We start from the raw sequence: 144,179 nt of genomic DNA, 5'->3' as shown, positions 1-144,179 counted from the left end.
AAGGTTGAGTCAAGCGTGTATCAATATTAAAATCGTTATGGTGAATTGTCAACGGACCACCTATGCCATACACGTGCCATTGGTCGTGTCGTGTGTGTCTGATGCAGCAGTCTCAACCATGGTGTAACCGATAGCACCAGTTCAGAATGTCACATCTGCACCTAAGTCTTTTGCAGCAGCTCTAACGGGAGCCACATCTTCTGATGACACGCCCTTCCCCTCACCTTGTATTAAGGGGGATGCCTTGAGCATAAAAATTTGTCAGGAGGAATACCGTAAGGGTTTAGATGATTGCAAACATGCGCTAAGGGCTCGTTTGACCCTTAGTAAAGGTGATAAACCGTACTCGGCACGAGATTTAAGCACTAAACTTGGAAAAATATGGAAGACAATGGCTGGTTGGAAAATGATACCTCTTGGTAAGGGGTATTATGATTTTCTCTTTGAATCGGCGGATGATTATAGGAAAATATGGGCAGTAGGTACAATTAACCACAAGCCGGGTTTGCTACGATTCTCACAGTGGACTAAAGATTTCAAGTATCAAACGTAGAAACAGACACATGTATCGATTTGGATACGTTTGGTGGAGCTACCACAAGAGTATTGGCGGGAGAGAACGTTGAAGGAAATTGCTAGCGCGGTTGGGACTCCAATTGATATTGATGGACCAACTCGAAACCGTACTTTTGGGGACTCCATTGTGTCCAAGCGCATTTATGATGAAATTCTTGTCGAAAGAGAGGGTTTTGCCTTCAAAGTGGATGTGCAATATGAGAGGCTTCCTTTATTTTGTCACCGCTGTTATTCAATTGGACACAATGTCTCATCATGTCGTTGGTTACACCCGCAACCACCGAAGGACAAGAACGATCGTGGGAAACAACCTGTTGTTGACGAGGCAGCCCCTAAAAATCCTCCTCGGCACACCAAAAAGCACTTTGATGCAGGTGCTTCAGCTTCAGCCACTGGCACAAATGGGACTTCTCAGAGTGTACCGGTCTCAGCTTCAGCCTCTGCTTCTCAGAGTGTACCGGTTTCTACATCTACACTCACATCTTCAGTCTCAGCGGCATTACCGGTTACGGCCCCTTTTCTTTCGGAGCCGGTCGTTGGAACAACTGTGGCTTTTGATAGGTCTAATAACTTCAGCATTCCACTTCATAATGTGTTTGATTTAATTACTCCTAGAGAGATGCCAATTATTGTGCCCGTGCTTGAGCTTGTTTCTCCGGAAGCGCACGTAGACGTGCAACTTGTAGAAGTGACGAAGTTGACTCAGATATCGAGGGAGGAGTTGGAGAACCCTTTGGTAACTGTGGAGACGGAATCACATCTGGATGGTGTGGAACACAATCATATGAGTCCGAGGGAGCTGTTGGAGAGTCCTGAGGAGTCTAATGTGCGTGTTACACACTCATCCCCTCCTAGGCGTGAGGACATACGGCCTAATGGGGTGGAACGGACAACTCCGACGTTGTTGGCGAATGCCACAACTGACGAGGTTTCTGAACCACTTCAGGATGGTGTGGAGCAAAATCATGTGAGCCCGCGGGAGCTGGAGGAGAGTCCCAAGGGTGCTCGTGAGATTGTTCCAAGGCCATCTAATGTTGAGCATGTTGACATGCAAGAGGACCCTGTCATATCAACACAGAACACTGTTGTGGAGCTAAATACAGAGATAGCGAGCTCTACGGCCATGACATCTAAGGATCTTGAGGTTGTCGGTATGCAAAGGCAAGAGGTTCACCCTAGTAAAAATATACAGCATGGTCTAGAGCTTTGGGAAAGAGTTCGGGAGTATGATGCACGTTCAGCAGCGGAAGCAGCTAACTCCTCTGATATTTCCCTACCTGTTCTTACACGCAATCAAAAACATAAAATTAAGGTGCAACAGGTACTTTCAAAGCAGCCTCCCAAATCCCGTGTGCGGGGTGACAACAACTCCTTTGATCAATGAATATTCTCTTCTGGAATGTTCGAGGTATTGGTAACTCTGACACTCGAACTGCTTTAAAAAATTTATGTTTATCCCACAAACCATCTCTAATTTTTGTGGTGGAACCAATGGTTAATTTTGCTCAAATTCCTGCTTGGTATTGGCATTCCATAGGCGTATCTAAATATTGCATTAATAATAGAGGTCCTCTTCTTCCGAATTTATGGGCTCTTTGGGGAAATGATTTAATTGCAACTGTGATTTTTGTGTCTGATCAATGCATTGCTTTGGAGATTTCTTGTTATCAGTCTTCTGTTTATATTGCTGCCATTTATGCTAGTACATACTATGTGAAGCGTCGTCAGCTTTGGGCTGATCTCACTCATTTGCAAGGCTGTTTTCAAGGGCCGTGGCTTTATATGGGTGACTTCAACGCTATTTTAGGCGCTCATGAGAAAAGGGGCAGGCGCCCTCCTCCTCCTTTATCTTGTGAAGACTTTTTAAACTGGACAAATGCTAATATTCTTAATCACTTGCCGACTCTAGGTACTTTTTACATATGGACTAATGGTAGGTTTGGTGATGAAAATGTTGCTCTTCGTCTTGACAGGGCGGTTTGTAATGAAGAATGGATCAATTTTTGGCGTAGTTCTAATTGTGCAGCTTTCTCTTATTTATTCCACGGTGAAGCATGCATCTCCTTTTAAATTTTTCAAAGCATGGATTTCTCATGACGGTTGTAGGCAGCTGGTGTCTGACACTTGGTCGAAGGGTGTTCGCGGACAAGGAATGGCTCGGTTACAGTCTAAATTAAATAATGTCAAAAATGCTTTCAAAATATAGAATCATACAATTTTTGGTGATGGGGATAGACAAGTGAAGCTTGTTATGGATGAAGTGAATCGCATCCAACATTTAATTGATTCTGAAGGTTTTACTGACAATCTTTATTTACAGGATTTAGAGGCTCAATTGTCTTTGACAAAAGCTTTAAATGTTCAAGAAGAATTATGGAAAGATAAAGCAAGACACCATCAGTTTCTTAGTGGTGATCGCAACACTGCCTATTTCCATAAGGTCTCCAAAATCCGAGCAGCGACAAAATCTATTTCTCTTTTACAGGATGGTGATAATGTCATAACTGATCCCACTGCTATAGAGTTGCATATTCTTTCTTATTTTCAGGAAATCTTTAGCATGGATAACAATTGTGCTCAGAATACTTTGGTGGATGAAACCATTCCTTCTCTGGTGTCCGCAGAGGATAATAATATGTTGATTCGTACTCCTTCTCATGATGAAATTAGGGAGGCGGTTTTTGCTCTTAATGCTGATGGTGCCCCGGGTCCGGATGGGTTTGGAAGGCATTTCTTTCAAACTTTTTGGGACATTGTTGGTCTTGATGTGGTTCATTCTGTTCATGAATTTTTCCTAGGTGGTGAGCTGCCCCCTAACATTAATTCTAATATGATTGTGTTGATTCCGAAAATTCCAGGTCCTAAGGCTATGGGTGATTACAGACCTATTGCACTGGCAAACTTTAAGTTTAAAATTGTTACTAAAATTCTGGCAGATAGACTTGCTAGCATCACTTCTCGGATTATTTCTATTGAGCAACGGGGTTTCGTCCGTGACCGTAACATTTCTGAGTGTATTATTATTGCATTTGAAGCAATCAATTCCCTAGACAAACGACAGTATGGGGGGAATATCGCTCTCAAGGTCGACATTTCCAAGGCTTTTGACACTTTAGATTGGAATTTTTTGATCATGGTGCTGCATAATTTCGGTTTCTCCCCTATTTTCATTAATTGGATTCTTGCTATTTTACAATCTGCACGCTTGTCTAATTTGGTGAATGGAAAGGCAGTTGGATTTTTTTCTTGCTCCTGTGGGGTGCGTCAAGGGGATCCTCTATCTCCCCTTTTATTTTGTCTAGCAGAGGAGGTCCTTAGTCGCGCTATCTCAGCTTCAGCAGCAAGGGGTCGAATTGTTCCTATGTCCGTTTGTCGTGGGACTGTGTTGCCAACCCATGTATTATATGCTGATGATATTATGATTTTTTGTACAGGGTTGAAGAGCAATATTCGGGAGCTTCTTAGTATTTTTCAAAGATACTCCGCGGTCTCAGGACAAATAATAAATAATGCAAAGAGTCGTTTCTTCACAGGAGCTATGAATGGTTCTCGGACACACATGATTGCTAATATGTTAGGCTTCTCTTTGGGAGCCGTTCCTTTTCAATACCTTGGCTGCCCCATCTTTCAAGGTAAGCCAAAGGTAGCTCACTTTCGCATAATTATGGACAGAATTAAAAGCAAATTAGCTACTTGGAAGGGACGCATTCTTTCAATTATGGGCAGGGTGCAACTTGTAAAATCTGTAATTCATGGCATGCTTGTCTACTCTTTTCATGTATATCTTTGGCCTAAAAGGCTGCTCCGGCTTCTTGATTCATGGATAAAAAACTTTATTTGGAGTGGTGATGTTCTAATGAAAAAAGTTTGCACGGTTTCGTGGAAGGTCATGTGTAGGCCGTCGGATGAAGGTGGGTTAGACATCAAAACTACGCGCTTGATTAATGAGGCTTTAATTCTGAAATTATCTTGGGATTTAATTGCACGGCAAACATAGTGGTCTCATTTATTCAAGAGGCGATATTTTTCAAACGGTCAGCCCTCCATGCGCTATTTTAAATCCTCGGTTTGGTCGGGTATTAAACTTCATATTGGCACGGTTATGAGCAATTCTTTGTGGATTGTGGGAAATGGAAACAATATTCATTTCTGGACTGATAATTGGCTAGGTGTTCCTCTTGTCGATTTGATGAATATTGATGTTGATTTTCATGGACATATGAAAGGTATGGTGTCGGAAGTTATTGTTAATGGAACCTGGAACATACCTGCAGCTATTTCAGATTTTGGGGACATTCAAGAGCGCCTAGATGCTGTCGTCATACCTCGTACACATCTCAGGGATGTGCTGGTTTGGAAGCACTCTTTGGATGGAGTCTTGAATTCGAAGAATGCTAGCTCTTTCATGCGTCCTCCATCACAGGTTCGGCCTTGGGCAGCCTCCATATGGTGGGCTGCTATTCCTCCTTCGCACTCGTTCATTTTTTGGAGACTTTTCCACAGGAAGATGCCAACAGATGAAAATCTTCGTACTCGTGGCTGCATTGTTGTCTCTGTCTGCAGTTTGTGCTTGAAAACAGCTGAATCCTCGGAGCATTTATTTCTTCATTGTAGCTTTGCCTCTCGGCTTTGGGCATGGATTGGGGGGAAACTCAATTGTGTTATTGACTCTTCCTCTGTAGGAACTCTTCTTGAGTGTCGACCAGTTAGGTGTTCCTCCCAAGTGTCAGATATCTTCCTTGTGGCAATTTTACACACTATTCATACCATCTGGTGGGCTAGGAACGCAGTGAGATTTTCAGATTTGACACCAACTATTCATGCAGCCAAAATACGTATTCATTCCTTTATTGCTTTGTCTGGTAATTTTTCAAAAGGTAAGTGCTTGCTGTCAGACTTCGCTTTCCTGGATTCTTTTGTAGTTTCTCCTAATTGCCGTAGTGTGAAGGACATTATTATGGTATTATGGAAAGCTCCTTCCTCGCCTTGGCTAAAGGTCAATACGGATGGTTCTGTTTTTGGTGGGCATGCGGCCTGTGGAGGGCTGTTTCGTGATAGTCTCGGAACCTTTCGCGGTGCTTTTTATTGTAACATTGGTATACAGACTGTTTTTTATGCAGAAGTTTTTGGCATCATTCTGGCTATTGAGTATGCAGCTCAAAAAGGATGGAGACATATTTGGCTGGAGAGTGACTCCACTAGTGCTATTCTAATTTTTTCGACACCGTCTCTAGTTCCTATTTTATTACGGAATCGTTGGCATAATGCTCAGGTTCTTGGAGTTCAGGTAATCTCTTCTCATATTTTTCATGAAGGAAACAGCTGCGCAGATAAGCTAGCATTTATGGGGCATGACATAACTGGTGTAGTTTGGTTGGACACTCTTCCTACGAGTGTCGGTCTTGATTTCTTTAGAGATAGATGTGGTCTTCCGAACTACAGATTTCCTTGATTTGTTCTTGTGGACTTTGTTTCTCTTTATTTTCTTTGTTTTCTTTTTTCTATTTTTGAGGGTTTTTGTCTAGTCCCCCTCCTCTTTTGTAATTATTTTTCCCCTTTTTTAATAAATTTTTTCGAGTGTGGTGGCATAGGATGGAGGTGTCTCGGGGTGCCAACCTAGTTGGGATGTCGATGATACATCTTGATGTTTTTCCACTCTCCTTGATTATTTAAAAAAAAAAACCAACCTCTCATTATTTCCCCAGCTAAATCCAACAAAACACTAATTTAGACTCAATAAAAATATTAGGGTTAAATATGTTTTTGGTCCCTATAAATATACCAACTTTTCGTTTTAATCCCTCTAAAATTTTCCTTCAACTTTAGTCCCTATAAAATTTTGAATCACTACTTTTGGTCCCTATTTTAAAGTAAATTTTAGTATTTTTTTTTTTAACAAAATTGTACAGAAATGTGTAGAATATTGTAAAAACATTTCCCAAAAAAATTTAGAATTTTTTAAGTAAACATAAATTAAATATGAATTTTTAACCAAAAAAATATAAAAATTCATATTAAATTCATGTTTTGTTAAAAAATTCTAATTTTTTTTTTGGGAGAGATTCATATAATATTATGAATTTTTCTGGAAAATTTGATTCAAAAATATGAATTCTACATATGAGTTTACTTTAAAAGAGGGACCAAAAGTGAAGATGGAAAATTTTTAAGGGACTAAAAGTTGAAGGAAAATTTTAGAAGGACTAAAACGAAAAGTTTGTATATTTATGGGGACCAAAAACATATTTAACCTAAAATATTAAAGTAAAATTGAATCCACCCAACCACCTAAACACATATTTACTGCACACTTGATGATCTAGAAAAGGACATCACCAAAAACGTGATCAAGAGGTCATCACAGAAAAATCTCATAATATCCACCTACGCTTGCCGACATGCATAAAAATCTATTGAAACTATATTTCAGGGACAAACCATGTAGGTCTACACTATAGAGACACTCAACTGATGAAGAGCCATACGTGATCTCTAATTAATAACACAACGTTATATATGTAAATATATTTAACACATGTAAAACATATATTGGGATAAACTTATCCTTAACAATTGAAATCTTATTCAAATTTAAATCTAAAGAGAACTCTGAAACTAATTAGTAATTTTAGTCAAGATATTATTTCTCTCAACACTTGAGCAAATGTGAGAGGGCAAATTATTCACTTGCATTGTTATCATCAAAATATCAAGATTAATTAAGCATTCTATTTGAATAATCTTAATTAGTTCTAACAAATAATTTCGATACAAAGAGTTGCTTAACTTTTAGCCAAACCATCAAATTGTGTTACCACATGTTGAATCATATTGAGAGTGCGTACATGCATCATCACATCACATTGAATTTAGAACAACTATATATAGAAGTGACTTTTTTTTTACTAAAACTATTCAAGTGAGTTATCCATCATTTCATAACCCAAAATCTTAGGGTAATTAGCATATATAGGTCACATCACTTATATATTGTGCAATACCCACTTTTCAATCGAATGTAAAACTCTTGACACACTAACAAATTGCTCTTAACTATACAATTTTCCCAAATTTAAATTTAAAATGTATATTGTAAGGATGAGTTAGGCCCCAAATTTCAACATGGTATCAGAGCTTGTCCAATTCAAGGGCCACCTAATGATTCACGCACCAAGCCCAAAGAGTGTTGGGCGTGACGGGGGTGTATTGGGAAAAACCCATGTCCCACATCAGATAGATAAGACTCTTGAGAAGAGTTTATAAAGAGGAAGCAATCATCACCATACAAGCCGGTTTTATAAGGATGAGTCAGACCCCAAATTTCAACATGGACGTAGAAACTGATATTTGGATAGTTTTTTTAACACAAAAAATATTATAATAGTAAACGAAGAGAATAAATTACAATAAATATTAATAATAATAATTAAAAGGTTTAAATGTGTCATTGGTCCTTGCATTTTCATCATATTTTGGCATTGGTTTCTGCACTTTTTTTTGTTTGGCATTGGTCCTTGCACTTTGTAAAAATATTGGCATTGGTCCCTCTATTAACTTTCTGTTAAAAAAAACACAAAACTAACGGAGTACCACGTGGCCCAATCATTTCACGCCACGTGGCACCAATATCAATATTTTTACAAAGTGCAGGGACCAATACCAATAGTTTTGTGTTTTTTTTTAAACAGAAAGTTAATAGAGGGACCAATACCAATATTTTTATAAAGTGCATGAACCAATTCCAAACAAAAAGAAGTGTAGGAACCAATGCCAAAATCTGATGAAAGTGCAAGGACTAAAGGCATATTTAAACCTAATTAAAATAACTTGCAGCTGTTAACCCAAATATAGATATTTGACATTAACGTTTAACGTTGCCAAAAGAAATTAATATCTTAATCTCCAAGATTTATTTGCATCTCAAAATTGATGTATTAATAATTTATATTTGTAAATCCACATCAACATTGGCACAAGTCTACGATCTCCACCTCAAATAATATGGACAAATTAAGCCACAGAAAATCCTCCACCTTAAAATGTCATTAATTTTTTTTTGGTAGTATATTAAAATGTCATTATATCTGCATGGATAAGATAAACTCCTTCCAAAACAAAAAAAAAAAATTTGCGTGGATAAGTAACTTATCTACTTCATTGAAGGAAAAAAACATTTGAAACAAAATAAATAATAAGGTACATGTGATATCGAATTTTAGTAGGGTTATAGCACGAATCACGTGTACCACGTTTACCTTCCCATGCTTCCAACATGGTTGCAGATGCATGTTGCATGCTTAGGGTCCGTTTGGTTCGGGGTTTTGATGGGGAGGGGAGGGAAGGGAAGATAATATTTTAAATTTGTTGTGTTTGGTTCAATTTTTAGAAGGGGAGGGGAGTGAGAGGAAGGGGAGCAAAATCCCTCAAAAACTCATTTATTGCTCCCCTCAAATTGGAGCTTTTTGGAGGGGAGGGGAGGGAAAGATAAATGAGTTAATGATATTTTAATTACGTTGACATAATTATCCTCATATTTATTTTTAAATAACGAAATCGTCCTTATTAAAAATTTAAGTGTTTTCAATATATTGCTTATTACCCTTTTTTCTTATCTTGCCTATCTCATCCTTTTCTTCTTCTTTTTTTAAGTAGAACCACATATTCTTCTCTTCTAATATTTTTTTTACGAGAAATTTTTTTGTACTAACGTTGTTCTCATTTTTTTTATTTAATATTTTTTTAATAGTATTATATATTAAAACTTTATCAACAAATTTTGTGCTGGATTTTTTATAAATATATTTTATAAATCAGTTCTAACAATAATTTTTTTATAAATATTTTTATATTTTCCTACATTATTTTATAAGTCAGTGCTCTAATATTTATGAATACCCAATATCTTGTCAGAAGTTTTGTGTATGATTATTTATGGAGTTTTCGTTACTGAGTTTTTATGTTTAATTTTTTATGAAGTGAATAATTTAAAAATTGTGATACTATTTTAATATTATAGGGATAAAAAAGTAATTTTGTTTTAAAATCCCTCCCCTACCCTCGTGAACCAAACATATATTTGATTAAAATCCCTCCCCTCCCCTCCCCTTCCATCATTTGAACCAAACATATATTTAATTGAAATATCTCCCTTTCCCTTCCCTCCCTTTCCCTCCCCTCCATTAAAACACTTCCCCTCCCCTCCCCTTCGTTGAACCAAACGGACCCTTAACGTTTATTTTACAATAATACGTACATATACATGTAGCACTAATCAAATTCTTTTAGCACTTCCTAAAAAAAAATTTTAGGTCTTATAATTAGATGCCCATAAATATTCAACAACCATTAACCACTGTATTTTATCTCTATCATTCTCTTCGTATAATATCACTCCTTTCGCCCCATTATTAGTAGGTGTTTTATTCATTTCACACATATTAAGAAAAAATGTATAAGTGAAAGAAAGAAAAAATGATTTTTAGTGTCCTGTAAAGTTGAATACATTAAATTGAGAGCGATGAAAATAGTATTAATTAAAATTACAATTGAAAAAAAATAAATTATTATTGTATTAAAAAGTGAAACTGGTCAATTTTTTTAGAATGATTTTTTTCTTCAAATGACTCACTTATTATGAAATAGAATGAGTAGTAACTTATAATATCACATTTACAACAGTACTCTTTTATGTGAAGTTTTTAATCATTATTTTTTGAAAGAACATTGACAGGTCAGCCCGCCAACCCTTCGGTCCCCTATAAAATAGGACGGGGTGAGATTTTCAACCCTACATATCTATTTGCCCCGCCCCGCCCCGCTCCGCCTCTTTCTAGACGGGTTATTGACGGGGCGGGGCGGGTTGATCCTTTTTACCATTCCTAAACATAGACCAAATTAAAAACGTGGACAAAAAGTAATCCTAGACGGTAAGAAATGTAAAAGTTAAGATTTTATTATTCTCTAAAAGTTCAAGTAGCTCTAAACACATTTTTTAAATAAAAAGCGAAGAACAAACTTAAGAAGAGAAATTTATAAAAGTTTTCATTGAGTTTTTATGAGTATTTGCCTAGGTGACATTGACATAGATTTAATTAATGTTTTTCTTATGTTGTGTTTTGGTTTGGGTTGGTTTGATTGGTAAAATAAAAACGATGCACATATTCACCGATGTCACATATTCTAGTATGACACATTTCACCATTTTCAAGTGCATGCAATGTTCTAGACACTTCTACACACATGTGGTACTAATTGGATTCCAGAGATAATTTTACGGTATGAATCCACTAACGTAATTTCTCTCCGATTTTGTTCTTCAACAAATAACGTAGCTTCTCTCCTACGTTCTTCACCAAGGACTCGACATGACTATGAATGCATGGACTTACAAGTAAAGACTCGACATGCACAAATCACTAATTCTATATTATACAATTCACTCCATCATATAATATCTTCATCAAAGTTCACCATTGCATCATCAAGCATTTACATCCATACAATTTAAAAAGTCATAATCAATAAAGAGTCATCAACATATTCACCATCATCAACTATCACCACAAGGAAACAACAAACGTTTCACAAAACTCAAATCGCATAAAAGACAGACAATTCACAACATCATGATAACCAACACATTACATGACAATCAATCATTGATTCCTTCTTATCTCACCACGTTATCATGTATATATACAAGCCATTTGCAAGTTATCCGATCATAAAACTTCATTTTGACAAAGTTACTATAGTAGCTTAGTAAAGATATATTATCACTGAAACACTAAAAATAATATTTATTCTGAAATTATTAATTTACCTTTACTCGTCAAATGACCAAAATACCTTTCTCGCTTCAAAATCTACTAATCCCAAACCAAACACACATACATGCAATTAAACACATAAATAAAATAATTATAACAAAAATCGGGTGGTTACATCACTTAGTGCGCTTTGTTGGGTTAGGTGGATTCTCGAAAAATGTTTTGTTGGCTCTTAATATTATTTGGGTTTCAGTGGTTTGGGTCATCTGGAAAGCGAGAAATTGGAAAAAAATTCAGCTTAAGGACGAACATTTACAATCGTTAAGCGGGAAAATTAAATTTCAATCTTTCTGGTGATTGAAATCGACTTATATTATGTTCGATTTTTATTATCATTTATGGAGGCATACATATTCCATGCTTAACTGTTGTTTCCTAGTTTCTCCTTTTTGTTGATTGTTGTTACTTGTAGTGTGACTATGTTCTTTTGTTAAGTTGCTCCGATACATCTTGTGCTGAAGGGATTTTTCATTTTATCAATCAAAAAATACAAAATACATTTGATCAATCAAACTGAAATAAAAAGGTTTTAACAAATTTTTTGTTCCAATCTGAATAAGCCTCAATCATGAATGAGGAAATCAACCCTAAAACATGTGAAGCAAGGGACTAAAATCCTTAATCTTTTTATAAATAAGATTAGTTAAGGCAAGTTGAATGATGATGAGACTCACTAGTATCAAAAAAATAAATTTTGAGAATCCAAAATCATTTACAAATATAATTATTTATTATCCGTCAATAAGATTCTCACTTGGACAATATGATTCGAACTAATTATCTTTAACTAATATGAATTTAATACTTACTTGTATACAACCACAAATAAAAATTATTTGAGCACACATCAACAATTCAGGAAATTAAAAGCGAAATAATTTATCTTTAATTATTTCCATTTGTGTACATTCAAATAATTTTGATTTGAGATTGTGGCCAAAACTTACTCTTTTTAGCAAGTGGATAATCTTAACATATAATAATTTGAAACAATATTATATATACACACTCAATATGACAATGACAAACTCAAGATGATGAAGTGAGTTGCTCCATAGTACTCAATATATTACTCACCTCCACTACCTCAACCACCCTTCTCTTGTTTTTTTCTTTTCATCACTCTCTCATTCTCTCCCTCCTATTAACAACTCAACCCACCTCTTATCCACACTGTACTTTCATTCTTCCACACAATTATCTTACATAATATTCTTGGCACAAAATTAACTTTATATAATAGCATAATTTCCACAAAATTAATGGAGGAGTCAGGAGAAAATTGGCCTTCTAATTCTGATTTGGTAAAATCCAATTGCAATAACGTATCTATTATATAATACATATGATTTTGAGTTTGAGTTAGTCATAGTCATATTGAGTATGTGTATAACTTTCTTTTCTTTGTTTTTTTGCATTTATTCATAGGAAATAAGTGATGAAGCCATTCTTAAAGATGGAGAATCTGAATCTGTATGTGATGATGATTATTGTGAAGATCAGATTGGAGATCCCACAGACAATACAAAGGAAAACAATGAGAAGGAGATCACAGAGATGTTGAAGGAACTTTCAGACGTTATGGGCTTAAAGAAGGTTCGTAATTAAATTAAATATAGTTAAATTATGGTTTGATTTCCTTGCATATGTCTTACTAGCTTCTTCTTTTTTGTTTTTTTTTTTTTGACAAAATGTCTTACTAGCTTATATATATATATAGCTGATATATAGTATAAAAAATTATTTTTTATACACTCAAAATCATACCAACCTTTTTTATACAAAAAAAAAATTATCTTCTAGACACTCAAAATCAATTGTCAAAACTCAATAATGCAGAAATATTATTACTTTTTTAAATAAAGTAGGGAAAAAAAAAAAAAAAAAAATGATGATAGATAACCCATGTGCCAAGTGACTTAAGATTGAAGGTATCGATTTTTTAATATTACATTTTAAATCTTATATTTTTTTCCTCAAAAAAAAAAAAAACTTATATTTTTACACTCATTATTTTATATCTTTCATATAGTTTAAATTTTACTTAAGAGTGTGGTTTAAACAAAGGTAACGATTAAGTGAAGTCAATAGCATACACTTCTTATTATTATTTTTATTATATTTTAAAGGCAGTAATTTATCATCTTCTTCCCTTTTCCCAAAATTAATTGGGTAGTTTAATTTAAAACCCTCTACAAAAAGAGTGTAGCTTAAGCAAAGTGAAAGGTTCGTTATTATCCAATGAAAATAAATCATTGTGGGGGGTCGTTGGTGCGTTATATTCTAAAGACATTTGCATTATTTTTTTGTTTGTCTGTGAAATGTTTTTATTTTCATTAATATTTGTAAAAATACATCTTTCTGAATAAATATATAAAAAAGTGTGTATAAATAAAAATAAATAAACATAATATTTATTATCTGTATAAATGTGTAGATGGACGAACTTTCGATCATAGAACAAGCTAGAGACTATTTAGCAACACTTCAAGAACGTGTGAGAGAGCTAGAAGAAGAAGCTGGATCCAACATTTGTACTAACAAAAGGACCAAACTGAGTTCAAATATTACTCTTCCAGAGGTCAAAGCAAAAGTGTTACAAAAAGATGTACTTGTCATAGTCCATTGTGAGAAACAAAATGGTATTCTGCTCAAAATACTGACCTACCTTGAAAATCTTCATCTTTCAGTAGTTAACAGTAGAGTCTTGAATTTTGGAAAATCCATCCTTGACATCACCATCGTTGCCAAGGTACATATACAATATATGTATGCTTCATATAAAGTTATTTTTTTAGGGGAAAGAAAAATACTATTTAAGGGAGTTAGGGTTAATTTCTAACCGTGGGTGTTGTGTACATGTGAAGTTCATTTATTAATTTTATTTGATATACCAATTGGAATCTCTTCAATTAACCTAATTATCTCTCTTTTTTCAAAATAATTAAATAAATGAATAAACAACAATGGTTTCTATTGAAATTTGAAAACATTTTAATTTTTAATCCCTTAAGGTAAGGTCGTTGATTTTTCAAAGTATACACAACACTAATATTTTAACAACATGATTAGTTTATTTACACTTCATTAGGGCCCTTGAGGGGACCTAACATCAAAATATCATATTATTGGTTGACAAGTGATTGAAGTTCCTTCACACACAAAAAACAAAGTGATTGAAGTCGTGGGGTCTGCTACCCAAAATATTCATAAAATAGATCTGTCTCTTATCTCAACTTATAAACGGATTGTGAAATCTCATTTTTCTAATAATTTTGGATATTCCTAAACTTAATTTATTGAATAAATCTGTCTCCGATCTCAACTTAAATATTTGAATATTCTTAAACTTTAGTAGCAAACGAAATATAAAAGAATATTCTTACACTTAAATATAAAAAGTATGTACTAATTTATATTTTTCCCATTTTAGTAATTAATTAAAATAATAACCATGTCCTTTGTTCATAAATATTGATTAATTTCTTATTAGCTAGGGTGGTCTCATATGTTATGATAGTTTTCAGCTTTTCCTTAAAATTTCATCATGTATTTCTACTCTTATTATGTATGAAATGCACTAAAAAAAATTAAATTCTGCAGATGGATGATGGCTACAACCTTAAAGTGGATGAACTAGTGAAAACCATGAGAATAGCAATCTCGACACAATAGATTGTAAAATCTGACTTGGAATGAATGAATATGTTAGGTATCTCATTCATTATACTCTACAAGAACTAACTGTTATTGTCTTACTCAGAAAGTGCCATCGTACTTTGGGGGAGAATTTCAGATATTAAAGTATATGAAAATAAGGGTATAAAATTATGTTAAATTGTTGAAGTGCAAACCAAAGTGCATGTCTTTGTTGGTACTTATAGTTAATTATGGATCTAATAATTAGGATTGAGCTACGTAGGTGTGGGTTATCTATCCTAGTCCATAATGTATGCAATTGTACGAGTAGTTGACTCTATCACATAATATATAGATTAGTTTATCATTTTGTAATTATATTTTTTGGCATTCTTTTTTTCACTTTATCCTTTCCTCATGCACCCTACTGAATTCTGAACATAAAGCAATTTGGATCATATAATCCAAACACCATTTTAAGTATTTTCATGTTTCACAAGATTTTCAATCAAGTTTGCAAACCAGTGACACACATTATTAACATGGAATAAGTGAAAGTGAAAAGGAAAACAAAAGATATGAATTTAAAGTCAATAATTGAACATATTTTATTAATTTGTCAAAATTTCATAATACATTTCTTATAAAAAAAAAAGAATGTTTTTTACATCAAATTATTAGATATCTAAAGTTAAACATGTGTTACAAGAAGATGGAGGAGGAAAAATGAGAATATTTGTTTCCTCTCGCACATCCTAAGAAGGATAGGAGGGGAAGAATTGTTTCCTCTCACCCACCCTTCAGAAAGGGAAAATGAGAGAAAGAGACTCTAATGAGCAACCTAAATCTTAACGTAGAGTGCAGATTTCCATAGTGAGACATTTCCTTTTGACCACTCATATTATCCCTACAAGATTAGAAGAACGTTTGCATGAAAGGACAACATCGAAACATTGTAGAAGAAGTTCATAAAAGAGATTGTGAGATGAAATGAGAATCTGTAAAGAATGTGTGGGTATATTATAGGGGAAATGCTGCCATATAGCGTAACGTCAGTCTGTAGAAAGGAAAAAAACGTGGTCAATAGAGTCTTACCATTCAATGGAAGGGAAAACATGTTAAATGAATCAATTGGTGACTAAGAAGCTCGAAAGTCTCAAATGTTGTAATCTCCAAAAGATGTCACTCGAAGATTACCCAAGAAGCTTCAAGAGCAATAATTATCTATCCGAAAGCACCAAGGGTTCAAATTCGAAAGAGAGGATACACAAGACAAGTTATACGAGAGAAGTTATCAAGAAATCATCAAAGAAGACTCTCTTGAAAGTTAGAAGACACTTGACTTACATGCATTGTATTAGTTAATTATTTAATTTGTCTATATAATGTAATCTCAAACTCCATACAAATGAGTTTATTTCCAATCAATAAATTTACGCCTACTAGAAACATATATGCATCTCTCAAATGATAATACTCTTACAGGCAACATTGAAAGAATGTTGTATGAATCTCACCCAAAGCTTAATAGACTTTTTCCATTTTGCACACTTGTACCTTATACAATTTTCCGTTTTACATAATAAAATTTATTCACGTTTCTTCCATCTACAACTTAAGGCTTGATACACGTAAACCTATCAACTAATAACTTCTTTTAAGAATTTAACTCGTGTTCTAAATTGCTCGTCCAGTTCATTTGTTGTGGAGAAACTATTTCGAATCAATACAACCAAATAATCACCACTCCATGCATCAATCCAAAACTTAATATTGCCACCACAACTCACTTCCAACTTAGTATCTAGGTTATCAAGACGTTTAGAATTGCCGCATAAATTAAAAACATAAATTGATGTGACAATTATAAATATTTTGATTGATTGTGTGTGTAAAATTATTTTGGACTGTCACTCCAATACTATTAAACTCAAAAAATATTGTATTTGTTATAAATATTAATAGTGGATGTCCAAATAGCAAATGTGTTAGTGGGCCATACTATTAGGTTATTGGGCTTAATTCATAGGCTACTCTATTTCCCTATAAATAGAGCTCATTTGTAACATTGAGATACACACATCAGTGAATAAGAATACTGCTCATATTCTCTCTTCTTCTCCGTCTCTCTATTATTATCATGTCTATTTACTTATTTTCATAACACGTTATCAGCACGCTCTACTCAACTGAGAGTAAGGTAAATTAGTATAATCAATTTCGTTTTTTTTCAATTTAGTTTGTGTATATACGTGATTGCATAGAATCATAAAAAATTAGGTTCTTTGTTTTCTTTTGGTATTCGCTTATGGTAATCTATGTTCCTATTCTTATGAATTCATATACGGTTCTTTAAAATAATAATAATAAGTCATATATTATAATAATCGTTTGTCATTTTGAATGGGTAGTAGTTTTAATTAGTTATGAATGTACGTGAATCTTTTTAATCTATAATAATATATAAAATAATTGTAATTTTGTATCGATGATTTTAGGTCACTGTTACAATTCCATCAATTGGAATCAGGACCTAATAGATACACATCATTGTTATTTTGCAAATTATATAGTGTTTATTTATTTTAATTCAACATACATGCATCCTTGAAGGACCGCTTAAATGTAAATAAAGAAACTCTAATGAATTTTTGAAGAATTCAATACTAATGTATCCCGGAAGGATTGCACATCCTAAATTTTCTTAATGAATTCCTGAAGAATTCAACGGTAGTACTAATGCAAAATTTTCTTAATGAATTCCTGAAGAATTCAACAGTAGTGTTAATGCATCCCTGAAGGATTGCACATGATACAAAATTTTCTTCGTGAATTCCTGAAGAATTCAACACTATACTAATGCATCCTTGAAGGATTGCTAATACAAATTAATTTTTTAATGAATTCTTGAAGAATTCAATACTAGTGCATCCCTGAAGGATCACTTAAAAATCTTTTTATTTTTATTTTGTATTATTTTATGAATTCTTGATGAATTCAACGTTGATCAATCCCTGAAGGATCCTAAATCCTTTTTCCATGAATTCTTGAAGAACTTGAAAACTTGTGATGAATCCCTAATTAATTACACAATAAATGATTGATTGTGAACAGAAATTGGATTTTTATCTATGAATTCCAGAAGAATTCAATAGCAATGCATCTACGTTGAATAGTTCATGAATAACTTCAAAACTCGGTTTTCTATAAATTCTTGAAGAATTTGGTGATGATACATACTAAAGTATCATATGGTTATATAGTACTTCAAGAATTTAAAAACCAAATTTTATTCTATGAGTCCTTGAGGAATCATCATTGAAGGATTCCACGTAATTGGTTTGATTGTGAATAATATTAGCCTTGAATTCTTGAAGAATTCAATACAATATTAAGACCAAATAAGCTCCGGTTGCGAGTGATTAGCATGTTAACGAAAAGTCGTAAAAAAAATTGTTTTTGGATTCAGTACATAAATTTGGCAATCGGTTGTTTTGGACTTGAATCTAAATATGATAATTGGTTTATTCTCAAAACAAATCTCTCATTAAAATGATCAGCACTTGGTTCATAAGGTTTGAATCAAATATATACATATTTCTAAAAGCTGTGCGATATTATTTTACTTTTAAACTGCAGTATTGGATTCTGCTTTATCATTGAATTTACTGTTATTTAATGAGATTAATTTTTGAATATTATGATTATGTTTTTAGAGAAACATTATGATTCATTATTGCCTTCAATTACCATGAGTTTAATTTGATTAAATGACATGATTGGCCGAAGATGAATACAAAAGAAAATACATTTTGCTAAGGAAAATCTGTTATTTTAGAATAACCATGATTAACTTAATGCTATATTTCGATTGTATCTTAAGTCTTTTTAATCTGTTAAAAGAATTTTGAAAGGATTTGTTAGACAATTTTGTTTTATTTTGAAAACTTAAAGTTGTTTTTCACTAAAATTATGGATTCAATTTGGTGTATATCTAAAAAGTGGTTGTTTCCTTAATCTTGGTAGCTAATTTTTTTGCATAACAAATCTGATTTTTTTTTTTATATTGATGTATAAATTTGATTGTAAGTTTCTGAAGAACTGCACATATACATCTATAAATATATGAGTTCTTGAAGAACTATACATTTAGATCATGATAAAAGTTTAAAAGATCTATTTGATATTTGGATTGATGCGGAAAAAAAAGGAAAAGAGAAAAAGAAAAGACAATATGTTAATTTATACGTCACTAAAATATGCTCCTGGAGTAGCACATTTAAGAAAACATCTTCAAAAAAAAAAAAAATTTGAAATATTAGTTAAATTTATAAGTGGTTTTTTTTTTTTGACAAGAAATTTATAAGTGGTTATTGATTAAAATAGTGAAATGTCACATCATAAATTGAACGTCATTCGCAGAAGTGAATGGTTCATGCTAGCTATTTGTTTTATATATCCAACACTGTGGTTATGGAAGTTGATTTAGTAGATAGTACTATTGATATGATACATGTTAAAGTCATAAAGTTCCACTAGTATGAACTTAGATGAATTGAAAATTAGTATCAAAGAATTTTTGTTTGAGGTAATATTTTAAGCTTCTATGCTTTGTTTTCTTTCATAAACTTGCAAGATTGTTCTCTTATTCTATGAACAAAAATATATTTGATTAAGATTTTCTTCTTCCTTATTCCACGAGATTTTTATCTCGTAAATATTAGATGAGAGATATCCATATTTTCTTATGTCAAACTTTGAAAATATATCTTATTGACAGTTTGTATGGTAATGCAAAAGATAAATTTAGAATATTTATTATATTTTTTTCACTTGGATATATTTTTTTTTTGTCATTATTGTATCAAATAGATAAGAAAGAACATATGAAACACGTAATATTGTAAACCAGAAGTTTACAAATCATGTTTAGAATGCTCATTTTAAGTGTATTAAAGATTGCTCAAATAATGATTTATCTTGATCATTTATGATATAGTTCCTCAAGAACTACATGATTAATGAAGGCTTCTGAAGAGCATGATTTTTTCATTTGTTATTCGGTGAAATATACTCTGAAGAAAATAAGTGTTGTGGAAAAGTTATTTTCCTCTGATTTGTACTACACTTATATTAGTGCAACGAAATCACATATTATTGTAAACCAGAATGTTATCACGATTTTGGGGTATCAAGTCATTAATTAGGCTTGAACCTTTCAATCTTTGATATTCTCTATTTTTTCTTGGGAAGGGCAAAATTGAGAAAACCCTTAGAATTAAAAGGAAATTTTAACTAATTTACATTTTCCCTAATTTACATTCTATGGTCTTGCAAGAAATTAAAAGGAAATTTAAACTACCTAAAATATTACATGACATTTTAACATAGAATTTAAAAGGTAAAAATGCCTAAACTATGAGAAATTGAGATGAAAGAGGCAAGATGCTCATGAGATGGATGAAACATGAAATGAAATGGTTAGTAAAACAAGGTGTAAAATGGTAAGAAAACAAACAAAGAATTACGAGGCGAAACGGTAAAATTAACAACAATAACCAAAATGTAAAATATACACGTTACTTGTAACAAAAGAAATTAACAAATCACATTAAAACAGTAAAACAATCACACAATCAGTTGTATATTCAACATGAAATTGCATATTAATCACTCATATCATGTCAAGACCTCATGAACAAATTATGGCGAGAAAATTCACAAGTTTAATCAAAAAAAAAATGAACAAATCAACAAGAAAATATCACATATATTTTTATCATTTTTTAACATGTAAAAACATCACAAAAGTATTAAAAATACATCAAGAAACATGTAGGAATTTTTAGGAATTTTTTGCAAGAAAATTGGACAAGCAGGGGGTTCAGATAGCAAGAAACAGGGTGCAAATAGCATGAAATAAGAAAAAAAAAATGCAGAAACAAACAAACCGGAAGCCCAAGCCCAAGCCCAAAACCCATGGATCCGGATGCACAGAAAACGTTGGATTGATCCAGGAAGCCAAACCCTAGATCTAAAGGCTCAGAATGAAGGGAAAGAACCAGAAATAAACCGGACCGGTTCAGTTGTTTATAAAAAGGCTTGGGGACCGGTTTTTTCATTTCTTCCTCTCCTTTCTCTCTCTTCTCTCATTCTAGTGAGAGAAGCTCTCACTTCTCTCCTCTCCTTCCTCGCCGGATTTCTGGAAAATGAAGATGATCTTCATCTTCTCCGGTGAAGCTTGCTTCTCCGGCGTGGTGGCCGGCCGCCCAAGGGTGGCGGCGCCGCTGCCGGAGTTGAGCAAACTTCTCCGATTTCAATTTTTTTTACATATTTGGAAATCCTTTTTCGTTTTAAACACGAATCCGGCACTGGATTTTGCATGCAAAGCTTGAATCAACGTAGATCTGGAATTCCTTTTGCGGTTTTTGAATGAAACTTTTTCAAGTTTTTTTTTATTTTTTCGAATGGAACCTTTTAAAACTCCATAGATCTACACTTGATTCGTCTTTGTTGATGTTCTTGAGAAAGAAAGATGAAGTTTGAGTTTTACCTGAGTTTTGGTTGGAGATTACGCGAGATTCTTCAGAAAAAAGCTTGATTCTTAGTTCTGCTTTGTTGATTTTGCTGCGTGAATCCGAAAATAAATCTGTTCTGGCTGGTTTGATTCTTTCTTCTTCTTCACTGGTTCGACTTTTTCTTCTTCTCCTCTTCCTCTTCACTGATTCTCTGTGATCGGTGCTTGAATTTGCCAATGGCGAATTCGCACCTTGAATTGCAGAGAATTTGGTTCGATGATGATGATTCTTTGATGAATCACTGAGAACTGTGACGAATTTGATTGAATCTGGTTCTGGAGAAGTTTAGGGTTTATGAATGTTCTTGGTGATTTTCTGTGATTTTCTGTTTTGATCTAACTGAATGGAGAGAGAAAGTTGAAATTCTATTTTGGTGATGTGTCAATGATCCTGTGGATCTGTGTGGATTTTATTCTATTTATAGGCTCCCATGTGTGTTTCTGGACCAATGAGAGAAGGCCACCTATTTTGGACTTAGGGACTTTCCTGCAAAAATAAGAAAATTGGAGGACTGGACTGCAATTAAGAAAAAGGACCTAAAAATGCAATTTTAAAAAGTATTGGACTAAAATATAATTTTAAAAACTGTTTCAGGGATTAAAATGTAATTAAAATAAAATTGGACTAAAATTGGTAATTTGGAAAAAACGTAAAGTGAAACCAAAAATAAAATCAACAAAAGGACTAAAATGAACCAATTACAAAAATGAGGTATTTTAAAATACCTCTCTGCCGAATTTTGACAAGAAAAGACCAAAATGCCCCTAGGGACTAAACTGACTCAGATGCAATTTTTTTTGAAATGGTTTTTTTTTTTTAACAAAGACTCAACAGTGATATGTACAAACAGGTTGAAAAGACTCAGAGACAAACACAGGGACTAAAATGGGTTCCACTGTAGGAAATGACCAAAATACCCTTTTTGTATGATTTTCGAAATAAAATGCAAGAAAAGTAATGCAATGATTCAGAGAGTTTTCAAATGAATTGTAATGCAAGAAAAACATTTTGGACAGTTTTATGCAAGAAAATCATGCTTGAACGTACTTTGAGACAGAGACAGTAAAATATGCAGATGAAAAGAGAGTAAAGGTTCAGAGTAAAACAACAGCGAATTGACAAATATCAGTGTTAGAAAAGAAATTTGAACGAGTATTTTTAGGTCCAAAATCAGGGTATAACAGCTGCCCCTATTTAAGTTTCTTTGTCCGGAGGGTCGAGAGACGGAGTCTTTGGCTTGACGGGACGAAGATACTTAAATATTAACATTTGCACTGTGTTTGGACGTAAAAATACGCTTGCACTTTTTCAAGTATCATGAATGCCATGCAACATTTGGATTATGAATGCGAGACAAACGAGAGTTGGAACTAACAAAAGATGTCGTATCCATTGCGGGATTGGTAGACATTGGCAAGATAACAGGTAACAGGGTAAATAGGGAACTAGAAGCAAATTGACGGGTACAAGCTGCTCTTGGATTGAGCTGGGCACTTGACCGGGAATAAAGGCAGACAGACAGGGGCGAGTTGCTCTTAGATCTGAACTGGTTACTCGACCAAAATCATAGACACATAGACAGGTACGAGTTGTTCTTGGATTTGAACTGGTTTCTCGACTGGGGTCATGGAAAAGTAGATAGGTACGAGTTGTTCTTGGATTCGAACTGGTCACTCGACCGAAAGCAAAGGCAAATAGACAGGTGCGAGCTTGTTCTTGGATGCGAACTGGTTACTCCACCGGAGACATAAACAAACAAACAGGTGCAAGCTGCTCTTGGATTTGAACTAGCCACTTGACCGGACAGAAACAAATAGACAGGTACAAGTTGTTCTTGGACTTGAACTAGCCACTTGACCGAACAGAAACAAATTCACTAGGGATTAGTTTTTTGACAAAATATAGATTCAAATTGACTTGACGTCGATTTGATTTGAAAGGTAGAAATTGACCAATATTATTGGCTCACAAGATTTTGATAGAGAACCTGACATAAGTATTGAATTGAGATTGATGTTGACATTGGAAATGCATAATATGCATGATTATGCATGTATGAATGCTTGTAATGCATGACTGTTGGTAGTTTGTAGACACAGTTTCGCAGAGACAGACAAGACATTGGAGTATTGGGCACGTAGTGGCTCGTGCTATATTACACATTCCTGGAAATCCTCTTTGGAGATAACGTCATTGGGAGACGTATCGGAACCATGACTGAGGGCAGGTAGCTATGCAACTTGCTGGGGATAGAATCTCGGAAGGCTCTACTGGGGATAATGCCGTCATTGCTGGGCATTTCAGTGCTGGGTGTACTGTGGATGTCGCATCTGTGGTCAATGCTTTTTGCATGTCATTTTCTCAATTTTTCATTCTTTTTTTTTTTTTTGCATCCCATTTTTGCTTGGATCGCCCTTTCGGGTTTTCGATCCACCGGGAAAATAAATTCTTTTCATTGCCCCATTTTTGCCTGAACTGCCCTTTCGGGTCGTCAATCCAGCGGGGTGCTCGTTTTTTGCCTAAGTCGCCCTTTCGGGTTTTCAACTTAGCGAGCCTATTCATTTTCATGCATTTTCATTCTGTTTTTTTTCATTCTTGCCATTGACCACAGACTATCCTGGGGAAGAACCTGCTTGTAACACATATTGAAATAGACATCAACATACACTCGCTCATGCATGTTTCGTTTGAATGTACCCTGTTGCTCAGGTTTGCTTTCAAAATAGACAAAAAACTTTTTCAATTTTCAAGATGTTTGTTTCAAGCATTTGTCATTATCAAAATAGAAAGAAAATGTTTCTTTTGTACATGGCTTTGAAAGTAGAAAGATAGTAGAGTTTCAAACAAAAGCACAGACTCAAATTGATGTATAAGAGTGGTGGTCAGCCGAAGGCGTGACTCCACAGATATACAAAGCTTGGAAAATGGTAATTTTATTGGTTGGTGGTACATTGAACACAGTAATCACTACATTTCCTGGAAACTTTGAATTCGCAAGCACATGAGCTTCTGATGAAGATGGTCATTAACAGCTGCAGATGCCCCAAGGGGATGGTGGTTTGCCAGATATAGTTACTTGCCTTTTGTTTCAATCTCATTTTTGCATGAACCGCCCTTCCGGGTTTTTGGCTCATCGAGACGCTCATTCTTGCCTGAGTTGCGTACAATCTCAGCGAGCTTTTCATATTTGTTTTTTTTGTCCCTTATTTTTGCCTGGACCGCCCTTTCGGGTTTTCAATCCACCGGGAAGCGCATTTTTGCCTAGGCCGCCCTTTCGGGTTTTTGACCTACCACGCTGTTCTTTTCATATATCTAGGCAAAGTATTTCTTGACTATATCAGCATTCACAGGATTTGGAAGTTCTACACCATCCATGTGTGTAAGAATTAAAGCACCACCGGAGAAGGCCTTCTTGACAACATAAGGACCTTCATAGTTAGGCGTCCACTTGCCCCTTGGGTCGGGTTGCTAGCTTATCCTCCTTTTTAATACAAGTTCACCTTCCTTGAATTCTCGAGGATGGACTTTCTTGTCAAAGGCAGTCTTCATTCTTGCTTGAGACTGTCCACGAGCCATGGCATCCATACGTTTTTCATCAACCAAATTCAACTGATCATACCGGCTTTGGCACCATTCAGCCTCGGATAACTTTGCTTCCATGATCACACGGGGAGATGGGATCTCCACTTCCAAAGGAAGAACTGCTTCCATACCATATGCAAGAGAAAAAGGGGTTGCCCCGGTTGAACTACGCACTGTAGTACGGTAGCTATGCAGAGCATAGGGTAACATCTCATGTCAGTCCTTGTAAGTGGTTACCATTTTCTGGACAATCCTCTTGATATTCTTGTTGGCGGCTTCAACTGCACCATTCATCTGAGGTCTATAAGGAGAAGAGTTATGATGCTCAATTTTGAATTCTTCACAAAGAGCTTACACCACATTGTTATTCAGGTTAGTACCATTGTCGGTAATGATCTTGCTGGGAACACCATATCGACAGATGATGTTGTTCTTGATGAACTTAGCTACCACGTGCTTGGTCACATTGGTATAAGATGCCGCTTCAACCCATTTGGTGAAGTAGTCAATTGCCACTAAGATGAAACGATGACCATTTGAAGCCTTCGGTTCAATTCTTCCAATCATGTCGATGCCCCACATTGAGAACGGCCATGGGGATGAAATAACATTGAGAGCGTGCGGAGGCACATGGATCTTATCGGTATAGATTTGACATTTGTGGCACTTTCTGGCGTGCTGGTAGCAATCATGCTCCATGGTCATCCAGTAGTAACCTGCTCGTAACAACTTCCTTCACATAGTATGCCCTGTAGCATGGGTCCCGAAGGTACCGTCATGTACATCATGCATTAACTGCTCTGCTTCGTGCTCATCAACACATCTTAACAATACCATGTTGTAGTTTCTCTTGTACAAAATGTCCCCATCTAATAAGAACCTACTAGCCAATCTTCTCAGAGTCTTCTTGTCTTTGTTGGAAGCACCCGGTGGATACTCATGGCTTAGCAGGAACTGCTTGATGTCGTAATACCAGGGTTTATTGTCAACCACATTTTCATCAGCCCGACTGATCATATCTTCAATAGTAAACACATGAGAAGGTCTTTCAAGGCGTTGTACTTTGATTATTGGCACATCATTCCAATGATTTACTCGAAACATGGAGGATAAAGTAGCAAGAGCATCAGCCATTTGGTTCTCATCACGAGGAATATGGTGTAACTCAACCTTTGTAAAATATGTCAGCAAACGTCTCGCGTAATCACGATAAGGAATCAACTTGGCATGGTGGGTCTCCCATTCACCCTTTATCTGGTTGATGACAAGTGCAGAATCTCCATAGATGTCGAGGTGTTTGATTCTCATATCAATTGCTTCCTCGATCCCAAAGATACATGCTTCATACTCAGCCATATTGTTTGTACATTCGAACAGAATCCGGGCAGTAAAAGGAATGTGATGCCCCTGCGGGGATACAATGACTGCCCCAATTCCTTTGCCATAAGCATTGACAGCACCATCAAAGACTAACCCCCACTTGCTATTGGGATCTGGACCTTCACTAATCAACGGTTCTTCGCAATCTTTTGATTTCAAATACATGATCTCTTCATCGGGGAAATCGAACTCAATTGGTTGGTAATCATTAAGAGGTTGGTAGGCAAGATGATCGGCAAGAATGCTACCTTTGATTGCCTTTTGAGTTTTGAACACAATATCATATTCAGACAAGAGCATCTGCCAGCGTGCAATCTTCCCAGTAACAGCAGCTTTCTCAAAGATATACTTTATCGGATCCATTCTGGATATCAACCAAGTTGTATGATTCACCAAATAATGACGCAGGCGTTTGGCGGCCCAGGCCAGAGCACAACAAGTCTTTTCAAGCATCATATACCGAGTTTCACAGTCGGTGAACTTCTTGCTTAGATAGTAGATAGCATGTTCTTTCTTTCCAGTCTCATCTTGTTGACCAAGTACGCATCCCATGGATTCATCAAACACTGACAAATACATAATCAAAGGCCTTCCTTCCACGGGTGGGACAAGGATAGGTGGTTCCAGCAGGTAATTCTTGATGCTATCAAAAGCTCCTTGGCATTCAACGTTCCATACAATAGGCTGATTCTTCCTGAGTAACTTGAAGATCGGCCCGCAGGCTGCGGTCATGTGAGATATGAATCGGGAGATGTAATTCAAACGCCCGAGGAAACCTCTGACTTGTTTCTCGGTCTGTCGAGCTGGCATTTCTCGGATGACCCGGACTTTATCAGGGTCGACTTCAATGCTCTCTTGACTGACAATGAAGCATAGTAATTTTCCGAATCTGACGCCGAACGTACATTTGTTAGGGTTCAATCGAAGCTTGTACTTTCTCAACCTTTCGAACATTTTTGTCAAGTACTCGACATGTTGCTCCTCATATTTTGACTTCACAATCATATCGTCCACATATACTTCGACTTCTTTGTGAATCATGTCATGAAACAGAGTAGTCATTCCTCTTTGGTAGGTAGCACCAGTATTTATTAGACCGAACGGCATCACTTTGTAGCAGAAAGTACCCCATGGGGTGATAAAAGATGTCTTTTCTCTATCCTCAGGGGACATTTTGATCTGATTGTAACCGGAGAAGCCGTCCATGAAGGAGAACACCTTGGACTGAGCAGTATTGTCAACAAGCACATCAATATGGGGTAATGGGAAGTTGTCTTTTGGACTGGCTTTGTTCAGGTCTCTGAAGTCAACACACATCCGGACTTTTCCATCCTTCTTTGGCACAGGTACAATGGTTGGCAACCCATTCAGGATACTCGACTGTCATGAGAAAACCCGCATCAATCTGCTTTTGAACCTCACTCTTAATCTTGAGAGCCATATCTGGATGAGTCCTTCTCAATTTCTGCCTGACGGGAGGACATTCAGGCTTTGTGGGGATCCGATGTTCCACAATCTTAGGATCTAGACCTGGCATATCTTCGTACGACCATGCAAAAATATCCGGGTATTCTCGGAGGAGCTGGATGATCTTCTTTTTAACCCCTTCCTTTAGAGCAGCACCGACCTTGATTTCTCGCTTGTTCTCTTCGGTACCTATGTTGATAAGCTCAATCTCTTCCTGATGAGGCTGAATGGCTTTCTTTTCTTGCTCGAGCAGTCGAGTGATCTCATACGGTATGTCATCACCTTCCTCATCTTCGGCTTCATACACCGGGAATTCAAAATTCGGAGGAAAGGTAGGGTTACCGTGCCCAACGGGTTTATTATGGCTCAATCTGCGTAAAATGGTTGGATGATTTTAGAAAGAGGTTTTTATGCAGATTTTTGAAATTAATAAGAAAATACAGATGTTTTGGTTTTTTCTGGCATTACCATTATTTCCAAGGAAAAAAAGTACTAAAAAATAAAAGCCGTGAAAGAAACGACGATTTTTATTAATAACGGCGATGCCGAAACAAACATGCCCTTACAGAAAATATCACTTTCGCTTCGGGCAGAGCGAGAGGATTGTTATTTGGAAAAACAAAACACTTAAGCAACAAGACACATTACTCGGAAACATGCATGATTGTAGGAATGTCGATGGCATCCCAATCTCTCGCAATGCCTCCTGGTATCACAAACACAGGCCTAGGACCAAATCCAGCTGCCTCTTCGGTAATTGCATTGACAAACCCAGCACTATGGAAAGTTCATGTGGAGACACCTGATGTTGGGGAAAACCCGAGACCTTCCTTGTGCTTATTCTCACGGAGTTGTATTAACTTGCCCCAGCCGGCAGCCTGTCCTTCTTGAACAGCCTTCTGAGCGTCTTTTAAAGAAGCCATAGCAGTCCCAGTCTTCTTGAGCTCCGTACCTTCAATAGTCAAACCTTGAAAGGCAGTTCCTTCGGCAGATCCAGCTTCAATGCAAGAGAAAGATGACAGCTGGCTAACCAAATATGCCTCCTCTCCATGGACTGTAACAAGCTTTCCATTCTTTACAAACTTCAATTTCTTATGCAGGGTAGAGGTTACTGCGCCAGCATCGTGTATCCATGGTCTTCCCAGGAGACAGCTATAAGAAGCATTGATGTCCATGACTTGGAATGTAATCAGAAAGGTTTCATGACCGATAGTCATTGGCAGATCTATCTCTCCGAGAACATTCTTACGGGATCCGTCAAAGGCTTTTACCAGAAAAGTACTTCTTCTCAGAGGAGTCTCTCGATAGCTTAACTGATCCAGAGTCGATTTAGGCATCACATTCAGGGATGAGCCAGTGTCCACCAGCACGTTCGATAGCATGTCGGACTTCCAATTCACAGAGATATGTAAAGCCAGATTGTGATATTTTCTTGTTTCAGGCATCTCATCCTCACTGAACCATAGGTTATTGCAAGCAGTAATATTTCCAACTATGCCGCCGAAGCGATCCACAGTGACCTCGTGATCCACATAGGCTTGTTCCAATACTTTTAATAGAGTACTCCTATGGGCTTCGGAACTCAGGAGTAGTGACAAGACGGATATCTTTGACGGGGTTTGCAGCAGCTGATCTACAATCTTGTAGTCACTTCTCTTGATTATCCTCAAGATCTCATCCAGATTGGAATCCTCTATAGACTGGCTTGGTCGGCTCACATCCTTAGTAACAGGAGAAACATCGGTCAGAGTTGCTTTGTCAATGGGTGGGGTGGTAGGTGTATCTGCTTTCTTTTGGAACAACGGTGGACGGACCCTTCCGCTTCTCAGGGCTGCTGTAGTTCCTTCGGCGATGTTGCTCACCATGGCCAAGGATGCCAGAGGCACTTCTACTCCGTTCTCAATCATGGTAGCATTGTACTTGTAAGGGATAGCTTTTTCTAAAGTATAAGGTACTGGTCCGGGCAGCCTTATCACTAGAGGCTCAACATTCTCTTTCGAAGGTATGCTCTTGACGGGCGGATCATGGAAGACTGGCACAATCACACAAACATCGCTGACAGTCAAATAATTGTCGTTCATCAAGCTCTGGATTTCATTTTGAACAACGTAGCAACCCAAAGTATTATGGAATCATTCTGGGCAACTGGCATGGTCATGGTCAAACAAAGAGGCTTGGCATAGCTTGATGTGTAGAGGCACCAGAGGAGTTGCAATGTTATGAACATCGAGTCTGGGAGCTTCCTCATATACCTCAATCATGTTTACAGCAGCGTGATTCGGAAGAGGATTGTCAAGGACATAAGGGACATTATTCTCAAAAGTTAACTTTCCTTGATCAATGAGCTTCTTCACAATGTACTTCAAAGTGTAGCATCCTTCAACATCATGACCCAGAGCACCTTGATGGAAATCACACTTGAGGTCAGAACGAAACCTGAGAAGCAACGGATCAGGTGGAGGCTTACCATGTCTGGTTGTGCAGTGCCCTCTGAGAAGTAGAGTCGGGAGTAACTCGGCATACAGCATTGGTATCGGAGGAAAGGTAGGTCTAGCTTGTTGATGTTGTTGCTGTTGAACTGGTGGCTGTTGTTGCATTTGCTGAACGACGGCATTAACGGGTACCTGAGGTTGACCCGATGGCAAAGGATACTGATGATAGAATGGTGGAAAGAAGGGATGCTGAGAGTATGGCGCATATGGGTACGACGGAGGTAACTGGGCAGCATTAATAGGGGCAACAGTAGCCATGGATTGACCGGCTCCGGCAGATACCATCCCTACTTCTGTTTCTTTCTTCTTATGATGATCGTTACCGTACCTCTTTGATGCATTTACAGAGGATTCAACTTTCTCAAATACAATAATGCCTTCTCTGACAGCTTCTTCCAAACGAGTCCCCATGGTGACCATCTCAAAGAAGTTATTTGGAGCAGCAATGATCATTCTTTCGACATAATCCTTTTTCAGAGTCTTCAGGAATGTCTGAGTCATCTCCTCTTCATCAAGAGCGGGAGTGATGCGGGCAGCTGCCCCCCTCCATATTTGTGCATACTCGCGGAAGCTTTCATCTTTCTTTTGGGAGAGAGATATGAGAAATTCCCTGTTTGGTTTCAATCTGGTATTAAACCCATAGTGGCTTTTGAAAGCAGCGGCTAATTCATCAAAGGTATGAACGTCATCTTTGCTCAAGCTAGTATACCATTCTGCAGCGTCTTCCATTAAGCTATCTTGGAAGCAGTGAATCATGAGCGAATCATTGTCTGAGTAGTTACCCATCTTTCGGACATACTTGATAATGTGGTTCTGGGGACAAGTTAGCCCATTGTATCGGTCAAACTCTGGGATCTTGAACTTCTTAGGGACGTCCACCTTTGGTACCAAGCAGAGATCATGAGTCTTAACAGAGTCCCCGTTCCCTCGGTTAGCTTTGATTTCACGACGGAGTTCTTTAGCAAGTTCCTCCATCCTTTCTTCCATGGTTTTAATCACGGGGATGCTTCCGTGATGTGCGTTGATGTTAACACCTTGAGATATGGCATGCACAAGAGGCTCAGTGACAGTTGCCGTTGTCTGAGGCAAGGTAGTATTGATGGAGATAGTGTTTGTCCCAGGAACCGCGCCATTGTTAGCGGTACCAGAAGTGCCTGCTGCAGTACTAGGAGTGAAAAACGGTGGAAGTCCATAAGGAAACCCAGTTGGCATAGCGAAGCGAGCATCAGTAGATGCAGTTGGGATCACACTTGTAGCTATAGGGATAGCTGTGGCTACAGGGATAGCTGTGGCTGATTGTTCCTGGGCGGCTAGCAGAGCAGTCATGGTATCATTGGCCTTAGCCAATTCTTCCCTCAGAGAAGCTAACTCGGTACGGAGCTGTGCATTTTCCTCTTCCATAGCTACCAAATTCTTCTTTCTGTATAATCTAGTCCGATGGATTCTGTCAGGTTCGTAGATTTTCCGAGCACGAGCCACCTTTCAAACTGTGGCAGAAGAACCAGGAGGCAGTGAGCACTTGGAAACCTTTTGTGACTTGATGAATGATGCATATGATGCATGATATGTACAAATGCAAATGCAAAAAGCTTTTTTGTCATCGAAGGGTTTTTTAGACAAATTAGGAACTTTGTAAACAATATTAAACAAGCAAAGCAAAACGAAGTTTTTACAAGGTGAATCCCTTTGAAGTACTAAGCCAAAGGAAGACTTTGAAATATAAGCAAATAAAACTCTCAAGCATAGGAAGTGGTGGGATGATCCTCAGACTCGGACTCCGAATCCGAACCGCAGTATCTAGCATAGAAGTCACGTCGTCCTCTAGCTCTCTTGGAGTCCCGCATAAGCAACTCATCTTTTTCTTCAAGTTCCCTTCGGACCTTAGCCAATTCCTTCTTCAACATCAGGTTCTCATGAGTCTTCTGCTCATCCTTACCATCCAAAGTCATGATTAGATTTTCAGCTTCATTGTATCGGGCTTTCCACATCTGCTTCTCACGACTCTCCATGGCTAGATGCTCCTGATACATCTCCTGAGTTGTGGGAGGTAGAGGTAAAGGTATAGATGGAGCAGATGCAGACACATGTCTCATACCAGGGTAAGGCATACCAATCTCCTCGTCTCGATCTGTTACCCACTGAGTATAGGCCTCATGAGCAATACCGGATCTCACACCCAAATGTTTCACACTCTTCCTACGGACTTTGGACCAAGCATCTATGAAAGTCTCCCTTTGTCCGGTGGGGGCATTCGAATAGTAGAAGAATTCCGGAGATGTAGCAAGATTAATGGGTTTTGCCTTCATTGGGAACCTAAACTGTCTCATAGCAAGTTCAGGATTGTAGTTGATTCCCCCACGGGTACCAAGAAGAGGTACATTGAGAAAATCCCCACAACCGATAATGATTTCCTTAACCTGGGCGGCGGGGGTGAGCCAGACCACCTCATTAGGAGTGAGGGCCATAATCCGCTGTGAGTAAGACCAATTCTCCGAGTTGTCATGGAAAGAACTCGGAAGGTGAGAAATAAACCACCTATATAAGAGAGGTACGCAACAAAGGATGTACCCACGACCTTTGAGAGTTCAATCATGGATAGCATGGTATGTGTCAGCTAGCAAGTTAGGAACCGGATTCTTGGAATGGAAGATCTCAATAGCAGTCATATCCACAAAGTTGTCGAGATTCGGAAAGAGAATGAGCCCATAGATAAGTAATGCAAGAATAGCCTCGAGTGTGTCCTGACAAGTGGTTTCGAGATTAGCCCGCTCAAGTAGATACTTCGAAGTGAACCCTCGGATGTGAGACTTGGTAGTAAGATGATTGGAGACATCGGAAGTCTTGAGATAGAGATCCTTAGCAATAACCAAAGGAGTAAGAGAAGTCCCGGGACCGGTGAAAGGTGTCTTCTCAGCTATAGGTGAATCTAACAAGTAGGAATAAGCCTCAAGAGTAGGGACTAACTGGAAATCCGGGAAAGTGAAGCAATGGAAACTCGGGTCATAGAATTGAACTAGAGTGTGCACTAGCTTCTCTTCAACATTGGTCCGGAGAATAGTAAGCAAACCACCATATCGGAGTCGGAAACCTGTTTGATTCTTAACCTTGAGTGCCAATTCTCTCAAACTAACCAAATCAACCTCCTTGAACTTGTAGGATTTAGTCTTCTTCATACCTGTAATGTTTACAAAGTTTTTAATTTGTCCAGTCCTTCGATGAATGCATGAGAAAAATTTATGCATGTATGCATGATTGTTTTTCAATTACAGAGAAAACATGGAGGGTTGTGATTCAAAATCGAGGGGCCACGGGTGGACACGGTGTCCGGTAAACTAGGGCTTAGGATAATACTAACCAAGGTTCTAATGAAGTTCCCAAACTGCAACCTCTCTTACGTATATCATGGTGGCACAGGACAACGTCCGTTCCATGTTTATTCGCAAGAAGGTCTAGTTTGAGTGTAGTATCGCGTGACGACTAAAACTTGAGACAACACTCAATTTAGCCACCGCACTACGTCCTAAAAAGGCCAGGGATGGGTTTGGTAACTACGGTCCATAGCATCGTCGAACAATTGAAAGCAAAGTGCCTAAGCATGGCAACACCCCCCGACAACATTACTTCCAAAATGCCTCAGCTATGTGAGATTGATCGCATAACCCAATACACGAGGCAACCCTCGGATCGAATTGTCGATTATATCTCTACCTATTCATAAGTTCGCTCAGCCCGGGTATAGGACTTTTGATATTCTCACCCCACACGTCAAATGAAAATAAACAAATATTCACATATGTAAGCAATAAAACAAAGCGTAAACGTAAACTACGAAAAAACTAGGCGTGACCCGCTTAAAACGTCCCCAGTGAAGTCGCCATTTCTGTTATCACGATTTTGGGGTATCAAGTCATTAATTAGGCTTGAACCTTTCAATCTTTGATATTCTCTATTTTTTCTTGGGAAGGGCAAAATTGAGAAAACCCTTAGAAATTCTAAGTTCGGGGGTCGTTTTCGTTACGGGAAGGTGTTAGGCACCCGCAATGACTATAGTACTCTATAGGAACCGTTTTCTTAGTTTTACGTCTACGCTTTATTTTTAATGCTATTTATTAAAAAGAAGTTGATTATGTTAAGAATGGAGGGAGAAAAATGTTTGAGGTTTTATTTTATTGGACTTGGAGAGGTTTTGACCTCTTGCCTACATACCCTTTTAAGGGATCAAAATTTCATGTAGTTCTCTTTCAAAAAATGTTTTTGTGTGTTTGATTGATTTTAGTTTTTTGGAAAATGGTTTTGAAGAAGAGAAAGAGGCCGTAAAGGCGTGAGAAAAAATGGTAAATAGTTGGTTCAGTTATTATTAAAAAAAGGTCTAAGTTGGAATTAGAGTTCATTTGAGTTTGATTAAGAAAATAAAGAGAAAATTCAATGGAGTTTTGACTCCAAGGTTTATTTGGAAAAAATTTCAAGTGATGGAATTTGCTTGTTTTTTTGGAAAATTGATATTTTTCTAAGTATCGCGTTTCCTAAGCATACATCTAAAGCGGTAAACATACAACGTGTGTGCGTGTCGGTGCTTGTGTCGGTGTACATCATTAGAGTCCATTGTCCTTTACATTTGCCCTAATTTACATTCTATGGTCTTGCAAGAAATTAAAAGGAAATTTAAACTACCTAAAATATTACATGACATTTTAACATAGAATTTAAAAGGTAAAAATGCCTAAACTATGAGAAATTGAGATGAAAGAGGCAAGATGCTCATGAGATGGATGAAACATGAAATGAAATGGTTAGTAAAACAAGGTGTAAAATGGTAAGAAAACAAACAAAGAATTACGAGGCGAAACGGTAAAAATAACAACAATAACCAAAATGTAAAATATACACGTTACTTGTAACAAAAGAAATTAACAAATCACATTAAAACAGTAAAACAATCACACAATCAGTAGCATATTCAACATGAAATTGCATATCAATCACTCATATCATGTCAAGACCTCATGAACAAATTATGGCGAGAAAATTCACAAGTTTAATCAAAAAAAAAATGAACAAATCAACAAGAAAATATCACATATATTTTTATCATTTTTTAACATGTAAAAACATCACAAAAGTATTAAAAATACATCAAGAAACATGTAGGAATTTTTAGGAATTTTTTGCAAGAAAATTGGACAAGCAGGGGGTTCAGATAGCAAGAAACAGGGTGCAAATAGCATGAAATAAGAAAAAAAAATGCAGAAACAAACAAACCGGAAGCCCAAGCCCAAAACCCATGGATCCGGATGCACAGAAAACGTTGGATTGATCCAGGAAGCCAAACCCTAGATCTAAAGGCTCAGAATGAAGGGAAAGAACCAGAAATAAACCGGACCGGTTCAGTTGTTTATAAAAAGGCTTGGGGACCAGTTTTTTCATTTCTTCCTCTCCTTTCTCTCTCTTCTCTCATTCTAGTGAGAGAAGCTCTCACTTCTCTCCTCTCCTTCCTCGCCGGATTTCTGGAAAATGAAGATGATCTTCATCTTCTCCGGTGAAGCTTGCTTCTCCGGCGTGGTGGCCGGCCGCCCAAGGGCGGCGGAGCCGCCGCCGGAGTTGAGCAAACTTCTCCGATTTCAATTTTTTTACATATTTGGAAATCCTTTTTCGTTTTAAACACGAATCCGGCACTGGATTTTGCATGCAAAGCTTGAATCAACGTAGATCTGGAATTCCTTTTGCGGTTTTTGAATGAAACTTTTTCAGGTTTTTTTTTTTCTTTTTCGAATGGAACCTTTTAAAACTCCATAGATCTACACTTGATTCGTCTTTGTTGATGTTCTTGAGAAAGAAAGATGAAGTTTGAGTTTTACCTGAGTTTTGCTTGGAGATTACGCGAGATTCTTCGAAAAAAGCTTGATTCTTAGTTCTGCTTTGTTGATTTTGCTGCGTGAATCCGAAAATAAATCGGTTCTGGCTGGTTTGATTCTTTCTTCTTCTTCACTGGTTCGACTTTTTCTTCTTTTCCTCTTCCTCTTCACTGATTCTCTGTGATCGGTGCTTGAGTTTGCCAATGGCGAATTCGCACCTTGAATTGCAGAGAATCTGGTTCGATGATGATGATTCTTTGATGAATCGCTGAGAACTGTGACGAATTTGATTGAATCTGGTTCTGGAGAAGTTTAGGGTTTATGAATGTTCTTGGTGATTTTCTGTGATTTTCTGTTTTGATCTAACTGAATGGAGAGAGAAAGTTGAAATTCTGTTTTGGTGATGTGTCAATGATCCTGTGGATCTGTGTGGATTTTATTCTATTTATAGGCTGCCATGTGTGTTTCTGGACCAATGAGAGAAGGCCACCTGTTTTGGACTTAGGGACTTTCCTGCAAAAATAAGAAAATTGGAGGACTGGACTGCAATTAAGAAAAAGGACCTAAAAATGCAATTTTAAAAAGTATTGGACTAAAATGTAATTTTAAAAACTGTTTCAGGGACTAAAATGTAATTAAAATAAAATTGGACTAAAATTGGTAATTTGGAAAAAAAGTAAAGTGAAACCAAAAATAAAATCAACAAAAGGACTAAAATGAACCAATTACAAAAATGAGGTATTTTAAAATACCTCTCTGCCGAAATTTTGACAGGAAAAGACCAAAATGCCCCTAGGGACTAAACTGACTCAGATGCAATTTTTTTTGAAATAGTTTTTTTTTAACAAAGACTCAACAGTGATTTGTACAGACAGGTTGAAAAGACTCAGAGACAAACACAGGGACTAAAATGGGTTCCACTGCAGGAAATGACCAAAATACCATTTTTGTATGATTTTTGAAATAAAATGCAAGAAAAGTAATGCAATGATTCAGAGAGTTTTCAAATGACTTGTAATGCAAGAAAAACACTTTTGGATAGTTTTATGCAAGAAAATCATGCTTGAACGTACTTTGAGACAGAGACAGTAAAATATGCAGATGAAAAGAGAGTAAAGGTTCAGAGTAAAACAACAGCGAATTGACAAATATCAGTGTTAGAAAAGAAATTTGAACGAGTATTTTTAGGTCCAAAATCAGGGTATAACACAGAAGTTTACAAATTATATTAAGTTTGTAGTTGGCAATACCGGTTGGGTTATCCCGGATTCGTTATGATGCGAAAAATAAATAACTTGTATTGAAGAGCCAGAAGATTCTTCGATAAAATACTTTTTGTGTCTTAACTATTTTTTTTCAAAGTAGAAAATTTGAGAATTTTGGTCTCTCAATATATGTAAATGCGTATAAGTTTATATTTGTGAATCAATACATTGAAAGTGTAGATGAACTAAATGATATGTATGGTTATTATTAACCCAGAAACCAGAAGTTTGTGCGATTATCTTGTCAACAAATTTGACAAAGAGTTTATTTTCTGAACTTTTCAAAAAAACATTTGATAAGTATCATTTATCAATTGAAATTATATTAAACAACTTGTAGCATATGCTCATAAAATGGACTTGAAGATCCATTCTTTAGACGTCTAAAGTTAATTGTATGATTTATACTTATGAGACCATACCTTCAAAACTCTACTTTGAAAATAACCAATATGTTGAAAATATTGATTCGCATCAAGCCAACAAGTTACCATATGTAAGTCCTCTCCTTATTTTATAATTTATATTTTGGTTAAGAACTTAATATTTCTCACCTAAGTAAATTTTTGGATGTGTTGTGTCTATCACAATTACTCCAATATAATGCACTTAGATTGAATATGATAGAATATTGGGAAAATCTATTTGATATGAATCTTCATCTATTATAAATTGTATTGAGCCAACTTGTTTACAGCCTAGTAGGCTGATTAGTTTTTTAAATGTTAGGGGGAGAGAATAAGCAGCTGAAAAATGTGAACCTGAAGTTCAAATGAAATATTTGAAAGAAAATATTATTGTCTCATCTTGATCCTCAAAATATAACTCGTTTGCAAAGTTAAACAAATAAAATAAGCAGCTGCTAATGCTCCAATCGAAATAGATGTCCCTGTCGATTATTGCAAATGAGTCTCAACTGCGCATGAAGCGTGGTAGACCAATCAGTTCCACATATAAAATCCTCAAACAATAAAAGGAGCTAAAAATAAAGATAACCCAAATAAGGATGTGTAAACTCTAAAAGAGTCATCTGACATATTTGATTTTAAGTTCCAGAAGAACCGACCAGGTACCTGAGATGTATGAAAAATAAAGAGATCTCGATAAATCATGTCATGAATGGAATGAGGTGGAACAAAATTTAAAGTCAACGTTGACGATGTTTTTGCTTATAACATAGCGCTATATGTGATGAGTGTTAACGAGGATCATGGATTAAAACATGAAATCAAACTCGCTTTGTAAAGTCGAACTTTTTGGACTTGTGGTGCGCACACTTGAAGATGTGAAGTTAATTAGATATATAAGATTTTTCGCGCGAAAGATAATTGTCATACCCTAAATTTTGACCAAGGATCCCACGGACACGCGTTGTTTGACTCTAGCCGATCTCATGATCCAGTGAAAATTTCGGCAGGGAGGTATTTTAAAATACCTCATTTTTATTCTGAATCGGACCCTTTTCTCTCCCATTATTTTCTTTTTTATTTTTATTTTGCATTGTCTAATTTCCATTTTTTAATTTTAATTTTAAAGCCAGTTATTTCTTTTTAATATTTCATGAATGTTTATTTTCCGTTTTTGTCCAATATTGTCAGTAAGTCCGAAAATTTCCGGCAAGGGTCCATATTTTTTCTTTCCTTCTTCGCATGCCTCATTTTAGGCAGATTCATAGGGTCAAATGAATGTTGCCAAATCCAGCCACTCAGTAGTAATCTGCAAGTTATTTCCTTATTATCTTCAACCCTAATGGTATAAAATCAGGGCTGCAAAAAGAGAATGGGACAGAAAAAACAAAAACAGCCGCGAGAAGAAAAAAACTTAGCCGCAAACAGAAAAAACAGAGACTTTTCAACCGCAGTCACATCATCCAAAACCCTAATCAAATCCAAAAAATACCATGAACACCTTATGAACAATTCATGAATGTTTATCCATAAATTTTCCATAAGCCACAAATTCACCAGAAACTCACAAACCACAAAATCGTATAACATCCAAATATTACCAGGAACCATGAATAATAGGAAGAGCATCTAATTCCAAACCCGAAAATTGTTCATCGCTAACAACAACGAATTCGGATCTGTCACCAACGTTCGTTTTCGATCTGTTTTTTTGTTTCAGGCTCATAAACAACACAACAGGTTCGTGGGATATTCGGAAGAGGGAAAGAGTTTTCCGACTCTGGCATAGCAAGCAGCAGATCGAAATCCTCTCGTTTAAATTCGCTTTTTCTCCGATCCAATCAGAGGTAAAGCTTCGCTAATTCATGTATCATGTAGATCTGTTCTTTCTTAATGTTTGGTGAACGTGTTGCTTGTTTGTTTTTGGTTGTTCTTTTGTCCGGTTCTAAAATTGTAGATCTAGAGTTTGTAAGGTAGTATTTCAAAAAACTGAGTTTAGATTCGTGTTTAAAACAAAAAAGGGTATCTAAAAATGTAAAAAAAATTGAAAACGGAGAACTTTCACATCTCCGGCGCGGCGGCGCCGCCCTGTTGGGCCGGCGGACCACCACGCCGGAGCGGCGAAGCTCGCCGGAGAAGAAGAAGAAGAAAAGAGAGATTCACGTGAGAGGAAGAGAGAAGAGAGAGAAAGGATTTGAGAAAATGAAGAAAAATGGGTCTTACACCCTATTTATATTAATCCGAACCGGGCGGGTCTAACCGACCCACCCACGACCCGTGTTTGCCTAAGCCCAATTGTTTTCAAATTTCACTACAGTTTTGTTAATTACACCTCTGTTTTTTACTTTCTGCACCCCTTTGCTAAAGGAAAATTATCTAAAAAAAACCTACAAAAATATGGTGTTTGTTTTAATTTTTATTTACTGTTTTTATTTTATAATTCCCATTTTTTTTATTTAGAATCATCTCATGCATATTTTAATTTCTTGTCATTTTATTGTCATTAATTTTGTTTAGTGTGTATAATTAGGAAATTGATGTAATTTATCTTGCGCATTTTTTATTTCTCATTATTATATTTCTCTTGAGACCATAGAATGTATCTAGGAATGATGTAATAATGTAGGTAACACAAGCACCGACACTTGCACCGACACCTCACGTTTATTTCTTGCGACGTTGCACCGCTATGTTAGTTTTTACCGTTAGTTTAGAAAAATCATTTTTTCCAAAAAAATCAAATAGGCAAAACTCCAAAAATATTTTCTTAATAAACCTTGGCTTGTAACCCAAGTGTCCTTTTTCCTTTTATTTTCTTAATCAAATGCTTAATTGAATTAATATTCATAATAGACTTGATTTCTTGTAATTAAAATTTGACCAACCTCACTTTATTTTCTCTCATGCCTTGAGGCCTCTTATCCCTTCTTAAAACCTTTTTTTCAAAATTGTTAAAATCAACCTAACCCACCAAAAAGAAACTTTTTAGGTGAACTACATTGGTTTTGATCCCTTCTCTTCAAGGGTATGTAGGCATGGGATTTGTATCCTTCCAAATCAAATAAAAATAACCAAAAACATGCTTCTTCTTCCCCCATTCTTTCACTTAGATTTTTAGGTAGTTAATTTTCAAATAAGCAATGAATTTAGCACAAGATAATTTAGGTAAGAGGTTCCTACGGAATACCGTAGATGCTTAGGGTGCTAGCACCTTCCCTTCGCATAACCAACCCCCGAATCCAAAGTCTCGATGAGGGTTTTTACTCATTTTTTCCCTTCCCACGAATAAAAATCGAGAGTTCAAAGATCGACGATTCAAATCAATTAATGGTTTGATATCCGAAAATCGCGAGCACAGAAATGGCGACTTCACTGGGGACTTAGATCCTATGCGGGTTAAACCCACCTTGCTTTCTTTATTTTGTGCTTTATTATTTGTTTATGCTTTGTAAATATTTGCTTACATGTTTACATTATTACGTGAGGGGTGAGAAAATAAGCTCTACACCCGAGCTTGAGGGAAATATAAGATAGGAGTGGTAGACTCATAGTGGCATACCGAGAGTATACTCGTGTCTTGTCACACGTGAGATAACCACACTTAGCAAAGGAGCTTGAAGTGATATATGTCGGCGTGTGTTTTCACGTTTAGACTTTATCACTCTTAAGTTTCCAATGAAGCTAAGGACCTTTAGTAACCCTTAACCCATCTTGGCCTTTTAGGTTGTAGTGCGGTGGCTAACCGGGTGTTTCCTCGGAACTAGTCGACACGCGATACTACACTCAAATGAGACTTTCCAACGGACGTTGTTGGACCGGGTGTTTTCTCGGTATCCAATAATATTCGGAAGTGGTCGAGGACTTTGGGAACCTTTGTAGAACCCGTGATGCAGGTACATTTTAAACCATAATCCTTACCAAATGGCGTTGTTACCCTTGACTCCAACATTGTGAAACTTACCCTCATCATGTATTATATGTACTTTAGCATTATCATGCATACATGCATTCATCCATAAATATTTTCTCTCATCCATTAAAATATCGAAGGACTTATATAGGTTTTTTTGTAAACATCAGAGGATATGGAGGTTGTTGGAAGGAGGACTCATGGGTATAAATTCAAGGTACCGGATGCAGAGAGTCTAGAGAGTTTGAGGAGTTTGACAAAAATGTTGAAAAATCCGGGTCACTTTCAGGATCGGTATGGCAATTTACTCGACATTCTCAAGACAAAGGTGGATGTAATGCTTCTCAATACTTTGGTCCAGTTCTATGATCCGATCTATCATGGCTTCACATTCCCAGACTTTCAGCTTTTCCCAACTCTAGAGGAATATTCCCATTGGGTCGGTTTACCCGTGCTCGACGAAATACCCTTTCATGCCTTTGAACCCTTTCCTAGAATCCCTACCATCGCAAAAGCCCTTCACCTCGAAGTAGCCGACATAAAAGACAAGTTCACGACCAAAGACGGTCTCCCATGCTTACCTTACAATTTCCTTCACCAAAAGGCCACCAATTGTTTCGAGAAATCCAAAACCGATGATTTTGAGTCTATCCTTGCCCTGCTTATCTATGGTATAGTCCTCTTTCCGAAAGTTGACAAGTTTGTTGACATGAATGCCATACGGATCTTCTTAACCCAAAACCCGGTTCCTGTTTTACTCGCTGACACGTATGTTGCTATTCATGATCGCACTAGTCATGGAAAGGGGACCATTGTCTGTTGTACACCTCTACTCCACCGCTGGATTACTTCACACTTACCCCGGCCCAGTATTAGACCGGAACCTATCCCTTGGTCCCAGAAGCTCATGACTTGGACCCCAAAGGATATAATCTGGTTTAACCCATCTTGTGACCCAGAGTTTGTCATTGACAGTTGTGGGGATTTCAACAACGTACCTCTTCTTGGTACGCAGGGAGGAATCAGCTACAGCCCAATTCTTGCGAGACGACAGTTCGGGTATTATATGGAGATGAAGCCTGTGTACCTCATCCTAGATAGGGATTTCTTCCTCTACAGAAAAGATGATGCGAATCAAAGAGTGCAGTTCGAGAAAGCTTGGTATTCCATTGTCAAGAAAGATAGGAATCAGTTAGGAAAGAGATCGGTTATCGCCCATGAAGTTTATGTCCAATGGGTTATTGATCGAGCCAATAGATTGAAAATGTCATACCCACGACAAAGGATTGTAACATCAACCGTCCCAGCTATACCTTTACCTTTACCTCCCGAGTCCTTAGAAGGGTATCAAAAGCAGTTGGATATCGAAAGGCGTGAGAAGTCCATATGGGAAATGAAGTACCGCAAGAAGGAGCAAGAGTATGATACTTTGAAGAACCTTTTGGATCAGCAGATCCTGGCTAATCGCCAGGAAAAGGAGGAAAACACTAAGCTGAGAGCCGCTCTCCAAAAGAAGGAAGATTTTCTCGACAGGGTCTGTCCGGGGAGAAAGAAGAGGCGTATGGATCTTTGTGATGGTCCACATTCTGATTTTGAGGACTAGTTAACTTCAGGAGCTGGAGGGTCGTTCAGTTTATTTTACTTGCTTTTACTAGTTTTTCCGTTATGTACTTTGGAGTCTATCCCTTGGCTCAGGTTGTTAAAAGGGAATTATCTTTTACTTTGAAAGTTTACCCCTTGGCTTTGTTGTTAGAAAGGGGATTATCTTGTAATCAACTTTGTTTTTTTTTAATTTTAATGAATTGTTTAGGTTGATATGTTTACTAAATTGCTTCTATAGGTCCTTCGATAAAAATTGCATATTCTGGCATATAGCATATCATGCATCATATTGCATTCATAAAAAGTGTCAAAGCCAAGTCTCATATTTTCCTCATTCCTGCCTCAGGAGAAAAGCAAAGGTGGCCCGACGTATTCAGTACAAACCTACCCGTGTTCATCATACCCGAGCATACCTCAAGAGGAAAATGGCAGATGCTGAACAAACGAACAGTGACCTTAGGGAAGAGGTTAGTAGCCTCAAGGAAGGTATGGAAAAAATAACTGCAATGATGATGGACATGTTGGCCGCACAGGCACAAGCCTCTCAAGCAAAAGTTGTTCAGACTGTTCGGGCAGATGTTGAAGTCTCACAGCCTGCTGGTTCTACCGCAACTATTGGTATTACACAGCCTTTGGTGAATCAGTTTTCCTCTGGTGATATGACAAATATGTATAGTTCAGGGTTTCGTCCTGCTGGCTCTCTTGGTTCTTCTATTCCTCCTCAGTATCATATGCCGCCAGGCTATCCGTGGGGCATGCCACTCGCAAATAATGAAGGTGTTCGTCATAATGCACCAGAAATGCAGTTTTCTTTTGGACATCAACAAACACCGTTTTATCAGTCCGGCCAGCCTTGTCCTCAGGCCACTATGACCTATGCTGGACCCCTTGTTCATGCTGCTCATCAAGAAGAAGAACAGGTTTATCACTCCAATAGTGTGGCTGGTGATGATAGGGTGGGAAACTTGGAAGAAAGGTTTGAGGCGGTGCACAAAGAGTTAAAGACTATCCGCGGTAAAGAAATGTTCAGTCAGAATGTGAATGACCTCTGCTTGGTTCCAGATGTGGTGATACCTCATAAGTTTAAAATGCCGATCTTTGAAAAGTACACAGGGGATACTTGCCCTGAGATGCACTTAGTCACATATGTCAGGAAGATGGTTGCTCACAAGAATAATGAGCCTCTGCTTATTCACTGTTTCCAGGACAGTTTGACTGGTCCCGCACACACATGGTATATGAATTTGAAGGGCATCACAACCTTTGAGGAATTGGCCAATGCTTTCATCCAACAGTACAAGTATAACTCTTATCTGGCACCTAACCGGAAAGAACTGCAATCTATGACTCAGGGTGATAAGGAATCTTTCAAGGAATACGCTCAACGCTTCATTCAGAAGTCTGCTCAAATCCGTCCGCCTCTGGATGAAAGAGAAGTGTCCGATCTATTCTATGAGACTCTGAGCCCTTTCTACTCAGAGAAGATGCTTGGTTGTGCTTCACAGAAGTTTACCGATATGGTAGATATGGGTGTGCGCATTGAAGATTGGGTCCGTAAGGGACGTGTAAGTAGAGATGGTGCTTCTTCAGCTGGTTCATCTAATGGTAATAGGAAGTTCGGAAATGGGTACTCAAAGAAGAACGCTCAAGAGGTTGGCATGGTGGCCCATGGCGGATCCCAGCCTATATACCCTAGCTACCCCTATGTTGCTAACATTCCACCACCTACCCCAACTCCACAAAATCCAAACTATCAACTACAAAGGCCTCAAACACCCCATCCATATTATCCACCACTATATCAACCACAACCTTATCAACCCCAACCGTTTTATCAACAACCATACTATCCCCCACCACCTCAACAGCAACAGCCTCGCCCTCGAGCTCAACAACAACATACTCGCCCTCAAAGAAACCAATTTCCCCCTATCCCCATGACATATGAAGCCTTGTTACCTTCCTTGCTTGCCCGAGGTCTTGTTCAGACCCTACCACCTCCTCGTGTGCAGAACCCTTTACCCCCTTGGTTCCGTGCTGATCGAAATTGTGCCTTCCATCAAGGGGCACCAGGACACGACATTGAACACTGTTACCCCCTTAAAGAGGCAGTTCAAAAGTTGATTCACAGCAAAGATTTATCCTTCACTGACCCGAACCCTGCTGCTCCAGACCATCCTCTGCCACCCCATGGGCCTACTGTTAACATGGTTGAAGATTATCAAGAAGGGGGTCTTGTCACTCGCTCTCAGGATATCAAAACTCCGTTGGTTCTGTTACATGTGAAGATGTGTGAGGCAGCTATGTTTAGCCACAATCATAATATTTGTGAGGTATGTTCTGTGGATCCCCGCGGTTGCGCGCAGGTTCAAGATGATGTGCAAGGGCTAATGGATCGGGGAGAGCTGGTAGTCACAAGGGAGGACAAGAGTGTCTGTGTTGTAATCCCTGTGTTCAAAGATAGTGCGAAACCAATTGATGGTGTTACTCCAGTGTTCAAGGACAATTCCAAGCCAGCTGTCACTCCTCTTGTGATTTGTGTGCCGAGACCCAAGCCGTTTTTCTCTCCAAACGCCATGCCGTATAACTATGAACCTACAAGCATAGAGAATGGTAGAGAGATATCCTGGAGTCCCTCAACTTCCGTGAGTAACATTGCAGAGAATAGTCAAATTTTGAGAAGTGGACGCATCCTTCCGGCTGTTGTGCAAGCAAAGAAGAAAGCCCCGGTGATAGAGTCAGTGCCAATACCAGATCCTAGCAAGGGTAAGAGTGTGGTTCAACCTGGTGAAACTGATAATGATGAGATTTTGAAGCTGATCAAGAAAAGTGATTATAAGATAGTGGATCAGTTATTGCAGACTCCATCAAAGATTTCTATCATGTCATTGTTGACAAGCTCTGATGCTCATAGGGATGCATTGATGAAAGTGTTGAATCAAGCCTACGTAGACCATGATGTGACTTTGGGTCAATTTGGGAGCATTGTTGGAAATGTGACGGCATGCAACAATTTGAGTTTCAGTGATGAAGACCTCCCAGTGGAGGGGAAGAACCATAATATGGCCTTGCATATCTTTGTTATGTGCAAAACAGATTCTTTGTCCAATGTCTTGATAGACACCGGTTCTTCTCTCAATGTGATGGCGAAGACGACCTTTGATAAATTGACATATTCATATGGATTTATTAGGCCTAGTTGCGTATCAGTAAGGGCGTTTGATGGATCCAGGAAGACGGTATGGGGAGAAGTAGATTTACCTATCACTGTTGGGCCCCAAGAGTTTAAAGTTACATTCCAGGTAATGGATATTCAAGCTTCCTACAGCTGTCTACTTGGTAGACCATGGATTCATGAAGCCGGGGCAGTAACATCCACCCTTCATCAAAAGTTAAAGTTTGTGAGTCGTGGAAAACTTGTTACAGTAAGTGGGGAATCAGCTCTGTTGGTTAGCCATTTGTCGTCTTTTTCCTTCATTGGTGGTGAAAGTTCGGATGGAACGTCATTCCAAGGGCTTTCGGTTGAAAGCGGTACTACAAGAGGTGAAACATGCATGGCATCTCTAAAGGATGCTCAGAGAGTAATTCAAGAAGGAAAGGCGGAAGGTTGGGGGAAGCTAGTACAGTTGCCCGAGAACAAGCGCAAAGAAGGTATGGGTTTCTCCGGCAATAAGCAAGTGATGTTCGACCCAACTAGGGGTACTTTTCACAGTGCTGGATTCATTAATGCGCCGCCTGAGACTAATGCAATCTTGGAAGATCAATCAGGAGAAGTGGCACCTGACTTTGTGACTCCGGGTGGAAACTGCTGCAATTGGATTGCTGTTGACATCCCTTCTGTGATACCTCTTTCTAAGTAATGTGTTTGTCTTTTTGTTGCTTTTTTTAAGAAAACTCCTTTCGTCTTACCCCAGACGAAAGTGAAATCTTGTAGGGTTTGTTTTTACTTTGAGTTTGTTTTCAGTATTAATGAAAATTGTCGTTTCTGTCACGGCCGTTATTTTATTTTAGTGCTTTTTCTGGAAAAATGGTAATACAAAAAAACCAAAAAACTTGTTCTCTTTTTCTTTAAAAAATATATATCAATTTCAAAGGTCTGCATTCACTCTTTTACTAAAAAAATCAATCATGAATCATATGCAGACTGAACATACATGAGCCCGTTGAACATGATGACCCTATGTTACCTTCCAACTTTGAGTTCCCAGTTTACGAAGCTTGGGTAGAAGAGGACGAGGAGATTCCCGATGAGCTCCGATGGATGTTAGAGCAAGAAAGAAAAGCCATTCAGCCTCACAAGGAAGAAATAGAGTTAATCAACCTGGGCACTGAGGATGATAAAAAAGAAATTAAGATTGGAGCGTCGTTGGAGGCGTCTGTCAAGAAAAAGATAATTGAGCTTCTCAGAGAGTATGATGATATATTTGCATGGTCCTACAAAGACATGCCGGGGTTAGACCATGATGTTGTGGAACACCGTTTGCCTTTGAAGCCCGAGTGTCCTCCAGTCAAGCAGAAGTTAAGAAGATCTCATCCAGATATGGCTCTCAAGATCAAAGAGGAAGTGCGAAAGCAAATTGATGCAGGTTTCTTGATTACCTCCGAATATCCTCAATGGTTGGCCAACATAGTGCCCGTTCCAAAGAAAGATGGTAAGGTCAGAATGTGTGTTGACTATCGGGATTTGAACAAAGCTAGTCCGAAGGATGATTTCCCTTTACCTCACATTGATGTATTGGTTGATAGTACTGCTAGATGCAAGGTATTCTCCTTCATGGATGGGTTCTCCGGGTATAACCAGATCAAGATGGCTCCAGAGGATAGAGAAAAGACGTCGTTCATCACGCCTTGGGGCGCTTTCTGCTACTTAGTAATGCCATTTGGGTTGATAAATGCTGGTGCCACTTACCAGAGAGGCATGACTAAAATATTCCACGATATGATACATAAAGAGATCGAAGTGTATGTGGATGATATGATTGTCAAATCGGGTACTGAAGAAGAACATGTTGAGTATTTGTTGAAGATGTTCCAACGGTTGAGAAAGTACAAACTCCGTTTGAATCCTAATAAGTGTACCTTCGGTGTTAGATCCGGCAAGCTCTTGGGTTTTATCGTCAGCCAGAAGGGTATTGAAGTAGATCCCGACAAAGTCAAAGCTATCAGAGAAATGCCTGCTCCAAGGACAGAGAAACAAGTTAGAGGGTTTCTAGGAAGATTAAACTATATCTCCAGATTCATCTCTCATATGACTGCCACATGTGGGCCGATATTCAAGTTACTCCGTAAAGATCAAGGGATTGTTTGGACGGAAGATTGCCAGAAAGCTTTTGACAGCATCAAAGGGTATTTGTTAGAACCTCCGATTCTTGTTCCTCCGGTCGAAGGGAGGCCTTTGATCATGTATTTGACTGTGTTAGAAGATTCTATGGGTTGTGTGTTGGGTCAACAAGACGAGACTGGAAAGAAAGAGCACGCCATTTACTACTTGAGTAAGAAGTTTACCGATTGTGAGTCCCGATATTCTATGCTTGAGAAAACCTGTTGCGCTTTGGCATGGGCTGCTAAGCGTCTTCGTCATTATATGGTTAATCACACTACTTGGTTGATATCCAAAATGGATCCGATCAAGTACATTTTTGAGAAGCCGGCTTTAACAGGAAGAATTGCTCGTTGGCAGATGTTATTGTCCGAGTATGATATTGTCTACCGCACTCAGAAAGCCATCAAGGGTAGTATTCTTGCTGACCATTTAGCTCATCAACCAATTGAAGATTATCAGCCTATCAAGTTTGATTTTCCAGATGAAGAGATCATGTATTTAAAGATGAAAGATTGTGACGAACCATTGTTTGGTGAAGGTCCTGATCCAGACTCCAAGTGGGGTTTGATATTTGATGGGGCTGTTAATGTGTATGGTAATGGAATAGGGGCAGTTATCCTTACTCCAAAGGGTACTCATATTCCTTTCACTGCAAGACTCCGGTTTGATTGTACGAACAACATTGCAGAATATGAAGCTTGCATCATGGGTATTGAAGAAGCCATCGACTTGAGGATTAAAAATATTGACATATATGGAGATTCTGCTCTTGTGATTAACCAGATCAAAGGAAAATGGGAGACTCACCATGATGGTTTGGTACCTTACAGAGACTATGCAAGACGTCTGTTGACTTTCTTCAACAAGGTGGAACTGCACCACATTCCTCGGGATGAGAATCAAATGGCAGATGCCCTAGCTACTTTATCTTCAATGATCAAAGTGAATCATGGCAACGATGTGCCGCTGATCAGTGTCAAATTCCTTGATAGGCCTGCTTATGTGTTTGCAGCCGAAGCAGTTTTCGATGATAAGCCGTGGTTTCATGATATTAAAGTGTTTCTTCAAACTCAAGAGTACCCTCCTGGGGCATCCCGTAAAGATAAGAGAACTTTAAGAAGATTGTCTGGTAACTTCTTTCTAAGTGGAGATGTTTTGTACAAAAGGAACTTTGATTCAGTTTTGCTCAGGTGTGTGGACCGACGAGAAGCAGATTTGTTAATGCATGAGATACATGAAGGATTATTTGGGACCCATTCTAGTGGATATTCAATGGCTAAGAAAGCATTGAGAGCAGGCTACTACTGGATAACGATGCATGCTGACTGCCATCACTATGCTAAGAAATGTCACAAGTGCCAGATTTATGCGGACAAGATTCATGTGCCGCCGTCTATGCTCAATGTTATCTCATCTCCGTGGCCGTTCTCTATGTGGGGCATTGATATGATTGGTCGGATCGAACCAAAAGCTTCCAACGGACATCGTTTCATACTAGTGGCCATTGACTACTTCACCAAGTGGGTTGAAGCGGCGTCTTACGCCAATGTGACCAAGCAAGTGGTGGTTCGGTTTATCAAGAACAATATCATATGTCGCTATGGCGTCCCTAACAAGATTATCACGGATAATGGTACGAATCTGAACAATAAAATGATGAAAGAATTGTGCGATGATTTCAAGATTGAGCATCATAACTCTTCTCCTTATAGACCCCAGATGAATGGTGCGGTCGAAGCTGCAAACAAGAATATTAAGAAGATTGTGCAGAAGATGGTGGTCACCTATAAGGACTGGCATGAAATGTTACCCTATGCTCTATATGGTTACCGTACTTCGGTGCGTACTTCAACAGGGGCAACCCCTTTTTCCTTGGTGTATGGTACGGAAGCGATACTTCCCGTAGAAGTTGAAATCCCGTCTTTGAGAGTCTTGATGGAAGCTGAGTTGTCAGAGGCTGAATGGTGTCAGAATAGATATGATCAGTTGAATCTGATTGAGGAGAAGCGCATGGCTGCTTTGTGTCATGGACAACTATATCAGGCCAAGATGAAACAAGCATTTGATAAGAAGGTTCGTCCCCGTGAATTTAAAGAAGGAGACTTAGTGGCCAAGAGTATCAAGTCTTTTCAACCAGACTCCAGGGGCAAGTGGACACCTAATTATGAAGGTCCCTATGTAGTGAAGAGAGCTTTCTCTGGTGGTGCTTTAATTCTTACAACCATGGATGGAGAGGATTTACCTCGCCCTGTGAATTCTGATGCAGTCAAGAAATACTTTGTCTAAAAAAGAACAGCTCGGTAGGTCGAAAACCCGAAAGGGCGGCCTAAACCAAAAATGAGCGTCTCGGTGGACTGAAAACCCAAAAGGGCGGTCCAGGCAAAAATTAGAGACAAAAAAAAAAAACAAAAAAACAAAAAAAGAAAAAAATTATCCTGATAGATTGAAAACCCGCAAGGGCGATCTATGCAAAAATTAAGGATTATGACAAGTAACTGCATCAGATGAAGCATCACTCACTTGGGGCACCTCAGCCGTCAAAAGATCCTCGATATTGAAGCAATCGTAATAGTGGAATTCAAAGTTGGTAGGAAGTATGAGGGTTATTGTGTTCAATGTACCTTCCCCATATTAATTACCATTTTCCAAACTTTTGTGATCTGTGGTGCCATACCTTTGGTTGGTTACCATTTCTTTTAAATCAATTTGAACCTGTGCCTTTTATTTGAAGTTCCTATTTATTCTATGTGCAAGTTCTCTTCCATTTTTACTGTTAATACTTGAGGTAAAAACTTTGAAAATTCCTTTTAAAAATCTTTATGTTTTCTTTTGGAAAAAAACAAAATTGACAAATATTTTATCTTTAATTCATGTATCGTAGAAGCATGCGTCAATGTTCGATTCAAAAGCACGGGCGTGGTCATTGCAAAAAAAAAAAAAAAAAAAAAAAAAAAAAAAAAAAAAAAAACTCTCTGAGTCGAAAACCCGAAAGGGCGGCTTAGGCAAAAAAAGAGCATCCCGGTGGATTGAAAACCCGAAAGGGCGGTCCAGGCAAAAGTTAGGGATTTCAAAGTATACCAAAGAAAAAGCAATGACTATTTGAAGCATGAGCTTGTGAAAGTACTCCAGTTCAATCCAAAAATGGCGACTTCGGCTAGTGGTCTGACTTTTGGTTCATTGCCCCATCAGTGTTGTGCTTAAAGGGTTGTGCCCTGATGAAGATTACCGAGTTGTTTGTACTATGATACCGGGCCATTTCCGTTCTGGACCTGCCCAATCATCCCTCAATAATCTTGTCGTTGTACTATCATATGTGTCTCGTACATGTTCATTCATTCATGCATAGATAGCATGCATACAAATATCATTCATGCATAGTTACGTTATTACCAAGTGTCTTATTTTAATGTATCCCGTAAAAAGTGTCATCCCCAATGTGTTTGATTCAAGGTTGTCACCAATTAAAGGTTATTTCAAGAGGCAGGTCCCATCCAATAGTCTTTGTCTCAATATATATTTCAGCTCCCTAGTACCTTATGAAAGCTATCCTCGTACTGGTAGCAGTTGACTTTTATCATGTTGGTCGTTACCCGTGTTGAGGCAACTGATGATATCTCCTTTCCACAAGTCGGTCGTTACCCTAGTAAAGGTAACTGACGGTATTTCTTATTCGTAAGTTGGTCGTTATCCGTGTTGAGGTAACTGACGGTATCTCCTTTTCGTAAGTCGGTAGTTACCCGAGTTGAGGTAACTGACGGTATTTCTTTTTCGTAAGTTGGTCGTTATCCGAGTCGAGGTAACTGACGGTATTTCTTTTTCGTAAGTTGGTCGAGGTAATTGACAGTATTTCACTTTCGTATGTTGGTCGTTATCCGAGTTGAGATAATGGACAGTATCTCTTTCCGTATGTTGGTCTTTACCGCAGTAATGGTAATAGACAGTATTTCATTTCGTACGTTCGTCTAAGCAGTGTTTCCTCCCCAGTGATACCTATCGGTATGTCCCCCGGTCAGTATCGGTTCAGTACCCTTGCATTCGTAAGTGCATCGTAAGTGTTCATATATTACAGTCATGAGCATGGCATTCTTAGCATTTCAATTGGTCAAAATTAGCGTACTTAATATTTAAGTCTCTCCGACCCATGGATTCTAAAATTGATATTTGTAAAATCCCTGTGACGGAAAAACTTAAATAGGGGCATCTGTCATACCCTAAATTTTGACCAAGGATCCCACGGACACGCGTTGTTTGACTCTAGCCGATCTCATGATCCAGTGAAAATTTCGGCAGGGAGGTATTTTAAAATACCTCATTTTTATTCTGAATCGGACCCTTTTCTCTCCCATTATTTTCTTTTTTATTTTTATTTTGCATTGTCTAATTTCCATTTTTTAATTTTAATTTTAAAGCCAGTTATTTCTTTTTAATATTTCATGAATGTTTATTTTCCGTTTTTGTCCAATATTGTCAGTAAGTCCGAAAATTTCCGGCAAGGGTCCATATTTTTTCTTTCCTTCTTCGCATGCCTCATTTTAGGCAGATTCATAGGGTCAAATGAATGTTGCCAAATCCAGCCACTCAGTAGTAATCTGCAAGTTATTTCCTTATTATCTTCAACCCTAATGGTATAAAATCAGGGCTGCAAAAAGAGAATGGGACAGAAAAAACAAAAACAGCCGCGAGAAGAAAAAAACTTAGCCGCAAACAGAAAAAACAGAGACTTTTCAACCGCAGTCACATCATCCAAAACCCTAATCAAATCCAAAAAATACCATGAACACCTTATGAACAATTCATGAATGTTTATCCATAAATTTTCCATAAGCCACAAATTCACCAGAAACTCACAAACCACAAAATCGTATAACATCCAAATATTACCAGGAACCATGAATAATAGGAAGAGCATCTAATTCCAAACCCGAAAATTGTTCATCGCTAACAACAACGAATTCGGATCTGTCACCAACGTTCGTTTTCGATCTGTTTTTTTGTTTCAGGCTCATAAACAACACAACAGGTTCGTGGGATATTCGGAAGAGGGAAAGAGTTTTCCGACTCTGGCATAGCAAGCAGCAGATCGAAATCCTCTCGTTTAAATTCGCTTTTTCTCCGATCCAATCAGAGGTAAAGCTTCGCTAATTCATGTATCATGTAGATCTGTTCTTTCTTAATGTTTGGTGAACGTGTTGCTTGTTTGTTTTTGGTTGTTCTTTTGTCCGGTTCTAAAATTGTAGATCTAGAGTTTGTAAGGTAGTATTTCAAAAAACTGAGTTTAGATTCGTGTTTAAAACAAAAAAGGGTATCTAAAAATGTAAAAAAAATTGAAAACGGAGAACTTTCACATCTCCGGCGCGGCGGCGCCGCCCTGTTGGGCCGGCGGACCACCACGCCGGAGCGGCGAAGCTCGCCGGAGAAGAAGAAGAAGAAAAGAGAGATTCACGTGAGAGGAAGAGAGAAGAGAGAGAAAGGATTTGAGAAAATGAAGAAAAATGGGTCTTACACCCTATTTATATTAATCCGAACCGGGCGGGTCTAACCGACCCACCCACGACCCGTTTTTGCCTAAGCCCAATTGTTTTCAAATTTCACTACAGTTTTGTTAATTACACCTCTGTTTTTTACTTTCTGCACCCCTTTGCTAAAGGAAAATTATCTAAAAAAAACCTACAAAAATATGGTGTTTGTTTTAATTTTTATTTACTGTTTTTATTTTATAATTCCCATTTTTTTTATTTAGAATCATCTCATGCATATTTTAATTTCTTGTCATTTTATTGTCATTAATTTTGTTTAGTGTGTATAATTAGGAAATTGATGTAATTTATCTTGCGCATTTTTTATTTCTCATTATTATATTTCTCTTGAGACCATAGAATGTATCTAGGAATGATGTAATAATGTAGGTAACACAAGCACCGACACTTGCACCGACACCTCACGTTTATTTCTTGCGACGTTGCACCGCTATGTTAGTTTTTACCGTTAGTTTAGAAAAATCATTTTTTCCAAAAAAATCAAATAGGCAAAACTCCAAAAATATTTTCTTAATAAACCTTGGCTTGTAACCCAAGTGTCCTTTTTCCTTTTATTTTCTTAATCAAATGCTTAATTGAATTAATATTCATAATAGACTTGATTTCTTGTAATTAAAATTTGACCAACCTCACTTTATTTTCTCTCATGCCTTGAGGCCTCTTATCCCTTCTTAAAACCTTTTTTTCAAAATTGTTAAAATCAACCTAACCCACCAAAAAGAAACTTTTTAGGTGAACTACATTGGTTTTGATCCCTTCTCTTCAAGGGTATGTAGGCATGGGATTTGTATCCTTCCAAATCAAATAAAAATAACCAAAAACATGCTTCTTCTTCCCCCATTCTTTCACTTAGATTTTTAGGTAGTTAATTTTCAAATAAGCAATGAATTTAGCACAAGATAATTTAGGTAAGAGGTTCCTACGGAATACCGTAGATGCTTAGGGTGCTAGCACCTTCCCTTCGCATAACCAACCCCCGAATCCAAAGTCTCGATGAGGGTTTTTACTCATTTTTTCCCTTCCCACGAATAAAAATCGAGAGTTCAAAGATCGACGATTCAAATCAATTAATGGTTTGATATCCGAAAATCGCGAGCACAATAATTACATTGATAAAATAGATATGTAAAGAGTTTGATATGTTCACCGGAAGTGAGCTGATATATGTCCAACGTTTATGTTTAAGAGACATATTTACCTGAAGTTAATTCAAGAACCTTTTCTTGCTTGATTAAGTTTAGTATTACATGAAAGGCTCAATTTATATGAAAGATGTGTTGCAATATAGTTGTATGACTCACGTGATAGTGATGAGTATATGAAACTCTCCGATAAAATTAATTTTTGTGAGATATTGAAGAAATGACATCATATGTCCATTCTAAATCTTTGAAAATGAATTTGTTATAATCATTTTAATGATGATGGAATAAATATTATTGAACTCCTGAAGAGATTCTAACATCTATTGATTATAGAAATATTTGAAATTAAATATGTTGCATGCACAAAGTTTGTTTGGATTTGCAGATTTATTATTTAATTGAGATTTTGTGCATCAAGAAACTTATATAACAAATGTATTTGATATGGACACATCTAGTTGACTGTGTACTATAACGATTGTGATGTCACTTGATATTAGTATAGATCATGTCCTCAAGAAAATGATAAACAACTTGAATTGGTCCTAAAGTACCATATCTTAGTTCAAACGAGGACATCAATGTATTTTGTTAATGATATTTATTGTGGTATTTTGCTTTGCCAATGTTAGTAAATACAGATATCAAAACAAAGTCAAGCATATATTTTGTATCTTAAAGAAGCAACATAATCAAGGAAGTGAAGAACGCTCTTTTATTAAGGATGATGATTTTACAAGTACAAGAAACTTGTTGATTTCTTAAAGGGGGTCTTGCAACAACTCAATATGAAGAAACTTCTCAAGCACTACTAATTTGAAGAAGACTATGAAGATAAACCAGATATTTCAACAAAGTCGTCGTTGCAAGTAAACTTTTGAGTAACTAGAACAAATATTATTTGACTTTCTTCGTCTCATAGATGATTGTCTTTATGAGAGGGAGACATAAATGTGTTCTGCACTCTTTTTCCCTTAACCATGGTTTTGTCCCATTGGGTTTTCCTGGTAAGGTTTTTAACGAGGCAGATTATCATACACAAAAAGGATATTGTACTCTTTTTCCTTCACTAGAATTTTTCTCCTATTAGGTTTTTCTCTAGTAAGGTTTTAACGAGGCATATCCTCAATGGACATCCAAGGGGGAGTGTTATAAATATTAATAGTGGATGTCCAAATAGCAAATGTGTTAGTGGGCCATACTATTATGTTATTGGGCTTAATTCATAGGCTACTCTATTTCCCTATAAATATAGCTCATTTGTAACATTGAGATACACATCAGTGAATAAGAATACTTTTCCTATTCTCTCCTCTTCTCCTTCTCTCTATTATTATCATGTCTATTTACTTATTTTCATAACAGTATTTATTTTGTGTAACATTTATATTTCTTCCAATATTATAATAATATAATATGGATTTGTAAATCGACATGAACAGTATACTAATTTAAGATCTCCACATCAAATAAATTGGATAGATTCAGTTATTTGGTTACATCAACAACTACAATAAAACCCCACTTCAAACATTTTCATGAATAAATAGAAAGACCAAAATAATATAAAATAAAAGACTAAAATAGAAAAAGTCGTTGTATACGCATGAAACACACGCGAACCACGCGACCCTCCCATGCTTCAAACATGGTCGCTATCAGATTGACACGTGTAAAATTATGAATCATTGAACGGTGTAGATGCAAATTGCATGTTTAACGAGTGTATAATAATATTAATGATATAACGGTGGATACCACAATAGTAGTGCTTATCCTTTTCTTCATTTTTTTTTTAAAACTAACTTTTTTTTTTATTTACTGTCAAAGTACTAGTAGTTATTTTGACTTATATATGAAATTAAAAGTATTTCTTTATAAAAATAAATTATTGACCTCTCAAAAAATAATTAATGAGTTGAACTCGATTCTTATTGATATAAAAAAACCTAAAACGTTTATAAATATATTTAGTTATAAAAACTATTTCATATAACTAGCGTTCAGACGAACATTTTATACATATTTATCCGCTCTTATTATTACTGTCAAGTGTCTCTGTACACTTATTAAGAAACCAATTAATGTAAAATTATTTTAGAACTTGTGTAATCAACATCATAAAAATATATAAAAAAATTTCAACAGACAATTTATTTATTTTTATTTCTTTAACAAGTATCTCATTATATCTAATTATGCATTCTTATCTTTCTTGTATGAATCATTCATTACAAATAACAGTGTTCATTTCAATTTATCGACTAACGAAATCATCACATCGACATCATAATTCAAACCTAGATATCTATGAGATATGAACTGAATTCTTATCGATTTGATCAATCTTAACTAATTAAGTTGGAATATATACATCCCCTCAGAAAAAGTTGGAATATAGAACATCATCCCTAGTTTTTATAAATGAGTATTTTAACCATGGATCTTACATTTTAGGTTGCATTTAAACACTTAGTTATCATAAGATACTCCTTATAAAAAAAATAGAGATGTGTTATTTGAACAATCATCTGGATGATAACTTTTGGGACAATCATAAATTTACAAAGACTAGTAGGTATTGACATAGAAACTAAAACATAAAAAATAAAAATAAAATAAAAAATAAAAAGTAAAAACATAATATAAGTATGAGAGAAAAGTTGTTACAAAAATTATTACAAAATGGATTGTAGAAATATCATTTCTCTAAAATATAAGTACTTACCATCACTTATTTATAGAAATTATGGTTTACCAACAAAGGTGGATCTAATAAACTTTTTTATTATAACTTGATAAACTACTCTTTCTAAAAAGTAATTGAGTCTAAGTTAACAAGTTGAATATATATAACTCATCACAAGTTGATGATGAAGTAATCAGTTACTCCACGCACCATACTACTCACCTCACAACCTTAGCTACCCTTCACTTTAGAACACCAATATTGAATCTCTATTTCCCTTCTTTTCATCACTCTCTCATTCTTTCCCACACCCCACCTCTTCTTATCCACACTGTACTTTCATTCTTCCAAACAATTACCTTACATATATATTTCTTGGCACAAAATTAACTTTATATAATAGCATAATTTTCACAAAATTAATGGAAGAGTCAGGAGAAAATTGGCCTTCTCATGATTCTGATTTGGTAAAATCCAATTGCAACACCTATTATATAATACATATGCTACACATGATTTTGTGTTAGTCATAGTCATATTGAATATGAGTATAACTCTCTTTTCTTTGTTGTTTTCATTTATACATAGGAAATACATGATAAAGTCATTTTTGAAGATGGAGAATCTGAATCTGTGTGTGGTGATGATGAGTATCAAATTGGAGATCCCACAGATATTACAAAGGAAAGCAATGAGAAGGAGATAACACAGAGATTGAAAGAACTTTCAGATGTCATAGGCTTAAAGAAGGTTGGTAATTAAATTAAATTAAATATAGTTGACATATTAACATATATATACTTAAATGAATGGTATGATTTATTTGCATATGTGTTACTAATTAATTCTTATATATATACACGAAATTGTTGTGTTTTTTCTTATTTGAAGTGATTCAATTGAATATGAGTGATAATTAAGGTAGTTTTGTTGTTTGAGGAAAAATATAAAAGGTTGCTTTCATAAAAAAAATAAGTTTATCTATATAAAGTTTGTGCCGTTAACTTTTCAACTAACGGTCATAATGATACGGTACTCACTTCGTCCTAAAATATAAATAAAAATCTTTTAATAAAAATTAATGTATTTGATTTAAAATTTATATCAGATACATTACCTCACCTTATATTAATCTATTCTTACTTACATTTTGGAACAAACGGAGTACTTAGTTAAGATACTTGTGGAAGTAGTATTTTCTATTGATTTCAATCGGTTTAGGATCCTCTCAATTTGACAAAATAAATGGAGTATGCAATTTGGAGAGAGATAGACAAAAAATATAGATAGTGGATCCTACTACTAAGTGGGTCCCATCATCATTAATTATTTTATATTTTTTCAAATTTCTTTGTGTCTTTATCTCTCCAAATAAAAAAAATTGAATGATTATAAATGGAAAGGATCTTAACCGGTTTTGATCACACCGTAAAATCTCTCCATTTATTTTTCTCTTTAATTTTTTTTTTGGGTTATTATAGTTTATTAATATTATTGAGGGTAAATGGTTAATGAACTTTAAGGAAAATTGATCATGAGAATAAACTTCAAATTGCTGATGAACATTTTTCTGTTAATCATAGTTGCATTTCCACCAAACTCTTTCAGATGGGAAAAATAAAACAAAAATTAACATCTTCTCACAATTTTCGAAAATTCAATAATGGAAAAAGAAATTAAATTGAGGTGATCCATTTCCATTTTAAATTATTGTCTAGGAAGGAAGAAGAGAACAAAACATAGGAAGAAAAATTCGTAAAAAATAAAGAAGTAGGGAAATAAATGAAAATGATGATAGCTATCCCATGTGTGGATGGCATCTATTCAAGTGCAAAAGTATGCCCATTCAATTATGAATTATATTTGTAATCAAGAGACTTGAAATTGAAGGTTGTACTTTTCAACGTAAAAATTTACGATTTAAGGACACTTAGATGAGATGATACGAGTTTTTTCTAACTTAATTAAAGTCCTGAGTTTTCGTACATTATTTTATCGATTTTGTTAACAAGTGTTTTAGTACGCTCTTTAATGATCATCAATTTAAAATTATTTTTTCCAAACATCAAATATTATAAATTTTAGGGTTAAATATTTGATTGATCCCTATAAAATTGGGAACTTTTATGTTTAGTCCTTACTTAATTTTAATAGGTTTTTTAGTACCTACAAAAAAAAATTATTTCTAATTTTAGTCCCTGCTAAAATAAAGTTTGTTTAACTATCCTTAAACTATTAAATTTTTGAACGATTTTTTAAGACAAGTTTAGAACACTATAAAATGTTCATTTACTAAAATTTAGAATTTTTTAACATAAAACGAATTAAATATGAATTTTTTAAAACGACAAAAGTTAAAGATAAAAGTAACAAAATATGGACGTATAAATCAAATTTTGTGACAATTTTTTGCCGAGAAACTTTTAGTAATGTTTTTAACATGTCTACAAAAAATTGTCGAAAAACTCAAAGGTTTATGTATGTATGTTATGTTATGTATATATGTATGTTATGTTTGATCATTAATATAAGGTTGAATTAGTGAAATCCGTTGTTTATAATTTATTAAGTGAAGTTATTCATCTTAGTTTTACTCTAGAGTCAAACTTATGATGACTACTCGTACACACACATAGCTATTAAAAACTTGAAATTAATTTTTCTCTATTAAAATCTTGAAATTAATTTTTCTATATGAACTTGTAGATGGACGACGACACTTCAATCGTGGACAAAGCTAGAGACTATGTGGAAAAACTTGCAGAACGTGTGAGAGAGCTAGAACAAGAAGCTGGATCAAACATTTGTAGCAACAAAAGGACCAAAGTGAATTCAGATGAGTACAATTGTGGAACAGGTGATAATACTCTTCCAGAGATCAAAGCAAGAGTGTCAAAAAAAGATGTACTTGTCATAGTCCATTGTGAGAAACAAAAGGGTATCTTGCTCAAAATACTGACCCACCTTGCAAGTCTTCATCTTTCAGTAGTTAATAGTAGTGTCTTGCAATTTGGAAAATCCATCCTTGACATCACCATCATTTGTAAGGTACATAATGCTCTAAAAGAGTCTCATTTTTCTTTTAAAAAACATATGCGGATTGATAACGGCTTTTATATAGGAATATCGGAAACACTCTCTTTCTTAACACTCTCTAATAGTCACTTTCTTATCGCATGAAATTTAGTGTGGATACTATAATTTAGAAATGTATCCCACGTAAAGTGATGAGACCCACATAAGTTTCAACATGACGGTTAGAAAAAATGTTAGAAATAGGGTGTTTTTTAAATTTATCTTACTAAAATAATTAAAATTTTACTATTTAATTAGTTTTATAACATGAGATTCTGACTTGCTATGATATATATAATGCAGATGGGTGATGGCTACAACATCTCAGTGAATGAATTAGTGAAAACTCTCAGAATGGTGATATCGACACAATAGCATGTGCTAGTTACGTATGAAACAAGTGTAGTTACTACTAGTTGTATTCTATGTGTAGATCTATTTTTATTACTATGCAAGAAGTAACATTTTGGAGCATATGTTATATGCAAAATTTTAAGTATTGGGTTCAAGTTAGGTGACAAGATGAAGCACAAACTAACGGGGTGTTTGGTTTGCATGTAATTAAATCCTATTTATAATAAGAGAAATGATATTTGTACAACCATTTTTGTACAACTTTCTATCTCATACTCACATTATCTTCTTATTTTCTCTCTTTCTTTTTCTCTCTTCATTATTTTTAACCAATAAAAAAAGAGCACAACAAGGTTGTCCCAAAAGTTGTAGTAAAAAAGTTGTTCAAATATCATTACTCTTATAATAACATCAATCCCTTTTTTTTTTTTACCTTTATCTTTACTTTTATGCCCTTTTTGTGTTTACATGTTTGTTTAATTTCTTTTTTAAATTTTTATAGCATTTATCATCACATGTTTCTTGCACCGCAAACATAGACTTGAGGCTTTAAACATATCAACTAAAAATCTCTTAAGGATCCAACTTGAGTTTTAGATTGATCATCGAGTTCATTTATTGAAAAGATATTTTTTTCTGGTCAATCAATACATTCATGCCCCCGATGGAACATTAATTTGAGATAGTTTTGTCAAATTACTAAATTGTAAATTTAAAGAAGATATCTAAAATAGTTAATCTTTCAAGAAAAAATTGTTGATGAATTTAAAATAATAACAATGAAATAGCCAATCAGAAAAATGAGTTAGATACTCCACAATCTTTGAATGACTTTTATTAGGAGAAAAAAAAAATTAAGTCAAAGAATCAAATATTATTACTCTCTCCGTTTCATTCATAATGAGTGTCACTTTAGTCAAAAAAATTGTTTCAAAATGAATGTCACTTTACATTTTCAATGCAACTTTAATTTGGAAGCGGCAATGGGCCAAACGTCCAGGATCATAAGAGACTTAATCATAACACTCTTACCCAAAACTTTAAGGCAATGGGTTTATGGGTTCCCTCTCTTATATATCATTTATTTCCTCCATTCTTAGTCGATGTGGGACATAATCACTCACACTTGATTACCCGACAAAAACTTGAGCCTTTAAACTTATAAACCAAGATTCGCTGGAGAGTCTAGCTTGGTCCTAAATTGATCATCGAGTTCATTTGTTGAAAGAAGATTTTTATTCGTCAACATTGATACAATGAGAGTTAGTTTCTTGATATTTGTTTACTTGAAAATTAAATTTGCATATAATTAAGAACGGATGGGGTACATATATAGAGTCAGGATTTGTTCACACCAAGTGTCAACGAATTTGTTGATACTAAATCTCAACCATCAATCTCATTTAATCCAACGACTCATATTTGTTTACTTGAAATTTCACATGATCACTACTTTACTTAACCTTTGTTTTGCCCAATTTCTACATCACACAATTTCAATTTTCAAGTTTCCCGGATCTTTCTTAAAAAATAAATAAATAAATAAATTCCCGGATCTAAAATTTGGAAATTCTTGTAATGAGAGAGAATTATGATTTATTCAACAAAATCATCAAAATTCCAGAAGATTGATCAATATAATAATAGTATGTGATTTATTCAACAAAATTCATCAAAATTTGTCCAATTACATCTTTTTTCTAGCATGAAAAGCAACGAGCATTCATTAGTTAAAAACATGAATGAATTCTTATACACGTGATTTGTCAAAATTATGATTGATCAATATAGTGGATTATTTCAAGACTCAATTGTCAAACCTAAAATCCCACAAATACAATAAAACTCATCAAAAACACCCATAGAATCTTTGATTCACTACATTTCTGTGAGGTTGCTATTATTTTCATAAATTTGGTATAATATGTCTTTATGGTCTAGAATCCATACGAGGAATTAACTAAGAGGGGATAGATATGCTTACAAGAATAATATTAACATGGGTGGGTGTCGCATCATCGTAAGAAGAAAAAAACAAGAAAAAAAACCATGTTTTTTTATGATTAAAAAAAATAATAGCATGTAATTAGAGAAAGAATACTAGGCAAGGCAATGGGGCGGGGTAGGAACGGGTTTTGCATTTCCCATCCCCATTTCCTACTCCGATATACTTACTCATTACCCTGCCCATATCTAACGGGGATGAAAAATTGAATCTCATCCCCGTCTCCATTGGGTTCGGATATTCCCGCCTCATCCCCGTCTCCACAATGAATCAATTTTTTAAAATAAAAAAAGTGAATTTTTAAGCTTCAATGGTAATGTTGTAATGCATTATCCAACAATTTGCGCTCATTTTAAAATTTCCTTACCGAATAATTCGGTTGCTCCTTTAACTATCAATGAAAGTTCTTATATCATGACAATTTTTTTTTTTTGAAGAAGCTAAATTAATATCATGACAATTATCAAACCAAATAACATGACATATCATTATCAACCCCCTAAACAAAAACAAAACATGACCTTTCTACATTCGGGTAGAGTTTGGGTATGGGTTCGGGGTGGATACATATATCCGCATTACCCGTCTCGTACCCGTATTTTGAAATCGGGAAAAACCCATACTCATACCCAGACCTAGTCAAATCGGGGAAAATCCGTCAAATCGGGGTTGGTTTGGGCGAGTACCCACGTGCACGGGTTTTGTTGTCTTGCCTAAAGAATACCCAAGAAATAGAATCATGAACTAATTATGAGTCGTTGGATTAAATGAGATTGATGGTTGAGATTTGGTGTCAACGAATTCATTGACACCTAGTGTCAACGGATCCTAACTTATGTAAATATATATAATATATATATATATATATATATATATATATATATATATATATATCAAGTGAGAGGACATTTTATAATGAGAGATGAGAGCATTGAATTAGGACCGTAGGATCAAACTGAACGGTGGAGATGATATTACACTTAATGTGGGGTGTGACTACCTGATTATCTTTCCTTTTCCAGGTTCATGGTTAGCGTTTCTTCTTTGTATGTGATTTTCTAACTTCCCCTTCCATCTCCATTGTTTCCTATTCCACTACTCTTCTTCATGTTCCATTGAAATCCTTTTTCTTTTTCTTTTTTAAATTCGATTTTTATTTTCAATCCATTTTGTTCGTTGTCATGTCTCTTCCTAGTTTTGCAATTCACTCTTGATTTTTAATTTGAAATTTGGATTTTGATTTTTTTAATTGAGAAAGAAAATTTTACATTCTCTTAATTGGTAACAGAAACATTAAACAAATAGCAGCAGAAAGAAAGATTGTTTTTTTCTTCTTATCTTCTTGAAATCGAAAGTAGATTGGAGCTAGAAGATGAACAGAATGAAAAAAAAAATCATATTTTTCCAACTTCATTTTGGTGTGATTTCAAAACTGCAATTCGATTAATTAAAAATTAGATTTGATGCAACAAAATTATTTTGCCCGAGATCTGGAAAAGAAACCGTAACAGCAACAGCGAGAAGAAACGGCGAGAAAAGAAGCACACAAAAGGGAATGAAAAAAGATTTATACGCTGCAGTTTTTAAAATTAAGGAGCACAATAAAGATTAATCCAAGGGTTGTTATGTATCCCTCTCATCTCTCATTTTAACAGTGCTCTCATTTGATACACCCTATATATATATATATATATGGGCTGCTAATTTACACCACCCCAAAATATTAAGGTGCAAGTTAGCAAGCTAAAATAGTGGAAAATGGTTTTTATGTAAATATGAAGTAGGTGTAGCTTGCTAACTTACACTTTAGTGTTTTTAGGTAAAGTGACAGAGACTCACATAAGTTTCAGCATGACCGTCAGAAAAAAATGTTAGAAATAGGGTGTTTTTAAATTTTCACTTACTAAAATATTTAAATATTTTTACGTTTTAATTAGTTTTATTGATCGTGTATTGAATATTGATGTTATAACAGGAGATTCTAACTTGCTATGGTATATATAATGCAGATGGGTGATGGCTACAACATCACAGTGAATGAATTAGTGAAAACTCTAAGAAAGGTGATCTCTAGACAATAGCATGTGCTAGTTACGTATGAAACAAGTGTAGTTACTAGTTGCATTCTCATCTATATAATATAAATTTAGGATCCATTTCATAGACTTTTATGGAAATGAATTATTATTGTTTTGGTGTTGTCACATGTCCCTTTCTTTTTTACAAATGCTCTCACCATATTGATCTTCACAAAATGCTCTCACCACAATCATCCTCACATATTTGTATTTAATGTTCATGTATAAAAGGAAGTTTTACAATATCAAATTCTATTACTTGAATTTATATTAGAAATCAAACATTTCGAATTCAAAAAGTACAAATTTGAATCAAATAATTTTTTTTTAATAATCAAATAGTTTAAATTAAAATTCTTTCAAAAAAGTAGTTTAAATTAAAATATTTGAATTCAAAGATTAAAATAAAACAATTGATTGAATTATTCAAATTTGTTTTTATTAATAATGTTAGGAAAAAAAACACTTATTATTCAAAAAAACAATTGATTACGAAAATCAATTGAAATATTTCGTGTTTTTTTTTTTAATAATTCAATCAATTGTTTATTCAAAACGCTATGAATACTTCCAAAATAGCGTTCAATTAAATGTCGGTGTTTATTGCACATTAAATTTTACTTTATTCTATTTCCATTAATTGCATTTTAACTGTCCAATTATTTTTTTTCATTATGAATGACGTCTTTAAATTATTGGATTTCATAAAATAATACTAATATATTAGAATTTTGCAAAGAAAGAAAATAGTACTAATTAATATATTATTAACGAGAAGATTAATAAATTATTTTTTAATTTGTTGGATTACAAATAGTTAGTACTAACATATATTATTCCTTAAAAACAAATAGTACTAGCATATATTTATTATTGATATTACGAAAAATATATATTCATGTAATTCCTCATTAGCCAAAGAAAATTACCACAAAAAATTATTAAATTAAAAATATTCAAATCTTTGGAAGAACAAAAATATACCATAATTAACTTTGTTGACTTTGAAACAAATAAAGGAATAATAAAAAAAACCATTAAAAATGCACTAATATGATTAAAATAATATGATTTTGTTTCTGATTTCAAATGTATGACTTTTTGAAAATTAATGGATATTTTTCACATTGATTTTATCCGTAAATCAAGGGAGTGATTTTTTTTTTGTTGAAGAAATCAAGAGAGTGATTATTGTTATTACTTGATGATTTTTCCTATAATTATTGTTTATGATACTCACAAGTTTTACATCACATGGAAAATGCAATACAAATTTTCTGAAAGTCTCTATAAACTCAAATTTTTTGTTGAATTGTTCTTTGTTTTCTTATTTTCATATTATTTTCTATGACTCCTATTTGAATAATCATTTCAATTTTCATTGTTTTTGTTTTTAGACTTTGGTTTATATGTGATTGAAAAATGTTAATCTCTCATTCTCATTAACATATATTGCCGGTTTCATTTTTAATTTAGATTACATAAAGCTTTTATTTTTATATCTTTTATTGTTTTTTTAGTTTAGACAGGGAGACAAAGTGATTAGAAATTGTGACGCACAAGAAGTCGTTTATGAGGAAGAAGAGTCATATGATGGAGCATTGTAGAAGACATTGATAATAAGGCGTTTGAATTTAGTGTATTAAGAAATAGTGCACTATTTCTTTAATTTTTTTTTTTCAAATACAAGAATGACAAAGAAACTGAATATTATATTTATTATATTGGAAATTTTAATGTTGCGTGTCGTGAATGCCCCTTTTTCTTCATGATTTGTAATTATTAATTTATTGTATATCACATGTACATGAATAATACAAGTATATTAATACATGTGCATGAATTTAGATTATTTTTTCACGAGTTTTTATCGACACCCTCGGTAACACTTTTCACGTAAGAAATTCTAAGGTGAACTCTCTCATAATAATTAATAGTTATATACAACCAATATTTCTTTAAAAAAAAGTTATATACAACCAATCAAATAAATACAAGTAACAAAGTAATAATAAAAATATAATTATTTAATAAAATATATTAATGCGATATTTCCCTCTGTAACAAAAAAAAATATTAACGCGATACAAACTTCCTAAACAAGTCATCAAATTGTAATATTTTGAATAAACATTAATTTTTATGAGAATATTTTCGTTAATGAATAATGATGTCTTCAAATAAGTCATTTTATTATAAGATTTCAAATAATAATTAGCTTTAATGAGAAGATTATCCTTAATGACAAATTTTAATAATAATTGTTATGTATAATGTATTTAATTTTTTATGAATAAATTGATTAAGTTGTTTACTAACTTTTTTATAAAAAAAAATGAAATATTTATGAATAAAAATACTTTGATCTTTTTTTAAAAAATTTAAACCTAAAGACATATTTAAAATAATTATATTAACCTTTTTTAGAAAAGCGGTCAATTTCATTTTATCATAAGTTGATTTAATTTGGTGATATGTCTTTAATATCTAAGATATGTCTTTTTACCACTAGACTAAACTTTTACAAATTTATTACATTAATCTATTATTTGCTAATTTTTTTTTTTTTTTTTTTTGATACTTCATCTTACTCTTATGAGTGTGTGTGTCAAATTTTATCAACTTGTGATAAAATGAAATGAAAAGGGTTTCCAATTTTTTTTTAATAATACTTATTAGTTTAATCTATTTTTTTTTATCAAACCTATTAATCTATTGTTCCTTTATATTAGTAACATTAAAAGAGTTTTCTTTTACTTTATTTTGGATATGTAAATATTGATCCAAATTATATTGCATTATATTTTATTGGATTTTTTTTTCTTCAAAAGATTCATCCAAGTCAAAGTTAACCGTGTTTGATTTTATGAGTAAATAGTCAATTACCCCCTGAAATTGTAAGTTTCGTCAATTACCCCCTTGAAATTAACAAAACGTCAATTACCCCCTTGAAATTGTACAACGTTAATCAATTTACCCCCTCCGTCAAATTATTCTGTCAGTGAACATGAAGTTTTGCAAATACCCCCCCTGAAGTTTTGCACTTATGTGCAAAATGCCCCCCAAACTTAAAAATTTATGTTTTTTTTCTTATCTTGATTCAAAAGATATTAAAGACAAACAATTAACAGTTAACTTTAATATTTAAGCTTAAAATAAGAATATATCCTCTAAAAATAACGCATAATTAATAACTTCATATTACTTTAGCAAAATGCATGTTTAGTTCAATTTTTAAGATAGAATAATTATTTTATTCAAACTTATCTTAAAAAACCGTTAGAATTAATTAATCATGAGGGGTGAGTGTCTCTAGCTTACTTTGTTGTGAATTGGCGTGTCTCTATCTAAATAAGTCATAATTTATGAAGAATTGAACAACCAAATGACATAACATAAGCAAAATAAAATAACAGACCCCTTTAAGAATGAAAGAGTCATGTAAAGTATTAAATTTAACTGTTAATTGTTTGTCTTTAATATCTTTGAGTTAAGGATAAGAAAAAAATATATAAATTTTCAAGTTCGGGGGAAATTTTGCACATAAGTGTAAAACTTCAGGGGGGGTATTTGCAAAACGTCATGTTTACTAACAGAAAAATTTGACGGAGGGGGTAAATTGATTAACGTTGTGCAATTTCATGGGGTAATTGACATTTTGTTAATTTTAGGGGGGTAATTGACGAAACTTACATTTCAAATTAGACTTCGAACAAACCTAACATTGTGATGTCAAAATATAGACTAAGACGGTCAACAACGGAGCTCCTAAGTTTGGGTGCTTAATTGAATCCAACAAGTACATTTGTAGAATTGTATATGTATTAATGTGCAAGATATATATGCGTTAATTCTAATATTTATCCTTTTTCAGGGGGAATAATCTTTAAATAAGCATAAAAAAATCCTAAACGAGTTTAAACCATTTGGTGGAATGACAATAGTGTAAGGTGGTGATTTCAGGCAAATATTGCCTGTTGTCCGAAAAGGAACGAGGCAGGATATTGTTGATGCATCAATCAATTCATTAAAGATATGGGCTTATTTTAATGTGTTGAGGCTTACTGTTAATATGAGATTGGGTGCATCTTTGGTACCTGCAGAGCAGAAAGAAATTGCTAATTTTGGCAAGTGGATACTCTGAATTGGAGACGACAACAACGCTTCGGATGAGAATGGTGAAATGAAGGTAGAAATTCCTAAAGATTTGCTCATATCGGACACAACAAATCTGTTGATGTCACTTATAGACTTTGTGTATCTCGATTTGAATGATAACCTTGGTGACCCGCTATTTTTCCAAGAAAGGGGAATACTCGCACCAACGCTTGATTCAGTTGAGCATGTTAACGAATATATGATGTCACTGATTCTGGGTGAAGAGAAAGAGTATTTAAGCTCTGATTCTGTTTGTTGATCGGGTGAAAATTCTGATGTCCAAAGCGAGTGGTTCACAACGGAATTCCTTAATGGTATTAAGAGCTATGGAATTCCAAATCACCGGTTGAAACTAAAGGTGGGATGTCCAGTTATGCTGATAAGAAACATCGATCATGCCAATGGATTGTGTAATGGTACGAGGCTGACAGTTACACATCTAGGGAAGAGCACGATAGTTGCTACCGTAATTACAGTAAAAAGGGCAGGTACCAAGGTATTCATTCCCAGGATGAATCTTATTCCGAGTGATCCAGGACTACCCTTCAAATTCAGGCGCATGCAATTTCCATTGACGCTTTGTTTTGCAATGACAATAAATAAAAGCTAGGGTCAATCTTTATCTCAAGTGGGGGTTTATCTTCCTAAGCCTGTGTTCACGCATGGACAACTTTATGTCGCTGTCTCTCGAGTAACTTCAAGAAAAGGTCTGAAGCTACTCATCGTGGATGAAGATAATAATGTTTGTAAGGAGACTACAAATGTTGTGTATCGTGAAGTTTTTCAAAAAGTATGATCATTGGTTATGTTTTAGAATTGTTGTTGCTATAATTTATAAAACTAAAGTTGCCTATTGTTTGGAAGTCGTTTTATTTTTAATTTCTTTATAAGGCGTACTGGTCATTACAGACATGCAATTTCTATATAAATAGATCCTCCTGCCATTGACTATTAATTCATGCACTTTTCAGGTTTAACAATCTGCGGAACCTTTTTTTTTTTACATCGTTGTTACCCTAAAATACAATATTTACATTAGACCATTTGTTTTGTAAAAATTAAAAACAAATAACAATCGGCGTTTCTGTAGCCCAAACTATATTTATACACATCCGTAAAAAAATTAAACGTTTGCATTTACCGACTACGTGTATGCATGTGACAATGACTATTATATAAAAAAAATACATATTTTTTAGTTTTTATGATTAATAAAATACGTTTTGTCAACAAATATTATTACACAGTACGTCGGCGTATTTTTGCAAGAAAATTACATATGCTAAGTTTAACAATGAGTGCATCTTATACTACAAATAATTAGTACAAGTATAATAATCCAAATATTTTTATCGTTATATACAATATTTAGAATTAAGATTATATTTTTTTCATATCGAATTTAAAATCTATACATTGATCAAAAAAGTTTTTTATTTCCCCGTGCTGGCACGGGTCACTATACTAGTTTTGATTAATGTGTAGATCTATTTTTATTACTTTCTCCGTTCCTAATTATAAGACTCTTTTGCTAAAATCACAGGAATTAAGAAAACGGATATTTGTATTAAAGTTGTTTGTAATCACTATTGTTTTTACAATTTTATCCTTAAGAGAGAGAGTTAGTTTATGTTTTCCATATGATACTTATTGCTGTTGAAGAAAAAGATGTATAATAAATAGGGGCATGTATGTAAAGAAATAATTAATGTAGTTGGAAATAACAAAGGGGTCTTATAAAAAGGGACAAAAAAAATTCTCAAAAAGGTCTTATAATTAGGGACGGAGGGAGTACTATGCAAGAATTAACATTTTGGGGCATCGAATATTCGAAATCAACCTTAAAAGACCAGTATTCGAAGGAAAACAACGTTGGCAGTAATCGAAGGTTTATAAATATTTAAAGTTCAAATAACTAATTACACATAAGGAACATGCAAGAGAAGTTTTAAAAAAGGACAATTATGTTTGGGAAGTCAACGAATTTCAGAATTCAAAAACTACAAGAAATATTTAAATTTGAAAGGGTGGTTTTTTAAGTTAGTTAAAAGACACACATCATTAATGTATCGTAAGAGTTGGTTCCTTCTTTTCTTGTGCATGTTAAAGAATTCATTTCCGTTATATAAAACTTGTTTACTAGATAACACATCGATCCACATAGAACTAACATCTAACAGGATGTTTGTTTTGAACGATGTGTGTAATTAAATCCTATTTATAAAAATATCAATCCTTTTTAACCTTTATCTTTACTTGTATGCCCCTTTTGTGTTTACATGTTTGTTTCTTTTTTAAATTTTATAGCATTGATCATCATCAGATGTTTCTTGCACACCAAGCATATTCAACCTTTAAACTTATTAACTAAGAATCTCTTAAGGATCTAACTTGAGTTTTAGATTGATCATCAAGTTTTTTTTTTTTTTTTTTTTGAACAAGTCAAAATGGAATATATTAGATCACTAAAGCTGGCTCAAATCGTACAAGGTGTGCCAAAAGAACCACCCACCAAAAAACAATTACAAAAGTTTGTCACCAAATAATAATGTTACAGAAGAATGAAAAAAACAAGGCTACACAAAAACACCCATGCAAAGTAATGGATGCCGCCACCAGTCATTATAACTGAAGGCGAAAGTGGGCACATTTGCCTTTAGCCAAGAGAAAGACAAAAATTTGACATTGTCTCTTAAATGATGCAAGTCAACGTTCTTCTGGTTGAAAATCTTGTTGTTTCTTTCCTTCCAAATAACTCAAACAGTAGCCATCCAGATTACTGTCATAAAAGAGTGTGTAGACCGTGGTAATCCCGCATAGCGACCGAACTGATGAAGATGTGCTGCAACTGCAGCTGAAGCTATGAAAGAAATGCCTAGCCATTGAAATAAGAGATGCCTTACCATACCAAAATGATCACACCGAGTTTATTTATTGAAAAGATAATTAATTTGAGATAGTTTTATCAAATTACTAAATGGTAAATTTAAGGAAGATTTATAAAATATAGTTAATCCTTCAAGAACAAAAAAATGTCAATGAAAATAATAACAATGAAATAGCCGATCATAAAAATAAGGTGGATACTCCACAATCCTTGAATGACTTTTATTAAAACAAAAAAGTTTTTCTAAGTCGAGAATCAAAGATTATTAGTATTGATGTTATGAAAGAAATTTTTGAAGGTTAGTTAGAAGACACATATCATTCATACATCTCGGGAGTTAGTTTCTTTTTTTCTTCTATAAATAGTGCAATCATTCTCCCTGCAATGGAGTTTAATTCCATTCTTATATATAGGATAAACATCTTATTGACCGTTTGTAACACAATCATGTTTATAATAATATCATTCATTTTTAACTTTTATCTTTTCCCTAAAAAAAAAAAACTTTTATCTTAACTTTACTCCACACTTTTTGGTGTTTACATGTTTGTTTCTCCTTTACATTTTATAATATTTCTCACCATCACACGTTTCTTGCACCGCAAACAAAAACTTGAGCTTTTAAACCTGTAAATTAAGATCTCCTTAAGAATCTAACCTGGGTCTTAAATTGATTATAAGTTCATTTGTTGAAAGAATATTTTTATGCGTCGACATTGATACAAATGAGAGTTAGGTTCTTGAGATCTTGATTGGTCATTTCTTCTTTTTTTTTTTTTTTTTTTTTTCATTGATATTTTTTTTAATATCTTTATATAAAAACTAGGGGTATCTATTTTGGGAACTTCTACGGTACACTCACAAAATGAGGTGTACCGGTACTCCTGCTTCTTAATTTTATAAATGAACGGTCGTTTTTTATGTAGTAAATAGCTATTTGTCAATATTTATATTTTATAGAACAACATTTCATAAGAAAAAACATCATTTAATTGTTTATAAGAATCATAGTAACTTTTTTTACATATTATCGTAAAAAATAATTAATATTCTCAATTATGAGTGATAAAAATTTAAAAAAAATAAAAAATTATTTTGTCGACACTTTTGATGAATAAGATTTAGTTATTATAATTATAAATGATAAAAAAATAATATTTTTTTTCAAAAAACAACTCATTTAACTATGAATTTAAAGCGTGAGTGTACCGGTACACTCAAATACAGTGGGTGTACCATAGAATTTGCCATCTATTTTTGTTTTAAGTTGTCCAGATATGCTCCATTTACCACATGTTCCATTTACACCATTTAGGTCTTGGATGAATGACATGTGGCAAAAAAGGATTCAATGGTTCAGATTTAAAATAAACATGTATTTTTTTAATAAAAAATAAATAAATCTCGTGCGTTACTCTCTTTTCATCAGCTTCCGTCAGAAACTCTTCCTTTGCCCTTTCATCATTGCTAACATCCGTCGACTGCACCGTCGTTCATCTTAATTGCCATCGTTCATTCATCTCTTAATAATAGGATCGCTCCTCTCCACTATTCTCATTGTTGCTTCTTCCGCTAACCATTGTCTCGTAGTCGTCATTTCAAGCCAGTCAATCGCCGTCGTTTCAACCGTTGTTTTGAATCTTTTCTAATATGTATTTTCTAAATGAAGTAAATGGAGCATGTGGTGAATAGAGCATACCTACTCGTGTAATAGTAGTGTTGCAACTTGCACATTCAAATTCATTCTTTTTAAAAAGGCAGCCAACAATCCTTTATTAAACTCCAAAGTTATGATGGTACAATATGTATACAATTCCAGCTTACAGATAAATAAAATTGAAAACAATTGAGAACCACCAACAGCCAGTGCCAAAGTCCCCTTCACAGTACTGTTATACATTCAATTATGCATCCAATAAGACTTCAAATTGAAGGTATTGTCTTCTTGTTTTTATCAAAGGCAACGAATTTTTATTGTTTTTATTCCCAAAATTTAAGTGTAACATAAGCACCACTCAGAAAAGAGTGTAGTGAAAGCAATAATAATAATAATGAATTGAAATCATTGTCGACGATTTTGTATTATTTTACTTGTCTGTTTTGTGGAGATTTTTTTTTTTTTGTCAAGATTGTGGAAATGTTTTTACTTTTTACTTTATAAAGATTTGTAAAAGAATATATTTTCGTTTCTAAATAATAAATAAATATAACAAAAAGTGTGTTATAACCTGTATTGTATATGTGGAAAAAAAAATTGGGTATTCGATCATCCAACCCCTTCAAAATATGGGATCTTATCGGAAGCTAGTTTTCGATAGTGTATTAGAATACGATATTCAAAATTAGTTTTTCATAGTATTTTTTGAGATATAAATATTTTAAGGGGAAATGAGTAATCGCCAAAAATTTGGTGGGATTTATGACCCTCCACGTTTCTCACGTGCCCTTTTAATTTTTCCATTTTACATCCTGGTTGAACTATATAGTTTGAAACTTAAAAATACGTTTAGGATTTGCTTACAACTAAAAATAATAGCATGTTAGCCCAATTCGGCAAAGAAGGCGATTAAACCGTTAGTTGAGGAAGCCTCCCATCCGATTGAAGCTTATACAATGCTAGAGCTGCCAAGCGAGGAAGCTGATTCATTCTCAAGGCCGTTAATTTTGAACGTGAGTCTTAAGGATTAAGAATCGAGTCAAAACGTAGTGAGATTGGACTTGATGCGATAAAATGACACCCGTGTTTTTTAGCATCACTAATCGCTTTGGTGAGTAAAGGAGAAGACACGTTCTCTAGTGGATCTCCACAACAAGGACCCTGGTAGTGGATCATGCCAATGAGAGGATATTGAAGTCAAACGTGGGACGTGGGGAGCAACGTTTAACGTTTATGAGGTACAACTTGTTGAAAAACATGAAACTCCATTAGTAATGACATCGTCTTTCATCAGAATGCATATTGAAACATGGCATCATGTATCAGGTCTTCAAATGACCATATGACATTGTCATTGTCCAAAGGGGTAAGTAATAAATTACCGTTGAGCGTAGGGGGTAAGAACCAATATCTTTTATGAGAAACGAGAACTATCTATACCAATCATCGGATTTAATTATCACATAGGATTTAATTGTTTCCTTAATTGCTCGCGTGTAATTGATACAAAAAAAATTACAAGTTAATAAACTGAGTGGCTGAGCTGTTCTACAATATCAGCAAAATTTACTCAAATTCCTCCTCCGCTTCTAACAACATAAACCACACAAGCCTCTTCCTTTTTCTTTTTTTTTTGGGTTTTGAAAGAACATCATGCTCTTCATATAGACACACACTCTGTTTCAAAATCTTAAATTGAGGTTTTTTTTTTTCATACAACCGAATGCATGCATCATCTGAAAAAATTATTTACTATATTCCTAACTAGTGCTCAGTTTATCAATTATTTTAGTAGTTGAACAATTTGGAGAATCAAAAAAAGTTTGTAGAAGCACTTTTGTTTCAAAAAAATAATCCTAAGAATATTTAAAATGTGAAACAAACAGTTCTCTGAAACGTACCTTCATTATATATTTCTTTTTAGAAGCCCAAAAAAAATTAAATATTTATTTTATTTTATTTATATGATGATCGAAGCCTCCAAATCACGGAAGACACGATTTTTCTTTTCTTTGAAAAACTTCGAACACAAGCAAGACAAATAAGATGAAGGCAAGATTGAATCATTTTAGTTAACAAGATTTTGGTTATGTTTATCCAACAAAGTTTCTACACGCAAATGCATCCTTTGTAAAAAAAAAAAAAAATCATGTGAATTAGCGTGTGAATGTTTATCCAATAAGATACATTTCTTGAGTAAAAAAACAAACACGTCTACAACGTAATACCCCAAGGGTCCAATGATGATGATGAAGAATGAAAGAATATAATTGCTTCCTTATTTCATTAACAGGATTGTGGTTATATACACCAATTACAATAGTTGACTTAGCCTATAATTATGGTGGTAACCGAAACTAATTAACTCAGTATCATACTACTGATTGATATGCTACTTATTGCTATTTACATATAATATATTTACATATACTCTAACACACCCCCGCAGTCGAAACGGGAGGTTGTCGTACGCTGAGACTGTTCCGAAAATCCTCAAACAGAACCAAGGGAAGGCCCTTTGTAAAAATATCTGCAATCTGGTAGCGTGAGGGGACGTGTAGGACTCGAACTTCCCCACGAGCAACTTTTTCGCGAACAAAATGAATATCCATCTCGATATGTTTAGTGCGCTGATGTTGAACCGGATTTCCAGAGAGATAAATCGCACTAACATTATCACAATACACCAAACTAGCCTTTCGAATAGGACAATGAAGCTCAAGAAGAAGATTACGTAACCAACATGACTCAGAAACCACATTGGCAACGCCTCGGTATTCTGCCTCCGCACTAGAACGTGACAAAGTAGCTTGCCGTTTGGCGGACCAAGAAATTAAATTATCACCAAGAAACACACAATAACCAGATGTAGAGCGGCGGGTATCCGGACACCCACCCCAATCAGCATCTGTATAGGAAATGAGAGTGGATGTGGAGGATGGATAGAGATGCAAACCATGATCCAGAGTTCCCTGAATGTAGCGCACAATGCGCTTGAGAGCATGCATATGTTCTTCCCTTGGGTCATGCATGAATAAACACACCTGTTGCACAGCATAAGCAATATCAGGTCTCGTAAAAGTGAGGTATTGAAGAGCACCTGCAAGGCTTCGATAATGAGATGGATCTGCATATGGTGCGCTGGAATTAGCACTAAGCTTCGGTTTAGTGTCAACCGGAGTAGAAGATGATTTACATGCTGCCATGCCAGCCCGTTCAATGATCTCAGCTGCATACTTTCGTTGAGATAAGAACAATCCACCTGTATGATGAGTTACAGCGATACCCAAGAAGTAATGTAATGACCCCAAATCCTTCATAGCAAATTCTGTACTAAGGAGGGATATGATAGTCATGCGAAGAGCATCAGAGGAGGCTGTCAGTATAATATCATCCACATATAAAAGAATGTAAGCCATAGTTGTGCCTTTCCGGTAAATAAAGAGAGAATGATCCGAAGTACTGTGAGAAAAACCAATAGTAGAAACATAATCAGCAAATCTCTTGTACCAAGCCCGAGGGGCCTGTTTGAGCCCATATAGAGATTTCTTTAACAAGCATACATGATTAGGAAGATTTGGATCCCTAAACCCCAGGGGTTGATGCATGTACACAGTCTCTTTGAGTTCTCCATGCAAGAAAGCGTTCTTCACGTCAAGTTGGTGAATAGACCATGCTTTAGAGAGAGCTAAACTCAAAACAGTGCGGATAGTGGCCGGTTTGACCACTGGACTAAAAGTTTCCCCACAGTCCACGCTAACCTGTTGCGTTTTGCCATCACCTACAAGACGGGCCTTATACCTCTCAAAAACACCATCAGATTTTTCTTTATGAGTGAAAATCCACATAGACCGAATCACATTTACATCAGGTGGACGGGGCACCAACTCCCACGTCTTATTTTTAATAAGAGCGTTAAATTCATCATCCATAGCCATTTTCCAATTCGGGTCACGAAGGGCAGACACGGGATTACGTGGTAAGGGGGATCTAGGGACACTAGTATTAAGATTTAATTGTCGCTTAGGTTTGAAAATTCCATGCTGACTACGTGTTACGGGTTTGGGAACCGAAATAGAAGTTGGCTGATATGGAGGTGAAGGTGTAGCTGTTGTGCTAGGTGAGGTATTTGGTGATGACGATGGTGGGCTATGGGCATGTTGTTCTTCTGGTGTTGTAGGTTGAGTGTTGGGAAGGTCATGTTGGGCTGGTTGACCTAGGCTAGGTTGTGAGGTTAAGTGATGAATCACGTAAGGAGAGGGTCCATCATCCACAAAACCATATGTATAAGGTTGTGGATTGTGCAATTTAGCAAAGGGAAATTGGGTTTCATCAAAAATGACATGACGACTGATTATGATTTTACGAGAGGACAAATCATAACATTTGTAACCACGATGATTAGATGGGTATCCCAAAAAAACACACGGGGTAGAACGGGCTTGAAGTTTGTTTATGGTGGTAGAGGGAAATAAAGGATAACATAAACACCCAAACACCCGAAGATGAGAATAAGAAGGTTCCTTTTGATAAAGAATTTTGAGAGGTGATTGATATGCTAATTGTTTGTTTGGCAGAATGTTGATAAGATAGGTGGCCATTTGTAAAGCATGATGCCAAAATGAAGGTGGTAAAGATGCATGGACAAGGAGTGTACGAATAATATTGTTGATGGTACGGATTTTTCTCTCGGCTTTCCCATTTTGAGATGATGTATGTGGACAAGAGAGGCGAAAAGCTACCCCGTTTTCTTTACAAAATTCCCAAAAATGTCTATTATCAAATTCTTTACCATTATCACATTGAATATTTTTTACTTCCCGTTCAAATTGGGTTCGGATAAATGTTCGAAAAGATAAAAAAATGGAAAAAACTTGAGATTTTTTAGACAATGGAAATGTCCACAAAAAATTAGAGTAGTCATCCACCAACAAAACATAATATCTATGGCCCGAAGAACTCAAAACAGGAGATGTCCAAATATCACTATGGATAATGTCAAATGGCATAACAGTACAAGAATTAGAAGAAACAAATGGCAACTTAATATGTTTTCCAAGAGAACAAGAGTGACAAATATGAGAACCACTAGCCTTATTACATTCAATAAATTTATTTTTTTCGAAGGGAATCAACAACAGGTGCCCCCGGATGACCTAAACGAGCATGCCACAAAGATGGTGCTAAAGCTGCAAAAGTAGATGGTGAAATGGCTTGGCTGGTGGTGATGGGATAAAGGTCTCCCCGGCTCTCATATCTCATTAGACGCATCCCCGTCTGGAAATCCTTCACAGAAAAGCCAAAAGGGTCAAATTCAACAGAAACCGAATTATCAGTTGTAAACTTTCTAACTGACACTAAGTTTTTAATAAGTTGAGGGGAATGCAGGACATTTTTCAAGGTTAAGGGAGGATTTGGGAAAGACAAATTTGTGTGACCGTAACCCCGAATTGGAATTGAATGACCATTACCGACAATGATACCACGATTATTGCTCAAATTAAAATAAGACGAGAGATTACCTTGCTCGGAAGTCATGTGGGATGTGGCACCAGTGTCCATGTACCAATTTGGATCCGTAGGATTAAGCCCAAGAGTGTGCATCGCTGCCTCAATGTCAGTTGGAGTGGGCGGAGCTGCTGCCGTGTATGCTTGAGGTGGTTTTGACCCAAGGATGCCTGGCTGGTGTTGTTGCGTGTGCTGCCCATGTTGGAAATTGGGTCTGGCCCATGGTGAGGAGGGGTATGGGCAAGGTGGCATACCCCACGGCATCCAAGGCCACTACCACTGCCCAGCAGACCACTGTTGCTGCCCCGGTCGCTGTTGACCGTATTGCTGCTGCCCGCCACCGTTGCGGTTGCCACCACGACCACCACCGCGGCTGTTCTTGCCACTTCCGCGGCCACCATTGTTCTTGCCACTATTTTGACGATTCTGACCATGTTTACCGCCATGATTATTACGGTTTTGTTGTTAATTTTTAGAGAGGGAGGGACTGTCACTAGTTTCACGAGCCATCATGGCTGCACCCCCGCTGGTTGCAACCTTCTTCATGAGACCGACTTCTTCTAGAGTGAGCATTGAGCGAGCTTGATAGAATTGTGGAAGAGGATCACTTTGGCGGATGAGTGTGGCTACTCCATTGTACGCTTCAGAGAGGCCAGCCACAATTTGAAGGACAAGACGGTTGTTTGAGACCGGTGCACCAACATTTTTGAGTTGATCTGACAACTCCTTGAGTCGTTGACAGTAGGCAGAAACGTTTGGGAAATCTTCCATGTTGGTAGAGGAGAGTTCCTGCTCAAGTGTTACAGCCCTAGAATTTTTGTTGTCTTCGAATATATCACGCAACCTATTCCACGCCTCCATCGCGGTGGCGTCTGTTTCAATGATAGTATGCAGCAGATTGTGCGAAATTGTTGAATAGATCCATTGGAGGACCGCAGCATCAAGGGTTGACCACAATTCCTTTTCATCATCTGTTTTAGGGTCCTTCGATTTGCCTGTCGCCGGCGGGATGATGTGGTGGAGGACCTTGTGAGATCGGGCATGAATCTTGAACAGTTCTGCCCATGTCGCATATTGGACGTTTTCGATCTCAAGAGTGATGGAGATATGGTTCTTGATATTAGAAACAGCAAGAGCCGGGTGGAATTTGGTAGATTCAGTCATGGGGGTTGTCATGAGAGAATTAGAGAAGGAAGGAGAAGAGAGCTAGGGTGCGGCGGAAGCAATATGGATCGTACCCTAGACTTGTGATACCATGAAAGAATATAATTGCTTCCTTATTTCATTAACAGGATTGTGGTTATATACACCAATTACAATAGTTGACTTAGCCTATAATTATGGTGGTAACCGAAACTAATTAACTCAGTATCATACTACTGATTGATATGCTACTTATTGCTATTTACATATAATATATTTACATATACTCTAACAAAGAACATCACCCAAAGTTTGTTCAAGGAGACTCAAAAACATGATTTGTAAACAACACTAATCACTCAATTTTGATGAATAAAACCCACGTTAAACCTAAAAAACAAGCAAATTTTCTTGAGTAAACAATACATATCACTAAATTTTCTTGAGTGAAAACCTAAACACTAAAAAATTGAGTAAACAACACTAATCACTCAATTTTCTTGAGTGAAAACCCACGTTAAACCTAAAGCATTTGTTAAAAAGGCAATGGGAGCTATTATTTTCACAATACAAGAATGATAACAATTCTTCTTCTTGTGTGGTATTAGATGTCCTTTTAATTGGCAATGTCGTAGAGGTTTATGCAGGGATATAAACTTGAGTATATAGATGCCCGTTTGGCAAACTCTGCTTCTTTGGTATGTGTGGTTACGGGATGGGATCTTCTCCATTTCTTCCGAAGCCACCGAAGCGAACGTGATCTAAGCCGCCACAAATACCATGGATCACATCTTATCATCATCCCCCACCACCTACTGATCCAAATGAGGAATTTTAAATGGTTAAGCGTTTGAGTTAAATGATATACTTGTGACTGCCCCTTCTTGTTTTCAATCGGCGAATGTTGGGACACTGCTATCACTCATGTTAAACATGTCAAAGGACGATTCTTTTGACACGTTTATCATGCGTGCTTCATGTGGAATCCCGTTGCACGTACCAAACATTTCTTCTTTGGTCAAATCTGAGAACTCATTTAAGCATTGGGTGTAATTGGTTCCTGCGGAAAGAAAAAAAAGAAATTAACAAAAAAAATCAACTTATTTTAATTGAGGGATGTATTGGATTGAAATTTCAATGAATTTTTTTAAAAAAATCTTGTTGTATTTTTTTTTAAGAAACAAAATATTGTTGTATTTAATCAAGACTTTTATAAAATATAAATAAATCTTGTGGTATTCAATTAAAAAAATCAAGACTTTTTTTTTTTCTTCCAAATCTTAATAGTCTTTTAAAGTCCACTAGACTTTTTCATACAAAACTTATCTTTAAAAATCTTAATCCAATAATACCCCTCCAAAACAAAATATAAAAAATTGAAAACTAAAATAATAAGTACATGTTACCTCTTTGATTTCTTGTTCGATCCAACTCAAGCCGAACGGGGATGCTCAAACGAAGATGAAGGTTGTCATAGGACTAATTACGATATTTCTCGCAGTGGGAGTGGCGTCAGCTTCCGCAATTAACAAAGAATTCCAAAAATGGATGGTTTTGCGTCACCTTCTTTGTGCCAAATACTCTTAACATGAAACTATAATTATATCAAATCTTATTCCCTATAAAAAGCCTTTACCTTTACCTCATATCATCCCATGTTCTTCCTTACAAAAAAAAAAAAAAAACTAATAGTGCGACGTAAAACCTCTCTTCTTCAAGATGAAGGTTGTCGTAGAACTAATTACGATATTTCTGGCCGTGTGAGTGGCGTTAGCTTCCGCAATTAACAAAGAATTCCAAAAATGGATGGTGCGATGCCACTTCCACTGTCAGACATATCGTAATTAGTCCTATGACAACCTTCATCTTGAAGAAGAAAGAGAGGTTTTACGTTACACTATTAGTTTTTTTTGTAAGGAAGAACTGGGGATGATATGAGGTAAAGGTAAATGCTTTTTATAAGGAATGAGATTTGATATAATTACAGTTTTATGTTAAGAGTATTTGGTACAAAGAAGGTGACGCAAAACCAAACACTATAGTTTCTTCCTAACAGTAAACCAAACACTCAACAACACTGTTTTTTGGTTAATGAAGTGTGAAGAGTATGTGAACTACTTCAGTTCTACCCATTCTCTTCTTTTTCTCAATTATATTATTAATTTTAATTATAGCATGTAAAGGGCGTGAAAGAACAACTCTTCATCAAATCAACTTCACATTTATTCTTGATTAATGCATTTTGATATAAAAAAAAAGGTTCATGCATTTGATTCTCCAATTTAAGATTTGGAATATAGGTTTGATTTCTTAGGATTATTCTTAATAAACTCTTGGCAACAAATGTCATACGAGGAGTGTCAAAGTAAATAAAAATATACGTTTTTTGGACACTTATATGAATTTTTCTACATGTGTTGAACATACCATCAAATATTTTTTTAATCAATTTTTATTCATAAGTAAATCAAGATATTAATTAATAAGAAAATATGGAATAGATAAACAATTTTCTTATTTTAAATTTAAATATATGTAAATGAAATTATTAATTATTTTAGTAATTTTTAATCAGAAAAAGTGTTTTAAGCTAAAAAAAGCATTTTTCCTGAGGATGCTGGATGAAAGAGAAAAAAAAACTCAATTTAAGATTTTGAAACAGAGTGTGTGTGTATACATGAAGAGCATGGTGTTCTTTCAAAACCAAAAAAAAATAAAAAATAAATGAAGAGGCATTGTGCGGTTATGTTGTTAGAAGCAGAGGAGGAATTTGAGTAAATTGTGTCGATATTGTAGAACAGCTCAACCACTCAATTTATTAACTTGTAATCTTGTGTATCAGTTAAATCTTGTTCGGTTATGTTGTTAGAAGCGGAGGAGGAATTAAGGAAACAATTAAATCTTATGCGTTAATTAAATTCGATGGTTGGTATAGATAGTTCTTGTTTTTCATAAAAGATATTGGTTCTCACCAGTTTTGAACGTGAGTCTTTAAGAATTAAGAACCGAGTCAAAACAAAGTGAGATTGGACTATGATGCGATAAAATGACATCCATTTTTTAGCATCACAAATCGCTCTGGTGAGTAAAGGAGAAGACACGTTCTCTAGTGGATCTCCACAACAAGGACCCTGTCAGTGGATCATGCCAATGAGAGGATATTGAAGTCAAACGTGGTGTACAACGATCCCACTAACGAGGGAGTTATCACACACCACCCGCGAAATTAGTCGATCATTGGGAATTCAAACTTTCATGGCTTCTTTTAACGTTTCTGAGGTACAACTTGTTGAAAAACACGAGACTCCATTAATAATGACATCGTCTTTCATGAAAATGCAAATTGACATAAAGATACATGACGTCATGTATCTGGTCTTCAAATGACCATATGACATTGTCATGTTCCAAAATGATTTTCAACAAGCCAAATATTCTAAGACTATGTGAGCCAAGTTTGATAAGAATGGAGAAAGGCATAAGTAATAAATTACCCTTGAGCGTATTGCACAAAAAACTTTGAATGAAATTAATTATTGTTCATGTATATGACATGTTTGGAACTACAGTTAACTGAAGTTTGAAAGCAAACGATAATTAACTGCCATTTTAGAGTGAGCGATATATAGTTAATTATCGTTGGAGATATTTTCATCGGTTTGAAGAGTCTATGAGCAAACTATTGACGCTTAAAGAGTAATTTTCTTTTACAAAACATTAAGGATTTCATAAATGGTAAATATTTATTACAAAACATTAATTTTCAATCTCTAGAAGAATAAATTAACAATTTCTTAGACAAATTTCCACTTTAGATTCCTTAACATGTGTCTTAAGGGCACAAGTTAGCATTTTCATTCTTTAAATTAGCCTTCACTCCATATTTAAAATTGCTATTTCCTCCCACTTTTGAGTAGATGGGCCGCTTGCAGGTTGGGTTGATTTCAGCCCACTTTTGTCTCATTCCAAAATTTTGATTAGGCCCAGCTTGATAACCATTCCCCTCTTTCTGCATATTTTTAGAGAATCACTCTTCTCCCAACTGTTTTTGCTCATTGCTGCTGAGAAATACACATGCGTGAGTTAACTCATACTCAGAATACACATGCATAAGTTAACTCACGCTTGACTATATTGACGGGAATGAGAAAAAACAGATAGGAGAAGAGTAGTATTCATATTTTTATGCATGTTGACCAAGCCTTCCATATCGCTCCTTCGTTTACATCTTGTCCCATGATTGAGTACATATTACATGTAGACCCTCATATTGCACTTGATACCAATCTAGTTATTCACACACAACCAACACCGGTTGTCCTAGTTCAATTTCAAAGCACACAACCTTGTGAATCTGCCTCGAGCAACATTTAACGAGCAACACCGGTTGTTTCCTTTTGCATGATAGTTATCATCAACTCCAGTGGCCTTAAAAGAGTGATCCATACTTCACAAACCCTAGTAGAGCTCGTTGTATATTGATCCCTAGCTATCCATTATCCTTCACGCATTATTTCATTTAACTCAAGATAAATTGTTAACCATTTTACATTAATATATGGGTAATATATATGACGATTAGGCATTCGCAAGCTTGTGACCTAAGTAGATGCATTAAGATGTTAGAAGGTCATTTGTCGTGTGCAAAAAAAATGACAATTAGGCATTATTTGGGACCACCGGTATTATTTTTAAGGAGTAATGATATGATCGTTTTTTTTTTTAAATGAAAGTAATGATATATCGTGAAGTATCAGTCTATAGATTAGTTCATTCATCAACTCATCATTCACCAACCAGTTATAAAATTGATTTGATATCACATCACAGTATCACACTAATTTTATTTAAATTTACATAATCATCACCTAAGATAAAAATAATAATAACCTCTTGAGAGAATTTTTTATTTTCTTTTTTACAAAAAGTTTGTTTTGTAAAAATTAGTTTATGTGAGTTGAGTTTCAGAAGTTCTCACGAGCATCAAGGCACGAGCCAAACAACTTAATTTGATCACACAAATTTATATGTTATAAGCTACTCGCTATAAACTGTTTTTTTTTTTTTTTGAACAATAAAAAATGGAATTTATATTAACCATCAAAAACAACTCCTCTAGCACAAGGTGTGCCAAAAGAGCTACTCTACAAACACAGAGTCATACAAACAAACATAAAAAAACCATTACGCGATGTTCAAACATTGGAAGGGACTTGAGCACCACCTATCTGAACCAAACCTAAAAACAACCTTTTTGCCATTCAACCAGGCTAAACTGGTTTTTAGTTATTTGTTATTATTATATAGATCTTTATTGTATGAACTCATAAAAATAAATTCCCTCATGTAAAATTCAATAATTCTTTTTTTATTGTATAAAACGCAGAAAATTGATGTTGCATTGGCACAAGAGCTAAGCAAATTTGTAAAGGAAAAATAAATTGATTTGAAAAGCATCCAATAATATTCTTTCATCTCAACTATCAAAAAAACCAAATATATATATATATATATATATATATATATATATACTATGTTAATTACAACATAAATCCTCCGAAACAAAACAAGGCGAAAGATTTAAACAAATGTAGTTTCTAGATGAAAAATCAAACACCACAAACTTATTAGTGCAACTATTGTCTTCTCCATGCACTCTTTCTAGTCTTATTTATAAGAGAAAGATTTGGAGAGCCATTAGATCAAATAGAATGTGCTTTTCTAGAATGTCCGTTCACTTTAAAATATTAAAAGATTGAAAGGTTGCATGGTTAGAGATGGTTACCATATTTTGTCAATTGTGGAGTAGATTGTTTATTCTAATATCACAGATATTATTTGGAACAAAATTGTCGTTTTGAAAGTTTCTCTTTAGCCTTTGTTTGATGGTTGTTACGTAATCAGATACCTAGAAAGAACAATTTGGTTCGGCATGGAATTATTCTTACTAACTTTAATTGGTGTGCGAGTGGTTGTGGGATGGAGGAAAGTGTTGATCATATGTTTATGGGTTGTGCAATTTTTTGGAGTATTTGGTCTCTGATTCAGCAATATCTTGACATTCACTCAACGAAACCGCAACATCTTTTTGATCATCTAATCCAATTTGAAAATTTAGGAAGCTTAAATTTGTCTAGTCCTCTATCCAAATGATTTGGTTATCTTACGTTTGATTATTTGAAAGGAAACAAATTCTCGCATTTTTCAGCATAAGGAGGCTTTGATGCACCAGTTATGTGACAAAGTGAAACTATTATCTTTTTAGTGGATAAAAGCAAAACAAAAGAACTTAACTTTTGATCTTTATAATTGGCGGTTTAATCTCGTTATGTGTTTGGGTTTTGTCACCTAATAGCTAGTTAATTTCAGGATACCTCTTCAGGGTCGGACCTAGGCATAGGCCGGGGGTGCGACGGCCTAAGGTCCATGTCGTTAGGGGCCCTAAAAAATTTTATGGAGGGGAGTGTATATAGAAATATTTGGTTTATTGAGGGTTTATATAGAAAAGTTCACTGAAAGACCCCAAATATTTACATGATGGAAGGCTGGGCTCAAGTCTGTTAATGTTTTAGACTCTTTTGGCTAGATTTGTTATATATACTCTTATATAACACAAAGATTTCTATATACACCATCCCTATAAAAAATTGGTTTTTCTTAATAATATATCAAAAAAATTATTATGGGAGAAATTAGAGATATTTTTTTGGGCCCTTTGTTCCTAATAATGTGCCTCACTAATATTAAAAATATTGGAGATATTCATTATCTAAGAAATTGGGATAATTTTCATAACAAAACAAATTATATTTTTGTTGAAAATGAGCCTATGAAATTAATCTTAATCTTGTCTTTCTAAGGTTCCAAAAAAATAAATTATATAAATATTGTAATGTCAACTTTCTTGAATTGATTGAAAAGACTGCAAAATTGAATATGATATTGCAAGATCATGCGAGACGCATTCAAGATCATGAAATCGATGTGAGACACATTCTAGATCATTTCGTAAGTGCTATTGTTCTTTTATATGGTATTTTATTTTGTTTTGGTGTCTATAAAGTATTTGATTTATTTTTAGATGATGCCTATAAAATATTTATTTGGTAGTGAAAAGCGGGAAAAAAGATGAAGAGCTAATAAAATCACAACAATGAACTAAAAAAAATTATGACGTATTATATAAGGGATCTTTTTCTCATATTATGTCTAAGGCCTATAAAATTCTAGTAACTGGCCTTGTACCTCTTTTGCTTTTATTATGGTTGTTGGGTAGGATTCTTTGTTGATTTTAGGGTTAATTAAGTTTTTAGTCCCTATAAATATTCACAGTTTTGTTTTTAGTCCTTACAAAATAAAATCACACTTTTTAGTCCCTATAAAATTTTCCATTAAAATTTTTAGTCCCTATAAAATTTTTCATTAGCACTTTTAGTCCCTGTAAAAAAAATTCATCAACAGTTTTAGTCCCTAAAATGCTTAAGGAAAATGTCAGAGGAACTAAAAAGTGTGATTTTATTTTGTAGGGACTAAAAACAAAACTGTGAATATTTATAGGGACTAAAAACTTAATTAACTCTTGATTTTAATATATTCTATTTTGATATATCTCTTAAAAAACATTTTGAAGAGGATCTTTTAAAAAACATTTAAAAATTTATTTGAAACAAAATAATGTTTGGCAAATACTGGTCCAAAAACACGTGCTAAAACATAAATAGTTTAATCTAATTTACTTTTACAACATGGTGAAAATGTGTTTGTTTGATCCAAAAAAGTGATTCTCCACCACTTGTATTTTTGCCTAAAAACAGATAGCACGGTCCAAAGTTATGATAATTCAGTGTGAATAGTGAATACAGCTTGTCCTCAAACTAATAATTCACACATGGTCCCAAATCCAACATTGTATCGTTCCAATCTAACGGCTGAAATCAAAATGACATGAAAAATAAATAATATCTTGTCCCTATCAATTTCCTAACCACACTTATTGTTGTACTATAAATATTTATCATCATTATATTATTTCTCATGTGCAAATAAAAACATCACAAACAAAACTTTGCTCAAGCTAGCTCACATTCTTTTTTCCAATGGAAGAGTCCTGGGAAAATTTTCATCTTGACACGGTAAAATTATTACATTATTTTTACTATATATATATATATTATAGATACGTTAATTTCATTTATTTGTTACTATATATAATTCATGATAAAAAAAATTAATGAATTGTTGTAGGAATTGGATTGTGGTGATGATTATTTCATAGGGGACGATTTTCTTCAAGATATTTTGTTACAAACACCACCACAAAGTTTAATGTATTCAGAAAGTGAAAACAATTCTGTTACTGTTAACGTTAACGGTGGTGTTGAGTTTGTTGGGAACATGATCAAAAGTAACAGTTCAAACTCAATCGTGTCTCAACAACATCAACCACAAGAACAAGAACAAGAACATGGTTTGAAATCGAAAAAGGTTCCTCGGAGAAGTTCTTCTCCAAAGACATATATTTTGTCTTTTGATAATTCAACTATGATACCAGCTACACCTAATTATAAGAATAAACGTAGCCATGAAAGTAATCAAAAGAGTGAAATGAAAATAAATCAACAAAATGGAGTGAAGAGAGGTAGAAGCAGTTCACAGTGTATTGATCATATAATGGCAGAGAGAAAACGAAGACAGGAGTTGTCTGAGAAATTCATTGCACTTTCAGCCACTATTCCCGGCTTGAGCAAGGTAAATTTGTCACTAGTTTCATCGGATCCATTATTCGTATAATATATTTTGATCATATTTTTCTAAAATTTTAATATTCCATTTTTATAGACAGACAAGGCTTCAATACTTCGAGAAGCAATTGATTATGTGAAACAACTTAAAGAACGTGTTGATGAGCTCGAGAAACAAGACAAAAATGTTGGTGTCACGCCGGTGATGGTTCTCCGGAAACCTTATTCATGTGGAAACAATAATTACAATGAAGACACGAATTCGAGTGAAACAAGTTGTGATGGTGATTGTAAGAACAATATCCTTCCAGAGATTGAAGCAAAAGTCATTGGAAAGGAAGTGCTTATTGAAATCCATTGTGAGAAACAAAATGGAATTGAACTCAAATTATTTAACCATATTGAAAATCTTCAACTCTTTGTCACTGGTAGCAGTGTCTTGCCTTTTGGGAAATCTGCTATTTCCATCACTATTATTGCTCAGGTATATTAGAGTAATGTTATTTAATCAGTCACTTTTTGAGACATCTTATTAGACAATCAAAATATGCAAAGAAATGTAAGGATTGACACAAAAATCAAAGCAATAAAAGAGAAAGTAAGAATACAATGTATAAGAGAGAAAGTTATCACAAAATGGTTGTTCAAATATCATTTCTCGATAAATTAAACATCCTGATTATTGCAGATTCATATTATTTTTTTTTGGGTTTGATTGTATATGTATACAAATTTGAATATTTCAATTGATATATTTCTGTATATATTGCAGATGGGTGGTGGGTACAAAGTGACAGTGAATGATCTAGTGAAAAGCATTAGGAAAGTGCTATTGAAATAAGATGTGAAAGTGATCCGTACTAGTGTATCAAAAAAAAAATATTAGAACAAAGTTCTATTGTGTGGAATTGCAAGTTTTTAATTCTATGCTCTTTTTAGGTTTTTATATAGTTTGTTTCAGTGTTGGTTCTCCTTAATAAAGTATTTTTTTATGGAACCTTAATAAAGTATTGGATTTGAACACCAAAAATGGTTGAGTATATGCATAAATGGTTAATTAACCCTGAACAATCCGACAAGTTAAGGTCCTAATCTCCACCGAAATATATTAATATTTAGTGTTCAAAGATATTCTTTAACAAGAATTACTTCGTATAGAAAAAATTTAAGGGTGTTTGTGGTTCGTAAATTGAACTCGATTGCATTAATAGTTTGATTCATTTCTTAAAAATCATTTATGTAAAAACTAGTTTATTTCTCAAACCAGTTATAGTTCAGTTGGAATCCAGTTTATAGTTTAAAATCAGTTTAATTCAATTTTAACAGTGGATCGGGTAACATTTTATTTTATTCATATATTTTGGGTTTTTGGAATTTTTTGAGTTTTACCTTGTGGTGATTAACTAGTTTGGTTGACCGTGTCGGTGTTTGAGTTCTTAATTTTTTATTTTTAGTATTTATAGAATTGAAGGCAATGAATATAATGTTGAATATGATGAAGAAGAAGAAAGTGAAACAAAATTAATTGTTGATGGTTTGCTAGAAGTTACAATTAACATGTACGATCTTACGATTTTTTTTTTTAAAAAAAGAAAATCAAAATAATGTCTATAGTGATCTAACTTTAATATAGTTCACTTCATACATTTAAGGTTAAAATTATCGAAATATGATTAAACTGACAAACCAAGTGTTCATAAAGAATAAAATTAAAACTTTTTATAGTTATACAAAAAATTAAACTAAAGACACATGATCAATTAAATCTTTTTTTCTTTTAAGTATAAATTTATTAATTTTAAGCGTATAAAAATATTGAATTTAAAGAAAAATTAAAAGGATAAATAAACATTGGCTATGAGACAAAACATGTGATGGTGGGGTAGTGTTATCTTTCAAATTAATTTGGATCTTTCGGTTTCTGTTTGTGGTAAGATTAATATTTTTCTTGTATCATGTGGGTATCACTACATTGGGGGCTATACATTATCAATGTCATAAATTAATTTATCTTTTTTTTAAATGAAATTAATTTTATTGTGACGTTCAACAAAATAAAAATAAAAAAAGAGTGGAGTTTGCACGGAGCAATCAAGATGAAACGCATGTTAAGCATAAACTTCATAGCACATCAAAGATAACTTGTGACACTAAGAAGCTGGCACAATTATTAAGAGTGAGCCAAAGGCAAAGAAGAGATAAAATATATATTTTCTTTGAATAAAAAAAAGAAAATATATTTTAAATCTAATATATTAAACTTAATCAAAAAGTAAAATAAATTCACAATAATTTCTATTTTCCCAAAAAAAAAATCACAATAATTTTTACTTATATTGAATGAAACGGCAACAAAGAACATAAAAGCTAACCAATAGTTATTTATAAGGGGGTGTTTGTTTGGGAGATAAAAAATATATTTCTAGGAATAAGGGCATTAAATACGATATTCCTATATTTGGTAGAAGGGAACAAAAATAATATACCCAGGAATAAATGATTCCCAAGAACAAAAATAATATATTGAATGAAGTTTTTTTGTTTGTTACTGCTCTATGGAGGTTTAAGAAGTAAAATTTATCCATAGTTAACATTAAAGTAAATATATTATCAATATTTATGTATTATCATCTCTCATTGATCCAACAAAATTGTTTGGAGTAGTCAAATAATATATTAATGGAGTAGCTGTAACACCCCGTTTTCCCAACATAAAAATTTCGCATAAATAATCAGAGTTTTTCAACATAAACGGAATGTCACATTCTTTTCTTAAAATCATAAACTGAATAAATAACTATTTATCCTTTAAAATTCAAATACAAGATCTTTAATACTTCGCAGCGGAATTTATTTCAATAACTAAAACAGTCTTTGGCACGAAGGCCTCTTCATAAATGTCTCATAAAAATCCAATCTAAAAACATAGTCATAAATCTTCAAAAACAATACGTAAGGAATAGAAAAGCAATAACAAAGTTCTCATCCCGTTACGTATCAGAGCACCTAAGACACACGAGAAGGAAAGTTCACACGACATCAACTATTCTTGGTTACTTGTTAGTCACCCATGGTGGGCAAACAGAAGGGGTGAGATTTCACAAATAATAATATTAAGCATATAATTCATCAATTGCATTTAACAACATAAGCATCATCAATCATATTTAACAACTCATAGACAACATCATGTAATCATCATAATATTCATCATAAATAATAATATATCATAATTCACTTCTTTAATAGTTCATATAAAGAATCACAGCTTTAAACAATTTCATGATTTAACAACTTACCAACTCGACAACTTGACAACTTGACAACTTAACCTCTCTTGACTATGCAACTTAATCTTCTAATCATGCATGTGGTACCAATCTTTGAGCGTAAATAGGCTCCCAGGGCATCAAGCCCTCAACTTTATTTGAGCGTAAAAAGGCTCCCAGGGCATCAAGCCCTCAACTTAATTGAGCAAAGGCTCCAGGGCATCAAGCCCCCAACAATGAAATGCTAATGCATGGACTCGACCTCGTAATATCTTAAATCGACAACCTCTTATATAATCCAATAATTTGGAACTTCATCATCTTAATCAACTTAGACCGACTCATGCAGCTTAGTTAAATAACAACAGCAACACAACAGTATACAAAAACAGCATGACATAATAATACCAAATGCAAGTCAACAACGTCTCAATTATTCACATATAATTCAAGTAATGCATATACGATTATATCACATTATAACAACATCAAATAATAATCAACATCTTAAAACATCATATATACATATAAAACTTCATCAATCATGGACAATATCGTTTTCACAACATATACTAATTCATCAATCATATTCAATTATTCACTATGACCTACGTGCAGTAATTTGACTATAACTCTAGTTCTATAAATCCTTTTTAAGTCAAACCAACGGCATTAGAAAGCTAACATTTATACCTACAACTTTCATGTTTACACCTAAGACCAATTCTGTACCAATCAATACCAGTTTTCATTTCAAATTCGGACAAAGTTGTGCTGAAATTCATAAAAATTCACGGTGACCTATGTGCAGTAATTTGACCTTAACTCATAAACCAAAATTCATTTTCAAGTCAAACCGACGACACTGGAAAGCTAACACAATTATCTACAACTTTCATGTTTACACCAAAGGCTAATTCAAAACAGAAACGTGTGAAAAAGACGCAAGAACATGAAACAAAGACATGTTGTCACAGAGCAACTCGGGAAAAACACACTTTTCACCCCAAAATTCCAATTTTAACTTCCCTATGCCCAAATTTGATGTCAAAGTTTGTCTAAACATTTATATACATCAAAAGAGACTCAAAACCACATAAAACTTGACCCAAAACATTATTTTAGAAAATCATCAAATAATCACTTTTAACCCTAATTCCCAAATTCTCAAAAACTATACCTACAACTGTTAAATACAATTTTCAGAATGATAGACTCAAGATTATTGAATGTTAGTCCCACCCTTACCTTATAGATGAAAATCGCAGCACTCCTAGGTCTTCTCCCTCCTCTCGGCTTTTTCTCCCTTTTCTCCAAAATTGATCCTACGTTATGTTTTTTCTAAATTAGGTTTCTCCTATTTATAACCCTTTTTTCTATTTTATCTTATTTCTCTTTCTCCCCCAAAACTCTCTAAAATCTCATAACAAACTCTCAACTCAATCTTATTTCTATTTTCAAATCTTAATCTATTAAATAACAACATAAGCCACTTAATAAATCACATAATCAAATAAATATATTTTAAACTCTTCTTAATAAATTTTAGACTCAATTAAATAATTAAATAAATCAAATAATTCAAAGAGGGCGTTACAGTAGCTACATATAAAATTATACTAGCTATTTAATTTTTTTTCCTTTTGGGGTAGCCAATGCTACCCCATTGCAATGAAGTCATTCGCCCCTGGCTTGCGATGCAAATTATCTGTTTTTCTAAAGGAGAATTGAGAATCAAGAGAGAAAAAGAGAGTGTGCTCGTTATTGTAAATTAGTTGTTTTCTTTAGTTATGAAATTATGTTTATATCATACTTTTTTTTTAAGAAGTGTTTACAACATACTTATTCATAAGCTTACGAAGAAATTGGAAATGAGGTGGCTCGATTTATCTTTTATCACGCCTCCTAACTTGTTTGTGTGTTGGGAATGTTGGAGTGTTGAAGGTAGAAACAAGAGGATTGGCAAAGGCTTATAGTTTATTTGTCACGCAACAATTTGGATGATATTGCAGTCTAAAAATCATAAGATTTTTTAGAATGAGGTATAAAAGTTGGATGATTTAGAGTAGGAAATTATGGTGTTATCATGGCGTTGGAGATTCAGCAGGCTAAAAATACCAACTTGTTTGTTTTACAAATGAAGTTGAAATCCACAAGAGTGTCTTATAAGGTATGAGTGTTTTTGGCTAGAGGGGGAGCTATTAGCAGCTCATTGGTTGTCTTGGGCATCTTGTCTCTGCTGATAGCCCAGTTTTACGTCTTTGTAGCTTGATGTTGGTTGTTGTTTGGGAGAGTCTGGTATGGGTGTGTTGGTTTGTTGGATTTTGCACCCTGCTACTGTTGGTTGTGGCTTTGGAGAGTGATTTTTTCTGGGGAGTTTGTTTGTAAGTTCGGTTGGTGATGAGGCATGTGTATGCATGGCCTGGTTTTGTGGTGGTTTGTTGTAAACTGTATTTCTTCTTTGTAAGCCTCATGATTATCTTTGGTTGTGGGTGATTGATGTTTAGGGTGTGTTGTGAAAGTCGCGCTTGTTTTTGTGTTCTTTAGGTGTTCTGTCTATCTACAACATCTTTGTAATTTAGTCTTTTATCGTTTTTCCACGAGTTGTTGTGCATCCTGTACAATCTCGACAAGAATAAATTAGGTCAATTAAAAAAAAGGTCATGTGCATTACTTGCTTAACAAACAATCAATCAAAAACTAACAAACATGTTTAAAAGTAGCTAACAAATATAACAAACTATTTAACTAGTTTATCTCAACTAACTTGAAAAAAAAACTAGGCTAAAGTGCACTTTTCCATCCCTAACTTTCAAAAACTTGCAATTTTGACCCCCTAAGTATTAAAACTACAATTTTGACCCCCTAAGATTTAGCCCCTTTGCATCTTTGGTCCTTTTAGCCAATTTTGACTTGGTCAACGCTTATTTGGCATGCCACGTGTGTAATTAACCATTTAAAAAAAATAAAAATGTCAGATTTTAAATTGTTGAATTAAAAAAATGAAAAATAAATAGAAAAGGAAAGGAAAAAGGTGAGGCACGTGTGGTTCCACAAAAACCCAGCAACATCATTAACCTCCTTCATCTTCTTAACAACTTCATTCAACCTTTATCAATCTTCATCATCTTCAAAAAAATCTAATTTTTTTTCTTTAAAAAAAAAATTATTACAAAATTTTTGTGTTCTTTTTTTTTTCTTTCTTGAAAAGTAATGTCTACCAACACTACTTCCAATTCATCAGTACAGAAACAAACTTAAATGACATGAGAAACCCATTTGAAACCATCCCCATAACTCATACAATACTGCACATGAATACCTCCATGGATCGGACATTAGAGAGGAGAGCAAGACAATCAATTGTTCATAATTTAGACCTGAAATCAACCAGTTCATAAAAGATATAATAGATTCTAACCAGGTAAGGCAGTAGTCACAAACAGTTCATCATTTTAAAGTGTCTTACACAACCAGGTTTTACATATGTGACATCATTACATTAGACCAATTCTCCTCCGTTTCTCCGGAAAAGATGCTGAGAAGGAGAATTTTGTTTGGTTCATATGAAAACATGTACAAAGAGGAACACAAATTCTCTCACGTGCTTTTCCTTCTTCCTTTCCTTTTTCATTTTTTTTCTCACTTTTTTAATTCAACAATTTAATAGGTTACATTTTTATTTTTTAAAAATGGTTAATTACACACGTGGCATGCCAAATCAGCATTGATTTGGTCAAAATTGACCAAAAGGACCAAAGATGCAAATGGGCTAAATCTTAGGGGGGCCAAAATTGTAGTTTTTATACATAGGGGGTCAAAATTGTAAGTTTTTTAAAGTTAGAGGGGGAAAAGTGCACTTTAGCCAAAAAACTAACATCCTCCCTTAATTCAAGTTTTCTAGCTTCTCCATTCCAATCATGCTTCTTAAACATATCAGTTATATATTCCTATGTAGGACAATGTTTGACATTAAGCCTTTTCTCGTTCACATGTTCTCTTATAAAGTGAAATCTTGCCTCAATGTGTTTGTTTCTTTCATGCAACACTGGATTCTTAGCCAAATCGATAGAAGATTTGTTTTCAGTTAGCAATGAAATAGACTTGCCAAGAAACCTATTATATACTCAAATTCGCTGGTTGATAGAGCATCCACTGGTTTTTTCCTGGTACACCATGATACTGGAGCCTTCAGGAACTGATACATGTATCTAGTAGTGCTTTTTCTATCTTGCTTATCTCCACACTGATATGCATCTGAATAAGCAATTAGGTTCTTATGATCGGATTTAGGCAAGTACATCAAATCGTTTACCAAGTAATAAAGTGATAAGTAGATGTATCCACATGGATTGTCGTTTCAACTGAACAATTCGCATTACTTATTTAGGAACAATAAAAATAAATAAAAGATAAGTGTTTAAAGTTTCGCAATTTAATCTGTTTGTAATAGCGCAAAGTTTTCCTGTTTTGATTGCAGAATGTTAGCGGCGATAAGGATTCTTCAAATCTCTTTTATTTATTTGTTGGAATTAAGTACCAGTCAAGTCTATTTCAGTATTTAACAGGGGATTATTCAAGTGATGAGTTCGTTGGGCTTTACTACATATCTACTATCATGTTGCACCTGCTGATCACACGAAACGATATGTGTGGAGTCTTACTCTCTCAGAGATATGGGTTATTTCCCTCCAGCTGTCATTTACAACCATTACACAAAAGTGCCTACGAGTTTCAGTGCTTAGCAAGAGAGGTACACTTACACTCGTAACTTTACGTGTAGATTCTTACTTTCTCATAGGTATTTGAAACAATGACAAATAATAGGGTTCCTAAATTCAAGTATCATAAAGGTTCCCTCAGCTATCGAATCTTTGAAGTACATAGCACACTCTCCCTCTCGCTAGTTTTACAAACGGGCAGCCCTATCAGCGTCTACCTTAACAAGGTGCGAGGAGAATGAACTTACATGGCTGATTTAACTCATGAATTCACCAGTTTCTTTAATTACTAACTAGTTAATTCATGATTCTTGTAGGTATGCACCAATATTAGGTATGTAACCTCCCTAAGTACCTTTCTCTTAGGGTTCTGCTCTATGACTTGTTTCCATAGTTACTAACTAATTACTTCCTGATTAGATAGGTATAAACCAATATTAGGTATGTCACCTCCCTAAGTTCCTAGTTATCAAGGTTATGCTCCATATGAGACAAATCTTACGCACTACGGTAAAGTTAAATAGCATTCAAGATATAATTGAATAAAGACTTTAAATTAAATACATATCCAACAAACAAAAAAGAGGTTCGTCTTAGAACCCTAGCCTAAAAAGAGTTAGTTATTCATGGTAACTAAAGACAAATTACAAAAGAAATAAAACATACCCTAGAGACTTGGAGTTATGAGAGAGAAACTCCTTCATGAAAGCTCATAGTGCTTCTCTTCCTCTTGAACCGCTTCGCTCTGAATGATAAATTATGAATGAAAGGCTTGGTATTTATAGAAAGAGTTTTCACATGAAGTTGGGCTCAAGGCGCATGAGAATTTGTTTTGATACAGATATCTCTGTTTCTCCGTCCTTGTGGGTGTTTGCTTCCATATAAGATGTCTTGTGACCTGGGATCATAATTTATGTCTCTGTAATGTCTTCTGAGGCCTCTTGAATATTCTTTCTTGATCTTCCCAAGGTTTTCACAAGTCTTCAGATGTATTGCTTTGCCGATTTGCATGATTTTTTCGTGAATTACATCAAAACACCAAGAATTGTTATGTTTCGGGAAGAATATAATTACTTGACTTAAATATAGAAAACATTACAAATATCTCAAAATTATGAGCAATTGCTCTAATACTCCTCTATTCTGGATGTAAAACCTACTTAATATGACTGAAAAACATGCCTAGAATAACATAAGATGACATGTCATCAGGTTCACAATAGCTCCATTGACATTTGCAGGAAACAGTAATTCATAACCCAAAGTTCCCTTGATGTTTCTCATAACTCTTTTAGTTGTAAGAAAATGAGAGCTTCTAACTTCACTCTTAAACCTACAGATTATACCAACATGATAAATTATATATGGTCTGCTATTACACAGATATCTCAGAGATTCTATAATTTGTTTGATCAATGTAGGGTCAACTAGCTCTTCATCTTCATTCTTTACAAGCTTAAGATTCACTTCAGATGGTGTAGATGCAGGATTGAAGCCCATCATGTTGAATCTCTTTAAAATATTTGTAGCATATTTCTTCTGGTGCATCACTAAACATTCTGAAGTTTTAGTGAATTCCATTCCAGGGAAATATGTTAACTTTCCCAAATCAGTCATCTCAAATTCTGTCATCATTTGTCTTTTGAATTTTTCTGTCTATGTTATGTTGCTTCCAGTTAACACTAAGTCATTAACATATAGACAGATAAGTATCAGATCATTACCTTTTTTATTCTTTACACACACACACCATATTCAGCTTTGCATTTGATAAATTTTTTGTTGAACTAGAAACTTGACCATCCTTTTGTTCCATGCTCTTGGAGCTTGCTTCAATCCATACAGAGCCTTACGTAATCTGAATACGATGTCTTAATATTGAAGGCTTATTTGATCCAATGGTCCCTCAATTAATTTCAAGTTTTCATTTTAGTCCCACAATTAATAAAACGTACATTTTGGTCCCTCATTTTTTCCTCCATTTTTCAAATAAATCCCTTCTATCAAACTTAACACTGCCGTTAGTATATGCCCACGTGGCCAATCCTACGTGGCACGTATAAAAAGACTATTTTTTTTAGAAACCCAAAATTAGGGTTCCTTTTCTCTTTATTTTGCCTCCTCTATCTCTTTAAATCTCTTTTCCTCTTCATCCTTTCCATTCCATTCCTTCGAATCCCTCTTCTTCAATTCGTTTTTCTTCTTCGTCCATTCGTTCTTCTTCATCTTCTTCTTCCTCGATTCGTTTCTCTGCAGAATTCCTTCATTCTCTGCAAAATTCGAATTTCGAATCTTAAACAAGATTTCTCAGTTTCGAATATGCAAAATTCGAATTCTTCATTCTCTGCAAAATTTCGAATTTCGAATTCCTTCATTCTCTGCTTCCATCGTTTTAAGTTCGTCAGATTTTTCGAATTTCACAATTTCTGGGTTTAAAAATTTTTGGGGAAGGAAGCAGATGAGGAAAATTAAACAAATTAATAGTGTTGGTGCTTTGAATTTTCTTGATTTTTTCGAGCTGGTGGTTTTTCTTGTTTCAATGTTGTTTCTTCATTCATTCATTCATGTGGATTTAGAATTCTTGGTTCCTTTTTTCTTTGAAGTGCTTGGAGAAATTGGTATTTGTTTGTGTTCTATCATGTTATTTTTTATACTGTTAATTATTCCAAGATATGGAGATGTTTTTAAATGAAGTGAAAAGCAATATTTTCATCTCCTTTTGTTGTGGCAGAGGTGATCAGCACCGGTGCTTTTGAGTTTGGTGGTGGTGGTGGTGGTGGTGAAAAGAGGGAGGTGGTAGAGAGGTTGAAGATAAAGTGAAAAGGATAAAGTGAGATAGACTTAAAATCATGGTGATGTTTCATTTGTTGGATCTGAAAAGAAAAAAAAGAAAAAAAAAACCGCACTGTGCTTTCTTTGTTTGACTAACTATTATTACTAAGTTTCTCTTTGAGCCAAATTAAACGAAAAATATGTATACGTATAAATGAACATACAAAAGGAAATAATCGATAGAATATTTAATTCCTGGAGTTACAAGATAAGATGTGTAAAGTTTCTCTAAGGATCCAAAATCTCTTATGATTTGATGTTAATGAGGATTTTGATACAAAATTTCTGTTTGAATTTTTTTGTTTTTTCTGGATATGTTGATGAAGATGATGATGGTGTTAACGAATATCATTATGAAGAAGATTGAAAAGTATAGGAAAGAAGATGAAGGAAGGGAAAATTAATTGGATGTTGTTGACTCAACGTAAGATAAAATAGACCTACGTAATCTAATGGTCCTCCTTTAAAAAAATCAAATGGTTAAGATTAATAAAATTAATAAGGTCTACGATGGACCACTTTTAAAGTTGGTCCACGATAGACATTTAGAGTTAAAAGTTAACAGTCGGAATTTATTTGACAAACGTAGGAAAAAGTGAGGGACTAAAAGATACGTTTTATTAATTGTGGGACCAAAATGAAAACTTGAAATTATTTGAGGGACCGTTGGATCAAATAAGCTAATATTGAATTAGGTTTAAGATTGCCACCAATAACTTCAAAGTTTTCTATAATTCAAATACTTTATCCGGTTACTATTATAAACATAAAACTACATTTTAGATTCATTTAATAAATGATGTATATGTTCTATATTATATACACCATATATGACTAATTTAATAAGCTTAAATTTTTATTTTATTTTTTACTTGATCGATGGGTATAGATGAAAATTTTATATTCTATCTTAACATTGGTTAAGTCTTATGTGTGGCTTGTTTGATGATCACGATATATTGTTGCCTCATGCAAGTGGTCAAAGCCTTGAGCATTAATTTTCTCTTGGTATCAAAGCCTTTCAAAACTTTAATAATTTGGGTTAAATATGTTTTTGGTCTTTATAAATATGCCAACTTTTTGTTTTAGTCCCTCTAAAATTTTCCTTCAACTTTTAGTCCCTCAAAAAATTTTATCTTTACTTTTGGTCCCTCTTTTAAAGTAAACTCATATGTAGAATACATATTTTTTAATAAAACTTTGCAGAAAAATTCATAATATTATAAGAATCTCTCCCAAAAATATTTAGAATTTTTTAACAAAACATGAATTTAATATGAATTTTTATATGTTTGACGGTTAAAAATTCATAACTAAATTATGTTTTGTTAAAAAATTCTAATTTTTTGGGGAATTTTTTTTTACAATATTCTACATATTTCTGCACAATTTCATTAAAAAGCAAAAATTTACTTAAAAATAGGGACCAAAAGTAGTGATTGAAAATTTTATAGGGATTAAAAGTTGAAAGAAAATTTTAGATGGACTAAAACGAAAAGTTGGCATATTTATAGGAACCAAAAACATATTTAACCCTAATAATTTTAAACTATATATATTTACGGTATTTTTAATTTTTTTTTTAATTTAATATGAATTTTTATATGATTGAGAATCGACCCCTACCACTCCTAGCCATGCTCGCACCAATGGTCATAAAGCACCAAAAGTTGCACAAGACAAAAACAAATGATCAACATCTTCAACATTCCCACACCCAGAAACACACAACCGCGCCTCCAAAGGTAAAATGCCACGGTTTGCCAAATTAGTTTTTGTAGGTAACCTATCTCGCAATAGTCTCCAAGCAAGGATAGATACTTTGAGAGGAACCTGTTTATGCCAAATTAACTCCATATTATGATGTAACTGGGGCTGCTCCTGTGATGTCAACATATCATAGGCTCCACGTACGGAATACCCACCATCATGATTAGGTAACCAAAGCCATTTGTCAGTCACTGAATCCTGCAAAGAAACTGTTAGTAATAAAGCCCTCCACTCCTCTACCAACTCCTCCTCCCAAGCCCACAACCGCCTATGCCACCACAACGCCTCCCCTCCCACGTCTACCCCCAACAAGAACATATTCCTAACAGAGATAGATTTGTGAATACTCAAGTCAAAAAGACGCCCAAACCGGGCACACAGGGGAGCATCTCCGCACCAACGATCACGCCAAAAGTCAGTGTCTGCACCATCTCCCACCCTCCTCCTAACACAAGACCCAAACCATCCCTCACCACCCTCACCTATCCCATCTCTAATCCTCACTATCTCCCGCCACCAAGAAGAACAACTCCGGCCCCCATCCGCCAAACCTCCATCCTCCACACCATACCTAGCCACTAACACCTTCCTCCACAAAACATCCTTCTCCAATAACAACCGCCAACACCATTTATCCAACAAAGAAATGTTAAACTCTCTCAACCTCGTAACCCCCAGTCCTCCATACTCCTTCCTCATACTCAAAGTATCCCACCTAACCCAAGATATTTTTCTTTTTTCCTCACCCCCTCCCCAAAAAAATTTATTAAACAAAGATTCAATGGAAGAGATTATACCTGACGGAGCTTTGAAAAAGGAAAGTGCATAGACAGGAAGAGCAGTCAGGACGGACTTTAGAAGAATCAAACGGCCACCGAAAGAGAGGAACCGACTTTGCCAACCAGACAATCTAGATTTAATACGATTCACAATAGGTTCCCAAAACAAAATACGACGTGGATCACCCCCAATTGAGAGCCCCAAATAGAGAAACGAGATTTTACCTACTTTGCAACCCAACACAGAGGCCGCTTCTGACAACCACGAATCATTAATATTAACCCCTACCAGAGAGCTCTTATGAAAATTAACCTTCAAACCCGACATGGCTTCAAACAACACAAGACCAGCCCTCAACGCCCGCACATTAGCCCAGCTTTTAGTCCCCATAAGAAGCGTATCATCAGCAAACTGTAAATGAGTTACAACCACTGGATTCACTCGCCCTACACTATAGCCCGTAAACAAACCTGCGTCTACCAACGCTTGCATCAACACATTCAACCCTTCTGCTGCCAATAAAAATAAAAAGGAGATAAAGGGTCACCCTGACGTAATCCCCGTTCAAGGTGAAACTCATCAGTATGACTACCATTCACAAGGATTGAAGCAGTAGCTGTTCCAACACATTCTTTAATCCACTTTCGCCACAACGTCAGAAACGACATACTCCCCATAACCTCATCAAGTTACCCCCAATCAACAAAATCATACGCTTTTTCAAAATCCACTTTGAACAACAAAAGATCTTTCTTAGCTTTCCTTGCCTCATCGACCACCTCATTAGCGATCAGGATTCCATCAAGAATTTGTATGTTTTTAACAAAAGCAGACTGAGCCTCTGACACAACACTCCCAATGACATGCCGTAGCCTGTTTGCAAGAATTTTCGCCAAAATTTTATACATGCTCCCCACCAAAGAAATAGGGTGAAACTCATTCAAAGATTGAGGACAAGCAACTTTAGGAATTAGGGCTATGAACGTAGAATTTATGCCTTTCGATAATTTCCCATTCCTATGGAATTCAGTTACAAAGCGCACAATATCTGTTTTCATCTCATTCCAAAAAGACTTAAAAAAACCCAAGTGTATCCCATCAGGGCCCGGACTCTTAAAACTGTCACAATCCCACACCGCTACCTTAATCTCATCCTCAGAAAAGGGTTTAATCAATCCTCCCCTGTCTAAAAAAGAGAGTTTCCGGAACTGAAGGTGTCCCACACACGGCCGCTCCAAACGAGGATCAAGAAAATGATTTTTAAAATGCGTAAACACAGCTTGACGAACAGGTTGGACACCCTCCACCACAACCCCATCCACCAAAATCGATGACAACGAATTTAGTCTTCTCCTAGCGGCCAAAATAGGTGAAAAAATTTGGAATTAGCGTCACCATCCCGGAGCCAGGTTAATCTTGATTGCTGCCAACAAATGCTTGTATTAAGACGAGACAGAGAATGAATATCCGTCGAAATACCATGAAGTTCACCTATTTCTTCCTCAGACAACCCCTCTTCCTCCCCTTTACTATCTAAGGACGCTTGTCTGTTCTTTAACTCTACAATCTTCGACGGTAAATTATGAGTATTTGCAACATGCCAATCTTTCAAAGCCACCTTCATAAGTTTCAATTTCTCTTGAAGAACAAAACCACCCCACCCAGTTACCTGGAATGAACCCCACTTTTGTCGAACAAAATCATCATAACCAGGCATATCTTGCCAACATTTCAGGAGGTATTGTATACTTCTTTTGGTTTAACGGCTGACCCAACACATTTTGGGATCTAAGCCAAATTTTAAAGTGAGGTATTGTTTATTAATTTTAAAGGTTAAATATGTTTTTGGTCCCTATAAATATACCAACTTTTCGTTTTAGTCCCTCTAAAATATTCCTTCAACTTTTAATCCCTTAAAAAATTTCCATCTTCACTTTTGGTCTCTCTTTTAAAGTAAAATCATATGTATAATTCATATTTTTGAATCAAATTGTCCAGAAAAATTCATAATATTATAAGAATCTCTCCCAAAAAAAATTAGAATTTTTTAACAAAACATGAATTTAATATGAATTTTTATATTTTCTATGGTTAAAAATTCATATTTAATTTATGCTTACTTCAAAAATTCAAAATTTTTTTGGGAAATGTTTTTACAATATTCTACACATTTCTGTACAATTTCATTAGAAAATACTAAAATTTACTTTATAATAGGGACCAAAAATAGTGATTCAAAATTTTATAGGGACTAAAAGTTGAAGGAAAATTTTAGAGGGACTAAAACGAAAAGTTGGTATATTTATAGGGACCAAAAACATAAAAGTAAAATATCAATATTTTTCCCAAATAAAAATATTTATCCCTCTTTTGTACCACAAAAAAAAAAATTATATTTTTGGAGGCTCAAAGCAAATTTATACTCTCTCCGTCCCATAACAACTGAGTCATTTGCAACAAAAAAAAAAGTCCTAAAATAACTGAGTCATTTCACTTTTCAATATAATATTAATTATTTTTTTCTTTTTATAACTCTAATTAATATTATTTTCATCATTTTCAATTCAATATATTCCACTTTACATTTATGAAAGTTGAGAATGCATACTAATACTTAACAAGTGCACTTAAAACTATTTTTCTATCTCCTTTATTTATACATTTTTCTTAATATGTGTGAAATGAACTTTTAACTAAATTAATCTGAGACGGAGGGAGTATCAACTTTAGAAGACTTACAAAACGAAACAAAATTATATAAAACAAATTAATGCTCAACAAGTGGTCGAAAAACACGTGCTAAACCATAAAAAAATATTATTCTAATTTACTTTCACAAGATGGTGAAAAATGTGACTATCAAAAAAGGTGATTCTCCACCACTTGTATTTTTGCATAATTCAGTGTTACAAAGTGATGATAATTCAGTGTGAATACAACTTGTCTAGGTCAGTCTTTCCCTCTGCTCTATGGGTCTCATAGTTATAGATGTCCCTCATTCACACATGGTCCCATTCCAAAACATTGATCCAACGGCTGATATCAAAATAGCATGAAAAACGAGCAATATCATGTCCCCATCAATTTCACATCTACATTTATTTATAGATGTCCCTCATTCACACATGGTCCCATTCCAAAACATTGACCTAACACATTATTATTCCTCTTGTGCAAATAAAAAACATCACAAGACAAACACAAAACTTTGCTCAAGTTAGCTCAATTCAATTTTCCAATGGAGGAGTCATGGGAAAATTTTCATCTTGACATGGTAAAAATATTATTATTTTTCTTATATATTATGCATAGATACTTTAATTATTTCTGTTATTTGTCACACTGTATATAATTTTGTTATAAAAAAAATGAATTAATTGTTGTAGGAATTGGATTGTGGTGATGATTATTTCATAGATGATTGTAACAACCTTAACATTGATGGTGATGATTTTATTAGAGAGATTTTATTACAAACACCAGAAGGTTTAATCTCTTCAGAAAGTGATCATTCATTTTTTCATGTTCAAACTGATACTGTTACCGTTAATGTTAACGGTGGTGTTGAGGTTGTTGGGAACACGGTTAAGAGTAAGAGTTCAAACTCAATTGTGTCTCAACAACATCAACCACAAGAACAAGAACAACAACATGGTTTGAAATCGAAAAAGGTTCCTCGTAAAAGTTCTTCTCCAAAGACATATATTTTGTCTTTTGATAATTCAACTATGATACCAGCTACACCAGAACCTTGTGTTAATTTGAGTTCTAGGAATAAACGTAGCCGTGAAAGTACTCAAAAAGCTGAAGTGAAAACTAATCAACAAATCAATGGAGTGAAGAAAGGTAGAAGCAGTTCACAATGTATTGATCATATAATGGCAGAGAGAAAAAGGAGACAAGAATTGTCTGAAAAATTCATTGCACTTTCGGCTACTATTCCTGGATTGAGCAAGGTAAATTTGTAACTACGCTATTTAATTTTACTCCATTTGTCTTGTAATAAATGCAGTTCCTAATTTCATATGTGCACTATTAATATATTATATTTTAATCATATTTTTCTACTATAATATATGAAAACAAATGATAACATGAAATGTTGGGATTGATCATAGTTTAAAGTCTACAAAATCATATTGTAAACTTTTTTAACTATTTAATTAGATTTTACTACAATCGGATTTACAAAATCATATCATATGCTTTGTGCTTTTTGAATGATGTGTTTTTTTTTTTAAGGCAAAAATGAAATATATTAAATTGATAATGCCCCATAAGCATCACAAAGGGTGCTTGAAATGAGATTAAAGAATAAAGATCTAACCATAATGTAACCAAAATCAACAAATAATAAGCTCAAGTGTTGGTAACAAAACTCATACAAGTGATAGGGCTACGCCACTAGAGCTAAAGATCAAAAGACAAAGCAATATATTTCGCTTTTAACAATGAGAAGGTTAAAAGTTTTATTTTGTCGAGAAGATGACGAGTCACAATATGTTTATTTTGAAAAATTCGAGAGTTTCTTTCGTTCTAAATAATCACACAATAGCTAGCCACATTGGATGTAAACTAGACTGAAGTTTCTTTGAGTATCCTCCTAAATTGTTAAATTGGAGAACTTGCTCAAAGATACGCAGTGGAAAGACTATTGAATCCCTAATGTTTGATGAATAAAATACCAGAGTTCATCGAAGACCAAACAACTCAAAAAAAGATGATCGACGTTTCTGCATCCACCTTAACAAAGAGTATTTGTCCTATTTCCGAAACACATACTAATTTAATACTTTTATTTAATCTTTTGAAATATAAATTAAATTACTTTATTTTTTATATACATTTTTATATAAAAAAAAACAATTAATTCAACGTAAATCAATAATTATGTGATTTTGATAAAGCTAATGATCCATCAACACCCTTTCATCCGTCCACCCTTCTACCACTGCCTATGTGGCAATTCTTTTTTGTCTCATTTAACCAAAATAAAAAAAAAATAAAAAAAAAGTACAATCTCTTTCTTTCTATGTACCTCATCACATCAGCCCATCTTTCTTCTCCGTTTGGCACGCTCCCACCGCCGCCGCTCTTTCCTCACTGTCTCCTCGACCGGCCTCGATGACCCTCTCCTCCCCATCCATAATCTTTTTTATGCTACTATTACACCGTCCTCTTTTAGTGAGAGAGAGAGAGAGATAGGGAGATTAGATGTGAAAGAGAGAGAGAGAGAGAGAGAGAGAGAGAGAGATGAGATGCAAGATTCGGCATCAAAGCCAGCAGAAACGAGGCGGAGAAGCGACGGAGGTGGGCTGCGTGTCCATTACCATCGACGGCACGTGTTCTATGTTCTAGTGATGAGATCCGATGCTTATATGAAGGAGAAAGGTGGTGGTGGCGAGGCAAGACGATAACGTGAGAGATATTGTGATGTAGGTGGCGTGCGGCGGTGTTAACGTACGGTGGTCAGTGAGTGAAAGGAGGAGGTGGTAGGTGGTGTTGAAGGGGAGAGAAGAGAGAGAGGGAATTGGATGGAAGAAAGAAAGAGAACGTGGAAAAACATGAATGGACAAAACTATCCTTAATAAAATTAATTAAAAATGTCATAGAGAGGTGTACAATAAAATTTGCCACCTAAAGTTGTTTACCAATCATTACTCTTTTGATAATCATGAAAAGGAACACCGATAACAACGATACTCCACTTTCTCTAAAAAAACAATGATTCTCCTCTGAATCCTTCGGTCATATACCATGCCCCATACTATCTTAGTATCTTATGTAGATGACTTTTTGTACCAATAATTTAAAAAAATGCATTAACTTTTTGGTACAACACCCATCATAAAACACGTGATGGTACTTTTTTTTATATATAAAATATGGTTTTATTGTTAAAATCACATGTGGACAAAACAAAATAAATAAAGAGTTATTCAAAAAATTTGAATAAGATCATAAACAATCTCTTTCAACTAAATAAAAAATATTGGATTTGAATCCCATTCGTGGATGCAATGACGTCAAATAGTTTGAGGAGAGGTTTGTTACTTTTCGTAGTTTCATATAGATATTAGCTTTTGTAATTGTGCGTAAAAGATATCTGATTAAAAAATAAATAAAATTTAAAGTGATACGTCCTCCGTTCTTTTTTAAGTGTCTCTTTAGGGTGAATTTTTCGTTGTTATTTAACTATCTTTTTTGTATTTTAAGGGTATGATTTGTTACTTTTACCTTTTTCAGTAAAACTAATTAATGATATCTATTTGGAAAATTAAAGTTTATTTTTTTAAACAAAGTTTGTTTTTTTTTAAACAAAATTTGTTTATTGTTATCTTCAAATTTAAACAAAATTTTGTTCCAATCAATGATTTCAAGAAAAGTTAAAATTCTATAAATAAAATGAGTAACAATTGTTAAAAATTTCAAGTGTGACTCTAGCATTAGTTGAAGCCTTAACTTTGATTAAAGGAGTTGGAAGAAAGTTAATTTTTCTTAACTTTTGATAAATGTGAAGTTGAAATAATTTTTATATTGACTTACAATAATTAAAATGATGTGCACAATATTTATAAAATTGACAATTGTTTGTTATGAGAGAGGGCGCAAAAAATAGGAATTTGTTGGAGAAAAAGATAATAATTGGTTGTTAAAGGAGAAACATAACATATTAAATTTATTGGAAAGATAAAGTGTGTGAAATACGAATTTATTGGTGGTGGATTAAAATGAGGGTATAATAGGAAGAAAATGTGCAAAAATACACATCGCTATTTTGGTGTTAATTTTTTAAAAAGACACTTAAAAAGGAATAGAGGGAGTATATTAGAAGGAAGGCGAAGAAATTTTGGTGTTCAGCTCATAAATCAAACCTAAATCCTTTCAAACAAGTCATACTTTAGTAGAGTTTATTAACCATTAAGTTCAATCATTTACTTATTTAAGAAATATTATAATATTAAAATTTTACGATTCCTTCTTTATAGATGGACAAGGCTTCATTACTTCGAGAAGCGATTGATTATGTGAAACAACTTAAAGAACATGTTGAAGAGCTCGAGAAACAAGACAAAAATGTTGGTGTCACGCCGGTGATGGTTCTCCGACAACCTTATTCATGTGGAATCAATGAATACACAAATTCTGGTGAAACAAGTTGTGGTGATGATTGTAACCATCATATCCTTCCAGATATTGAAGCAAGAGTCATTGGAAAGGAAGTGCTTATTGAAATCCATTGTGAGAAACAAAATGGAATTGAGCTCAAATTACTTAACCACATTGAAAATCTTCAACTCTTTGTCACTGGTAGCAGTGTCTTGCCTTTTGGGAAATCTGCTATTTCCATCACTATTATTGCTCGGGTACGCATTAGTAAAACAAATATATATTTATTAGGATATACCTACTTTTTTTTTTTAAATGAGTATTTTAACATGTGATAACTTAAAAGTGATTATTCCCTAAAAAAAAAAAAAACTTAAAAGTGATTATAAGTTACATGTTGTTAAAATACACTTTCATAAAAGTTAGTAGATGTACCCTAACAAATTCTAATTATAGATGGATTTTGCAGGGTTTGATTGTTTAATTTATACACACTTTCAATGTATAAAAGTTTTACACATACATCAAATGATGTATTGTCGCATCAATTAATGAAACATGACAAATCATGTGTTTTTAACTCATTAAACTATGTGACAACATATAATTAGATTGAATGTATGTGTAAAACTTTTATACGTTCACGTATATAAACTAAACTCGTTGATTTTTTTTTTTTTTGTGTTGTTAAACTCTTGGATTGTATAAGATGATAACAAATTGAAGTATATATTACTTTAAATTTATATTGCAGATGGGTGATGAATGCATAGTGACAATGAATGATCTAGTGAAAAGCATTAGACAAGTGCTCTTGAAACCTTGAAGAAGATGCTAAAGTGATCTGTACTAGTGTATCAAATAAAAAAAAACAAGTTCTATTGTGTGAAATTTCATGTTTTGAATTATAGGCTCTTTTTTAGTGTTAATTTAGTTTTTGTTTCATTATTGATCTTCTAATAATATACTACTTCCTCCGTTTTAAAATGAATGTCGCTTTAGTCAATTGAACACAGATTAAAGAATGAAATAAAGTAGTCAAATGTCATAGCAATTTTACCAAATTATCCTAATCAACTATTGATTTATTTTTCATTAAAGAAAAAATAATACTTTGAAAGTAGTGTAACATAGTATTAATTGAAGGGTACAATTGAAAAGAAAAATTTATTATTGCATTGGAAACTGAAAGTGACATTCATTTTGAAACAATTTTTTTTGCTAAAACGACACTCATTTTGAAATGGATGGAGTAGTATGTAAAGAATGGACAATGCTTGCTTACTAATGACATTGAGGGTTAATCCTTAATTAATTGATGAGTGTATTTAACATCGTACTTTATTACTGTCCTAGACAGTCCATAAACAAAAAAGTACGATGTTTAACATGAATTTATTGCTCAGAAATTTCTCTAAACATTTTGTTATTATCTGAAAAGGAATATTCTTTTTACCAAGTTATCAGAGACATGAATCAAAAACAAAGACAAACAGGCAAGATTGTTCGTGGGTCCAATTAAGTATATCGACCAGCTATTGGACCACGCACGTTTGAAAGAAATTGTGGATCTTTATAGCTCTTCAATATACAATTTCAAGTAAATAAACAAGAGTTTTCATCACTTCCTTGAAAATAATAGTAAGAGTTTTCATCACTAAAGTTATTGCTAGAATGATGCATCCACGATCTCGAGTTGTTGTTAGTAAAGTTTACACGCAGTTTTACGCTATAATATATTTTATTTGTTGATTTAAGATCAGATGGTTTGATTTAAATTTGGTTTTACATAGAAAAACAATCTAGACCATTTATTTTAATCAGAAGGCTCACAATTGTAACTGACGCAGTTACAACATGAAATCTCATTTCATCACTTTGAGGGGAGTGTGGTCAGTGGCGGAGCCAGGAAATTTATAGAGCACGGGCGAAAAATTTATCACAAATTCACATGTGAAAATATATAAACAGTCATAAATCGATTTTTTTTTTCTTTTTTAAATTTAAACTTTTTTTTCCTCAAAAAAATCGAAATAAAAGAGGTTTATCATTTTGTCAACAAAAGTACAATTTAAAATAGGTTATTAATTGAAATTGACCATGTAATATACGTGAAGTCTGAAAATTAACCTTGTATATAAAATCACATGTATTCTGACCATGTAATTCGAGATTTTTATTATTTATAACCTGTAATATACGAGAAGTCCAAAAAAGCAACCGAGAGATTGAATTTTTTCATGATTTCTTAGAGGCGAGTTATGGCTTTACACAAAAAAAAATATAAATTTTCGACAAACGACAAACTAATTATGAATTTTTAAAGTGTCAAAAGCTCAAAAAACAAAACAACGGCAATCTCGACCTATAAATCGAATATTGAGCTCATTATTTGCAGAGACATCTATAAAAGTACACAAAAAGAATCTGTAAAGTTTCATAGTATTTCGAAGTCGTTTATTTATTTTGATTTTTCAACCAAAACATACAAAATTGAAATTTTGTTCCACATGACTAGAACATGATTAGAACCTTCACAATGAAATTTTGTAGTTTTCAAACGAGATACAAATTAATTATAAGTTAGTTTAAGAAATTCATAATTATGAGGGAATAAAAATTCATAATTAATTTATCCCTAGTCGAAGAAATTTAATTTTTTGTGTAAAGCTATATTTTAACGTGCTAAACATGTATGAAAAAAATAGTGAAAAAATTCAACCTGTAGGTCACATTTTTAGACTACATGTATATTATAGGGTGGCCAAAAATAAGAAGAAATTCAAGTTACAATGCTAGAATATATATTTCATATTTTATTGGATCATTTTTCAGACATAAAGTAAATTACAGGGTCAATTTGAACAATTAACCTGTTAAAATAAGAGAGATGAATCCGACAATAGTGTGTTAAATAAAATTCCGAGACCTATTTGCGTGTAAGAATTTTTAGATTGCCCAAATTTTTCTTTTTATAAATGTATTAATGGACTTTTGGATTGGATCTAATGTGCAAAAATACTACTATCAATGTTGATTGCCTTACTACATAAAATATCAACCACAGTACAATGGAGTACTAGTTATCAATATTGCAAAAATGTGTTTCAGTGTTATTATCAACTCCATTGTAAACATTATATTTACTATTAATATTACTTACTATGTTGTTTTGCATCAAGGATATGCGAATTGTCAAACGTGCCAAAGCAATGCAAAATGCTAGTTGACATGACAAAGGAAAAAAAACTAATTAAAAGTGTAAATTGTAAAAGAATAATAATAATAATAATAATAATAATAATAATAATAATAATAATAATAATAATAATAATAATAATACGGAAAACTGGAAAAAAAAATGATTGAGAATGGGATATTAGAATGATTTTTTTTAACGAAGAGATATTAGAATGATTTTGTTACGTTCTCGTGAGTTTAGTCAATTGGTAGGAACATTGCATAAGAGAGGTTGGGGTTCAAATCCGGAACACCCACTTCTCCACATTTAACATGTGCGAGCTTCAGCCACTAGACTACTTGACAAAAAAAATTTTAAAGTAATTTTTTGTTAAAAATAAAAACAAAAACAACATAAGAGTGTTTTTTTTAAGGAACAACATACAGTGTTTTAGTGGGTGTATGTATATATAATATATTAAGAAAACACGAAAACCTAGGAGTTCGCTTGATCAATCCTTAGGATTCAAATAACTCAATTTTCTCCCATGAATTATATGGGTTAATGGATTGGTTTGATCTTCTTTGATAAAACTTGGATAAAGTTGAGCCAAAAGATCCCGAATCAAGATAAATTCATGAGAAAGTGAGATTTCTTTGGGATCTACTCCGACATTTAAAAATAAACAAAGTTTGCAATTATATCTTTTATTATTAACATAATTTAAATAGATAGAATTAAGCTTTTGATAAAATGCAAATGAGAGTGAGTCTAACCTCCTCTTTCAAATGAGAATATGTTTACTATCTCATTTATTTATGTTTTAGATGGAAGTTTTAATTGGAGAAATGATATTTGAACAACCACATTTGAATAACTTTTGTGATAATTTTCTTTCTCATACTCATATTATCATTTTACTTTATCTCTCTATTGCTTTGATTTTTGTGTCACTACCTAATTTTTTTTATATAATTTAATTGTCTAAAAGATTATCACAAGAAATGATTGTTCATATAACATTGCTCTTTTAATTGATGGAGTTTTATTATATGAGTTTTGAGATTCAATGATTGAGATTGAAATATGTGATCTACTGCGGATGAAGCATTTAAAATCGTGGTCCATTAATTTTAGCCAATACTTTTAGTTGAAATCATACATGCTTATCCTTATATAATTATTACAATCATTTCAGCTTTTTACACTTTTCACTTCATTAATTAACTTTTGAGGGAACAAATAAATTGTTAGTCGAAATTATAAATATCGATTAAAAAGTCTCATTATTTCACTTCACTATATAATGTCGTTTGCAACTACAATATTATGTATTAAATTAAATAAATATTGGTTACAAATATATGTAATACTATCATGATCCAAACGTGTTAAATAATTTTAACTTCTAGTTATACGTTATTGATGCTGAATGTGACATCTTCAATGTCTACTTAACAATTTCAATCGACATATTATAAGTCCAAATCACCAAAACAGACACGTATTGATGGTCTACGAGAAATGATATTTGAACATCTATTTTGTGACAATTTTTGTGACAATTTTATCTTTCATATTCACATTATTTTTCACTTATCTCTCTATTGTTTTGATTTTTGTGCAAATATCCACTTTTTCTTTGTAAATTATGGCTGTCACATAAGTTGTCAACCAGATGGTTGTTCAAATAACACTCCTCTTGATCTACCTCACATGCTAATTACACGTGCCTTTCTATTTTTATGTGTCGTTCTACGTGCATGGACCGGGTTAAGATAAGAGAAGAAAATGAACCATAGAGCTAAGCCATATGAGACAATAATATTTTCAATATATTTCCTATAAAAAATCAATAGAATCAATTAAAATACCACGGCGCAGTCAGAAAATTGACTTTTTAAAAAAGTTAATTTTGATCTTAATGTTTGATTCATTTTTAAATTGTTGATTACTGATTAATGATCAATTGTAATTCATCTAGTAATGTTTGCAACATCTTGGATTTACAGGTACTATTTTATCGTTGGAATCTTTAACATGCAAATAGAGTTGATGATATTATGTGATAGTCTTAAGTGTTACACTTTGTGGGGTGTTACCCTTAAAACAAGGTAGGATAAAATTAGAGTAAATGTAGTCTTGTTAATATGATGAATTGATGATACTATGAGGACTGAACGTGTTAAGTTCATCAGAAAAATCATTTTCATTTTCATGACTTCACCATAGAAATTTCCATTGGTTCAGCTAAATGAAAGGGATTTTGTCAAAAAAAAAAAAAAAAACTTAAATGAAAGGCCGGATGTCTATTTCAAAAAAAAGAAAGAAAAGAAAGGAATGTCGGCATATGCCAACAAAGGATTAGGAACAATAATAATTTCAAGATAATAATATTCAATCCAGGTCACAAATTTCTTTAAACTTTGTATAGGATTGTTAAGTCAATACTTGCTTGCATTTGCAATAGTGAAAATTGTGTTCCTCTGATATACATTTTTCCGATATTATTTTATTTGCTTTATTGTAGTATTTGCATTCATTTTTCTCATACATGCAAGGTATTTTATTTTACTAAATTGTTTTGAGTTATGTGTGTAACAGTGGTGGTATTTTATAGATTTTTTAGAAGACTTTTGTTTATTTGATTGAAAACACACACAAAATTAGTGCAAGTGATTAATTACAAATAAAAATTGAAAGAATTCTCAATGCCTCAAAAACAAATTCAAGGACAGTGTTATAAAAACAACTCATTTTTCTGTATAAAAAGGACAACTTTTTTCTCCATTTTAGATAGGAACTTATGTAAGCTCTTATACATCATAAGATATTTGTGTCTGGATATACATAAAAAATGATTTAAAACTGGTATTTTTCAAATTTTGTGCGTAAAATGTTTTATCTCTCTATTTATTTTTACTTAAAATAAGATATTCATTCATTCAAATCGTTAAATTATATATCAAAATTAACACAAATTACATGTTGTTAAAACTGAAAAGGAAGAGTAATTATTTTGGTTAATACATAAAACAATAAAATTTAATATTTTATTTTCCCGGGGAAAAGTGATAATATATGGAGTACCATTTATTTAGAAGAGTTTTAGTGATATGCATGCAGTGTCGTCGTGAAAAAGTTTTAGACATGCATTAAATTATTATATATTGTCGCATCATTTAACGAGTTTAAAACACGGGCTATGCTATATGTAGCGACAGAAAGTCTCGCTAATATCCCACGAATTATGTTTTATAAGCTTTTGCCGTTTTCCATTTCACAGTTATTACTCTTTACCTTTTTTTTTTCCACTCAAAACTTGGTCACCAACTACATATGAAGACACATGAAGGCTGAAGCAAACACTGTATGCTGAGAAAAAGACAATAAGCAAATGCAACTTTGTCACGTCTCTAAACTTTGGTAATTAAAGAGAACCAATAAAATAATACAATAAAGAGAATCATGGTATGACCAAAAAGAAATAAAACAAGGAAATCACCGTTTTTAAACTTTTCTCGTGTGATATTCGTGAAACTTTTGTCGCGATGTTAAGCATTTTCCTTAAAACACATAATATATGCATAGTTATTATGTATTGGGTACTACGAATGTTTTTTATAAAGATTAATCAGATGTTGATGCGGATGATCTTTATTACTTTTTTGCACTCCTCAATTAAGATTTTTAATTTCTTGAACACTTGAAGAGCTTCACTTTTGAACTTGATCGTGTATAGACACAACATTATGGTATATTCACATGTTTTCTTCTAATTTTTTGGAACAAAGTTTCATATGCTTCTAAAATATAGATGGTTATACCTCATATGCCAGATACTACATTTGAGCCTTCGAACCGACTTTTCAGTTCCTATTTCAATCACAAGAAGTTCATGTGCTTCCAGATAAGATTGTAGTTCTTCAATCTTTATAGCTCTCATGTCCTTGGATTATTACTATAAAATCAGATTCAAAGATCAGAGATCGCATTATCTTTTCAACAACAAGATTTCATTTTGATTCACCGTAACAAAGAATTTTGAGAAGTAATATTCATTGATCATCTTATCTTCCTCCATTAACATAAGTTCATACTTTCTTATTGTAGATTCAACCTTTTCTCCTCCATCATGGCACATTTCTAATATATCTCAGGTTACCTTTGAAATTTTCTCAAAGTGATGTGTATCTTCATTTTGCTCAATTTAGAATAAAGCATTACAATTTTTCATCTTTTAATCTCCGAACACTGCTACCTGAACATTTGTGGAATTTGCCAGCAATTCTTCATATCCATTCTGAACAATCTCAAGAACTTCTTGAGCTCCAAACATCGACTTCATCAGAACACTCCAACGTTTCCAGTTGCTTTAATCAAGAATCAAAAGATTGAATGTAAAACCACCATTCACATTCATGATTTCCATGCAAAAACCTTTTAAAATCACACACTCTTCACTCGTGTTTCCCAGAGATAGATCCCCTCATTATTCTCTCGTGTTTCCCATAATCAAACTAGTACTCTCAATGACAATTGTTTATTGCAACTATTGTTTCTTCCAACGCAATCAATCTATGTAAAGAATGGTGAAAAGAGAAATTGATGATGAAATTGAGAGATAAAGTATTTCTGTTGTATTAATTCTCATACCTGAATGAAAAATGTGATTACAACTTAACTTATTTATTGTGAGTCCTTATTTATCGAGAATCCTTAAAGAGTGTCCTTAGAAGACTCATTAGCAAGACCCTTTGAGTTAAAGCTGATAAGTTCATATTGTAAATTTAGATTGTGATTCACTTCGTACTTGTTATTCCGCACATGAGAAATCGATATTGTGGAAAAGACAAAAAAAAGGTCTTCGTTGAGAGTCAGTTAATAGTGTTACTTGATTTCTAAGAAAGATTTACATAGCTATAGATACAAAAAAAAAAAAAAAAAAAAAAAAAAAAAAAAAAAATTGGGTATACACACAACAATGATAAAAATTAAATAATAAAAAAATTGTAAGTATTTATCCATAATTAATTTTTCTTTTGGCCTTTTCAATCCCGTTTAATCATCTCTTCTACATGAAATGTCAATTACAGAAATAAAATCGAGTGAGATATGTCATGGTATCCGTGCAGCATAATTATGAAAGGGTTGGTGCAACCTAGACATTTGTGCCATAATAAAATAAAACAAGTACTAAATTCGTTGCATTGTGCTTAGGGGTGGACAACGGTCGGATTCGGACGGTTTCGGGCCGAAAATTGACAATCCGAAGCAAACCACGGTTGGAAAAATTCAGCCCACTTCCGTCCATTGGTGTATACGATTTTGTCGGATGACGGTTTCGTCGGGTATCGGTTTTAGATGGGTGAGTTAAAGCGGTTCCGAATCAATAAAAAAAAATGATCTTGGAGAAGAAAAACTCAGACATTACCATAACAACATACATGAAAGAAAAAACCCATAAACATCTTCAGCATAAATTGTTGAATAACAAGTGAAAAATTGTTACAGATAAACTAAAGTATTTTCTTTTTTTGTTTTGTTTTGTTTAGTGTAGAACAAATTGTTGCAGATAGAATATTAGTGAAAAATAAAATAAAATAGGAGAAGAACATCTCTTTGAAACAAATCTTATGTAAAAAGAACGGATCTGGAACATATGAAACTCGATCTGATGCGAACGAGGAAGACGATGTTTGGTGAATGAAGTAAAATATTGAAAGGGATGAGAAGGAAAACTGATGAAGAAGAGAGAAATGGAGTTCCATATTCTGAATGAAAGAGAAGAGATGGTAGCTAGGTGGAGTAACGAAAGAGAGAGTAAAGTGCAAATGTTAATTCCATGGCTATGGAAACGACGTAGACTGAGGTGCACTACATTCCTATATTTCACTAAGGTACTTATGACTAGTTTTAATGATTTATCTATTCTTAGTTGGAATATAAGGGGTGCCGTTAATAAGGAGGGTAAGAGACAAACCCGAGTCCTTATTAAAAGATATAAACCTTTACTTGTTGTTCTTATGGAGACGCACTCTCAGTTTTCTAGAGTTAAAAATTTCTGGTGTAACCTAGGCTATGAGAATTGTGCAATTTCTGAAGCTCGTGGACACTCTGGAGGTATATGGATATTAAAATCTCAAAATTGCACATATGATATTGAGATTATAGATAACTATTTTCAATCTATCACTATAGCTCTAGAAAAGGATAGAGTAAGGTGGTACTTGTCAACTATTTATGCTAGCCCTCAGGTTACAAATCGTGATCATCTTTGGTCCTATTTGAATTGCTTACGACCTCATCTTAATGGTCCTTGGCTTCTTATGAGTGATTTCAATGAAATTCTTCTTCCTTCAGAAGTACGTGGAGGAGAGTATTCACTATCAGGTGCTACTAAATATGCTGATATGATTGAAAAATATCGGTTGCTTGATCTTGGTGCTACTGGTAGTTCATTTACTTGGTACAGGAAAGGAGCAGGATACCAAAGGATAGCTAAGAGACTGGATAGAGCTCTTGGAGATTGTGATTGGCGCACTATGTTTCCGGAAGCTTATGTGGAGAACCTGATTCGTTGCTATTCTGACCATAGACCAATACTTTTAAGGGGCATTGGTTTTATCCCTAATAGAAAGTCAAGACCCTTCCGATTCCAAGCAGCCTGGTTAACCCATGCTGATTTCCCTATTGTAGTAACCAATGCTTGGGGCCAAGGGAATCATCATATATCTCATCGCCTTGACAAGGTTAGAGCTGATTCCATTGTTTTCAATGAAGAAGTGTTTGGTAACATCCTGAAAAGGAAAAAAGAGATTGAGGGCCAACTTAAATATGTTCAAATGCAACTAGAGAGGGTTGACTCAATTAGACTTAACATGGAAAAGGCTAACTTGCATAAAGCATACCAGGAAGTCCTAAAACAAGAAGAGCTCCTTTGGTATCAAAAATCTAGAGAAAAGTGGGTGAAGTTGGGGGATAGAAATAACAAACTTTTTCATACCCAAACAAGATCCAAGGACTCCATCTTGATGATGGCTCGTGGTGTACTAGTGATGAGAAACTTCAACAGGTAGCTATCACTTACTATCGTGAGTTATTCCATAAAGATGATTATGTTACTCCTCAAAGCTTGTCAGTTGAGTTATTGCCGCAACTTAACCAACATGGGCGGAATACTATCACAACACATGTGTCTAAGGAGGAAGTCAAATATGCTATTTTTTCAATGCAATCATATAAGGCACCTGGTCCAGATGGTTTTCAACCTCTTTTCTTTAAACATTTCTGGAATGTGGTGGGAAATGATGTTTGGTGTTTGATTAGAGATGCTTTTAATAAGGGGTATATTGATGAACATATAGCAGGGACTTTACTGGTTCTTATTCCTAAAGAGAACAACCCTACAAGAATAAAGAACTTCAAGCCTATCAGCTTGTGTAATGTTATATTCAAGACTATAACGAAGGTTATGGTCAACAAGATTAGACCTTATCTAGATGACCTAGTTGGCCCTTTTCAAAGCAGTTTTATCCCAAGAAGAGGTACGACTGATAATGCAATTATTGCTCAAGAAGTTGTCCACCACATGCACATATCTAGAGCAAAAAAAGGTACATTAGCTTTTAAAATTGATCTTGAAAAAGCATATGATAGATTGGATTGGAATTTCCTTGAGCTAACCCTGAATGAATATAATTTTCCTACATCAACAATATCCCTTATTATGAGTTGTGTGAAAGCTAGTAACTTGTATATCCTTTGGAATGGTGCAGAGACAGAAACATTTAAACCAACTCGTGGACTCCGACAAGGTGACCCTCTTTCCCCATATTTATTTGTGTTGTGCATGGAGAAGTTGGCTTTGAGCATCCAAAGCAAGGTTGATAGTGGTGCCTGGAAACCAATTCATATCTCTAAAGATGGCCCTGGTTTGTCTCATCTTTTGTTTGCCGACGATGTCATGCTTTTTTGTGAGGCGACTACTGAGCAAGTGATGGTGGTTATGGAGACTCTCGACCAATTCTGCCAAGCATCTGGGTTAAAGGTGAATTTAACTAAATCCAAAGTTATGTGTTCTAAAAGAGTTGAAGAGTCAACGAAGAGAGCTATTCAATCTGTGTCATCGATACGATTTGTTGCTAACCTATGACATTACTTGGGCTTTCCTTTGGTCCAAGGTCGTGTCTCTAAAGCAACTTATGAGCATATTATTGAGAAAATGCATCGAAGATTATCAGGTTGGAAAGGCAATCTACTCAATAAGGCTGGTAGAGTTTGCCTAGCTAAGTCTGTCACAACATCAATGCCAATTTACAACATGCAAATCCACTATTTGCCTCAAAATTTATGTGACCAAATCGATAGGATCACAAAGAGCTTCATTTGGGGTGGTAATGGAGTAGAGAGAAAATGGAACTTAGTCAAATGGGCAACAATAACATCACCTAAGAAGTATGGAGGATTGGCTATCCGTGAAGCCCGTTTATCAAATATTGCTCTTCTTGAAAAACTTATTTGGAGCATTCTTCATGACAGGCATAAACTTTGGGTTAAGGTGCTTTCACATAAATATATTAAACAAGGATCAATTTGGAACACCGAAGTTGGCATAAACATTTCCGTAGTTTGGAAAAGTATTTTAAAGGCATTGGAAGCATTGAAAAATGGTTTCCGATTCCGTATTGGTGACGGTTCCTCCTCATTCTGGTACCATGATTGGACAGGATTGGGGGTTTTATGTCACTTGGTTGATTTTGTCAACATTTCAAATATTGTTCTATGTATTAAGGATGCAAGTAGCTATGGTTCATGGGATTGGAATAAGATGATGACTATTGTCCCTGATAATGTCCAAATGTTGGTTGACCAACACACACCGCCTTCATTCTTCAATAGTGTGGTTCCTGACAAATGGATTTGGGGAGTTTCCAAACAGGGAATTTATTCTTGTTCGTCGGCCTATGATTGGATTTTGGAGCAACATAGGAGTTGGGATACAAGTGATAATTGGGATTGGATATGGAAGTTGAAAATTCCTAGAAAAATTCAACATTTCATTTGGGCTTGTATGCATAAAGCCATTCCGACCAATTGGCTTAGACACCATTGCAACATGGCTAATGCAGCAACTTGTCAACGATGTTCAAAAAGAGAAGAGGATGTTATGCATTGTTTGAGGGATTGTCGAGACTCTCGTTATGTTTGGGCAAACTTGCAAATACTTGAATCTCCTGGGTTCTTAAGTTATCAAACTCCTAATACTTGGCTAAAACACATGGCTACTGGACCAACAAGTTTAAAGTTTGTTGCTACTATATGGTGGATATGGCGCTGGAGGAACAACATTGTTTTGGGTGATAAAACTTGAAAAGCTAGTGATGTGATCCGACAAATTAACCTCATGGTTGAGGATATGATTTTGTTATCTACAATTGATTCATGTGCAGCTAATAATAGAAGCAAGGTCAAATGGAAAGCTCCCCCATCGGGTAAATTTAAACTTAATGTGGACGGAAGTTGTGACCAAAGTGGTGTCATCGGTTCAGGAGGATTGATTCGAGACGCTACAGGAAATTGGGTGGCAGGATTCTCATCTAATGATGGTTGCGGTGATGCGCTTATTGCTGAGTTGTTTGGAATTTATAACGGTTTGGTCTTGTTGATAAACAATTCGGTGTTGCATATTGAGTGTGAGACAGACTCCACTGAGATCATAAACCTACTTATGGACAGACAATCTCACTCATTTCATACTTATGCTTCTCTACTAGCTAAAATAACAAGTTTGTTGGATCATCTCCCAGGTTTGGTGTTCAAACATGTGCTCCGTGAAGGCAATGTATGTGCAGACTTTTTGGCTAGGTTGGGGAGGAACTCTACTCTTGGAATAACAACTTGGGTGACACCTCCTGATGAGCTGATTTCGTTGCTCAACTTTGATGTTTTCGATTTCTAGTTAGCTTTTGTTTTTTGTTTTTTTGACCTTCACCAAAAAAAAAAAAGTGCAACCCTTTATTCTACACACTTACCAAAACTGCAATCTTAGCCATTCATTTTCTATTGATAATTGTCAATAAAAATCTAACGATGCTTGTAAGCTGAGATAAAGTGTCTTGGAAGGCGGTCGGATTAGGATTTCGATGGATTTGGATTTTCAGTCCGCATCCGCCCATTGCTAACTGTGTAGAACCGAACATTCAACTTGTTTCACCCGTGTACCCGTTATTCACCCGCCCGCTTGCCAGTTTTCTCTTGCGGATGAATTGGGTTCGGACGGTTCGGCTTTTTCTGTCCACCCCTAATTGTGCTGGTCTTCACCTCTCCTTTGCACTCTCAAGTTCTGGAAAGTTTTTCTCATACGACAACTGTCACTGCCTCTGCCAAATGCAAATATTGTACAATCGTATGATCAATGATGGAATTGGAATATAACATTAACAAACCAAAAATTAAGTATAATTAATTTTTCAAATCTTCTTCTAACAAAACAAAATTCTTAATGATGATTGGTGATGGTTCAGAGGAATTTTTTAATTTGTTGAATTTTTCAAATAGATTATCAAATTAGCAAACTTAGGCTTTTAGTTTTTTATTGAAAAATAATCAAACATATCAAGTATTTGATTTGGTTGAATTTGATTTTACACAAATTGTTTGGTTTAATCGGAATTAACCAAACTAACTCGATCATATGTTGGTTACAATGATCAACTCAAGTGACAAAACTAAAAAAAAAAATGCACATTTTTTCCTACTCTCTTCGAAATTGCATGAAGACTGAAAAACCAAGAAAAACACAAATCTTCAAATCATCGGTTATCCCTCGTTTCCAAACACATCATCTCACTTGTTTCCTCGCTCTCATGGATGCATCATGTTGTACCATCGAGTTAGTGACCACCAACGACACTTCTTGAGCCACAATCGATCAAATCTCGTAAAAAATGTTGCAAATCTTCCTCCACCCGTCCTGGACCATCCATCTCCTCGTAAAACAATCAACAAGAGAAAACCAAATTGAAAACAATCACAAATTTAGTGGGAAGAAGATGAAAGAAAAGGGCTCAATCGTTACCACTAACATTAACCACACATTTTTCTCTCGGTGACGATTCTTCATCTTCTTTGTTGGCTTGCACTCTTTTCATTTTCGCCCTCTCTCTCACAGGCGGATCAAAACTAAGTTTTAAACGTGTCTAAAAAATAGTGTCAAAATTTTGTTTAATAAATTAAAGACTGTGTACTATTTCACCTAAAATAACAGTTGTAGTAGTTTTGTTTGGTCTAATTTTATTAGTTCAAGTTCATTTGTAACATTAACAATTGACAATTGAACCACCGAATTCTCTAACATTTCATTCTTATAGAGTTCCTTCGTATGCAAAATTTCATTAAATCTTTTTTCGTGGATATAGCCATATGTAGATCCGCCCATGCTCCCTCTCTTCTTTGGGTTATCCGACAAGAGCTGGGGTGTTTGGACAAACTAGGTTTTTTTGTAAGATTAAGACATACACTCCATTTTTTTTTATTGAAAAAGCTATATTACAAGTACTTAGGTCAACTGCTAGGTTGATCAGGAACTCGGTCATTTTTTAAAATTGAATTTCGTCACCTGAACCAACAAATAATGGGTCAGTTTGTAATAATTTGGATCTATTTTTTGGACCAAACCATAAATTTACTACTAGTATTATGCAAGTTGATTTTGTTGGACTCATTAAAGTTGCTTATATCCACCAACGCCTCTAAGCACAAATTTCTTAGGCAAATCTTTCTTTCTTGGTGGCATTTAACATAGGAAAGTATAAAACTTTCCCACCATGGATCAATTAATTTTTACCATTAGATTAAAAAGGAGTATGGATTTTATCATGATAATTTCCACATTATATTATTTTCTTTCACTTTCACATTGTCTTCAACATCTCGATCTCAAGTTTTTCACTAACTTTCAATGAAGAAGAACATCATTCTAAAACAACAACAACCTATTGAGTCCTTATTCTTACTTGTTCAACATCCTGACTAATAAAGTTCATGGTGAACAAAATGGGTTTTTTCAACATGCTCTAATAATGAAGAAAATAAGACAGACCCAGATCAGGAAAAAAAAAAGCTAAAAGATAAGGTTTTTAGAATGAAAACAAAGGAAATCAATGGAAAATAAACAATAACTACTGTTACTTCCTTAAGATAAGTAAACCTCATTGCAACAAGGAGCACAAATCATGCAACTTTTCCTGTAATGCTTGCACCTATCTAACAATGAAAATTTGAATCAAAATGAAAGCTTTGAGGAAAATAGTGGAAGAATGAGAAATGCCCATATTTCATTTTCCCAAAATCGAGACCTTCAATGACATAAAGGGTGAAGGAGAGTTGAGCTAGATTTGTTTGAAGGAGAATTGTTGGTGTGGTGCTCAAGAGACGGTGGTGAGAGAGATTAGGAGGAAAGAGAATGGTTAGGGAATGAAAAACAATCAAGTGCTGAGAGAGCATCATAGTACTATGTACTTTATTTGATCAAGTGGTTAAAATCAAACTGACCCATGATGAGAAAGGATTCACCTTTCCTATGTTAAATGTCACATTCTTTCTTAGGAGAGTCAAACTCAAACTAATTACCAAGAGTTAAAATATATACTTTTATTTACAAGAGTAAAATATGGTGAAAAGACATGAATTTCTCTCCTCAATTCTGACGCACCAATGTGTTCTACCAAGAGTAAAATATATAAAAAAAAATTGACAAGAATAAAATATATGCTTGATAGCAGAGCTTTAAATAGCAGTATCCCTTTTTTCTTTTTATCAAGAAGAAATGAAAAACAAAGTCAAACTATGATCTCAAGTGAGCAACTCCAAGAGCATCATCCAGAAAGGAATGATGTAATTGAGGAGGACAAACAATCCAAGACTTTAGAGTATCCGAAGAAGAAGCACCATGCTTAGCAAGTCAATCTGCACACTCGTTACCTTGACGGAGGCTGTATGATGAAAATTAACAATCCAATATCGATGTTGCAGGTGGACAATCTAACTAATCAGAAGAGCATGAAGATGATGAGCTTGGACATCCGACATAATTAAATAGCAATATCCTTTGAAGTCGCATTCTGATTATATATTGTAAAAAGTAATGGTCAAAGTCAAACGATCAATGCGGCCTAAAGTACAATTGTATTGCAATTTTGTGAGCATAATAATTCATATAGTGCTCGTTACCAAGTGTATTTTTGTCAAAATTACAATCACTTAATCTCTCTAAGTTAATTCAAGGCTTAATAGCAATTTCGTAGGACGGTGTTGTAGTTTTTTTTTCTTAAGGAGTAATAATCGCAACTTCGTAAAAGTAAAGGGCGAAAACTGATATCAAACCTTAATTATTTTTTTTGTTACAAGCCTTAATTCAAACATGATAATACATTTATTATTTATTTCAAACAATGTATTCACACTGTGAGTAACAAAAGTTGAAGGGTGGTACATAGAGCAGCCCTCATGAATAATAAGAGTTGATTGAGAATCTGACTTGATCGTGACATAGACAAAGTTGCTATAGTGAATAGTAATCTAGGAAAAAGAAAAGAAACTTACCTCGCAATCTAATTCCATTTAAGAGTAGAAGGAAAAAAAATTATAATAATATAAATTAAACAATATTTTCCTCATAAAACAAAGTCATCCTTCCATTCATATAAGTAGTTAACATAGTCATCATATTAATGCACATATTAATTCCTTAAAAAAAATCACAATACACATTCGAGTTTGACTCCCCGACTCAAGTTTTTCACATTCACAAAATCATAACATCAATAATCATTCGATCAAGATTGAACGATCAAATTAAAACTTATATTAAAATATAAACATAATTTTGACCATCTTAAAAGCTACCAATGTCTTAAATGTGTGAATATGAGTCCACCAAATTCCCATGATATTAGGGCTGACAATGAACCGAACCAACTCGAAAAGAGTGCGAGATTCGATAATTGATTCGTTAAACTTGATTCATGAACCTAATGAGTCGAACTTGAGTTTAAAATTAAGCTCGTTAAATAAATGAGTTGAACTTGAACTAAATATGGTTCGACTCGTTTGGTTCATAAACCAGTCCGGTGTGTGTACTGTGTGGGCGCGCGCTGCAGTAGTGATGTACGCTTCATAATTTTACTTTTTATTTTTTTTAAAATATGTTAAATATTTTTGACAAAAAAAAAAGGTTTGTGAAATATACAATTCGAGTAAACGAGCTGAACCGAACTCTTAGTGAACTTTAAACGAACCGAACTCGAGCTTAAAAAAAGGTTCGCTTCGAACTCGAGTCAAGTTTCGAACCGAACCAATTTTTATCGAATCGAATCGAACTCAGACAGGTTCAACTCGACTCATTTCTAGCCCTACATAATACCCATTTATAAAAATAAAAAAAATAAAAAAAAATAAAATAATAAAAAACATAACTAAAGCCCACAAAGCTATGAAGAAAAGAACTTCCAAGTATGACTATTCAACCTAGCTACATCACCATTCGAGTGCTTCTACCACCAAAGACACCATTTCCATTATCATTATTATCTCTTTCTCTTCTAACTTCAGGCACACCACTGAACAACTCTCCCACAGAACTAACAACACAACACTTCCTAACACTATTACGTACACTCTTCTTGTTCTTACCTTTCATATCAGACGAAGAAGAAGATGAAGTTGGTGATAAAGGTACCGGCAAAACCGAAGGTATCTTAAAATTTGTTCTTGCCTTAGAACCTCTCAATCTCCTAGCTGCCGCGTCGTAAGCACGCGCCGCCTCTTCCGCCGTATCAAACGTTCCTAGCCAGTGACGACATCTTCCGATTCTGTCTCGTATTTCAGCTGACCATCTTCCCCATGGTCGTTTTCTAACTCCTCTATAGTTTTTCTGTAAAGGGTTAGTGTTGTTGGTTTTGGTTGGTTCTGTTAGGGTTAGGGTTTTAGGGTTTGAAACACATGTTGAAGGTGTTGTTTTGTTATGGTGGGGTCCAAAGAGGATTTGTTCTCCGACAATAGCAGCGATTCCTTCGAGAGAAGGGTTGTGTTTTGGAAGGTTTAAGGTGGTGGTTATGGTTGTTGTGGGGTCGTGTGAGAAGCTTTCAATGTTCATGGTGATTATGGTGCCTAATATCAAAAGGTGTTTGTGTGTATATATATACACAATTTTAGTATAATCAATTCAAAATACTATAATATTGAGGCAAAAAAGGTTGTGCTAGTGATTGCTTTAAAAAATGGAAGATATGTAGGAGTAATTGAGTAGTGGACTATTGTATGTAAGAAATGTAGATTTTGCTGTCAATGTCGATAAGACCGTAATCCCTCATATTTACATGTTTGTCTTTTCTAGGCTGGCTCACTTTACGTAGGGATACCCCTTTTCGAAGGTCGTAAAGTTCTCTAGGGGCAGGATTTATTTAATAATAAGATTTTGCTATCTTGTGTCCTAAGTTCTTCTTTGTATCCATGAACTAAAACAATTATATATTTTCATTTTTAAATGTATAAAATGTTGGCACAATAATACTTAAATGTATCAAAATTATAAAATAGATGTATATTTTAGGAGGTCACTACTCTTAATATATATATTTTTTGTCTCAGGAAGAAGAAAAAAGTCAAATAAAATAGATGTATTTCGTTCAAATATTTAACCACGGAGCAATTTTCATCCGCACGTTTAACTGCGAGGTTTTGATAAAATTTGATGCATTATTAGTGTTGATATGATCTTTTGTAAGACTACATTGATAACACTTCTCATGTTTACCAACCAAACATGCAATAAACATAGCACTTAAACTTAAGGAAAATATTAAATAATACCTTTAAGGCAATAGTTACGAGGATAAAAATAAAAATATTATATTAAGAAATGGTGAAAAGTTATAAATTTAACTTTTTAAAGTTAAAATATTTTTGAATTCAACTTGTTAGCATAACCCCTTATTATTAAGAAAAGCCAATAATTTTGACTTATGAGTGACGAACCAATAAACTTTATTTCAACTCTTGTGTACTGCACTTTCCAATATGTTTGTTATAAATCTTTGCAAACAGATGGAAAGAAGATAAATCAACAGTGAATATGAAGAAGTTTAATTGTTGGTATGAGCAAACAGTGGAAATAATGAAAAAGCAACAAGATCAAGTGGTAGTATAGTATAGTGATAAATTGATGCGATACAATGAAGTGAAGGGAAGCGTCGTCAGGATGTCGTCAAGGAAAAGATTGTTTGACTGATATTAAGTAATTGCATTGCAATATTATCAATATGCATGAGTGATGATGAGATGAGATGATTGTACAAAAACTACAAATCTTTTTCTTTACTTAATAGGCATTGTGCAGATACATTGAAATAACCATAGGGGAAACACCTGATGGCAGACCCGTAAATCAGTGCGCATAATGCTGCTGAGATAAAAAAAAAAGTTTACAGTGGTAACATCAATTCTAATTTTTAATTAATATAATTGTATTTTAATGTTTTTTATTAACCCCTTGGTTACTAAAGAAAAAAGATGGATCTTATTTGGATGACAATAGTTTTTGACGACATTGTTTTTATTTATTTTTAAATTAATTATTCTTTTTCATCTAAATAATTTATTTTAATTATTTATTTGTTGTTCTCTCTCGTCTAAAATAAACTAAAGTCTACGTACAATAATGTCATCAAACATTAATGTCAGCCAAGTATTTTTTTAAAAAAAATGGTGATTCTAAGTAAAATATTACCAAAAGTTATTTCAATTAAAATTTGAATTTCTTACAAAGAGAGAGATCTTCATTTCATTATCAAAGAGTTTTGTTACAAAGAGATACAAGAGTTACAAGAAATTAGCTTTCGACAAACTCTTTAAGAACAAATCATAATTTCTACACTTTTCTCAAATCTTTTCATGTGACCAAGATACTCGATGATTTCTCTATCCAAGGTGTTACAATTGTTTCTCGGCCCTAGTTTCTATAACAAAAAGGACCGGCTCTTAGCCTTTTATTTCCTAAGGATTCTCTCTTTTGATAAACCCTAATTTTGCCTCAATCTCGCCTCTTATGTGTTTCCCATGTATTTCTATCCCGTGAATCTCTCCCCAAAAGGCACCGGCCCTTTCTCAACTCTAGATTCTGATGTGTTTCCATGCAATGAATCTCTTCATATTAAAAATGAGTTTCATATAAAATGGTTATAGTTACGTAAATTTCATCAAATAAGAGAATACATGTTGTAAAAGAAAGTGTCTGCTAGTACTATACATTATAGAGTTTTTTACTCCTTAATCCTCTTGTTCTAGGACAAACGAGGCGCTAATAGTATCGAGTAGTATTGAGTTGAACTTGGAGTTAAATAAGTGTAGTCAAAAGTTTCTCCAATCGAAAATTGAACTTCCTTCAAACGATTCATCTTTTATTCATTCACATATTAAATGCAATCACTTTTATCATAAAAAAAAATCTACAAAACTGTTAAAATTATTTATTAGTGCAGTGAACCATAGCATAAAAATAAGCAAAATACTCAATCCGATCTCAATTATAAGTAAAAAAATCATTTTTTAGATTCTTTGAATAACTTATGTTTTTAGTCTATATTACAAACCAAATATATTTATTATTCAATGAATCTAATAATTGAAATATTCTTATAATTCACATCGGAGGGAGTACTAAAAACAAAAACTGAATTTACACGTCTTATCTATGTTGTATTTATTTATTTATTTATCACACACTTCACGTGTGTACGGGTCTCATAAATCATCGCTTTCTTATGAAATGAGATTGCCTTTGATTGGTTGCAACGTTCCATCCCACGACCATATGTTAACTACAATTAACTACAACAAACCAACGTGCCAAAAAAAAGTAAGAAAATCACAACTAATATATGTCCACGATAAGTTGTTTTTTTTAGAAAGAATATATGTACAACCATTTTTTGATAATTTTTATAACAACTTTCTCTTTTATATTTACATTACATTTTTACTTTATCTCTGGATTGTTTTGGTTTTTGTATCAATATCTACTTTTATTTGTAAATTTATGATTTTTTTTAATCGCAATATATATATATAAGGGGATTAAAACTCAAGTATTACACCAAAAAGAGAAAATAAAAACACCAAAACCCCCCAAAGAAAAAACCACCAGCACCCTCAAAAAAACTGAAACCCCTAACAACAGCTCCTCAAAGAACCAACACTGCCGTCTGCCAACAGTGATCAAAAAGGCACCCGATAATGATGTTGCTTCAAACGATCAGCTTCGACCACCACTCAAATTTTGGTTTATCGGAGGAGACATCACAATAGCCTAAAAGGACCTGAGACACAAACTTGCTCCTGACCTAGAATCAAAAGCGTTTGGTCAACAAGACTCCTTACACAAGTCAAAAAGGCACCCCTCAACTCACGAACCACCGGAGCAGACACCTTAACCTATCCAAAAACTCGACCCACCAATAACCCGATGCCAAAATCCAAAGACAGAGAAAAGGCAGAACAATAGCGCAAAGTGAACCAGCTCGAACACAACAAAACCAGCCACCAAAACAACCTGCATCACCACCACCTGAATAGATCGGCGCACACCCCAACCCTCGGCTAGACAACCACAAACCACCACGATCCTTACGAAGACGAACGATCCGGGAGTTGCGAAGAAGGAGGATTAATCGTGAAAGACATGAACCCGTCGGCAACCAAGCAGTCAGGACGGCTTAAGGTGCAACAAACGACTACTCCGTCAACACAAAGCATGTACACACCTAGATCTTTCGAGCAACAACAACCAAGTAACTAAATCCTAATCCAAGAGCAGGAGGCCTCCAGTGGCAAGGCTTCGAAGGAACAAAAAGGCAACACCGACAAAACACAGCCCCGACAATACACATACACCGACTCAGAGAAGAAAGTGAACTACCAAAAATCTAAGGGAGATCTAGAAGGCCTGGACCCTAGACCCTTGACAGAACAAAACACCTAAAGCACAAACACTGCAAAACAAACACAAACAAAACACCAAAATGAAGAGCAGTGACCACCAAAGGGTTGAGGGAGAACTTAAATAGCCTGAACCCTAGTCCCTTGACAGAATACAACCCTAACACACAACCACAACACAACGAACAAGCAATTGGATACAACACAAATAAACAACACCGAAGACGATCCAATAGACATAAACAAGGCCAACAACCTGCAAAAAGAAAGAAAACACACAAAGACCAGCCCAAAAACGCGAAGAACCGATGGCCTCCAACGACGGCACAAGCTCGAAAACCTCCCTACAGACCTGAACAAAATCCAAAGCCAACCCGCTTGAAATAGCATTTGCAGATCAACGAGCAACGACCCATTACGGAAACACAACAATGGTTCTTACACAAACCAAAGACCAGAGTCACGACCACCCAAACGAAACCCACAAACCACCATCGATGTCAGACCCAAAAACAACTTCTTCCACAACCACCGGTGTCGGAGATGCGGCAGATCTGGAAGAAGGGTGGTACGAAAACAACACAGCACCGTCGGCGCCGAGACCCGAAAACAGCTTCTTCCAACACCACCGACGCCGGAGATGCGGCCAGATCTAGAAGAAAGGTGGTGTGGAGGGCCAACGCCGCTCTTCACACCACTAACACGGTCAGCTACATCTTGATAGAGTAAGTTTGGATTTGGGAGTCGGTTGAAGAAAGGAACGACGGTGGAGAAGTTACTGAGGAGAGAGGTGAGAGCTTAGGATGGAGGTTGTTAGTTTTATTTGTAAATCTATGATTGTCTCGTAAGTTGTCATTCAAATGGTAGTTCAAATAACACAACTTTTTTTATACTATAAAAAGAAAAAATTTATTTTTCTATCAATCGAAGATGAAGGAGTTATCTATGTTGAGTTGATACCTATCAAAATCATCCATTTGTTTTCAACTATTTATGTTATATATAAAAAATAAATAGTGAAAGACAAATAAACAATTTTAATTTGTGTAAACTTATCATGGTAACTCTACCCTTTTTTTTTATGAGTAATGTAGTTGGCAAAAAAAAATTTAGTAATATCTTGAGAGTTGGTGGAAGATTAAAACATGAAAATTGTGGTCCCTCATAGTGACCTTTACGATTTTGAGAGGCAAGGTTGTGTTTCAATTCATAAATGTTAATTTCATCTTGTTACCACTCCAAATTTCATTGGTTGTAATTCTTTACACTATCAGATTTCTCTACAATGTTAACTCAATCACAATACAATACATTTTGTATATAATATGTAAATTTGTAGCCCCTTTTTCCATCAACTAACAAAATTGTTGTAACAATGAAAATAAATGCAACTTTTTTTTTTTCTAAATTATTATAGTAAAAGAAATGAAATACTAATCTCATTGGTGGTGTAACAAAAAAAAAATCTCATTGGTGGAATAACAAAGAGAGACAAGATTTGTATTTTTTTTATACTTGAAAGTCTTGAAGACATGGCATGGTCTATAACTGAGTCTTAATTAAAGTAGTGTAATAAAAAAAATGTAACAAACGTAATTTACCAAAATAGAGAAAACTCTAAAAAACAATTACAATAAAATAAAATTTTTATGTTGGTCCCAACTAAATAAAACAACAATGAAGTTCAACTACAAAGACCACCGTGCACCTTTAAATCTTCAATATTTTTAAACTCTCTTTGTACCTCAAAATTTTAGTATAAGAAAAAAAAACTCGTGATTCTATTTAGTTATATACATGACCACATAAAAATAAATCAAGAAACCAAAAAAGGATTATGATGGAATTAGAACAGCACCCTTCTCTCCCGGATAACACTTGTGTACCATAATGGTATATACCATTGTCCAATTAAATTGTGCCACGTGACACATCCTTTAAAAAAATATATTTCTTCCGTCCCACGATAACTGAGCCATTTGCAAAAAAAAGAGTGTCCCAAAATAACTGGGTCATTTCAGTTTTCAATACAATATTAATTATTTGAGCAATGATATTTGTACATCCATTCCATGACAACTTTAGTGACACTTTGTTTTTCTCTCTTCTTATTGGTCAAAAATAATGGAGAGAGAAAAAGGAAGAGAGAGGATAAAACATCATGCGACCATGAGAGAGAAAATTGTACAAAAGTTGTCACAAATTGGTTGTACAAATATCATTTCTCTAATTATTTTTCCTGTTATAACTCTAATTTATACTACTTTCACAACTTCCAATTCAATATATTCCACTTTGCATTTATGATAGTTGTCTTAATATGTGTGAAAAGAAAAAATGGCTCAGCTAATTCGGAACGGAGAGAGTATTAAATAAAACATTTATAAAGTAACATTGATAGGTGGCACAATATAATTGGCCAATGGTATACATGTGCTTGCATTCAAAGCTTAATGAAACAATTAATAACCATAAAGTCAAAAGAAACCATGAACACTACCAAAGAATGTGTTTTTTATGGTAGTGTTCATTTTATTATGAGAAATGATATTTGTACAACAATTTTTTAACAACTTTTGTGATAACTTTATCTCTCATACTCACATTATATTTTTACTTTATCTCTCTATTACTTTGATATTTGTGCCAATACATACTTTTCTTGGTAAAAATGTGGTTGTCCATTTAGTTGTTAAGCAAATTGATGTTCAAATAACACTACTCTTTTACTATAGTCTTCAAGTCGATTGTTCGCAAGCTTGAATCAAATCAAGTTCGAATTGAAAAGAAACAGTCGAATTTTGAGTCGAACTATAACTCTTCTCTAGTTGGTCGACTTCCAACCCAATTTTCAATCCTTTGTCATGTAGATTTTTGGATCAGTCCCTCAAGACAATCACACAAATCAAAATACCAGCAATCAATATATGCAAATATCATACATACAGTACTCGAAAAAGAAAATGCAAAGATCGTTGCATTGCATGTAATGATTTATGAATGATGTCATGGCAGGGGGTCATTCTAAGGTCAAGAAGTAATAATGCATGGCTGTTAGATTAGATAGGTGAAAACCAGCTGTATGTATTGCTAACCAATTAATGCAAAGAGATTTCATTTGGATTTTCGCTCCAGATGCTTACCAATTTTATTCTAATCTCTACGGTTTAAAACAAAAAAATAAGTGATCACGATTTCTCTCTCAGATTTCATCAATTATTACATGGGATAAAATATGTTTTTCATTGTTTTTGAATATGAATATCTATTTTTTAGTTGAATATCATTTGTGTATAACTGTAAAGATTAAAGTCTCTCATGAAAATTTAGTACACCTGCATTTTTAAGATTATATTTGAATTTATTATTTTCTTTAACAAGGAAAAATGAAATATATTAACACCGACAAAATAGTCTTCTTAACATAAGGTGTACACGAAAATCACTAAAATTTACAAACAATTAGTTAAAAGTTTCAAAATAAATTAGCCGATGCCAAACATGCAAATTGGCTCGACCACCACTACTGAAAACCATAAATAAAATTGATAAAAGAGATAAAACTTATTTTTATCCATTAACTATGACATGAAACGTTCTAAATTCTTAAACAATTTATTATGATTACGTTTATTCCACACCATTCACACATAAAGAAGCTAGATTATCTGCAAAAACGAACACCAACCTTTCAGACCACCTGTTGAATTAATAAACCAATTGAAATGATTTGAAAGAATACTATTGCAATTGAAACTTTCCATAGCTATGAGAATTTTTTTATGGATTTTTGTTGTTGTTGTTTTGAATGAGAAGGAGGAAATAATTTTTTGGATTTTTATTAAGAAATGAATTTGATTGATTAAGATGAAGAAGAGGATGAAGAAGATGAAGAAAGAAAGAGTTGTTGTTGATACACCGTAAGTTACAATAGACACGCATAATTCAATGGTCATCTTTTTAAAAAATTGATCAAACGGTTTAAATTAAAAAATTTAATAAGGTCTATGGTGGACCACTCTTAAGGTTGGTCCACCATATACATCATTTGGGATTAAACTTAACCGTTAGGATTTATTTGACAAACAGAGGAAAAAGTGAGGGATCAAAAGGTATATTTTATTAATTGTGAGATCAAAATGAAAACTTGAAATTATTTGAGGGACCATTGAATCAAATAAGCCAACTTTTTTTAAATCACATTTCGTCATATTCAGGAGAGACTACTAAACTTGGTGAGTAAAATAATCTGGTAGGTGACCAGCATGGATATTGGATAATTTATGATATATGTTATATTTTGCTTAATATACTTTTATAAAATTTACTTGTAAAGTGATGAGCCTCGTTTTTTTTAATACGGGATGTGCATCGTTAATTATAAATTTTTACTCATTTCACAAAATTGAATTGTAAAGTGATTAATGTCGCCAATTTTAAATATTTTATATTTTGTTTCATACATTCAACAAAAGCTATGATAAATTATTTTACATAAATTAAGGAGAATGTATAAATTAATAAAAGAGAATAACAATATTATTAAATTATCTTTTTGTCATAATCGAATTGATCTCTTTTTTGACAAAAATTAATCTTCTTAATCATTGGTTGATTCTCTTTATCATAAAATAGAAAATAATATCACATAATATCTTGTTAGTAATGCACATAATATCTTGTACAAAAAAATTATCAAAAATATCTTTTATTTGAAAGGAAAAAAATTATCAAAAATATCTTGTTAGTGATGCACATAATACTTGATAATAATAATTTAATATTACATTTAAAACTGAAATTAACAATTATTATTAAACATAGGATAATGTGACGATTTGTATAAATACTACAACAACTAAGCCTTATCTCACTAAGTGAGATCGGCTACATGAATCAAATTACGTCATAGTGCTCTATCATAAATCATATTTGGATCCAACTCATTGACCTCTAAATCTTTTCTAATTAATGGTTTCTCTTATAGTTTTTCGAGGTCTTTCTCTACCTCTTTTGATACGACTCCTCCATCTGATCTACTATTCTTACGACGACATCAACAAGTCTTCTCTCTACATGTCCAAACCATCTAAGCTTATTTTCTACCAACTTTTTTACTATAGGTGCTACCCCCGCTCTCTCCCTAATGGTGTCATTCCTAATCTTATCCCGTTAAGTCTTACCGTTCATCCAACACAACATCCTCATCTCCGCTACACTTACTTGATTCTAGTGTTGGCTCTTAACCGCCAAACACTCTGTATCATACAACATTGTTGTCCGATAGAACTTTCCTTTCAACTTAAGTGACAATTAGTATAAATGATCCCTAAAAATACATCTATATAAATGATTTTTTGTTTATTTTTTTGTTTTTCATATCTTTCCTACAATTAAGGTAATCTTATTTGAGACATGTCGTACGCTAAATATGAACTTCTCTATCGCTTAGTTTCTGACATATATTGATTCGATATGTTATAAAAGACTCCTTATGCTAAATTCAACCACGTTGGTTGACTGAGTGCATTTAGTAATATGTAATTATAAATAGAGCAATGATGCATTGACCACCCTATATGGCAACCCTCCATGATTCGAATTCCTTGCAGGTTAGGTTTTCCACATTATTCATACAGTCAGATGCATTGTTTGTCGATGGATCAAAATCGGAGGATGTAGGTTTCATGCAGTTTTTTTTAATCTAGAAAAACCAAATATAAAATTTGCGTGAATGCAGGAAATCTGCATGAATTGGAATCCCTATTAAAGCGCAGTATATGGTAGGTAACATTCTGAGTAAATAGCAAAGAAAGAATGTCTCATTCACACACAAGCTTAGGTATGCGTGCATTTGAAGAATAAGAATGTGGGTTTTCATGGAGAATAGAGAATCAAGGGGGTGAAGCACAAGGAGTTATTTGTGTTTTGCACATTCTTTGAACCAAGGGTTTTGTCATTGCCACGTTTACCCATGTTTTCCTCTAAATTTGACAACGATTAAGAAAGTCCCAAGAATAAAAGACAAAAAAAAGTGTGATTCAATGATATCTTTATCATTTTCGTACTTAAGTGTTATGCAAATTTGTATAAGCTTCCATGCCTTTTTTGCAAAGTTTCATGCCTTATGGGAATTGTGAGTTTTTGCATAAATTATGCAACCTTTTTTTGTGTTTTATTTCAGGTCAATTTAGGGAAGTGCTTTTCAATATTCTTCAACATCAATATGTTTGGTTTTCACGAAAATGGTAATGAGAAGCGTACTTAGAGAGATGTGGGATTGTAGAGACTTGAGTACTTTTAAAGGCAAAGATGATTGGTGGTCAAAGGAAAGAAGCTTGTTAAGACAATTTTTTGAGGGCAAATTCTATGGTACACTCAATATTTTGAGTGTACCGGTACACCAAACATTAAATTAATAATTAAATTGATTGTTTTTTGAAGAAAAAATAATTATTTTCTATCATTGACAATTATAATAATTAAATCTTATTTACTAAAAGTGTCGATGAAATAAAATTTACTTTTTTTGAATTTTTATTGCTCATAATGAAGAATATTGATTATTTTTTATGAGAAAATGTTAAAAATTTAATATAATTCATATAAACAATGAAATGATGTTTTTTTTCTCATGAGATGGTATTTTCTAAAATATAAATAATGATAAATAACAATTTATTTCAAAAAATGATTATTAATTTATAAATTTATGAAGCAGAGTATCGGTACACCTCAAATAGAAGCTCCTTTTTTGAGTGAAAACTCATTTTCAATCTTTAAGAAAACTGCATATATGAAATAGAAAACTGCATATATTATAATTTGGTCTTGAAAAAAAATAGAAGTATTTTTCACTCCACGACAACTTAACTTATGCACGAACCATTTTTATGAAATGATCTCTCATGCGTAGCTCACTTGATTGAATTAAGAGTTTAAAGAAGTTAATAAGTTAAATATGTTTTTTAATCCTTGTATTTTGCTCCCCTTTGAAAAATAGTTCTCACATTTTATTAAATGTTTTTAAAATCTTTACATTTTATCTCCGTTATTAAAATTAGTCTCTGCTGTTAATTCTCTAACTGAATGTTGATGTGGCAGTTAGTGTGTTCCAATTATTTTAAGGTTAAATATGTTTTTGGCCCCTACGTTTTGCGTGACTTTGAAAAATAGTCCTTACATTTCAATAAATGTTTTTAAATTCTCTAAAATAATAAGGACTATTCTTCAAAGTCACGCAAAATGTAAGGACTAAAAACATATTTAACCCAAAAATAATTGGGATCCACTACCGGCCACATTAGCATTCCGTTAGAGAATTAACAACATCGACTAATTTTGATAACAGGTATAAAGTTTGAGGATTTTTAAAACATTTAATGAAATGTATGGACTATTCTTCAAAGAGGTGTAAAATTTAACGACTAAAAACATATTTAACTAAAAAAAAAACATTTTAGTTGTAAATTAACAGCCTCTAATTACTCGGGAGGAATACCTAATAACAATATAATTCAAGATTATGGAATCATTTACAGCCTTCAAGTTCGTATCCAAACTACTTTTCCAACTAAAGTAGCATAAGATTGCTCTTTAGACATATAGAAATTCCTCATATGCTCATAAAACATGTTAAACGGTATGTAATTGTCTCGCTGAAGAATATTATAAATCGATTTACCAATTTAAAAAGTGTTTGAACGGCAATTAATTATTGTTCATTAATTGTTGTTGGTCTTAATTTAAGGTGTCTAAAGAGCAATTGCCAAAGTATCAAACTTCAACAATGTAAGCCTATGCCTAGCTTGCGATGGATTGAAATGTGGAAAATGGAAATAAGCTACTAATAATAAAATTGCTTTTCACACATCAGTTATTTCCTAAACACACATGGAAATGACATTTTTACCTTTAGCGGTAGTTAACTACCGTTCACACCAATAAATGTAGACTGACAAGTTTTTACCTATAATTTTAAACAACAATTCCAGATAAATTTCAACCAATATAACAACAACCACAAAGCATTAGACAATAACAATACATAATTTATCAATGATTCATTAACATTATACAAAGACGACAATATGTTAACGTTACACAAATGTTTGAAATTCGACAATAGTGAAACATTATGCAACACATTATAATAAATGACATCAAATCTATCCTAAACATTCTAGGCACCTGCAGTTGGAACGAACACAAAGATGTAACACATTATTTTCACTCATTCTCCTAAACATAAATCTTACGTCGATATCATCATGAATAAGTTGAGGATAATAAACTGTTAATAATAGTCTACTTTGAAGCGTTTAATTCTTTAACAACATATCCACACACCTTAAATAAACACCTACATTTTCTTGATCTTGTTGATTCATTCTTAAATTTTTTTCTTCGGTACATTATGCTCGCCACTCCTTTCACAAACCAACTCCAACATTGGATTCCTTATTGCAAAAGATCTTTTTATGACAACCGTAAATCCAGCCCTATTTGCTTGTCAACATACCCAACCGAGCGATTCATCTTTATCTTTCCATATATCTTGGCTTGAAAAAAATTGAATTGTGTCCACTTTGTTGTCACGAAGATTAGACACAACAGAATTGACATGTAAAGCCTCAACTATCATGGGAGCTTCAACTTTCACGGAAGCTTTAACCTTAGGCGGTTTGATCTCGACGAAATAATCGATAAAACTAGATTTTCGATCAACAGGATCATCACCCACATTCTCAACCATAACTATAAATAAACAACATATAATTGAAAAAATGTTTAATTAACATCTATCTAATATAAAGAAGAAAAAAAAAACAATTTTTTTAGGTAGTGAGCACTACCAACAAATTTTTTTGAACAAAGTTTAAGTCCCCAACGGTAGTTAACTGCAATCGGGTTCTTATCCACAGCGGTAGTTTACTTCCGGTTTTTGCAGAAATTGAATTAAAAATCCAAAAAAGAAAAATATTTTTCAAACTACCAGCAATATCGCGCCGCGCCACTACAAATCGTGACACGAATTTGAAGGGTTTTCTCGAGTTGCTCATTGCCTCTCAAATTGTGTCACGTTATTCACAGACGCGTCACGATTTTGAAGATTGGTGGATTGGGAATGAGTTTAAGTCCCCAACGGTAGTTAACAGCATGTCAATTTTTTATTTTTTATTTTTTTGCAGAAATTTGAATAAATGGAAACGAGTTAAAAGATGTAATACATTTTTCTTAACGTCAAATATGTGTAGAAACCTTCTAGCAATCTTTCCCCCAATGATTTAAAACCAAGATTTAGGGGGGAAAAAATTAATTTTGGGGGATTTTTAAGGTATGGTAATGGATGAATAGGAGGTAAGGTGTGGGATGTACTGGTTTTAGGGGGGGAAAGTCGCAGCGGTAGTTAACTACCGTTGGCCTCATCGATGGTTAAAAGCTTCCAGTTTCTGAGCGGTACTTAACTATCGCTGAGGTCATTTAAGTATTTTTTTTATGTGTTTTTAGGAAGTTTTGGTTGCAAAAAAAGCAATTTTCACGTGATAAAGCTCGCAGACTATTTAGGCCCATTATAATGTTGGGGGATTTACTTTTCCCACCTTATTTACTTCTACCGCGTCCAATGATTTTTAACAAAATGTCCATGGAATTTCGGATTATAAAATCTGAAAACATCCAAACTATGTTCGAATTTTACAATCCAAAATATGTTTATACTCCCTCCGTCCCAAATTGTATGTCGCTTTAGAAAAAATATTTGTCCCAAATTATATGTCGCTTTACAATACCGATAAAACATTAATGTTACTTTTCCTATTATATCGTTAATTATCTATTACTCTCTCTTCTTTCAATTCTTTCATTTATCTATCTCATATCATTTATTAAGAACAATTTTGTAAAACAACTCATAATATCACTTTCCAGCACAAAATTAATTACATTCTTAATACGTGCGAAATGACCAAAACATCATACAATTTGGGACAGAGGGAGTATATAATAAGCAATCAAAATCTCTCCCATTTCCGTAGTTTGAATTTTAGTTTTAAAAACAAGAAAAAAGCAAAGTAAAAAAATGATAGAGACTTGTCAAATAAAATCATAAAATATAAAAACATCATAAAAAAAATTAAAAATCAAATAAAACTAATGCAAATTTTTTCGAATGTTCTAAGAATATGAAAAATTAAAAAAAACAATGAGTCTAAGCGATTGAATTTTGAATTTTAAGGGGAGGAGTCTCTTAATTAGTCCTTTCAATGGAAGTCTTGATCCTTGGTTTTTTTTGTCTAATTTTCCGAAGAAGTTTCGAAGCAAAATCTGATCAAGTATCCCGAAAACTAGATTTTTTTTTACTAAGAACAAGTAACAATGACCTAAAACAGAAGAATGAGAGTTATGAAGATTAATATGATCATTAAACTGGTTATTCATGTTAACAACATACTCATAATCCGTGCTGATACAGTTTGGATTATATAATCTGAACTATTTTTCTCTTGAAAAAAGGGTTTTTAGAGGGACTTCAGATTCTATAATTTGAAAAAAGCAAGGAACACGCCCTATTTATTGAGGTTTTTGGATTATAAATTCTGAATCGGTGAAAACTCTTTTTTTTTCACCCCATAATAAAGGAAAGATTCAATTCGAATTCTAAAATCCAAAAATAGCTTGGGCATTTTCGTAAATAAAAAATAGGGTGCGAGAAATGGATAGGGTGAAAAAAATTAATAGCCTAATGTTTGGGGTTCCTCATGTTGCCAAATTGCCAGCATATATACTTATGGATTGGAATTACAAAAAAAAAAAAAAGTTTTCTTTTTCTTTTCATATACTTAAGATTTGTTATTGCAAAAAATTTCATTTTTAAAATTTCTGCAACTAAACGGATTATACTTGTTTGCACAAATATCTCGATGATTTTCCGTAGTTAATACGTAAAGTCCTATAAATATATGTTGAGTTGGTACGAAAATGGGATCCCCAATATCCGAAGACAAAAGATTCATATCAATAAACATAAGTAAATGACTTTCTAATTGAGCCTCCAAAGATAAAGACACATTAACAATCATTTGATCCCCATCAAAGCTTGTATTGAATCCTTACACGCTAATGGATGCAACAAATAGCACACCCTTATACTAAAATATGTTAAAATGCATGTATGTCCAATCTATGTAAAGTAGGCGCTCTATTCAGCAACATTGGATGCCCCTGCATAACTTCTTTAAGTATTTCCCATAAAATTAGTTCTTTTTCCCGTACTTTACTCTTAGCAACTCCTATGTTTGAAGCAAAATGTTTTCGAATTAAACACGATTAGAAATGTCTAAAATAGCTCTATTGCTATTTTGTAGGGTAATCCACATCGATGTAATAAAATTGTTGGACCAACGACAATAACAGAACGTCTCAATAATCAACTTGTTTTCCAAGTAGTTTCTTTGAAACCTTCCTTTTTTACCCTCAACTATATTTGAAAATAATTTGTAAACTTTATCATGATCGTCGCTCATTGGTTATTCAAGATTGCATTATCAAGAAGTGTACCCAATATTACTTGTACCAATTTTTCTTGACACATTACTAATTCTCCTAGTGTAGATCTAGTTGTTGTGAATAGGTCAATAAG

The 144,179-nt window shown here is 34.2% G+C and overlaps 8 protein-coding genes across 10 annotated transcripts; 5 read left to right on the top strand and 3 right to left on the bottom strand.

Annotated features, from left to right (window-relative positions):
• The first annotated feature begins 12,430 nt into the window (after positions 1-12,430).
• LOC11429339 (transcription factor bHLH25) lies at positions 12,431-15,422 on the top strand. 2 transcript variants are annotated; one of them, XM_024781456.2, is made up of 4 exons: positions 12,431-12,709; positions 12,834-13,001; positions 13,843-14,047; positions 15,009-15,422. In XM_024781456.2, the coding sequence occupies exons 1-4, from the start codon at positions 12,668-12,670 to the stop codon at positions 15,014-15,016; spliced, it is 423 nt and encodes a 140-aa protein (XP_024637224.1). In that variant the 5' UTR covers positions 12,431-12,667; the 3' UTR covers positions 15,017-15,422. The 2 variants fall into 2 exon arrangements, with proteins under 2 accessions (XP_024637224.1, XP_003604319.1); XM_003604271.4 differs by having other exon boundaries at positions 12,434-12,709; positions 13,843-14,157.
• A 28,582-nt stretch (positions 15,423-44,004) lies between these two features.
• Positions 44,005-54,044, top strand: LOC112421317 (uncharacterized). Its single transcript, XM_039833668.1, has 7 exons — positions 44,005-47,435; positions 47,723-48,592; positions 48,671-49,598; positions 49,686-50,450; positions 50,673-51,167; positions 52,796-52,950; positions 53,903-54,044. Exons 1-7 carry the CDS (start codon positions 44,005-44,007, stop codon positions 54,042-54,044), a joined length of 6,786 nt encoding a protein of 2,261 aa, XP_039689602.1.
• A 4,401-nt stretch (positions 54,045-58,445) lies between these two features.
• Positions 58,446-71,084, top strand: LOC11434392 (transcription factor bHLH25). Of its 2 annotated transcripts, XR_005645621.1 has the most exons (5): positions 58,446-58,740; positions 58,862-59,023; positions 60,980-61,321; positions 61,652-61,773; positions 71,078-71,084. XR_005645621.1 is itself a non-coding variant. In XM_003604276.4 (4 exons), the coding sequence occupies exons 1-4, from the start codon at positions 58,696-58,698 to the stop codon at positions 61,721-61,723; spliced, it is 621 nt and encodes a 206-aa protein (XP_003604324.2). In that variant the 5' UTR covers positions 58,446-58,695; the 3' UTR covers positions 61,724-61,869. The 2 variants fall into 2 exon arrangements, 1 of the variants encoding a protein (XP_003604324.2); XM_003604276.4 differs by lacking the exon at positions 71,078-71,084 and having other exon boundaries at positions 61,652-61,869.
• Positions 71,085-80,268: 9,184 nt separating this feature from the next.
• On the bottom strand, positions 80,269-81,159 carry LOC112421315 (uncharacterized). Its single transcript, XM_024782594.1, has 2 exons — positions 80,503-81,159; positions 80,269-80,421 (listed from the first exon to the last, which is right to left on the bottom strand). Exons 1-2 carry the CDS (start codon positions 81,157-81,159, stop codon positions 80,269-80,271), a joined length of 810 nt encoding a protein of 269 aa, XP_024638362.1.
• A 7,975-nt stretch (positions 81,160-89,134) lies between these two features.
• Positions 89,135-90,825, top strand: LOC11433932 (transcription factor bHLH18). Its single transcript, XM_003604277.4, has 4 exons — positions 89,135-89,270; positions 89,383-89,886; positions 89,977-90,363; positions 90,652-90,825. Exons 1-4 carry the CDS (start codon positions 89,235-89,237, stop codon positions 90,718-90,720), a joined length of 996 nt encoding a protein of 331 aa, XP_003604325.1. The 5' UTR covers positions 89,135-89,234; the 3' UTR covers positions 90,721-90,825.
• An 8,226-nt stretch (positions 90,826-99,051) lies between these two features.
• Positions 99,052-99,501, bottom strand: LOC112421314 (uncharacterized mitochondrial protein AtMg00810-like). Its single transcript, XM_024782593.1, has one exon. It carries the CDS (start codon positions 99,499-99,501, stop codon positions 99,052-99,054), a length of 450 nt encoding a protein of 149 aa, XP_024638361.1.
• A 6,892-nt stretch (positions 99,502-106,393) lies between these two features.
• On the top strand, positions 106,394-111,306 carry LOC11424772 (transcription factor bHLH18). The gene is made up of 4 exons (XM_003604252.4): positions 106,394-106,525; positions 106,638-107,207; positions 110,241-110,618; positions 111,116-111,306. The coding sequence occupies exons 1-4, from the start codon at positions 106,490-106,492 to the stop codon at positions 111,185-111,187; spliced, it is 1,056 nt and encodes a 351-aa protein (XP_003604300.2). The 5' UTR covers positions 106,394-106,489; the 3' UTR covers positions 111,188-111,306.
• A 16,591-nt stretch (positions 111,307-127,897) lies between these two features.
• On the bottom strand, positions 127,898-128,699 carry LOC11420501 (ethylene-responsive transcription factor ERF084). The gene has a single exon (XM_003604260.4). It carries the CDS (start codon positions 128,697-128,699, stop codon positions 128,076-128,078), a length of 624 nt encoding a protein of 207 aa, XP_003604308.2. The 3' UTR covers positions 127,898-128,075.
• Positions 128,700-144,179: the final 15,480 nt, after the last annotated feature.

This window comes from Medicago truncatula, chromosome 4, assembly GCF_003473485.1.
Source record: "Medicago truncatula cultivar Jemalong A17 chromosome 4, MtrunA17r5.0-ANR, whole genome shotgun sequence".
NCBI lineage: Eukaryota > Viridiplantae > Streptophyta > Magnoliopsida > Fabales > Fabaceae > Medicago > Medicago truncatula.
The sequence above is the reverse complement of the archived record's forward strand: the minus strand, read 5'-3'. Positions and strand labels throughout refer to the sequence as shown.

What these genes read in the sequence shown, in the direction of transcription:
- LOC11424772 (XM_003604252.4), top strand. Translation starts at nt 106,490, where the DNA reads ATGGAGGAGTCATGGGAAAATTTTCATCTTGACATG. An exon ending in AAAATTTTCATCTTGACATG is followed by an intron (nt 106,526 to 106,637) that starts GTAAAAATATTA and finishes TAATTGTTGTAG; the next exon opens with GAATTGGATTGTGGTGATGA. An exon ending in CTATTCCTGGATTGAGCAAG is followed by an intron (nt 107,208 to 110,240) that starts GTAAATTTGTAA and finishes CCTTCTTTATAG; the next exon opens with ATGGACAAGGCTTCATTACT.
- LOC112421314 (XM_024782593.1), bottom strand. Translation starts at nt 99,501, where the DNA reads ATGACAGAATTTGAGATGACTGATTTGGGAAAGTTAACATATTTCCCT.
- LOC11433932 (XM_003604277.4), top strand. Translation starts at nt 89,235, where the DNA reads ATGGAAGAGTCCTGGGAAAATTTTCATCTTGACACG. An exon ending in CTATTCCCGGCTTGAGCAAG is followed by an intron (nt 89,887 to 89,976) that starts GTAAATTTGTCA and finishes CCATTTTTATAG; the next exon opens with ACAGACAAGGCTTCAATACT. An exon ending in CCATCACTATTATTGCTCAG is followed by an intron (nt 90,364 to 90,651) that starts GTATATTAGAGT and finishes TATATATTGCAG; the next exon opens with ATGGGTGGTGGGTACAAAGT.
- LOC112421315 (XM_024782594.1), bottom strand. Translation starts at nt 81,159, where the DNA reads ATGACTGAATCTACCAAATTCCACCCGGCTCTTGCTGTTTCTAATATC. An exon ending in GCGGGGGTGCAGCCATGATG is followed by an intron (nt 80,422 to 80,502) that starts GCTCGTGAAACT and finishes AAACATGGTCAG; the next exon opens with AATCGTCAAAATAGTGGCAA.
- LOC11434392 (XM_003604276.4), top strand. Translation starts at nt 58,696, where the DNA reads ATGGAAGAGTCAGGAGAAAATTGGCCTTCTCATGATTCTGATTTG. An exon ending in CTTCTCATGATTCTGATTTG is followed by an intron (nt 58,741 to 58,861) that starts GTAAAATCCAAT and finishes ATTTATACATAG; the next exon opens with GAAATACATGATAAAGTCAT. An exon ending in ATGTCATAGGCTTAAAGAAG is followed by an intron (nt 59,024 to 60,979) that starts GTTGGTAATTAA and finishes ATGAACTTGTAG; the next exon opens with ATGGACGACGACACTTCAAT.
- LOC11420501 (XM_003604260.4), bottom strand. Translation starts at nt 128,699, where the DNA reads ATGAACATTGAAAGCTTCTCACACGACCCCACAACAACCATAACCACC.
- LOC11429339 (XM_003604271.4), top strand. Translation starts at nt 12,668, where the DNA reads ATGGAGGAGTCAGGAGAAAATTGGCCTTCTAATTCTGATTTG. An exon ending in ACGTTATGGGCTTAAAGAAG is followed by an intron (nt 13,002 to 13,842) that starts GTTCGTAATTAA and finishes ATAAATGTGTAG; the next exon opens with ATGGACGAACTTTCGATCAT. An exon ending in ACATCACCATCGTTGCCAAG is followed by an intron (nt 14,158 to 15,008) that starts GTACATATACAA and finishes TAAATTCTGCAG; the next exon opens with ATGGATGATGGCTACAACCT.
- LOC112421317 (XM_039833668.1), top strand. Translation starts at nt 44,005, where the DNA reads ATGGCAGATGCTGAACAAACGAACAGTGACCTTAGGGAAGAGGTTAGT. An exon ending in ACAACATTGCAGAATATGAA is followed by an intron (nt 49,599 to 49,685) that starts GCTTGCATCATG and finishes GTGATTAACCAG; the next exon opens with ATCAAAGGAAAATGGGAGAC. An exon ending in AAGCGGCGTCTTACGCCAAT is followed by an intron (nt 50,451 to 50,672) that starts GTGACCAAGCAA and finishes AAGATTGTGCAG; the next exon opens with AAGATGGTGGTCACCTATAA.